General features: G+C 42.3%; 1 protein-coding gene across 2 annotated transcripts; it reads right to left on the bottom strand.

Annotated features, from left to right (window-relative positions):
* Positions 1–12,225: 12,225 nt before the first annotated feature.
* Positions 12,226–128,675, bottom strand: COX10 (cytochrome c oxidase assembly factor heme A:farnesyltransferase COX10). Of its 2 annotated transcripts, none has more exons than XM_066331846.1 (7): positions 128,577–128,675; positions 127,360–127,487; positions 125,612–125,918; positions 118,074–118,198; positions 65,538–65,608; positions 27,956–28,185; positions 12,226–14,518 (listed from the first exon to the last, which is right to left on the bottom strand). In XM_066331846.1, the coding sequence occupies exons 1-7, from the start codon at positions 128,617–128,619 to the stop codon at positions 14,076–14,078; spliced, it is 1,347 nt and encodes a 448-aa protein (XP_066187943.1). In that variant the 5' UTR covers positions 128,620–128,675; the 3' UTR covers positions 12,226–14,075. The 2 variants fall into 2 exon arrangements, with proteins under 2 accessions (XP_066187943.1, XP_066187944.1); XM_066331847.1 differs by having other exon boundaries at positions 127,360–127,484.
* Positions 128,676–130,921: the final 2,246 nt, after the last annotated feature.

Below are 130,921 nucleotides of genomic sequence, written 5' to 3'. Positions count from 1 at the left end.
AACCTTTTAGCACAGTCAAGGGATAATGGTTTTAAACTGACAAAGAGCAGGGTTAGATTAGATATTAGGGAGGATTTTTTACAGTAAGGGTGATAGAAAACTGTCTGAAGTTCCCAAAAAAGGCTGTGGATGGCCCATGCTTGGAAACATTCAAGGCCAGAGTGGATTTGGCTTGGAGCAACCTGGTCTAGTGAAACGTGCCCCACCTGTGGCAGGGGGCTGGGCCATATGACCTTTAATGGTCCCTTCCGACCCAAACTATTCGATGATACTACGATTTGCTTGTTCTTTTAATGAGTTGCCTTTTTAATCAGCTGCACCTACTGTCATGCTGAATTTTATGAAAGCCCTGGTGAGATTTGCCACAGTCCACATTATGGGAGTAACACTCAGAAGCTGAACCCAACAGAACTGGTCCTGAAAGGCAAAACTAAGAGCATCTGTCTGAGGAGATCCTTCCTGCAATACCATGAATGGTGGGACCCTCCTTTCCAGGACCAGACCACACCAGCATTCTCCAGGGATGCAGATTTTGCACATTCCATGGAAGTGCTTTAGCCAGTATTCTCCCAGCAATTACACAAGTTACAATTCCAGTGCATTTGGGCAGCTTTTCTATCATGTTTTATAAAAAAATGCATAAACGTTTTGTAGTGGTTTGAAAGCAAAATGAGTGAGAGGCTCCAAGTCAGAAATACAATTTAATGAGAAGAAAAGAGAAAAAAGGTAAAATAAAAGAAATGCAATAATACAAAAAGACCACTGACAGAGTCAGAATACAACCTGATCAGGGTGATGGAAGCAGTCCAGGCGAGGTGGTCTTCCTGAAGCAGTGATCCCATAGAAAGGTCTGGTAGCTCCAGTCCTCTGGGAATCCCTTGTACTGTCTCAAATCCCAGTTTATATCCAGGTGAGAATGCTTTGGCTCCTCCCCATGGGCGGAGCATCTCACAATGGAATGATGCGTCATAGAGGAGGTCCTTGATGGCCCATTAAAGAGAGATAACACCGAGGGGGGAGTTACATATGAGTCCTGCAGCAAGGCATTGATGGGCCATGAACAGAAGGCACCCCAGAGGAAGGAGTCCTGGGAAGAGCACTGCTCCAACAAGTGGGTTCATCAGTTCATGAAGATGGTGATAGAATACATCCTATACTACAACCCAGTTTGTACAGAATTTGCTGCTTTCAGAGCACTTTTGCTTTTAGAGGAAGTGAGGTTTTGCTAAAACCTCTATTTAATTTTTAAATTTTACAACCCAAACAAGAGGAGAATCTTCTCACCAAGAAGAGCCTTAATTTTGTGTGTCAGAAGAACAGCATAGTCCTTATTCATATATCACCTGTACATCAATTCTTGAACTGTTAGGCAAAAGTGAACACTGGCTGTGGTGTGAGAATCTTGTAAAATAATCTGAAGCTAGAAACTGGAGCTTACAAACTAATTAAAACAAGCAGATTGAAGAGGGGAAATGAAACCCAGAGAAGTGTATGACTTCTCTAAAAGCTTCACAGTGGGTTAACAAAGACCTTGGGCCACCCAAATTTCCATTAGTACCAGTGTCACTCATCCCCAGGACCAGGTATTTGCAAAGCAGATTTTGGGATGACACAAGGAGAGCTTTTGTACTTCAACTACAGAGTCAACAGCAAACAATTCCAAAGTTTCTCTGCTGTGAGATAAAATAGGTGGCACTGCTGGGCTCTGTGGTATGAAGGGTAATCCCAAACCAAGCAGAGACAGAGGAGCCAAGCTGTGGCAGGAGGAAGGAGGAATTGCTTTCCAGTTTCCCTGTGTGTTCTGAAAAAGCTCTGCCAGCTGGCCTACATGGGCAATTGTGAAGAGAATTAAAGAGGACTGTTCTCAGCAATGCATGAATCACAGCTGTGGGCAGCAATCATTCCACGTGTGCCTCTTCTGCACCCACATTTACTCACCTCTGCACTTGGTGTTTTGTACAATTCCTAACAGAAAACCTGCTACTTCCACACACAGGTTGCCCTACTGCACATTCCTACACCCATGAGCTAACAGGGAAGCCCTTCAGATGGAATAATTCTCCTTGTTCCTTACATCCACCAGCACCAGCCAGGATAGCGTCAACAAAATGTCACAGAAAGTTTGGATTAAGCCTTTAATATTTGTCAGCAGTAGCTTGTAGAAGTTGGACTGGCTTTTTAGGAAAGATAGCCTCAAGATAGGTTTTACTAGAATTCTGTCTTCAACTGTTGCATGTCAGGAGTTTTCCCCCTAGAAATGGCAAATGGGTAAGTGATCACAAACAGCATCTATGCAGAGGTATGTCAGGAGGAGGGTTGGGCTCTCCCTGGAACATGGAGTGTGGGTGAGAGAGGTCTCGACCACTGGATTGGGAACCAAGTGTGGCTTCATCCTCTGGATTGACGCACTGGCTGCAGCAGGAGCCCACACTGCTGCTTGGCAGAACACAGGTAGCCTCCATTCCTGCTGCTATCTCAAGAGCAGGGCTCCAGCTGGGCTCAACACTTACCTTTGGCTCCTGGAATTTGCTTAACATGCCCCAAGCAGCAGTTGTGGCAGAAGCATGTATGCTGTGGCTATGGATAGGGTCATAGGGCACTGTGCTTTTGGTCCAAATCCAAACAGGCTGCAGTTTTTCTGACATGGTTAACAGTTCTGTTTTGGGAAAAGTAATTCACCATTTCATTATGCTAATCAAGTGCATGATCATAGGATAATGAGGCATTAGAGCATCTAACCCTGGAGTGCTCTGACCTGGCCAGAGAGGAGGTGACCAGCCAACATCACCCCCTTTTTGGGAACATAGGTGCAGGGCTTTGGTGTGAGACTTCTACATTACTCATCCACCCATATGTATCTTTAATGGGATTTTGTCCTTATTGCGATACTCTGAGATGTTACTCAGTCACAGAACCATCTCAGCTCTCTTGCCCTTGCAGGGTCCCAGGAAGAGAAATTCTGCACTTCTTTATTCACTATTTCCCACCCTAGGAAATCCTTATTGCTGTCTCCTCCCTGCGCCTCTGCCACACATCTGTGCAGTGCACCCTGTGCTGCTCCAGAGAATACAGGAGCTGAGGATCACTGACGATAAAAATCTTGTGTGTCTGTCAACAGCCATCTCTTCACCACTGCACACATCTGCTGGTCTTGTCCTAATGTCACAGTTGTGAGGTAAGAGCTGGGGGAAAGGCATGAGGACATTTGGGACTTTGTCCTGAAAAACTCATGTGCTTTAACTCGAAGAGGCACAGCTTGCAGTAAATGTTCTTGGATCAGGATTGCTGGACCAGCAGGCAGTGGCCATCCCAGCCGGGGGAGACAGGCCATGGGTACCATCACTGGGACTCAGTTCAGCAAGGCAAATGCCCAGGACTTTATGGAAACCAGTGCACCCAAGTCCAAGTACCACATAATGCCTTAGAGCCCTCAGCTGTGGCTTTGTAACTCCAGCACTGACCAGGGACATCCCAGGAGCATCCTAGGAAGACCCCAGAGACATTGTTGCTTCTCACAGTGTCCCACTGTGTAGTCCTGGGCATTCTCCCACCAGGGCCATGGGCAGCACTGCTATACAGATGTAAGAGGAGATTTTGTTTCTCTTAACTTGAAACCATTTCCTTTCCCCCACTGCCCTCCCTCCCCTTGCTCCCTAATTCGTCCCTAGGGTTTTAATATCTATTTCTCCAAGAGCCAAGAGTCAAATTTACTGCTCACATAACTGCACTGACTTCAATGGAGAAGAGCATTTAGGGTGCTCCAAGGAGGCGTAAGTAGGAGTGATGTGATGGAATTGAGTAAAGGAAATATAGTCTGACTGTCAAGAAGAGTTTCCTACCAGTGAAAGCTATAGACTTTGGAAGTTTCCCATGGGAACGTGCAGAAACCAAGTTGCTGAAGTAATTTTAAACCAGCACAAGAGAATAGGAAATCAGCCCAGTAACTGGCCAGAAGGAAAGGAGAGATGACATAATATTACTTCTCCGTCTCTAATTTCTGTGGCTGCATTGCTTTGTCCATGAAATTATTTTAACACAACTGGATTTCTCCCTCTTTTGTGTGATGCGATGGCCCTTGCTGCTTTGGAGAAGTTTCAGTTCCTCTGCCTTGGATTAAATTCTGCCCTGGATTAAAACAATAGTGTCTGCAGTCCGCATTAGTCTTCCTCTTACTTCTGCTGCTTGCAACCCCCTGCTGGGGTCTTCTCAGGCTTTTCCCCTGATTTGCCTGAGCCTCTGGCTCCAGTCCTGTACTTATTGAGCTGTATAGAGTGGACCAGCCATTGGGAATAGTGGGAGGGCTCATCCAGGTTGGACTATGGAAGGTACCATATACCTTCCATACCAGGCTGGACTATGGAAGGTACCATGGAGCTGTAACTCACTGGCAAGCAGGAGAGAGACCACAGATGGAAATTTCCCTGCCTTCAGGGATTCTTCAGGTAGATTCCTTGTAGATAATTTTCTGGAAAATTATCAAGGAATGATTTTCATCACTACATATTTCCATTATTTATATTTTCATCATAAAGGAATGATTTTCATCAAGGCACATAGGGAAATGCTGCTTTCCCTGGTGACCTCTGGCTCTGGTAACCTCATGCCTGCCTAATTTGGCTCCATGAATAAAACCAGGGCTGCAGATGCAGTGGCCATGCCCTGCTACCACCCAGTGGCTTTGGCAACCTCTTGCCCACGGAACTTCCTAATGTATTTATGAATGACTTAACATTTGCTCACTGTCTCAGCAAAGCTCTGCTGTGAGCAACCTCCTACCTCGTGCAGTTCCCAGATAATTACAGATTAGAACTAGCTAATTTTTATTTTGTAAAGCTGTCAGAGATCTATGTTTGTTATTATTGTCTCCTAGGTTGCCAGTTGCATAAATACATATGTAAAACCCCTTTGATCTCTAAGTATAATGACACAGATTTATCAAATGTTTGCCTTTTTCTGTCTCTTTGAAAAGGATGATTTATGGAGTGCAGTCCCTACCTCCCTTCCTCTCTTGAAATATGAAGTGTTTGTGATCAGCCAAGGTAATATTTAATATCCTGCCAAGAATCCTTTGCACTTCCTAACAAATGAACTACAACCTAGCCAAATGGTTCACATCTGTTTTAGCCTCTTCTTTTTAACTAAACAAATTAGCATTAGAATACCTGGGAGAAACACAAGGTCCCTTTCTAGATGACAGAACACAGACAATTATTAGCAAGGGGAGTAACTGTACTGAAAGGAGCAGGCATGGACCTAGCAGATGTTTTTACATCTCCTGTAGTGTTCATGAATGACCTGCACCACAGTGGACACGCTGCCACGGCCTTTTGAAGTGGGTGAGGAGTCCATTCACAGTCGCCTTCTGAATGAAATTAAAGGCACCAGCCCCAGTGAGTTAAGTGTTCCATTTAAACCACTTCAGCAAAGACAGGTTTTTCGGCGGGGGGGTGGGGGTGGTGGGGGTGGGGGAGGTGGTTTCCCCCATAAGTGGCTAAAATAAAGAGCATCACTCCACTCCTCCCCACCCACAGGCTCAGGATGCTCAGGAGGCAACAGCTCTGGTTTTATTTCTGTTTTCACTAGTGCTTTCCCATCCCAAGAGCATTAAACCACCCAGCCTCATCATCCTTCCTCACGGGGAAATAAGGTGTGATGGGTTATTTGGGGTTTAGGAGAATGCAAGACACAAATGAACATCTGCAAAATATAGTTAGGATTATTACAGCCTCCTACAGTCTGTACGTGGGCAATTACAAGCTCACACCCCTCCAACCACATGATGCCTTTCAAGCACCCTTATTCCCACTGGGGTCACAAACACCTTTTAATCAGAGGTTCAGGAGAGGCTCTGGGGATGAGGTGGGACAGGACCAGGTGAGACAGGCTCTCCACTGAGCATTCAGTTAATTGGATTCATCGCTGGAAGAGGTAGCCAAAGGAAACACATGTGTTATTAGGGCTAACACTTAGCTTTTATTGTAAATGTTTTGAAAAAGAAAACACTTTAAAGCTTCAGAGAGATACTGCTATTAATATATCATCCAAATAACAAATGATTAAACCCAACAACAGCTACTATGAAAATGTGGCTTTGCAGCACTGGACCACATGGATGCAGCCGGGAAAATCATTATGAACAGATCAGCGGGGTGCAATTATAAATAAAAACAGCTCTGCAAAGGCTACAAAAGCAGCAATAATCAGCCTAGTCTGTGGTTTAGTGAGGGCTACAGACATTACGGAAGGCGCTATTTATTACCAGAGACAGGGACACCGCTGAATGAAGGGATGCAACTTCGGGAGAAGTCAACAGAGGGAGTTCCCACCACCGCAGCGCAGCGAGACTCGGCCCGCACATCCCGGCAGCCGCGCGGAGCAATCGGTGTCCCCCGGCCGTCTGCAGTCCCTGTCCCCCGGCCGTCTGCAATTCCTGTCCCCCTGGATGTCTGCAGTCCCTGTCCCCCTGGATGTCTGCAGTCGCTGTCCCCATGGATGTCTGCAGTCCCTGTTCCCATGGATGTCTGCGTCCCTGTCCCCCTGGATGTCTGCAGTCGCTGTCCCCTGGATGTCTGCCGTCCCTGTCCCCATGGGTCTGCAGTCCCTGTCCCCATGGATGCCTGCAGTCCCTGTCCCCATGGATGTCTGCCGTCCCTGTCCCCATGGATGTCTGCAGTCCCTGTTCCCATGGATGTCTGCAGTCCCTGTCCCCTGGATGTCTGCAGTCGCTGTCCCCATGGCCGTCTGCAGTCCCTGTCCCCTGGCCGTCTGCAGTCCCTGTCCCCATGGATGTCTGCAGTCGCTGTCCCCATGGCCGTCTGCAGTCCCTGTCCCCTGGCCGTCTGCAGTCGCTGTCCCCATGGCCATCTGTCCAGCGCAGCCTTCCGGCAGTCCCCACAGTAATAAAGGCTCACAAGCGCGGGCGGTGCTGGCCTGTCCCCAGAGCTCTGAGCTGTATGGTCCGACGGCACCTCTGGCATGGTCACGGCTCCAGAGACAGACGCCACCAAGGCTCAGGTCTGCAGGGACCTTGTTCAGCTGCACTTCTTCCAGTCCTCACCTCACCCACGGGCATCTCCCAAAGGCCCCCACGGAGCAATCCTTGCAGGACGCTCCCGGCAGTGGGACGCAGTGTTGGGTGACTCCTGGGGACCAGACCTGCCGGGCAGCAGTTACACCACAGAGGACAGACCCCCTCCCACCCTAAAACAGAAGCGTTTGTCGTCAGCTGGCAGCCCTAGAGGCCTGGCTACAGTCCATGGGGTCCCATAGGGTGTAGGACTGACCTGCACCTTGTACAGAGCTCTGAGTAGCACAGGGAAGAGATGGTATGGGAACATCTGCCTGCAGGTGTTTCCACTACACTCTTCCCAATGCTCATTTTTGAAGTGAGAAGGGTTAATAAGGCTCACTCCCAACATATTGACAGCTCCTGCCGGCCCTTGCTCTCTTTGAAAGCCAAGTAAAACATAACCAGGCCAGAGCAATCAGATGAGGGAGAAGAGACCTAAATAATACTCCTCTCTGCTGCTGGGTGACTGTGTGGCCCCAGCCATCCTGCTTCCCCTGGCACCCCTGAATTTCCCTTTGGTGCTGGGAGTGGTTCAGTGGATGGATGGCCTTGGCAGCTCTGCAGCACAAATATCCATCCAAACCTTGGAATTCAGCTGATAAACTCAGACTGTTCCTTTCCCCAGTCTGGATGCAGTCCAGCAGCTCTCCTGGAAGCACTGCAGAAATGCCTTAATTACTTTCTTTGCATCTCTGTTTCAACTTTAATTTGATACAGTGTCTCATGTCCATGGGAAAAAAAAAAAAAAATCCCAAATATCTCTGAGCCTTTCTCGGCAGCAAAAATCTTGATCTTTCTCCGTGATTAAAAGAAACAAAAGATGGGTCTCTGAGCCAGACACTTCTTTGCAAATGAGCTTGGAGTGCCATGTATCCAATCCTGGCAGCATGGTCTGGTCTCTGTGTGCCCTACCCGAAGGTATGACTCTCGCTCTTCTCCTTATTTGCTTTATGGGTGATGAAGATGTCAAGACACCCCCAGTTCTCCCAGTTGATACAGTCTGGTCAGCGTGAGAGATCAGATCCCTGCTGTTTCAAATCAGAAAATCCAGGGCAATTCCCCAAAATCTGTGTTTCCCTTGAAGAACAAAGTCTGGCTACCACTGCAGTTTTGAGGGGCACGGACAATTTGTGTTACAGCATACATTCCATTAAAAAAAAAGTACGAAAAGGAATCTGTAATTACAATAGAAAGTGTTAAAAAGGGAAGCAGGGGCCAGAAAGGACTATGGGACTGCATCTGGGACAGCAAAACCAGGGGAAAAACCTCAGCTGCCAAAAAGCCTTAGTCCTGGGGGCTGTCCACACTTGCTAGACACATGGAAACCTCCCTTTGGGTACCATACACACTCAGTGGGCAACACTGAGTAAGGTGTCCTACAAAAATGGGAATAAAGGCATGGATTTAGAGCTGTTCCAGCACTAATGGTATGTGTCAAGCACCCTCCTTTCTAGCACCTTTTTCTGAGTCCTTGTGCTCTCCCAAAGCACATGAGCCATGGCAGCAACTCCTCACCAGCTCCCCAGTACAGTCCATGCCCACCACATGCAAAACATCTCTTAGGAAGGGTCAGCAATACTCAAACAAGCATTTGGGAGCCCCAACCTTTCAGGCACTGGGAAAAACACCCAGCACCCTCCCAGAATGGTTCAATGCACCAGCCTGAGCCTGCTGCCAAATCGTCAGTTCTTGTTCCAAGGCCTGGGGATGCCAGAACTGGTAGGAAAACATCTCCACATTGTGGGAAAACAGCTTGTTTTGCCAGCCCTGTTCTGTGAAACAGATGAACTGTACTTTTTTGAAATACTGGAAAGTAGCCCAAGGTGCTGACCCAGGCTGTAAAATCTTCAGTGCAAACAGGTGAAGTCTGGAAGTGGAAAAGCAGAGGTGACGGACGATGGTGCCAGACTCTTCAAGTGGAGCCCAGCAACAACACAAGGAGCAGTGGACATAAACTAAAACACAAGAAGATCCACTTCAATATGAGAAAGAACTTACTTCCACTTACGGTGGCAGAGCACTGGAACTCCCAGGGAGGGTATGGAGTCTCCCTACCCGGAGACATTCCAATTCCACCTGGATACTTTCTGTGTCACCTGCTCTGTGTGACCCTGCCTTGGCAGAGCATTAGGATGAGATGATCTCCAGAGGTCCCTTCCAATGCCAGCTATTCTGGGATTCTGTGAGCAGAAGAGTTCAGAAGGCAGCTCTAAAGCTCATTGAACCTCCTGTTGGAGCTGTAGAAGCCTTGTATTACTTTTATTTCAGAAGGGATTAAAACACCTTGAGGGAATCACCCAGAAGGGCACAGTCTGAGGGATCTCAGGGAGGAGGGTCGTCACTGATGACACTTCTGAACTCACAACACAGTTGTGACCTTTGACTTCAAACTAACACCACGCTGTTTGGGAGATGATGAACATTAGAAGCAGACTGACTTACCTTGGGCGAGGCCAAGGGCTGGACACATACCTCTGGGGGACAAGCCCTGCCCTGCAGCACTGACCTCGCCACAATGGGAAGAAGGAATAGCAGCAAGAGGCAAATAACTGACTCAAGGTCCCATGGGCAACACAAGTGGCATCTGGCATCCCATTGAGCCCTCACTGGGACTGGCTCTTTGCCTGCTTAAGAAATTCCATGACTCAAAATGCCACTGGGAACAGACAGCAATGGACCATATAGAATTACCACCTCCAGCAGAGCTGCTTGTAGGAAACAGTGTTGATATCTCTGTTTTAATAGCAAAGTGTTCTTTAGACACCCTGCATTTCCAAGGGAGAGGGAATATCTAATCACCTCTGCAGAGCAACCAGAACATGCTTTCTATCTGTAATGATAATGATCTCTAATAGTATCACTGTTTCCATTCCTACTCTCCTGGGACTGTCAGAACTGAAAAGATGTTTTGTGCAAATCTTGAAATGCTGTGGCCTGGCTGAGTGGGAAATGCTGCTGGAGCCAGAAGAGTGTGAATGTGTGACTCTGCTGGGGCAGATTATATCAGAGATTGATACAGGAAGCAGAAAAAAAAAAAAAAAAAAAAAAGAACAACAAAAAAAAAAAAAAAAAAAAAAAAAAAAAAGCTCAGTGAGGGAAATGAGAAGGGAAGTGCTGTGAGCACAGGGATTGGGTTTCTTCACTCATGCTGGAAAAAGAGCAGAGCGTTTTCTTCTACCAACTGCCTACCGTGCTGGGATGCTTGCTGTGCTGGGACGCCTCATTGGCAGGGGTACCAGGATGCCTGCTCTGCTGGGGTACCACACACAGCTCACACAAGGCCTGGGGCTCCTTGTGAACCTGAGAGCTCAGGGCAACTCCCAGTCACATAGGTCAGCTCCCCACACCACCCTGCCAGGTCAGTGCTGTGCTCCATGATCTGCTGAACGTCAGGGCAAGGGAGAGAGGAAGGGACCCAGCCTCCCTGCAATCATCAAAGCCTTATGCAGCATTCACCTTGCAGGGCTGTTTAGAGCAATGGGCTGACAGAGACATGAGCTGTTCACAAGAGGTACCTCCATCCCTATTTTAGAGCTGGAGTGCATTTCTTCCACAGAGATCTGGAAAGAATAAAGATCTCCTGAGCCTCAGGGCTACTGTTTTATCCACAAAACCACATAAAAAAATTAAAGTTCAAATAGACAAAACCCAGCTTCACTCTTGAGTCACTGGTTCAGATTCCTCCAAGAGCTTCAGTACAGGCTTCTGGTGGTGCAGAGCTGCCTCCTGTGGCAGCAACACTGAGATGGGACCCTCCCAGCTACCAGCAGACCCAGGGCTCTAGGAGGGACACAGCACACCACTGCTATTTTTTTCACTACCACATAAAGAACAGGTATTCCATGGCTGGAGGTTGGAACAAGATGGTCTTTAAGGCTCCTTTCAACTCAAACCATTCTGTGATTCTGCAGCACCAGTTCATGGAGAGTTCTGAGTAACCAGGATAAAGAGTGACAAACAACCATATTCAAGTTTTCCAAATGGAATAAGGGAAAAACAACACTGCATTCCCATGCAGGAACTGCTGTTCCAGGTTCAAGGAGCCCTCAAAGCCTGATGTTTGCACAGCCCAGCATAGAGATGCAGAAAGCCCAGTTTATCTCCTGTGCCAAGCCACCCCAGCAAGGCACCTTATACACCTCACCTCATGCCTCTTCCCCTGCAGAATTTGGGCAGCAGTATCAGCAGTGCTGGAGGGGAGGTGGGCGGTGGCTGGCATTAGTCCTCCCTGGAAGGTCACAGGGACCACAAACATCCTTGGGTGATGGCAGATAGTTCAGGAATTTTCATTTTCCATAGTGACACCAGCAATATTGGAAGATACTTGAGAGCACCTACTGCAATATCCGTCTCCTGAGAAGTCTTCAGTTTGGCAAGGTGTCTATTTGCAAAGCACATGCAACACCAAAACTTCCTAAAGACAGTCAAATGGCAGCATATAGTTTCATCCACACCTGACACATGGCAGCAGAGCTGAGAACACTTCTAGGTAAAGAAAGTGTTTCTTTTTAAATAAGAAATTTAAATAAGGCATAGTCTTACATTTAAATCCCAGATCCACTGATTCTAAAGCCATGCTTTTCCTCAAGGCCAGACCCACTGGGTGCGGAGATGTTGGTGCAACCCAGTGACCTGCATTTTGCAGACATTCAGTGATGACTACAAAGCTCCTGTCCAGCCCCAAACCCTGTGAATGTTACACATTTTGGCCCAAGAAGACTCTCTTCAGAATACAACCACAGTCATGTCCTTGAGACCTTAATCAGAATGGAATTCCTCAGCAGCACCTGGGAATTGCAGGCCATCTGAAGCCTGGCTCTATAATGACTTAGAAGAAACCCACAGCCCTCCTGCCTAAGCACCCCTCTGTGCCTCTGGGAGGAAAATCTGTGGTTTTTGTGAGCCATCTGCTCTTTCCAGGTTCGTCTCCCACCTAAAAGTTGACCAAATTCTTTGGTTTCACACAGACCCTTCCACTCATGTGATTATCTTCAGTATGTTGCTTGCACAATAAATCAGTATTTCACAAGCTGTCCTTACTCTTGCAGTGGTCAAGAACATAGTTGCTGTGAGAAGTGCCCCAAAACTACCAAATATCTTTGCAATTAACTGAATCTGACCAGAGTTTTAACAAGAAGTGAATAGTTTCAAACAGATTTGGAGCACTCATCTCTTTTTGGACAGTATGCACTTTATTGCAGAGAAGACTGGATGCATTTTTAAAACAAATTCAGGAGTAGCACAGTTTCCATACAATTCCATGAAGTGTCACCCACAGTAACTTGAGCACAGTGGACTGTCAGACAGTGAGAGAGCTCCATCTTGTCACCCGCAATCACTCAAGTCACCAAATCTTACAGGCAGTTATTTAAGAGCCATGGAAACAGGTGGCCCTGCTCCTGCAAGCACCTCTGCCAGAAAACAGAGGTTAAACCGTGTAACTCTCGATTTACACCAGCATAACTGAGACCAGGAGCCAGGCTTGGATCATGAGAGCAGCCAGGAAAGGTTTTATGTCAGTGTGATATACCTGTGGTGGCAGATTTGTGACATTTCCTGAGGGGCTTTACGTGAGATCAAGCTTGAGATAGTGACTTCCTATTCAGGTATTGCTGTATCTTTGGATCAGTGCTCATCCTGCTGCCCAGTCCTTCTCCACATGGGAAAAAAATTTTGGCATGAAAACACATCAAGTCATAACAGGCACTACCACAATAAACTATTGCTGTCTCTGTCTGCCCTTGATCCTGCTGTGTTTGGGAACAAACCAGGAGGTCACAGACAGCTCCAGGCAAGCTGAGGGCGAGCCACAGCTGAGCAGAAGGATCGGAAGCATGTTAAACTGTGACCAGAATTGTTCTTCAGCATATCATTTAACAGGGATAATACACTTTTCTTAGGAGGCCATCCACAATAAATGCTTTGGAGAGACACTGGCTGCATCAGCAAGTGAACATTCTGTTAGATCAAAATCCCCAGCCCTTTTTCTGTAAAATGTGTTTCCTTACCTATTAATTACCCCCAAAGTGAAGCCTTTCTGAGACACCACCCACACTGTGACATTAAACACAGCTCAAGCTCTTGAAGCCAGTCCAGAGCTTGTCTAAGGATGCCGACACTCAATGGGTTGGCATAAGACACATTATCATGGAAAAGCCTTACAACCACCTGGCTCTGGGATATGCTTCTCACATCCTCCACAATTCACAGCCTCTCTGCCATAAGCAGTAATGTTAATTTTTACCAGCTGAAGATCTGACACACAGGGCTCAAACACTGACATAAAACCACATGGGAGTCGAAGTTCCCTGTGATGGAGATACAGTAAAATGGCTCACTGTGTCCAAGGGATATGCTGTAGGAGAGCTGTTTAAATGCTTGTGTGTGTGGTGCTGGAAGACAATTTTCTTCACTCCTTTAGAACTGTGCCAGGTATGAGAGCTAAAAATCTACTGAGGTGAATGGGAACCCTGGAAAGAGCAGCTGATTGAAAAAAGCCCCCAAAACTGAAGGCTTTGGTGTAATACCAGTGCAAGGATGGCACAGATTCAGAGAAGAAGAGTTCACCCTCTCATGTGCTTCAAAGCTTAAATTAAAGAAAATTGTGCTTGGGGAAGGGTGAGAAATCATTCATGGTCACCTCCTGACGGCTTCACCAAAGCTGCCAGTGCTGATGGTGGCATGTGTGCACATGTGACTTCCTAACTTTAACCACCTCAACTGCCCATGAGGACAGAGACCATGACTCACAGAGACTTTGGAAGGCCATCCCAAAGTGATATGCTTCTGGCATAGGCTAAATCAACCTGTGATGAGTTAACGGGCCTAAGGCCCTGAATGCTTTAAGCTCTCCCGACTACTCCCTTTCAAAAGAAATAGAAAATTATCACATGAAGTGGTTGCTAGGCACAAATGATTCCTCTTCAAACAGATTACCACAGGATTTCCCCTTGCAATTTCTAAAATACACTACCTGATGTGTCACGAGGATGACAGGTATTGACATTTAAGGCAATCTAATTTCCATAGCTGTCTCTTGACTTCCCCCAGGTAGATCGCCTTTGTCTTCCTTCTCCAGAGCCGGTTTCTTGCAGGTGAGCATGACGAGCAGCAGCATTGGCAAGTGCCACAGACTGCAGAAGAAGAGCTTCCTGGAGCTACTGCGGTCAGCATCCCTGTAGAACCGAAAGCCGAGGTAGGAGATGTAGAGGTTGATAGGGAGCGAAATGATGGGGAAAGTCCATGTGGTGATGTTGAGGACAGGAGCCACCATTGACAGTCCAATTAAGGCCAAGCAGTGACGCAGAGCCACCCTCCTGCACAGCCCTGGGTGAGTGACAGACATCATACAGTATCCTCCTCGGGAGTAATCTTCCCGCAGACCCCAGCTCAGGGCATTGAAGTGAGGGAACTGCCAGGAATAGAGGATCCCTCCTAACAGTAATGCACCTGCAGTGGGAAAGAGAGTGTTAGAGGGTCCCTACAGGGAGTGCCACACAGACCCCAGCTGTCACACCCTGCTTGTTACCACCCATGACACCAGTGACACTGCACACCAGTGACACCACTCTCTACAGGCACAGGGCAGCCCCATGACATAAGGAACCTCTGGTTTCATGGCATTCACATGGGGTTGGAGCATGGGGTCTATCTGGTTTTGGAGCACTTAATTTGAAAAGCATTTCAGCAAGTCACTTCCTTCTAAAGAACTACTGCTAAATGGTTCCTTCACCAACTGTCTCAGCCTGAGGGAAGATTGGTGGAAATGAGGCCAAATTGGGCAAGAGACTGTATTCCTGGGAGCCTCGAGATTCTGCTCTCAGGTTCCTGAGTTGGTATGTCCAGAGAACAAAAAAGTCAGCGAGCAGAGCAGTGGTTGCATTTACCAGACACAGGGAGCCTGGCTCAGTGACAGAGGAAAAGGAGGACAAGCTGCTGCTCCTGAGACCTGGGGAAACACACATCCTGGTAGGTTGGAACAAGGCCAAGCCCTCTGTCTGCCCACTGCGTGAGGGGGGAACTGCTCCTGGCACAGGACAAGCTCCATCATGGACCTGGGCAGGGGGCAGAACTGGCAGAAGCTGTTAATGAACTAAGAGAAGATGGATAACTTACTTCTTCAAGCCAATTGCTGAAACCTCTAATCAGTTTGATCAACTCTATACACACAATTAACTACTTTTTATATTTAAAAAGAAGCTGTGGAACCATCACATTTTCACAGCTCTTCCTGGGACACAGTACAGGGTTTACTGAAGCAGAAGCAGCTCGTGCTAATTTCAATGACCCTCCAGGAGGCCCTCACGCCAAACTCCCTTCACTAATTTTATCTGAAGACACAAAAAAACCCCCAAGGCTGTTGCAATGTTATAGGAATTCCTGGGTTTTGCTCTTGTTTCCCCAGCTCCCAAACCTTCTGCTCTCACATTAAAATGCTTTCTTTGTAACTCCTTGCCTCCATGATCTCATTCTCTATGGAAACTTCTTTTCCAAATGGAGCCATGCATCAAGCATTTTCTTAATGACCTGAGAGAAGCAGCAACACTTATCTGCAAACAGGTTAAGGTATTTAAATTCTGCCCCAGCAACTCTGACAAAGCCCAAGTCACTGTGTCCTCTAAACAGCTTCATGGTTCAGATCTCCTCTCCATCTATTCCTTGGAGCTATGCACACCTAGTTCTTGTCTCTAACAGCACAACACACACTGGTGCTGTCATGCAAATAATAATAATCCTGGTTTGCGAAATTGCCTTTTTTTCTCCCTACCTTAGGACCAGTGAAGGAACTCTCCATTAGACTTCATGTAGGCTTCTAGTAGCTTATAAATCCAGTAGTGGTGTAAAAGACCCATCTCACTGCTTTTTTTAACAAGTAACAAATACTCCTTGAGGTGAGTATGTACCTCTGGAAGTTGATTACATGAAGCACAAGATAGACACACATTACTTTGGGTGTTGCAGCTTTCAAAACAACTTTGTCTGCCATGAATTCTGGGTGATTTAATGGAAATCACAGGGTGGTTTGGACAGGGACCTGAAAAATCATCTCATTCCACTGCCTGCCATGAGCAGGGACACCTTCCAGTAGCCAGGCTGCTTCAAGCTCTGTCCATCCTGGCCTTGGACATTTCCAGGTAAGAGGCAAGCCACCAGCTTTCTCTGGGCACCCTGTGCTAAGGCCTCCCCCACCTCACAGGGAAGAGTTGCTTCCTCAGATTTAATCTAAACCTACTCTCTCTTGGTGTGTGAGGCCATTCCCCCTTGTGGACTCCAGACCTGTGTAAACTGTCTCTCTCCATGTTTCTTTTAGGCCTATTCTGGTACTGGAAGGCCACAATTAAGTGACTCCATTTCCGATCTATGGCCCAAAATGCTTCAAATCCAGCTACTCAGTCCTTCTTAAGTCAGTTTTTTGGATGTGGATTGTTAGCACCCTTTTTTCAATTGGAACCTTTTAAGACAGTTGAAAACTATGTACTCCAAAATTACAATAATTTCAGAATATCATAGCTAGAAAAGTAATTTTGGCCTAACAGAACAGTGTTTGATTCAGTCGCTGAAACCTGAGGGAGCAGTTCTGCTGAAATAAACCACAATTAAACTACTGAAGGAGCAGTTCTCCCTACACCATGAGAAACAACAAGGAAGATGTTCTTGTCATAAGTCACTCTAGCCTTTTCCTATCTTGTAAAGCACATTAACAGAGGCAAGACCCTGAATAAGCTACACCTAAGAGCAGTATTTTCCAAGTATCACATCTGAAGTGCTTTAGAAACACTAGCTTGTCACTGTTCAGAACTCAGGTAGAGGTAAGACACAATTATCCAGCAGCCGAAGAGTCTTAAGCAGACAAAGCCAGGGCCAAGACGTGGAGCAGAGGCTGTCCCTGCTTCCCACGGCTCTGGACCTGTGCCTGGTCCCTGTGTTTCAGCTCTAACTTTGCATATTTAGTTGTTTAAGTGTTGTGTGCAGCCAAGCTCAAAACACACCTTAAACCTCAAACACACAAAGCCCTTTAACAGTTCCCTAACTATGACACCATTAAAAAAGTCATCTGGAGAAACTTTTAAACACAAACTGAAATACCTGAGGCTGGATTCTCCCAATTTACAAAGCTCTGGTTTTACACATGCAAGCCTTTGGAATTTAATTACTTGATTACATTACAACCATTGAGATAATGATATTTTACAGAGAAGCTGAACAGTGAAACAATTTAATAGCCCATTATAAGCACTTTAACTGACCCAATCTTTTTGTTCGGTTCCCATGTGCTGGGAATCCTGTAATTTCCTTGGCCTAGGTGGAGGTTGTCAGGTTGTCAGAGATTTTTAAGTGTCACGTAAGACTGATGACTTGCAAAGCATGGCACATGGTACAGTACAATTCAGCATCAAATGAGCTCACAGTCGGAATCCTGTCAAGCCCAGAGCAGACATTGTAACTCATTAATTACTAGATGAATGTTAAGTATGTCATAATTAAGTCAGCAGTGTTTTTAAGCAATATTACAGCGAGACAAACTCTGGAGATTAATCTGGTTCCAAACAGAGCTGGGTCTACTCTATAGCCTCTGTGCCATTCCCAATAATTTGGGAACCCAGTTTAATCATTCCCAAATCTCCCTTTATCTACAGAGTTTATAATTAAGTGAACATCAGGCAAGGTTGTTCCCAACTGGAACACATGGACCTGGCAGAGAGTTCACAAAAGCAAAGCCATTGTCTGGGCAGTGGGAGACAGCCAGCACCCAGGGACACTCAGGGACATCCAGCACCTTGGGGTCTCTTGGGTCCTCCATAGCTTGTGGAAATCTGAGAACAGGCAGACTGACAGGAACTCAGATCTCTCTGCTTTTCTGTAACAGTTCATAAATTGCAGGACCACAATTACCTGGCTGGCTTGTGGATATCCCAAATTACTTAGTCTTTTTGGCCAAATTTTTATTGCTGAAATTGAGCCCATTTACAACAATTCTTCTCTCCAAGTGTGGGAACCTGGGACAGATGCAGCAGACACTTAGAAATCCAATAACTTGCCAGATCAGTCCTGTTTGATTTTGGAAAAAAAATGAAGTCACCTAAAGAAAACAAGGCCCAGGTCTCCAGAACTCTTTCACTCTTTTATGCAAAATAGGAATAAAATATTTTTCCTGAATTCCTATTTTTTCATCTCTCTTCCACTGGTTAAACCATCTCAAAAGTTCCAGAATTGCAGAGAACCAGGTAGGTCCTAAAGCACCCATGGAGCTCAAGATAAATAACAGGTTTTATTATTCCTCATGAATTTTAAGCTATTATTTATTTTTTTTAAATACTTCTTCATGATTTATTTAAATAGATCTCCTTTTTAATAAACAAGATCAAGCTGAGATTTTAATTTTAATATTTAAGATAAGGCAAAAATGTCAACTGGCATTCAAGAAGGTAGAAAATGGTTCTTTCTATAATATATTTTTATCTAGTGAAATACTGAAACTTTATAAATTGCACTTATCCTAAAACAAACAGGATACTAAATTTTCACAGTACAGGTGAAATAAATTTTACAGGTCAATAAATTTGGGTAAGATTTGGAAATAGTTGTGAGATGAGACTTCCAAAGCAGCTAGTGACTTTGGGTTTGCAAATCCAGCAGCTGACAGTCTAATTTTCAGAATGAGGAGAGGAGAGGAGAGGAGAGGAGAGGAGAGGAGAGGAGAGGAGAGGAGAGGAGAGGAGAGGAGGAGAGGAGAGGAGAGGAGAGGAGAGGAGAGGAGAGGAGAGGAGGAGGAGAGGAGGAGGAGAGGAAGAGGAGAGGAGAGGAGAGGAGAGGAGAGGAGAGGAGAGGAGCGAGAGGAGAGGAGAGGAGAGGAGAGTGAGGAGGAGAGGAGAGGAGAGGAGGAGGAGAGGAGAGGAGAGGAGAGGAGAGGAGAGGAGAGGAGAGGAGAGGAGAGGAGAGGGAGAGGGAGAGGAGAGGAGGAGAAGGAGGAAGAGGAGAGGAGAGGAGAGGAGGAGGAGAGGAGAGGAGAGGATAGGAAGAGGAGAGGAGAGGAGAGGAGAGGAGAGGAAGAGAGGAGAGGAGAGGAGAGGAGAGGAGAGGAGGAGGAGAGGAGAGGAGAAGGAGAGGGATGAGGAGAGGAGAGGGAGAGGAGAAGGAGGGAGAGAGGAGAGGAGAGGAGAGGAGAGAGGGAGAGGAGAGGGAGAGGAGAGGAGAGGAGAGGAGAGGAGAGGAGAGGAGAGGAGAGGAGAGGAGAGGAGAGGAGAGGAGAGGAGAGGAGAGGAGAGGAGAGGAGAGGAGAGGAGAGGAGGAGGAGAGGAGAGGAGAGGAGAGGAGAGGAGAGGAGAGGAGAGGAGAGGAGAGGAGAGGAGAGAGAGGAGAGGAGAGGAGAGGAGAGGAGAGGAGAGGAGAGGAGAGGAGAGGAAGAGGAGAGGAAGAGGGAACCTGTACCATCAGTTCAAGAACGGACTCACTCCTGTCTTTGCTTTGTGCTGCATATGTATAACTGGGAAGTGGCCAACCAGGCATTAAAAAAACATGGAACAGTTAATATCAGCTCCAAACACATGTTGAAATCTTAACTGCATTTCCCAAAGCTAGTGTTTACTGCCTTGGCAACCTAAGAATTGCTGTTTTGCTTAAGCACAATTTTAGTAATTCTTCTGCCTTGAATAATGTGAAGGAATTTAAAATTATTTCCAGACATTGGTAGCTGTGACTTAAGAGAGGAAAGCACCGCCCTTTTGTCTCTAGGAAACGGGTAGGAGTTTGGCTGCTGTAGGGAGGGGAAGGCTTTGCAGTGTAAGCTCAGCCTCTTAATGGATCGTAGTCAGGAAACAACCATACACTTTTTACTTGATAGCACACAACTGGCTCTCTTCCCTTAAAGATGTTGAACAATTACTCCTTTAATCCAGACAAGTTAGATTAGAGCTCAGAGATTTGACTTGGTACAGCTGTATCCACCTGTTTTGTGAGCACACTGTGCTGTCTCAGGCTGCCCTTTCCACCTTTTCTACAAGAAATTTTAACATAACCTGTCCCAAACTCTTCACCACAGTTCTACATAGTTTTACAGGATATTACATTCACAAGAAATGTAGAGAATACAAGTCCAAAACTTTATTTTCTGTCTTTTCTATCATGTTCATTCACAAGTTTAACACCAGTAGTTTTTCCCTGGAGATTTCTAATTTAGCAATTTTGGGGGTAAAGAAAGATTTAAAAATCTTGTCAAAGCCTAATTGCCCACTTCAGGTTTAACACCATCTTAAATGATTCTTGGGGGCTATTGGCAGAAAGATTCACAGTGATTTGCAGTCATGGCCAGAACACACTGTGATGTCCCGTCCATAAGGACTGTTTTGTTCAGCTCTTGGTCTCAATTTCTGTTTGTGAAGGGAGAGCGGGAAGGAACAATCATTACTGCCTGTGCTTCAGCTTGTTTTGGTGATGGAAAATGATTGTTGAATCAACTGACTTCCAGTTACAAGTGTTCAAGATACTGTCTTGATATCATCCCTCCTGAAGAGAAATCTTACCAGCTATTTCATTCTTTCCACTGTTTTCATTCTTTCCTAATTTAGAATTAGGAACAGGATTACCTAGTCAAAATTACATCCTAATTTGCAATTATGAAGCCTTCTCAAACACAAAGACATTTGGGAATTACCCAGACACTAATCTTAACCAAACTGATGCAATTCCTCTCTACTTTGCCCACATCAGCACCATAGCAAGACAACAATCAGAACTTCTGCTTCCACTGGAAGCAAATGCAGATGCTACTGCTTGTGCTGGATGGCATGAGAGCGGCAAAGCAGCCTTGAGAGGAAAAAGGGAAAGTATCACTTCTAAAGCTCTACACAGGTCCCTGGGCTGGGACAATGGTCCCGGCTGTCAGCGTGGGATGCATGGCCAGCCCGCATTGTGCCCCTCCAAGGTTACACCGTCATGGAAACCAAGGGCAATGAGGAAAACACTGGAAAACTCAAAAGCTTCATGGTCAGGGGTTCCAATAGCTGTTTCTTTTGAAGGATGGCACAAAAGGCCTGTGGAGCAGGAGCATCTAGGGGCTGCAATAGACTCCTCTGCAGCAGCACTGAAAGGGACAGGGATGTTGGACGTGTGTTTGGCTTGTCTGCAAAACAAAAGGATCCTCAGAGTCCACCAGGAATAGGAAATGAAGTTGGCTGTGGATTTTTCACCTCGAGAGTGTTCCTGGCTTCTGCCCTTTACAGAAGGAAGCCAGATGTCCTCAGGTACACTCACCACGTGGAAAACGCTCTCTGTGTATGGATACACAGAGGCATATGCACTTCTTGTGTGACACACAACAGGTTATTGCAGCCGAAGACCTCACAGCGAAACACCTTTCATTACAACAGGCAAGGCTGGGAAAACAACATATATAACTCACCTTAGCTAATCCCAGAAACAGGTACCATTAAGAAGAGCCTGTTGTTGGCAAGATGAAAATACAGTCTTCTGCAAATGTGTTTAGGAAGCATTTACCAAAGGAACAGACTCAGCAGAGGATTGCAAATGTGCAGAGACATGCAGGGGCTCCTCATTGGCCACCTCTTTCAAGCTCTGGCAGGGCTGCCACTAGCCCAAGAGTGGGAGTCCCTCTTGCAGATCCCCCGATTCCTCTGTGGATGTTGTGTTTCACACCCAGGGGCACGGGGCTCCCCCATCAGCTACACATGGGGTAGACAACTGAGCAAAGGGCATGCTGCTTGTGAACTTGTGGAGTCAGTCCCCAGGTGCCCCAGCAGTGGAACTGCCATTTCTTTTGTCTATTATGAAGATGGAAAGGAAAGAAAGAAAACTGGCTTTTGTCCTAAATTCAGACCAGCTGCTCACTAGTATTGTCCCTCTGCCTCATTTTTTTACAATTTTTACCCCACAAAGCATACTCCTGGGCCCCCAGCTCCAAGTCTCATATGTCAGTGACATGAATATCTCAGTTTCCTCTGGAACAGACCACAAATTCTCCTCTTTCATCTGAGAAGTGAAACCCTGAAAAGCTGAGTTTGCCAGTGGAATTTATAGCCGAAGCTTCCTCTCCTCCGGCAGCAGGACGCTGGAATTGCCCTGCCCTGGCAGCTGACTCCCGGACTGCTCCCACATCAAGGAGCTTTGAAAGCTCCAAGTGCTTAACTGGAAGGGACACAAAGATTTCCAAGCTTGTTTGCATGCAATTAAGCTGTTGTTTTGCTCTCCCTCCTACTGGCAGACAAGTGCTACACCAGAGAAGGTATGAGAGACTCCAGCCTTTGGCAGGTTGGGCACAGGCCCCCCTCTTTCCTATTCCTCTTTTTTTTTGTTACTGAAACCATCCATCTGCCAAATGTCACTAGCTGATAAGAAATGCCTGTTTTTAGATCCCCTTTTGTAAATAGATGCTGGCTGACATAATTAATGTCTACCATACAACACAATTGAATTACAAAGTAAAGGCAATTTAAAAATCAGCCTCCACATGATTACAATTGATACTGAGTCTATAAATTCCATACCCTGAGGAATTATTAAATTTCTGAAAATTAATGAAAATCAGTACAAGCTGTCTTTCAGAGAAATGAGACCAGGAGTGGAGCATCTGATAAACTAAACAGTCTCTTGAGATAAATATTCTTTGGTGCAGAAATACCTATGGCTCCTGGGCCACCTCGGCTCTGCAATGTCTGCTGAACTGTCAGGGCCCTTATCTGCTCTGCCACCACCTACTCAAAATAAATCCCTTTAGCTGATAAGCACATTATGTTGAGGAGCCCTGCTTGTCACTTCCATCTCACTGGGTGGTTTGTACTAACTCCGTGGCACCAAACCGCTCCACTCCATGACACTGATCCTGCTCTGCCAGTGGGATCCAGCACTCAGCACCAGAGCACGGGCAGTGGACGAAGTACAAAAGTTCTTCGGCCCCCAGAGTAAAAAGGACATGGACTGTTGGAGCAAATCCAAAGGTGGCCACAAAGTTGATAAGGAGACTGAAGCATCTTCTCTATGGGGACAGGCTGAGAGAACTGGGGCTGTTCACCCTGAAGAAGGTTGTATGGAGAACTCACAGCACCTTCTGGGATCTGAACGGGCTACTAGGCAGCCTGAGAACAACTCTGCATCAGGAAATGCAGTGACAGGACAAGGGGAAATGGGTTCAAACTGAGAGAGGAGACATTTAGATTTGATATTGGGAAGAAATTCTTGGCTGTGAAGGTGTCAAGGCCCTGGCACAAGTTGCACAGAGAAGCTATTGTTGCCCATCCCTGAAAGTGTCCAAGGTCAGGCTAGGCAGCGCTTGGAGCAACTGGTCTAATGGAATGTGCCCCTGGCCATGGCAGGGGTTGGAATGGGATAATCTATAAGGTCCCTTCCCATCCAAACCATTCTACGATTCTACAAAATGTGCAAGGCAAAAAATGGTCTATGGAATTTGGAGACATTTACTCTAGATTCACTTATCTGTTAACTAGAAATAACAAGTTTAAATGGACGCTATCTGGGGGAGAAAGGACAGCAGTGTGAGGGTAATTGAAAGATATATGCACTGTGCCTCTTCCACACCAAAATAAACGGCTCTGTTCTTTCTAAGGATCGCTGTGCACAAGTTCAGCGCATTGTGGCACAGCCAGGAGCTCTTCTACTTGTGGATCCCATGCAGGAGGGAGATCTGGCACAGAACAGGAGACACTGCCAAGTTCCTGTCTCTCTGCTATCACTTAAGGTTTTAAGTGAATGTCATTATTTTCCTGCTAGTCTTCCCTTGTAAAATAATTTGAAGCTATCTTGATTTACTAGAAAAACAAACATCTTCAGAAACAAATAGCCCCTTGAAGGAGCAATGAAACCAGCTTTCAAGGAAGCAAACATTACTGCAAATCACAGGCTGGCAGTTTAAGTCTAACATAAATACCCCAGATACGTGGCAGTGATATCCATGTGATAAATTACATTTATTATGCACTTCTGACCGTCTCACCTGCACTCACTCCCCCAGCGAGGAAATGTTAACATTCCCCATCTTTCATCAGTTTCAAACAGCTGCCATTAAAAACACACAACCCTCCCCAAACCACAACAACAAGAATTCCACGTCTTCCCAGAGATAACCTTATCTTTTCCTTTTGAAATGGGAGGTTTTCCCTAAATTACACTGGCACAAAATCCAGGGTTGAAGGCAGAATGTTCAATCAGGCTTAAGAGCATATAATTAAAATTACCTATCAGGGCAGAATGGAACCAAAATTCCTGGGAAGTACCATGAGATCTGCAAAGATGTATAGTGTAAGAAATTTCTCAGAGGGCAGTGAGGCTCTGGCACAGGCTTCCCAGAGCAGCTGGGATACTCCATCACTGGAAGTGTCCAAGGCCAGGTTGGGTGAGTCTTGGAGAAAACCTGGTCTAGTGGAAGGTGTCCCTGCCCATGGCAGGGGGTGGAACAGGATGGCTCCTAAGGTTTCTTATGAACCCAAGTCATTCTGTGATTCTGTGATTATTCTAAAAATTACAGCAAGTGCTTGCATCACTGGAAATACGAAGGTTCCAGATTTCTATCTGTAAATACACAGTATTTATTTCTTCTGCAGGAAATTGCCAAGGCATTAATCTTTGAAAGTCATAAACAAAATGAGGACAAATTAAAAGAAGGCTTGCTCCACTCTGAGATACTTTGTTATTAGCTCGGAACTGGAAGTGAGGAACCATCTTCAAGTCTCTAAGGAACCATCTCCAGCTCTCACAAAAGACAAGACATCTCACTGCATCCATGTCATGGAACTCCTGAAGGGAGCAGACATAGCTGTCCTAACTGTTATAAAAAACAATTTAACACTTAGCTCCCCCCACAAATGTAATGAAAGGGCTACACTTAAATATTGTTTTCCCTATAACCAGCAACATGTACAACAGTGTGGTTGCTGTACGAAGATTACAAGGAGGGAAATCCACAGGAAAATGTAAACTCAAAGCCCCACCACTTTGGTGGTGAGAACTTTCCTTTCATTAGTTTCCTGCCTCCCTTCCTTCACATTCCTTTTGTTATTGAGTAGAATGATTTTTTTAAAATGAGGTGCAAAGGCATTTTCACACCTCTACCTAAAACTAAGTTAAGTCTCCACACTAATTGCACATTATTAATGAGTTCAACAACTGAGACCAGGCTTTTTAGGGAAGTGACACAGGTCTGCACATTGTTTATGGATGCACGTCCGTATTCCGCATGGATACGATGCTGCCAGGGACTGAACTCTTATTTGCAAAAGTAGAATCTTTAACACTTAAAATCATAGTCTAAAATGCCATCCTTTACTACTAGTTACTTCTTTATTCTGTAAAAGTGTTTGTAGGGTTTGTGATGGGGTTTCTTTGTTTTCATTTAATACTGAAATGCACTAAAATATTACATTGCAGTCCCTGTTTTCAGGACTCTCCCCAGGTGTGCTTCATTACAAACACCAGTACCAGCCCAATAACATTTCTTTCCCTATTAAATAAGCTGCCTTGCCTCCTTTATGCAGACTGGGAGGTGATTAGAAAAAGTTTTAGCTACACAGAACACACTAGTTATGCACCAGATGAATGTGTTCTGACAAAGTCTGCTTAGGTAGCCTAAAGTTACCATCTTCCACTGATGGCATCATTGCCAGGGATCATTCCCTCTGCAGCAGAACTGTCATAGGGACACATAACCACATTTTAGCTGCAAATTACAGAGGAATAGCTTACTTGGGCACCAGTGGGGCTCCCTGCTGTCCTCACTGCTGCTGTACTGGGACAGCTTTGCTCATTGCGAAATAGGTCTCAAAGAGCATGTTGACAAATTAAAACTAATGACAATCTGTCAGTTTAACATGCTGGGCTTTCACTGGCCTCTACAGCAACAGCTTTTGGAGACATGCAGCTCATGCACTCCAGCTCTTCAGGCTGAACTGTGCAGGTGAAACACAGACACACGAGAGTCATCCTCAGACACCAACTATGCAATAAGGTGGAAAAACCAACACATTAACCCCCAAACAATGTTAGAGACAAGGTCTAAGTATCTGCAGCCAGAATTATAAGGGTCTTAAAAGTCTATGTTTTGGTTTTAATTAATTCTATAGAATCACAGAATCATTGAGGTTGGAAATGTCCTTTCAGATCAAGTCCATCCATCACCCCAGCACCAGCACCACATTCACCATTAAACCATGTTCTCAAGTACGACATCCACACATTTTTTGAACGCTTCCAGGAATGGTGATTTCATCACTACTCTGGGCAGTCTGTTCCAATCCCTGACCACCCTTTCTGTGAAGAAATTTTTTCCCTAATATCCAGTCCAAACTTCTCCTGGCACAACTCAAGGCTGTTCCCTCTCCTCCTGTCCCTTGTTCCCTGGGAGCAGAGCCTCACCCCCATCTGGCTGTCCCCTCCTGTCAGGGAGTTGTGCAGAGCCAGAAGGTCCCCCCCAGCCTCCTTTTCTCCAGGTTGAGCCCCTCACTGCCAGCTCCCTCAGCTGCTCCTGGTGCTCCAGCCCCTTTCCCGGCTCCATTCCCTTCCCTGGACATGCTTCAGCCCTCAATGCCTTTTTTGTCATGTTCCCTTTCTCTTCTCAAGTACAGAGCTGCTGATGTCTGTTATGCACTCTTTAACACAAGACACAATAGATACTCTCACATATAATTTCGAGGTCTAAGTAAATTTCAGAGAAGCAAATATTTGTATAGAAGCAGCACACAATGAAAAAAAATCCCACATCACCTTCCATCCTTGCTCTGGCTTAGATCTATGTGGGAACATGTGGACACAAAGCCAACTCAGATGGACTTTTATTAAGTGCATAAAGAACAGATTTCGCACAAATTCTGATAATTTCTAGTTAAAAGCCTTTTGTTAAAAGTATTATTCAAGCTTTAAATATGCCCCCCTGTGGGATGAGTGTGGGCTAAACTAATTCTTAACAGACCTATTAATTGCACTTCATTAGTTGCTTCAGTAAGTTTGTGGAGCCACTTTGATTCTTAAATTTCTAGCTGGCAGGAAAAACAAGGCCTGATTGTCTCAGAGCTGAGCTGCTGAAGAGATCAGTGTTTTACAAGGGATGTAAAAATGGTTCACAGTTACTGAAATAGAAATCTTCATTTGCTTTTCAAGGGGGGGGAAGGAGCATTTATAACTTAAGAGTTTAGCAATGGGTATTAAGAAATACACCAATAAATTAATCTTCCTGGAATACTTTATGGCTTGTGGAAATACAGTAAAACATATCTGGGAATTTTCCAGCTGAAAGTTCCTTGCAAGTTGGATCTTACTGGATATGGTTTGAATCCTGAATATGGTTTGAATTCTGAAATCATGTAACATTTTCTCCTTTATGAACACCAGAGATACTATTTTCCTTCTGTATTTTTTTTCAAGATGGTCAAAACACATATTCAATAGGACATGCTGCTTTATCAGTTCAGGCTTGTCCCGAAATATCCGTGTAAGGAGAATGTTACCAAAGTTAGCTGCTTTCAAAGCCTTAGCACAGGATTACAAAATGGTTTGGGTTGGAAGGTGTCATGGTTTCACATTCACCAAATTTCATTTATCAACCGGGAGACAGGACTTTGGGAGAAAAGACAAAACAGGCACAACTTAAAAGCCAAGCTGTCAATCACAATCCATGCTAGAACTTCCTTAGGAAAAAAAAGTTTCACATTCATGCCAAACCACCACAGAAGGGACCTTAAAGATCCTCTCTTTCCACCCTCTGCCATCAGCAGGGACACCTTCAGCTAAACTGGGCTGCTGCGAGCTGTGTCCAACACGGCCTGGTCAGGTCAAGAAGCATAAAGAACAAAGTTTACTGCATTTTTTGAGTAGGTTTTTTAGCGACCCTGGCAACCACTCACCCTGATGAAAGGGTTTTATACTCACCAGCATCCAGACTCCCGGTAGCTGCAGTCCAGCCCATGGGGGGAATGGCCCCAACAACAGCTCCCACCCACGTGTTGGCAATGCTCATTCTCTTCAGCGGTGTGTAACAGCACGTGTAGAGGAAGATGTTGAAGGCTCCCAGGGCCCCAGTGAGAGGGTTCACTCCCAGAGTGAGTAGGGCAATTCCCGGGATTCCACAGGAGGCAGCAAAGCAGACAGCGAGCAGGGGGCTGTGGGGAGACATGGGGCACATGCTGAGCAGGAGCTGGCCTTAGAGAATGGCTATTTTTCCTTTCCTTTAGTCTCCCCCTCAAAATGAAGATTGAATTTTTGTTATTGTTTTACTCAGCCATCCTAAATTTTCCTGTTTGAGCCCCCATCCTAACAAAAGCCATCCCAAAATGTTAAGACAATCTTGCTACAGCTCTGCAATGAAAGTGATTCTTAATCTTGTGATCGCTGTGTTCACCAAATAAATCCAAGCTCTGCAGGTAATGGAGAACTATTCTCTCTTATGGAGAGCTGCTTTCAGCACATCTTCCTCCTTCATTTTAATTTTAGTAAATTTAAACCTCTGGAAAAAGCTCAAGAGTTTAGAGTAAATTAAAATGGCTCCAGTTTGTCAGATTTTTAACTGATTGCAGTTATGCATTGGATCCTTCAAAACGCAACAGGGTTAGATACAAAATTATGAAGCATTTATGAGAAAAAAAATAATTTTGAAATGGCATCAATAGGAATAAAGTATTCTTTGACTTTACTGAAAAAAAAGCCTGAACGTTCTATGAAATGAATAAAATGTAAAAGATTCCCATTTTTGACACAGTCTGTCATTGGTTAGGAAAGTTATGCTGTTTAAAATGTTATGCCAGTTGTACCCTGTCTGTTAAGAAAGTTATGCTGTTTGTACCAAAATTTGTACCCTCAAAACCTTATTCCAAGTTGTTCACCCCCCCCCACCAACCCGGGTTCCCTCCCCTTCCATCGGGCTAGGCTGTCGCCATTCACGCTGGCTCCTCGAACTGCCGGCCCCGCCTAATAGGAAAATCTAAGGACTTCCATGGTGCACCGCTCCAAACCGAAGTGCAGTTGCCGGCAAACAGACCCAAAAGCCGCGACCCAGCACAAAATCCAGATAAAAGGGAGACACTACAACACCGAGAAGACCCTCAGCTACCTAAGGACTGAATTCTGCTTCTGCCGCCTCGCCGTGACCACAAAGAGACTGGGAAACAGTGACACCCCTAGACCACACGAGCCCAGTTGAGTTCCTGGGGATTCCCGCGAGGCCGGAACTCCCGACTCTGCTGCGGCGAGAGCAGCAGACTCGTCTGACACATCATCCTCAGTGGCGGCCCGGACGAGAACGGCAACAGGATCAAGAATAACGACAGGAGCGGCGACGGCGCAGGCGACCCCTCGAGTTCCCCCTTGAAAGAGCTGACTAATAAAGGCTTTTCAAAGGAGCAGGTCTCCTGGCCCATTTATAACATTCTACATCCCCATTTATCTGATGCACAATACTAAGCAGAGGGAGCACACCAAAACAATGCCGGCAGCAGAATCAAAACTGGTTATCTTGTAAGCATGGCTGAAATTAACTGAAGATATTTTAGGTTTGGTTGAAAGCAGCAAACAACAGAGATGCAAATTATCTCCGTGTATTAATTCCACAATAAACATAATAGGATGAACAAGGATTTTTTTTTTTTTTTTGGCTACCAGAACCACAGTTAACAGGCAGCATGATGCCACAACCCTAAGGAAGGCTTTAGTTGTGTTTCCTTGTGCCAGATCAACATGTTTGATGCTAGTGGGGATCTCTTCTTGTGTACTTGTTTGAGGGGTTTGGTATAATAGGAAGAGAGAACGAAAGCCTCTAAGAAATGTGGTATGGGCAACTTCTGGAAAGGAGGAAAATGCCATTTCACTAGTTGTATTTAATAACCCGTGTGGCAAAATACACACTCAGAGTCATTCACGTAAAACCAGAAAATATGTGTGCTTGCAATGAAGCTCTCTGTGTGGGGTTTAGCTTTAGACCTTTTGTCTAATTGGAAACCATGCAGCCTTTGTGTTCTACAATCCATTCTGCCTTCTGGTCAAATCCATAACCCTAAAATACATATTGCAAGCACTACTCCAACTCTCCTAAAAAAATAAGAAAAATTTGCTGGCAGGGATGAATTTTATTTGAGTTTTATCAGCAAAAAATCCAACCAGTCAAATTTTGATATTAAAGATGGTTGTTAGACCAATACAGTACAGAGATCCTAAATACCTGGAAGAACTAAAATGAGCACATCTTACACTAAAGATCTGCCTTCAATTTAAATTGACTAAGTAATTTTATACAGCTTTTCCAAACCATCAAGACATTTTAGGCAACACAGGGTGCACAGAGCACATTTCTGCTCAGCGTTACCAGCCCTAGTGTTACCAATACAGCAGGAACTGAGGGAGGGTATGTCATTGCCTTTCACTGACAATGGGATGTATAACATTTGAGGCTGTTTTCAGGAAAGGAGCCACACAGATCTGTGCCCTCTGGTTCTGCAGCCTGTGGTACTTCTTTGCAGAAAGGCAGCAAAACACAATCTGTACTGCCAAAGGTCCCACTGCCAACCACAAATGCTGGAGTACTTCGTAGATGTTGCCCCTCTGCAGTGAAAGCCTGACTGGGCTTGGTTTAACAAATCTATCTTGACTGATCCATGAATGAATACAGTCAGACAGTAAACACCAGATTCACACAATACTCACTCTTGAGGTGACAAAGACTAGGTCACCCTAGGAGGCTGGGCTGCCACATCTGCCCTGCAGGGCTCACAGACATAAATGAAAGCCCGTTTGATCTACACAACGAGCACTTTTCTCACTAATCAGGAGTGGAAGACTTGTCTACAGTGACTCCAATTACAATGAACATACCCACTATGAGCAGGCAACAGCTCTTCATGTCTCTTTCGGACAGGAAGACAAAGGGTGGGTGTAGGAGCATCTGAGGATGGCAGGGACAAGGAACTCTGCTGATCTGAGATATTCTAGAACACGTGGGTTTATTGCAAGGGTCGTGAGTAAAAGGGCCTTGCCTTCAGCTACCAGGCTCAGCTGAAGGGAAGTCCCAAGAGAGAGGGAGAAAGAACAGGAGAGGAGAGCTGAGAGAGAAGGGAGCGAGAGAGCAAAGGGCAGGGGGAAGAGAGCGAGAGAGAGCAAGAGTAGGGGGAAAGAGAAGAGAGCTAGGTCCTTGTTACAATACATTATATCTCCTTTTGTGATGAATATTCTAATTTACCGTGACCAAACAATACAAGACACAAAATCCTATAGAAGTTACATACAGCCTATAAGAACTACTACATTACCATACTGTGTTATATTTTAAACTCTAAAACCCACTCTTTTAGACTTCTGTTTTGCTACATTGACCTTTGGATCCCTTAGCCAGCAGAAAGGTATTGTTCAATCAAAAGGGATTCTCCTTCAGCTAGATAGACTATTGTTTTTAGGTTATATAGTAACTAACAACAATATCCTACAACTCAAGTAAGCTTTCATTTCTATTTTGATTATAGGTTCATATTTTCAGAATCTTTGCTAAGCAATCATATTTATAAAGTTTCCCTGATTTCATCTTCCCCAACAGGTGGGAGTGTAAAGCTTCCTCCATGGATGAACCCTGTTTTGCCTCCTCTTCCACACTACTTCCCTGCAGCACCAACAGCCCTCGGTGTCAGGTCCTGATCCCAGGTGCCTGCTTGCCTTCATTTCCAACCAATGGATCAGAAAAAACACCTTGAAAAATAATGCTTTATCAAAAGGGAGTGGTGAAGTTATGTGGCTAAGACCTTGGAAGATTTGCTGTGATCCTGGTGGATTAGAACACATTTTTATTTCTTAGTTTCTTCCTTTTTTGCCTCTTTAAGGGAAATTCCTGGAGGCACAGTCCATAACTATAGAATCACAGAATGTTTTGTGTTGAGAGGGACATTAAAGCCTACCTTGTTTCAACCTCTCTCTGAAAGACAGGGACACCTCCCACTAAACCAGGTTGCTCCAAGACCATCCAACCTGGCCTTGAACACTTCCAGGGGTGAGAAAGATACAACTTCTCTGGACAACTTGGTCAGTGTCTGTAATTGTCCTAATGCTCTCAGGGGAGGGCATAAAATCAATGGGATGGTTCCTCTAAGCAGCTGAACTATTTTCTTTCAGAGATCTTGAAAGCATCACATTTTCTACTTCTCTCTAGTGCTTCCTCAACGAAGAAGAGTAATTGTCTGACTTACAAAGGCCTAAACTCAACTGAGTTTAGAAAGTCAAACTGTGATCTGATGACTCAGCTTTGTTATTTCTGCCTCTTAAAACACTATTGAGCATCACATAGACACTGCAATCAGGAATCAGGCCTTTTCTTTCATGGTGAGACATGAAGTAGAAGAGAATTCAACTCTCATGTAAACTTGCCATGTTTATAAGGTTTAGGAGAAGTATAAGCAACTTCTTACTGCAAAAAAGAAAATATTTGAGGAAAACAGAGAGATTTCAGTCACTGAAGATGCTCTTTCTGCTTCAAAGACACTGCAGATTTTAAGACAAGACTGAGACTAGATTTAAATCTGTTGGGGGTTAGGTTGGTTCCTTTTTACTCTGAAGAATTTTTTCCCCATAAGTACCAAGGAGACTAAGTGTCATACTTAACACTATTAACAAAAAACAAAGGGGTGGTCAAGCTCAGAGCAGGAGGTAACTCGAGTTTTGGGGCAGGTAAAGGACAGAGCTTGAGGCAGCTGGGCACTCCTTTTTCCGGCATTTTGGTGAGAGAAAAGGCTGGGTTGCTGCTTGCTCCTAGAAGGGTTCACTCTCTCTGGAGGGGTCCAGTCCTGGGAAATCTACCATCATCTGCTCACCCCTGGAATTCTGAGCTTCTCTGTCACCCTGCGGGAGCTGGCCCAGCCCTGACCCGCCATCGCGATTTGGTCAGCACTGCTGCTCTTGCTACAGCATGACTCTGCATCCCCTGCCCTGACAGAACATCCTGCCACTCCAGCTACCAGCCCAGGACTTTTACACTGTTCCCAGCTTGGTGCTCTGAGGATCCTACAAAGGGACCGAGACCAAACTGCCCTTGGGTTTTTGTAAAGCAAAGCCCTCGAGGTTCTTGATACTGTTTTGTTATTAATGCTGTATTTGTTGCTTTTTGTTTGCTTTGTTATACATACTAGTAAAGAACTGCTATTTCTATTTCCCAAATCTTTTGCCTAAAAGCTTTTAACTGCAAAATTTTAATTGGAAAAAAAAAGCGGGGGGGAGTGGGGGGGTGGTGGTTTACATTCTCCATTCCAAGGGAACTCCAGGTTTTCCCTGACAGATACCTGTCTTCCCAAACCAAGGCAGATTTTGGTGCCCAACGCAGGGCTTGAGGGCACGGAGAAAAGAGAAAAGAAATAGCGCTTCTTAAGTAACCTAGTATTTTCTTTTGTGTGTGTTGAATATAGAAACCTCATTAGGCAGCATAATGTGGTCTAACTTGCCCTGGTTTGGATGGCATGTGGTTGTGGCTGTATTCCTCCCATTTGCAGGCCCTTATTTAAACATGGGCCTTATAACTAAGGCTACTGTGACTGTCATCCAGTTTGTTTTATGGGTGGATGAGGTGAGGCATTCATGGATTTTTAACTTCCTCTGGAAGGCAGGCACATGGATATGTGGCTATCCACATTAAGTCTATGTTTTTGGGGTTACTTTAAGAATGGTACTTTCTGTGAGAAATGACAGCAGGGGAAGTTTTCTCCCAGCCCTTCAACCAGTTCTTTGTGCCTACCCTACCAGCTTTTAAAGGGTTTAATTCTCTTTAGACATTACTCAAGTGTTGCCAATAGTCACAGTCTATCTATTAGTTTCCAGAGATAAGGTGAGGCCAACTTGGATCACTGCACAGACACCTGCCCCAGAGACTGGGGATACTGCCATAAGCCTGACCCTGCCCCAGAGACTGGGGATACTGCCATAGGACCTGACACTTGCCCCACAGAATAGGGATGCTGGCCCACTGCCTGACCCTGCCCCACAGCCCACCTCAGAAATGAACCACCCGGATTGGGTGGGAGTTCTGGTAAAGGAGATGGGCCAGATGATGAAGGAGCACAATTTCCCCAGTGGTGGCCTCATTAGCCTCCTTAGCCCCTGTTTATGGGAAACCCTCCCCTGCCCTATAAAGAGAGAGTCTAATGATGCAGCAATGGAGCCCACAGACATTACAACTGCCCAGGTTCCAGCTGAATCACAGGGGCAGCCACAGCCAGCAGCAGTCACCCCTGTGGAAACAAAGAAGTACAAGATGAAATCAGAGCACCCAGGTAATAAGGATAAGAAAGGAGGGCCTCACAACCCACAGGGGAAACAGAGGTTGAGATCATCACTGAGTCCTTGTCATATGAAAGTCTCCATAACCTGCAAAAAGATATTGCACGACGGGGATGTGAGCCTTATACAACCTGGCTACTTCGGGTCTGGGACCTTATAGGTACAGGTGTACAACTGGATGGTAGTGAGGCAAGGAATTTGGGACCCTTGACCCAGGACTCAGGTATAAATCAGGTTTTTGTAAGAGAGCCAGGCCCCCTCTCCCTCTGGGAGCGCTTTTAATGAGTATAAGGGAGAGGTTTGTCCACAGAAAAAGAAGTGCAGCAGCACCATCATACAACGGACTGGCAGACCCTTGAGGGGGGGATCCAAAGGCTGAGACCAGTGGCAATATTGGAGGTACCCTTTGGGAGGAGTGGACAGCATGATAATGACCCCGACAAGGTTAAATGCACAGGGCACATGCTGTGGACGCTGGCAACTCAGGGAACACGTGACTACACGGTATTCATTGCCACAATTAATCCTGATAACAACTGAGGGACAGTGGGTTCTGCAGCCAGCAAGCTCAGGAATTATGAAAGTATGATCAAGGCCCAATGCAGGCTCTGCCTGGTGAAAGAACTCAAAGAGGAGATGAGGGAGGAGATGAGAAGGAATAATTCCCAGGTGGCACCGGTACGAGTCACAGGCCCCAGAGTCAGAGCCCAACGTCCCCCAGCTAGAGAGGGAGGGTACACCCCACGAGCTGAACTGTGCATGAGGAAGACATGGGAAGGTGGGATGGGAAACCCACTTCTGTCCTGGCAGCATGGGTGAGTGAGCTCAAGGAGAAGAGCACTCACCGAGGAGGTTCCAAAATGAAGGTAGCCTCGGCCTCCCATGGCCAGTCACCAGTATTACAGAAGCGAGGATGATATGTCAGATCCCCTTGAAGGAACCTCTACCATGTATGCCCAGGAACGGAAATAATAACCAGTGATAGAGGGGCCCTGCCTCTAGCCAAGAAGAAGCACATGAAAACCGGGTCTTTTGGGACTGTGTGGATTCAATGGCCTGGCACATCAGAGCCACAGAAATATAAAGCTTTGGTTGATACTGGGTCACAGTGTACTCTAATGCCATTGGGACACGTGGGGGCAGAACCGATTTCTATTGAGAGGTGACAGGGGGATCACAGGAATGACTCTGTTGGAAGCTGAGATGAGCCTGACTGGGAGAGGGAGTGGCAGAAACATCCGACTGTGACCGGCCCAGAGTTGGCCCCGTGTGTTCTGGCCATAGACTTCCTCAGGAATGGCTACTACAAAAGACCCTAGGGACTCAGATGGCATTTGGGATAGTTGCTGTGGAGGCAGAGGGTATTAAGCAATTGAACATCTTGCCTGGACTTTCAGAGAACCCATCTGCAGTAGGACTCTGAAGGTAACAGAACAACGTACCTGTTGCCACTTGACAGTGCACCGCCAGCAGTATTGCAAATCGAGATGCGTGATCCCCATCCACAAGATGATCCATGAGCTGGAGAGCCAAAGGGTGGTCAGCAAAAGCCACTCACCCTTCAACAGACCCCATCTGGCCTGTATGCAAGTCTGACGGAGAATGGACACTGACTGTAGACTACTGTGGCTTGAATGAATGACTCCACCGCTGAGTGCTGCTGTGCCGGACATGCTGGAACTCCAGTACGAGCTGGAGTCCAAGGCAGCAAGGTGGTATGCCACTATTGACATTGCTAATGCATTTTTCTCCATTCCTTTGGCTGCAGAATGCAGGCCTCACTTTGCTTTCACCCGGAGGGCGTGGAACCGACTGGCCCCAGGGGTTGGAAAACACTGCCCCACCATCTGCCATGGACTGATCCAGTCTGCATTAGAGAAGGGTGAAGCTCTGAACATCTATAGTACATCAATGACATCATTGTGTGTGGGAAGATGCAGCTGAAGTGTTTGAAAAACGAAAGATCATTCAGATTCTCTTGGAAGTGGTTTCGCCATCAAGAAGAGGCAAGGTCAAGGGACCTGCCTGAGAGATCCAGTTCCTAGGAGCAAAGTGGCAGGAAGGACAGCATCAAATTCCCACCGAGGTCATTGTTGTGGTTTAAAAACAAACCAAGTAAGAGGCTCTAAGTCAGAAATAAAATTTAATGAGAAGAAAAGGAAAAAATAAATAGAATAAAATAAAATAAATACAAAAAAGAAAAACCAGTGACACAGTCAGAATACAACCTGATCAGGGTGATGGAGACAGTCCAGACGAGGTGGTCTTCTTGAAACAGAAATCTTGTAGAAAGGTCTGGTAGCTCCGGTCCTCTGGGAATCCAGTGGGTGAGGGCTGCTTCTACTGTCCCAAATCCCAGCTTATATCCAGGTGAGAATGCTTGGCTCTTCCCCATGGGCGGAGCATCTCACAATGGGATGATGAGTCATGGAAGAGAGCCTTAATGGCCCATTAAAGAGAGAGATAACTCCCGGAGGGAGTTATCTCTGAGTCATGCAAAAGGCATTGATGGGCCATTAACTGAAGATGGTGATAGAATACACCCTAAACTACAACCCAGGACAATCCACCCCTTATTCTATTACCATCTACAACATGCCTAAATCAATACATTCTTACAGATGAATGCATATATACATACAGAATGAAACCTTACACACTGCTCTCACTTAAAATTAAGTCTCCCTGTGGTACACAACGGGTTTCTCCATCTTTCTGCATTACCCACCAAGTGTAGCCAGGTCCTTGAGCAAAGACAATCCCATGGACGGGTCTGCCTTTGCCTGAAGTGGGATTAATCCAAACACTCTTTCCTAAAATGCCCTTCATGTGTACCACAGGTACTTTGTCTCCATCCACTGTGTGTAAGGGTTCAGACTGAGCAGGACCACCTCGATTGATAGACCCTCGGGTGTTAACTATCCATGTGGCTTTGGCTAAGTTTAGTTCCCAATTCTTGAAGGTTCCCCCACCAAGTGCCTTCAGGGCAGTCTTTAATAGTCCGTTGCACCGTTCAACTTTCCCGGCAGCTGGTGCATGATAAGGAATGTGGTATATCCATTCAATACCATGTTCTCTAGCCCAGGTGTTTATAAGGTTGTTCTTGAAATGGGTCCCATTGTCCGACTCAATTCTCTCAGGGGTGCCGTGTCTCCAGAGGATTTGTTTTTCAAGGCCCAGGATGGTGTTCCGGGCAGTGGCATGAGGCACAGGATGGGTTTCCAGCCATCCAGTGGTGACTTCCACCATGGTCAGCACGTACCGCTTTCCTTGGCGTGTTTGGGGAAGGGTGATATAGTCAATTTGCCAGGCTTCCCCGTACCTGTACTTCAGCCATCGTCCACCATACCACAGAGGCTTCATTCGCTTGGCCTGTTTGATTGCAGCGCAGGTCTCACAGTTGTGGATGACCTGTGAGATGCTGTCCATAGTGAGGTCCACCCCTCGGTCACGGGCCCATCGATATGTTGCATCTCTTCCCTGATGACCAGAGGCATCGTGGGCCCAACGAGCTAGGAATAATTCTCCCTTGTGCTGCCAATCTAGATCCACTTGTGATACTTTCACCTTGGCAGCTTTGTCTACCTGCTCAGTTGTTGCGATGCTCCTCATTAGCCCGGCTTTTGGGTATATGCGCATCCACATGTCGAACCTTCACGGTCAGCCTCTCTACTCGGGCGGCAATGTCTTGCCAAATGTCAGCGGCCCAGATGGGTTTTTCCTCTGCGCTGCCAATTGGCCTTTTTCCAGCGATTCAGCCATCCCCACAGAGCATTAGCTACCATCCATGAGTCAGTGTAGAGATAAAGCCTCGGCCACTTTTCTCGTTCAGCAATTTCCAAAGCCAGCTGGACAGCTTTAAGCTCTGCAACTTGACTCGATCCACCTTGTCCCTCGGTAGCTTGTGCAACTTGTCGTGTGGGGCTCCATGCTGCAGCTTTCCATTTCCGGTTAGCTCCTACAATTCGGCAGGAGCCATCAGTGAACAGAGCATATCGTCTTTCAGTCTCCGGTAGCTCATTATATGGTGGGGCCTCCTCAGCGCGTGTTACTTGCTTTTCTTCTTCTTCAGACGATAATCCAAAAGTTTCACCTTCCGGCCAGTTCGTTATAACTTCCAGAATCCCAGGGCGATTTGGGTTTCCAATGCGGGCGCGCTGTGTAATGAGGGCAATCCATTTGCTCCATGTGGTATCGGTGGCATGATGTGTGGAAGGAACCTTTCCCTTAAACATCCACCCCAGCACTGGCAGTCGGGGTGCCAAAAGCAGCTGTGTTTCAGTGCCAATCACTTCTGAGGCGGCTTGAACTCCTTCATAGGCGGCCAAGATCTCCTTCTCTGTGGGAGTGTAGTTGGCCTCGGAGCCTCTGTAACTTCTGCTCCAGAATCCCAATGGTCGGCCTCGAGTCTCCCCAGGCACCTTCTGCCAAAGGCTCCAAGACAACCATTGTTTCCAGCTGCGGAGTAAAGCACATTCCTCACATCTGGTCCTGTCCTGACTGGGCCCAGGGCTACTGCATGAGCAATCTCTTGCTTGATCTGAACAAAAGCTTGTTGCTGTTCAGGCCCCCAGTGGAAATCGTTCTTCTTGCGGGTCACCAAGTAGAGAGGGCTCACGATCTGACTGTACTCAGGAATGTGCATCCTCCAAAAGCCTATGGCACCTAGGAAAGCTTGTGTTTCCTTTTTGTTGGTAGGTGCGGACATGGCTGTGATCTTGTTGATTATCTCTGTGGGGATTTGGCGACGACCATCTTGCCATTTGACCCCCAAGAACTGAATTTCTTGAGCTGGTCCCTTAACCTTGCTTCTTTTAATGGCAAAACCAGCTTTCAGCAGAATTTGGATGATTTCCTCTCCTTTCTTGAAGACCTCCTCTGGTGTATTCCCCCATATGATGATGTCGTCAATGTACTGCAGATGCTCTGGAGCCTCACCCTTTTCCAGTGCAGATTGGATCAGTCCATGGCAGATGGTGGGGCTGTGTTTCCACCCCTGGGGCAGTCGGTTCCAGGTGTACTGCACGCCCCTCCAGGTGAAGGCAAACTGAGGTCTGCACTCTGCTGCCAAAGGAATGGAGAAGAAGGCATTGGCGATATCAATGGTTGCATACCACTTTGCTGCTTTGGACTCCAGCTCGTACTGAAGCTCTAACATGTCTGGCACAGCAGCGCTCAGTGGTGGCGTGACTTCATTCAGACCACGATAATCCACCGTCAGCCTTCATTCTCCACTGGACTTACGCACCGGCCAAATCGGGCTGTTGAAAGGTGAACGGGCCTTACTGACCACCCCTTGACTTTCCAGTTTACGGATCATCTCATGTATGGGGATCACAGAGTCTCTGTCTGTGCGGTATTGCCGACGGTGTACTGTTGCTGTGGCAATTGGTACTTGTTGTTCTTCTACTTTCAGCAGTCCCACAGCAGAGGGGTCATCTGAGAGACCAGGCAAGGTATTCAATTGTCTGATGTCTTCTTTCATCACTGCGGCTATCCCAAAAGCCCAACGATATCCTTTTGGATCTTTGAAATATCCATTCCTGAGATAGTCTATGCCGAGGATGCATGGGGCCTCTGGGCCAGTTGCGATAGGGTGTTTCTGCCACTCGTTCCCAGTTAAACTCACTTCGGCCTCTAAGTACAGTCAGTTCCTGGGACCCTCCTGTTACTCCTGTAATAGAAATGGATTCTGTTCCTACATACCTTGATGGCATCATGGTACATTGGGCCCCAGTGTCAACCAATGCCGTATATTTTTGTGGGTCAGATGTGCCAGGCCATCGGATCCACACAGTCCAGTAGATCCGATTGTCCCTTTCCTCTTCCTGGCTAGAGGCAGGGCCCCCCTATTCCTGGTCATCGCATATGTTGTTCTCTTCCTGTAAATGAGTTGCTGAGGTTCCTTCAAGAGGATCAGTCATATCATCATTCCTGTAACGTCTGGAGTTCTGTGCACGAGAGACTGGAGCAACACTGATTTTAGATGAGCTTTTTGTGGTAGGCATTTCTCTTTTCAGTTCACGTACCCGGGCTGCTAAGGAGGAGGTAGGTTTTCCATCCCACTTCTTCATATCTTCTCCATGCTCCCGAAGAAAAGACCAAAGGTTACCTCGGGGTGTGTATCCTCTCTCCCTGGCTGGGGGACGCCTGCTCCTAATCGCAGAGACTCTCGTCGGCTCTGGTGAAATATCGTAAATTTCTTCCTTAAGTTCTTTTTTCAGTTTCTGATGGCCTTCTTCAATTAAGTTCCTGACTTGCTCAGCCAGTCTTGTTTCCACAGATGAGACATGGGCACGAACTGGGGCGGTGACAGTGTCCTCGTAAATCCTTAGTTTATTAGCCAGGACACCCACCTTGTCCTCACCTTCTCTCCATTGCAGTGTTGCCAGGTAACGTGAGTACATCTCTGGTCCAAGCCGTGCAAATCTCAACCACATCCGTGATGTGCACTGGACATCATCTGGGCTCTTAGGAAATCTCTCATCTTCTGCAAAAATGATCTCCAGCACAGCCAATTCCCTTAGGCATCGGATACCTTGTTCTATTGTGTTCCATTTTCCTTGGTGCACTAGGAGGTCTTCTTTACAAAGGTATCTGTCTTTCACACTTGTTAGCAGTCGCTGCCAGAGGCTGAGAGTTTCTTGGGTTTTTTCCAATTCCCTGGTCAATGACCACATCCCGGGACAGTGATCCCAGTTGCCTGGCCTCAGTTCCATCCAGAATGGTGTCATTGGCTGCAGCATCCCAGATGCGGAGCAGCCAGGTGAGGATGGACTCGTTGGTCTGACGGGTGAATTCTCTTCGCAGGTCACGCAGCTCACCCAGAGATAGAGAGCGGGTGATGATCTCTGTCTCTGTCTCTTCAGCTGAGTGCGAAGGTCCTGCTCCATCCTCGTCAGTCGCTATGCGGACTGATTTGCTCCTTGATTTCTTCTTCTGAGTGGTGGCAACTGCTACTGGTTTAGGCTGTTCCGGTTCAGTGACGGTTTGTGTGGAGATGCTGACAGCACTTTTGGTTCCTTTCTCCTCTGTAACAGTCTGTGTAGTCGTCGATGCTATTGCTTTGCTTCTTTTTACCTCTTCTACTTCTTTAAGAACATGCTCCAACACACCATGTAGTGTTTTGATTCTAAGCATGGTGCAGAGAAAACAAAGCAGGACTAACAAGAACATTATGCTGTCCTTGGCATCCAGAGGGTACTCAATGTTTTCAAAAACTGCTGTGTCCTTCCTGAAAAGCTGGAAAAAATCATTCTTTACTCCTCCCCACAGGGGCTGGGTGAGATTGTTGAGGCTCCAGACGTAGCATCCTAGACTAGAACAAGAATACAAAACTGGGTATATATTCTGAATAATGTTCATTGCCTCAGATTTTATCAAGCAATGGACATAATAGACCAGTAAAGCAATTTTAGTACCATATCCTGGTCTACGCAGGAGTATTAAGGCCGGCAGATAGTGCCCCACGTTTGGAAAAATATAGAGAGATAGGTATAAGACACATGTAAGCATGTTGGGCATCATAACAGACAGGTGTCTTCTTCAATAAAATTGTAATTTCTGACTTTTCTTATTGCCTCTGCCGCACGTTGGGCGCCAAAAATATGTTGTGGTTTAAAAACAAACCAAGTAAGAGGCTCTAAGTCAGAAATAAAATTTAATGAGAAGAAAAGGAAAAATAAAATAGAATAAAATAAAATAAATACAAAAAAGAAAAACCAGTGACAAGTCAGAATACAACCTGATCAGGGTGATGGAAACAGTCCAGACGAGGTGGTCTTCTTGAAACAGAAATCTTGTAGAAAGGTCTGGTAGCTCCGGTCCTCTGGGAATCCAGTGGGTGAGGGCTGCTTCTACTGTCCCAAATCCCAGCTTATATCCAGGTGAGAATGCTTGGCTCTTCCCCATGGGCGGAGCATCTCACAATGGGATGATGAGTCATGGAAGAGAGCCTTAATGGCCCATTAGAGAGAGAGAGATAACTCCCGGAGGGAGTTATCTCTGAGTCATGCAAAAGGCATTGATGGGCCATTAACTGAAGATGGTGATAGAATACACCCTAAACTACAACCCAGGACAATCCACCCCTTATTCTATTACCATCTACAACATGCCTAAATCAATACATTCTTACAGATGAATGCATATATACATACAGAATGAAACCTTACACACTGCTCTCACTTAAAATTAAGTCTCCCTGTGGTACACAACGGGTTTCTCCATCTTTCTGCATTACCCACCAAGTGTAGCCAGGTCCTTGAGCAAAGACAATCCCATGGACGGGTCTGCCTTTGCCTGAAGTGGGATTAATCCAAACACTCTTTCCTAAAATGCCCTTCATGTGTACCACAGGTACTTTGTCTCCATCCACTGTGTGTAAGGGTTCAGACTGGGCAGGACCACCTCGATTGATAGACCCTCGGGTGTTAACTATCCATGTGGCTTTGGCTAAGTTTAGTTCCCAATTCTTGAAGGTTCCCCCACCAAGTGCCTTCAGGGCAGTCTTTAATAGTCCGTTGCACCGTTCAACTTTCCCGGCAGCTGGTGCATGATAAGGAATGTGGTATATCCATTCAATACCATGTTCTCTAGCCCAGGTGTTTATAAGGTTGTTCTTGAAATGGGTCCCATTGTCCGACTCAATTCTCTCAGGGGTGCCGTGTCTCCAGAGGATTTGTTTTTCAAGGCCCAGGATGGTGTTCCGGGCAGTGGCATGAGGCACAGGATGGGTTTCCAGCCATCCAGTGGTGACTTCCACCATGGTCAGCACGTACCGCTTTCCTTGGCGTGTTTGGGGAAGGGTGATATAGTCAATTTGCCAGGCTTCCCCGTACCTGTACTTCAGCCATCGTCCACCATACCACAGAGGCTTCATTCGCTTGGCCTGTTTGATTGCAGCGCAGGTTCACAGTTGTGGATGACCTGTGAGATGCTGTCCATAGTGAGGTCCACCCCTCGGTCACGGGCCCATCGATATGTTGCATCTCTTCCCTGATGACCAGAGGCATCGTGGGCCCAACGAGCTAGGAATAATTCTCCCTTGTGCTGCCAATCTAGATCCACTTGTGATACTTTCACCTTGGCAGCTTTGTCTACCTGCTCGTTGTTGCGATGCTCCTCATTAGCCCGGCTTTTGGGTATATGCGCATCCACATGTCGAACCTTCACGGTCAGCCTCTCTACTCGGGCGGCAATGTCTTGCCAAATGTCAGCGGCCCAGATGGGTTTTCCTCTGCGCTGCCAATTGGCCTTTTTCCAGCGATTCAGCCATCCCCACAGAGCATTAGCTACCATCCATGAGTCAGTGTAGAGATAAAGCCTCGGCCACTTTTCTCGTTCAGCAATTTCCAAAGCCAGCTGGACAGCTTTAAGCTCTGCAACTTGACTCGATCCACCTTGTCCCTCGGTAGCTTGTGCAACTTGTCGTGTGGGGCTCCATGCTGCAGCTTTCCATTTCCGGTTAGCTCCTACAATTCGGCAGGAGCCATCAGTGAACAGAGCATATCGTCTTTCAGTCTCCGGTAGCTCATTATATGGTGGGGCTTCCTCAGCGCGTGTTACTTGCTTTTTTTCTTCTTCTTCTTCAGACGATAATCCAAAAGTTTCACCTTCCGGCCAGTTCGTTATAACTTCCAGAATCCCAGGGCGATTTGGGTTTCCAATGCGGGCGCGCTGTGTAATGAGGGCAATCCATTTGCTCCATGTGGTATCGGTGGCATGATGTGTGGAAGGAACCTTTCCCTTAAACATCCACCCCAGCACTGGCAGTCGGGGTGCCAAAAGCAGCTGTGTTTCAGTGCCAATCACTTCTGAGGCGGCTTGAACTCCTTCATAGGCAGGCCAAGATCTCCTTCTCTGTGGGAGTGTAGTTGGCCTCGGAGCCTCTGTAACTTCTGCTCCAGAATCCCAATGGTCGGCCTCGAGTCTCCCCAGGCACCTTCTGCCAAAGGCTCCAAGACAAACCATTGTTTCCAGCTGCGGAGTAAAGCACATTCCTCACATCTGGTCCTGTCCTGACTGGGCCCAGGGCTACTGCATGAGCAATCTCTTGCTTGATCTGAACAAAAGCTTGTTGCTGTTCAGGCCCCCAATGGAAATCAGTTCTTCTTGCGGGTCACCAAGTAGAGAGGGCTCACGATCTGACTGTACTCAGGAATGTGCATCCTCCAAAAGCCTATGGCACCTAGGAAAGCTTGTGTTTCCTTTTTGTTGGTAGGTGCGGACATGGCTGTGATTTTGTTGATTATCTCTGTGGGGATTTGGCGACGACCATCTTGCCATTTGACCCCCAAGAACTGAATTTCTTGAGCTGGTCCCTTAACCTTGCTTCTTTTAATGGCAAAACCAGCTTTCAGCAGAATTTGGATGATTTCCTCTCCTTTCTTGAAGACCTCCTCTGGTGTATTCCCCCATATGATGATGTCGTCAATGTACTGCAGATGCTCTGGAGCCTCACCCTTTTCCAGTGCAGATTGGATCAGTCCATGGCAGATGGTGGGGCTGTGTTTCCACCCCTGGGGCAGTCGGTTCCAGGTGTACTGCACGCCCCTCCAGGTGAAGGCAAACTGAGGTCTGCACTCTGCTGCCAAAGGAATGGAGAAGAAGGCGTTGGCGATATCAATGGTTGCATACCACTTTGCTGCTTTGGACTCCAGCTCGTACTGAAGCTCTAACATGTCTGGCACAGCAGCGCTCAGTGGTGGCGTGACTTCATTCAGACCACGGTAATCCACCGTCAGTCTCCATTCTCCACTGGACTTACGCACCGGCCAAATCGGGCTGTTGAAAGGTGAACGGGCCTTACTGACCACCCCTTGCTTTCCAGTTTACGGATCATCTCATGTATGGGGATCACAGAGTCTCTGTCTGTGCAGTATTGCCGACGGTGTACTGTTGCTGTGGCAGTTGGTACTTGTTGTTCTTCTACTTTCAGCAGTCCCACAGCAGAGGGGTCATCTGAGAGACCAGGCAAGGTATTCAATTGTCTGATGTCTTCTTTCATCACTGCGGCTATCCCAAAAGCCCAACGATATCCTTTTGGATCTTTGAAATATCCATTCCTGAGATAGTCTATGCCGAGGATGCATGGGGCCTCTGGGCCAGTTGCGATAGGGTGTTTCTGCCACTCGTTCCCAGTTAAACTCACTTCGGCCTCTAGTACAGTCAGTTCCTGGGACCCTCCTGTTACTCCTGTAATAGAAATGGATTCTGTTCCTACATACCTTGATGGCATCATGGTACATTGGGCCCCAGTGTCAACCAATGCCGTATATTTTTGTGGGTCAGATGTGCCAGGCCATCGGATCCACACAGTCCAGTAGATCCGATTGTCCCTTTCCTCTTCCTGGCTAGAGGCAGGGCCCCCCTATTCCTGGTCATCGCATATGTTGTTCTCTTCCTGTAAATGAGTTGCTGAGGTTCCTTCAAGAGGATCAGTCATATCATCATTCCTGTAACGTCTGGAGTTCTGTGCACGAGAGACCGGAGCAACACTGATTTTAGATGAGCTTTTTGTGGTAGGCATTTCTCTTTTCAGTTCACGTACCCGGGCTGCTAAGGAGGAGGTAGGTTTTCCATCCCACTTCTTCATATCTTCTCCATGCTCCCGAAGAAAAGACCAAAGGTTACCTCGGGGTGTGTATCCTCTCTCCCTGGCTGGGGGACGCCTGCTCCTAATCGCAGAGACTCTCGTCGGCTCTGGTGAAATATCGTAAATTTCTTCCTTAAGTTCTTTTTTCAGTTTCTGATGGCCTTCTTCAATTAAGTTCCTGACTTGCTCAGCCAGTCTTGTTTCCACAGATGAGACATGGGCACGAACTGGGGCGGTGACAGTGTCCTCGTAAATCCTTAGTTTATTAGCCAGGACACCCACCTTGTCCTCACCTTCTCTCCATTGCAGTGTTGCCAGGTAACGTGAGTACATCTCTGGTCCAAGCCGTGCAAATCTCAACCACATCCGTGATGTGCACTGGACATCACCTGGGCTCTTAGGAAATCTCTCATCTTCTGCAAAAATGATCTCCAGCACAGCCAATTCCCTTAGGCATCGGATACCTTGTTCTATTGTGTTCCATTTTCCTTGGTGCACTAGGAGGTCTTCTTTACAAAGGTATCTGTCTTTCACACTTGTTAGCAGTCGCTGCCAGAGGCTGAGAGTTTCTTGGGTTTTTCCAATTCCCTGGTCAATGACCACATCCCGGGACAGTGATCCCAGTTGCCTGGCCTCAGTTCCATCCAGAATGGTGTCATTGGCTGCAGCATCCCAGATGCGGAGCAGCCAGGTGAGGATGGACTCGTTGGTCTGACGGGTGAATTCTCTTCGCAGGTCACGCAGCTCACCCAGAGATAGAGAGCGGGTGATGATCTCTGTCTCTGTCTCTTCAGCTGAGTGCGAAGGTCCTGCTCCATCCTCGTCAGTCGCTATGCGGACTGATTTGCTCCTTGATTTCTTCTTCTGAGTGGTGGCAACTGCTACTGGTTTAGGCTGTTCCGGTTCAGTGACGGTTTGTGTGGAGATGCTGACAGCACTTTTGGTTCCTTTCTCCTCTGTAACAGTCTGTGTAGTCGTCGATGCTATTGCTTTGCTTCTTTTTACCTCTTCTACTTCTTTAAGAACATGCTCCAACACACCATGTAGTGTTTTGATTCTAAGCATGGTGCAGAGAAAACAAAGCAGGACTAACAAGAACATTATGCTGTCCTTGGCATCCAGAGAGTACTCAATGTTTTCAAAAACTGCTGTGTCCTTCCTGAAAAGCTGGAAAAAAATCATTCTTTACTCCTCCCCACAGGGGCTGGGTGAGATTGTTGAGGCTCCAGACGTAGCATCCTAGACTAGAACAAGAATACAAAACTGGGTATATATTCTGAATAATGTTCATTGCCTCAGATTTTATCAAGCAATGGACATAATAGACCAGTAAAGCAATTTTAGTACCATATCCTGGTCTACGCAGGAGTATTAAGGCCGGCAGATAGTGCCCCACGTTTGGAAAAATATAGAGAGATAGGTATAAGACACATGTAAGCATGTTGGGCATCATAACAGATAGGTGTCTTCAATAAAATTGTAATTTCTGACTTTTCTTATTGCCTCTGCCGCACGTTGGGCGCCAAAAATATGTTGTGGTTTGAAAACAAACCAAGTAAGAGGCTCTAAGTCAGAAATAAAATTTAATGAGAAGAAAAGGAAAAAATAAAATAGAATAAAATAAAATAAATACAAAAAAAGAAAAAACCAGTGACACAGTCAGAATACAACCTGATCAGGGTGATGGAGACAGTCCAGACGAGGTGGTCTTCTTGAAACAGAAATCTTGTAGAAAGGTCTGGTAGCTCCGGTCCTCTGGGAATCCAGTGGGTGAGGGCTGCTTCTACTGTCCCAAATCCCAGCTTATATCCAGGTGAGAATGCTTGGCTCTTCCCCATGGGCGGAGCATCTCACAATGGGATGATGAGTCATGGAAGAGAGCCTTAATGGCCCATTAAAGAGAGAGATAACTCCCGGAGGGAGTTATCTCTGAGTCATGCAAAAGGCATTGATGGGCCATTAACTGAAGATGGTGATAGAATACACCCTAAACTACAACCCAGGACAGTCATCAACAAGATCACAGCGATGTCTCCACCGACCAGCAAGAAGAAAACACAAGCTTTCCTAGGCGCCATAGGCTTTTGGAGGATGCACATTCCAGAGTACAGCCAGATTGTGAGCCGTCTCTACCTGGTTACCCACAAAAATAATTTCCAGTGTGGCCCTGAGCAGCAACACGCCTTTACCCAGATCAATCAGGAGATTGCTCATGCAGTGGCCCTTGGCCCAGTCAGCATGGGACCAGATGTGAAGAATGTGCTCTACTCTGCAGCTGGGAGCCATGGTCTGTCCTGGAGCCTTTGGCATAAGGTGCCTGGGGAGACTCGAGACCAACCACTGGCATTCTGGAGCCGAAGTTACAGAGGCTACAAAGCCAGATACACTCCCACAGAGAAGGAGATCTTGACCGCCTATGAAGGAGTTCAAGCCGCCTCAGAGGTGATTGGCACAGAAGTACAGCTCCTCCTGGCACCCCAAGTACCGGTGCTGGGATAGATGTTTAAAGGAAAGGCTCCCTTGACCCACCAAGCCACTGATGCCACTTGGAGCAAATGGACTGCCCTCATCACACAGCGTGCCCGTATTGGAAACCCAAATCGCCCTGGGATTTTGGAGATAATTACAAGCCGGCCAAAAGGCCAAAATTTTGGTCTCACGGATGAAGAGGAGCAGGAACAAGTGATATGTGCTGAAGAAGCTCCACCATACAACCAACTGCCAGCAGAGGAAACACTATGTTCTTTTCACTGACGGTCCCTGTCACATCGTAGGGATGAACCGCAAGTGGAAAGAAGCCGTGTGGAGCCCCACACGACAGGTCGCATAAGCCACTGAAAAAGATGGTGGATCAAGTGAACTCACTGAACTTAAAGCTGTTTAATTGGCCCTGGACATTGCTGAAAGAGAAGTGGACAAAGCTCTTCCTCTACACCGATTCATGGATGGTCACCAATGCTCTGTGGGGCTGGCTGGAAAGGTGGAAAAAGGCCAACTGGCAGCGTAGGGGGAAACCAATCTGGGCTGCAGATGACTGAAAGGACATTGCCATTCGGGTAAAAAAGATACCTGTAAAAGTCCGCCATGTAGATGCCCATGTCCCCATGAGTCAGCCTAATGAAGAGCACAGAAACAGTGAGCAGGTAGAACAGGCTGCAAAGATAAACGTGCCAAAGATAGACTTAGATTGGGAACACAAGGGGGAGTTGTTCCTAGCTCGATGGGCCTATGGATGCCTCAGGTCATCAGGGCAGAGATGCCACCCACAAGTGGGCATGACACCAAGGGGTGGATTTAACCATGGACAGTATTTCTCAAGTTATCCATGACTGTGAGACGTGTGCTGCCATCAAACAGGCCAAGAGGGTGAAACCCCTATGGTATGCTGGGCAGTGGTCCAAAAATAAGTATGGGGAGGCCTGGCAGATTGACTACATCACCCTTCCCCAAATCTGCCAGGGCAAGTGCTATGTGCTGACCATGGTAGAAGCCACCACTGGATAGGTAAAGACCTACCCTGTGCCTCATGCCACTGCCCAGAACACCATCCTGGGCCTTGAAAAACAAGTCCTGTAGAGGCATGGCACCCCTAAATCACTCTGTCTTCCACAGAGGAGGGAAAAGGGTTAAAGTCTTTGCCCAGAGTCTTTTTTTCTTTCCAGCGGACACCCGGAACTTCAAGGCCACAGGTGATGGTGGAAGGAGGAAGGGAGAGAGAGAGAGAGAGCGCATTGAGAGAAATTCAGTGAAAGAACTGAGAAAGACTATTGGAAGATGGGATGGAGGCAGCGGACATTTCTGACCGGACTTCTCTGGATGTGAATTATGAGGAAATGGACTGTTTTTGTAATAATCCTAATCCTAATGCTGCTTGGGGGAATGCAAGTTCTAGCCAAAGGGTTGTGTGTATTAATATACATGGGTTTTAATCGAGAACTTTGAATAGAATATGTCCCTGGCTCCTGGGAAAGAACAAGGAGGTCTATTTCTTTTGAGGTAGAGGCGAATTTAGAGATGGAAGAGAATCCCTGTTCTGTACTAGAAAAGCATTCTTAAAACGATACCCCAAACATGTGGAAGCCCATGAACAGCATGGAAAGCTGTTCTATGGGTGAGACTGCACAGAATCTGCAAAAATTCCGGGCGGTTGCAGATCTGTGAAAGCCACCAGACCTTTTCTTGTGGCGTGTTCTCCATAACCCTCGAGAGGCTCCTCTCCCAAGGTGATGTAGGATCGTGTTTAAATGGTGGTGACTGACTGGAAATCATAGTTTTCTCTCTGTGATGAGTGGGCAAGTGAACAGTTGTGGGGGGGAAGGGATAAGGTATTTGAATGTCTCAGAATGTCTCTTTTTTTTTTTTCCCCTCTTTTTCTTAGTGTATATTAGTAAAATCTATCTGTTTTTACTTTTGTGTCTGTTTTGCCCTTTTCTCCCTATCTCCCAGGTGATAAATGAAATTTGGTGATTGTGAAACCACGACATAAATGGTGCATTGGCCAGGAAACCAAATTGAAACCACAACAGGCCTCATGCCACCATGCAGCCCATGTCAGCCTTGGGTAACCCAATGCCAGGGAGATCTCACATGGTGCTCCGAAGTGGCTGAGGGGTCTCTGATGGTTTCTTTCATCCTTAAACCATCCCTGGCAGTAAGTGCAGGCTGATGACAGATGCTGGTACATATGCCTCATTTCACTTGGGCATTCATGTTTGCTGAGGTAATTGCTCCCATGGGAAAAAAAGGCAATCTTCCATTGGAACACTGGCCAAGGAGCTAGCTCAGAAAGCAAACATGTCAAGTAAGAAACTAGGTTTTATGATGGATTCTTGGGAGGAGTTGGTTTCAGTTATATAGCTGACTAAAATCAAGCTTTGGAAAAATACTGTAAGTGCCAAATGAGTTCTCTTCAAATTTCAACTCTAAAATACCCAGTAAGTCACCACATAGGGCACCTCCTAAAGGCAACCCAAAACCTAGCAATTCTGCTCTCATCCCTCTTCTCTCCTCTACTGACAACAAATATGCCCATATCTACCTAATAAAAGTGCTAGAAGAAAACCACCTTTAACAAAAAGCTTTTTTGAGAATTTCAGCTTGACTTTTCCTGATGCAAAGGAAATGTGTTGTCATTTCTTTCCCAGGGAGTTCACGCAAGATGGCCCCACCCCAGTTACACTCCACTGAGAGCATCCAAGAGGATAATGAGAAGGAGGAAGATCAGGCCCGTGTTTTTCTCATATAACTCTGGAGAGATGCTGTTGGTTGGGCTGGGGAGGCTGGGTTGGGCTCAAGGACAGCCCAGAGCTGCTGGGGGAAACGGGAACAGACAGGAGGAACTCAACATGGGTGCTATTCAGGTATCTCCTACGCAGGTGACCATGAGACATCCATTTGGATCCCTATCCAGAGGAGAGAGGAGGCTTTGGATGACGCAGCAGCATATTTTACTTCATGTGCAATAATATAACCTCTAAACTAGTCACCATTTACAGATGTTCTGGTTATACGCAAATCATGAGCTTACACACATGTGCAGGAAATAAATTTATTTAACAGGCTCCAGAACCATGGATAATAGTACTTACTGACTCACAGCCTTCACTGGAAAAATTAAGAGGTAGAAACAAATTAAAGCATTTGCCTGTCTATAAAATTAATGCATTTTACCTATTTCACAGCAGCATTAGCAAGCTTTATGTCTATAGTGATCAACACTGGGACTACTTACACAGGCTTCTCTGTGCTGTCTGCCAAAACATTTTGTGAAGACAATTGTCAAAGTAGAGTTGGAACTACAATCTAAAATACAGTGCTAAAAATGAGGCAAGAGTTTAACAATTTAAAGAAAAAAAAAAAACAACAACCAAGAAAAAAAAATCACCCAAAGAGCAAGACACAGCTCCCTCTCAAAACCTATGAATACTTAAAAATATGGAAAAATCCTGTATCAGCACCTAATGCTTTAACCTATTCACATGAATAGATTGACACTCCCATACAAGTGCAGACACAAAGCACATATGAATCCTGAATAGGTGCATTCATTCAATTAGCAGTTCTATGCAATTCATGTTCAGATGTTATGTAAATACATAAGAAACTTAATTTGTGACCATATGTTAATGGGAAACTGGGGACACCAAACATAATACATAAAAGCAGGTGAAGTATAAGTGTGTATATTTGAAAATTATACCAAAGCCTAATACTAAAGGTAACAAATACTGTCCTCTCCCTGTCTGTCAAAAACTCTTTATAGACATGTCACCCACTTCTAAAAGGGGAAACTAAACAAACCCCAAACAACAATGCTTTTTTGTTTAGCTGCCGCATGCCCAGAGTAATGGATTAGAACATTTAAATTCCCAGTTGATTATTCTGTATTAGATCTCATTAGTATTGACAACTGTCCCTCAGGCCACAAGACCATGGATCCGTTCTGCCAAATGCAGGGTGATACTCTAAAATAAGCAGAGCAGGGATGGTGAAGGAAGAATCCAGGCATGGGCTTGTGGGACAAGGAGGGTGGAAAAAGAAGAAACTTTATGTAGAGTAATTTCCGTATCCAAACGAAGCCAAATAGATACCCTTGTATTCCTCTGTGTGGAATTCTAGTAACAGCAAATACTCTGCACAGATTCTACCCTTCAATTAAACTGCAATTTACCCACTTTTTTATGAGACAAAAACTGGGTTTGAGTTTTGGTGAGTTTTCTGTGTCATCCAAGACACAGGTTCAGCAAGACCACTGTGCTTCTTCCCCTCGCTCACCCACAGAAATGGTACTAAATTATCCCTGACTTCAGCATCTTCCATGGTGGCAGGTAAACAATGCTGAGACAACAGAGGTGAGACTGATGGGCTTAGATTAATTTCAGTATTGCTTCTCTGGGCCCAAATTCTATCTGTATACAGTGTCAAAACAATTTGTTGTAAAAGGAGGGACAGCCTGAATGAGGTTCCTGCACAGATGGGCTGAAAATAGCAGGAGCTCAAGAGAAATTATTTTGGCAGACAAAGAACACAAGTGTGATCCTCATCTGCAACTACACTTCACCATCACAAGCTAAGATAAAAGTCCAGTGCTGTTCCAAAACCATAATTAAAATCAGATTTCAGGAGGAAGCATCATAAGTTGCTTATTATTTCTGGAATCTCTAGATATTAAAAATGTCCCCAGAATACTCATCAGTGCAAAGCTGCTGGAGGAAGCCCCCTCTTCATTTCTCTGATTTTTTCCAGGTCAGCAATAAGTTCTTAAGGCTTCTGAAGACACTTACAAATTCAGACAAAAGCAACAGTCTGAAGGTTTCACCTTTTTCCAACAGCAATGAGAGGTTGTACAAACAGAAGTTCAAGTACTATCCCTTAGATGGTTTCTGTGGCTGCAGAAACCCACAGTTGTAACGGGGAAAGGGATGCCCATGGAAATTTTTACCTACACTCATGCAGCAAACCATACTCCTCCTTAGCTGATGATTTAGCTTTGCCCATCTCCTGGCATCTTCTTAATTCCTGCAGCCAGGCAACAAGTTGCTGAAAATAAGTCCTAAGGCAGGAGCTGTGCCTGTGGTCAGCATGACTGTCCTACAGTACTGGGCTATGGCTTGATCACCTCCTTCAGTGGGAAGAGCATCAGCCAGAAGTATTTTATTAAACTTACATTTATTTTCTTTAAGATCAGCACCCAAGAACTGCCGAACTCTGCTCAGCAGCTTTTAGATATCCACCAGAAAAATCAGGGAAGGCCATCAACCAACAGCAGGAGTTAGAGCAGGCCATCTCATCCCATCTGGAGAAGACAGAAGGAACCAAGGGTGTTATGAAGACTGTAAGAAGCCTTCCTGCTCCCACAGCTGAGGTAATGCAGGCCCATCTCCTTCAAGCACACATATGGACTGCATTTGTGTCATTTCCAGCCCTGCTTCCCCTGATGGAAAGATGCCTGGAACTGGCAATGGGGTCATCTGCTGCCGCAAGTGCCACCAACTCAGCTGACTGCAAAAAAGGAGCTGGAAGGCTGGAAAAGGCATATTTTGCCCTAAATAGCAATGGTAGCATCCCTGAAATTATTTTTCATGGAAGGTTAAAAAATCCCCTTACAAAGTTTCTATGTTCAAGGTAAGGCCCAGAGCATTCAAAAGAAATCAGTAATAATGGCAGAATGCTGAATGATGGCAATCTACCAACTCTGAAATTAAATTTTAACTTTCCACACGAATCCTTTCAGTCTGTGTATTTATACATTTAGTAGTAAAAACCATATCCATGAGCACTATCAGCTGTAAAAGTTCTACTGTAATAACAGCACTACTAAAGGGAACTGGAACAACACTGCATGGATCAGTAGCTTCCTTGCTGATGACTTTACTAAAGTGCTTCTATTTTTTTTTACAAAATAGATTAGATAAAAGTCCCAAAGAGGTCTATAGACAGACTGAGGATGTACCTGATAGAAAAACATCCACATTCAGATGTGAGATTCTGAATCAAAGTGGTTACATGAGAACCTGATCCAGTGGGTGGCATCCCTGTCCATGGCAGAGGGGTTGGAATTAGATGGTCTTTAAGGTCCCTCCCAGCATAAACTATTCTGGGATTCTGTAATACATCATGACCCCTAATTAGTATAGTTTTGAGGCTGTGGTTTTTAAGGACTCAAAGCAAAATATTTTTACATTCGACTACAACTTTCAATTACAGATTGGATTAGTCTCAAGGAAAGATTTCTTTTCAATTAAAAGGAAAAAAATAGCTGTCACACTGGCAGAATGGACATACTAACAGACGTCTCCTTCTTTCATGTATTTCTGATTCAGCATCAGTCAGAAGCTTTACTTAACACAAGCAATTCATGCCCATGAATTGCCCCACTTTTGATCTTCTTTTTTACAGATACATAGTAGCTGAATATTATGAAAGGCCCAAGAACCTGCTGATTGAGGCTTAAACTTGCAAAGTACCAGAATTTTATTAAACTGAACAATATGTATCAGTGAGGTAAAATGGTACTATTTTAAGGGAGAAAATGTTGAGAAAAATTTTAATAGATAATCATTTATTCTCTTTCAGTCATGCAAGAAAGTTCATGAATCATGGCAAGGGATGAAGGATGATGCAATTTAAAACTAAAACATCAGACTAAACTACACTTTTAATTGGGAATTCAGTTTTTCTCCATCAACTGCAAATATCAGAATACAGCTTGTCTATCATCTAGCACTGAAGACAAACAAATGGGGGGCTTTGTCAAGTCTTTCTTTTTTTTTTCTTAATGAATTCCTTAATTTTGTCTTCATAGGTTAAGTAGTATCTACATTCAGTCAGTGTCTGGTATTTCATCCTCAAAAACACGTTGCTGTGGCAGAACAGACTCTACATGCACTTACAAGTATTGAATTTTGTATCAGATCCCTTTTAACTGGGTGTACCATGATTTTTAAAGACTGACAGAACACACTTGTTGCAATTCCGCCCACTTGTGGGTTTGTGTCTTTTTGTGATTTGATTTCTGGTAACAACTTGGTGGTGACTATGATAAAGATGTTGCTAATCTCAAACTGGACAGTACTTATCCCTAAATGTTAAAAAAACAAAAAAACAAAAACCAACCAACCAAACCAAACCAAACCAACCAAACAAACAAAAAAACAACAAAACAAAACAAAAACAAAAACAAAAAAAACCACCATGAGGAAAATAATGGAAAAGTTCTAAACCTAACTTGGAACATGAAATCTGAGCTGAGGAAGAATTCAGTGTTAAGAGGAAGTATGAGGGTGGTAGGTGCTCCCCAAAAATCTAAGGAGCTGGGTTAACAGGTAGCATTTAAGCACACTTAAACACCACAACAACTGTGTCTGCAGAAAAAGAATTTACAGATTTAATCCTCTAGTAAACCTCTTTACAATTCAAGTATCTCTGAATGGAATCACCCCAAACACCTTTGCTTTGTCCATAGAGCCCAGCCAGGCCCATCAGTGTGACAGCTACAGCTGGTCTATAGCTGCACAGATAATTTGCCATAACAGGCACCAACCAGCCTAGCTCTTTAGAAGATAGAATCCCCAGGCATGTCAAACTCACACAGGGTACCCCAGCCAATCCCTTTAAAATATGAATGCACCCATATCACTGGCCAGTGAGCTGGGTGGAGTTAAGACATTTAGCCAATCATGTGTGTAAGCACAACAAATTTGAAGCCCCTACAAAAGGGGAAGCTCAAAAGTGATCTTGGTGTGTTCTGTTGTATGCCTGTCTCCATCATCAGTGGCACATCAGCACCGACCTGGACATGATTTTGAGTAACAGCTGGATCATCCACAGGGAAACAGAGAAGGATGAGTGATGTCTAAATCTCCCAAGGATTGTCATATAGTGAGAACTTGGCAATAAAGGAAGTTCAGTCATGGATAAACATCTATCACTGGCTAAGTCTCATCACAGAGTTGCCTTTTTGAGTTTTGCCTCCAAACTGCCACCAGCTCTGGCTTTGCCATCAAATATACTTGCTCAAAAGTGTATTTAGTGTAAATAAACACAGACTACAATAAAATACTGCCTGTCTGCGTCAATTAATTTCTCTCCCAAAGAAGAAAGAGACCAAGCACGTAGCCCAGGCTGCCCTGCCACGGGTGCATATCATTGTATAAAAGTACAGTCAACACTGCTTTTTAGGCAAAGTGGGGGCAATTTGTTCCCGTCGCTCCTCAAGAAACCCAGCTGCAGATGTTCTGTGTCCCCTGCCAGACTGAGGTGCTTTAAAACTATCATAAACAAACATGGATGATTTAAAAGCATAATTTCATCCTGAAAAGGACACATCTCTCTTTTTTATGCTTGAGTAAATCAAAATTGGCTTGATTGATTTTGCTGAAGGTTTTGCTAAGGTGATGCAAGAATTTCAACTGAGCCAAGACGGGAAGGATCCAGAGTCCCACCCTCAGCATTGAGCTTTCTTCTACACATCTCTTGCTCTCATTTTAACCATTTTAACTCCCTGCAAATAATACCACGATCTATTTTTTCACGCTTTCACGAGCCTGCTCTGAGGTCTGAGCCCAGGTCTGGGATGAGATAGCTCAGTGCACCATGGAAAGACTTACAGTTCAGACAAAAATAAAACTTTTATGCTGCCCTTTGTTATTAAGCAGACACTCCAACTGGGCCTCATCACTTCACTTGGAAATAAAGAATTACAAATGAAAAGGACCTATACTTATAAAATGTTTATGCTCTTATTACACTTGATATCCACACCAGAATGTTAATCATAACAACCCTAAGCAACCCTGTGGAGTGTCAACATGCTTGTGGTATATGGCTTTTTTAGGTAGGAGTGAAAGGGTGACTAATAATATTCACCGCTTCCTTGCTGTCATGAAAATGTAAATATTTTTTAAAGTGCTTACAAGACAAACTTACAGTAAATCAGAAAAATGTCCCCCATAATATTTAAACTAAATCCTCCTCTTTAATATAACCTTAGAGAGTGGCAGTTAAGTGATCTATTCATTCTACTTCAAAATCTCAGTTCTCTCTTTGTTTAAGAGCCATATACTACCTGACTAACCAGATGGATAATTTGGTCTCTCCAGAAACATTTTTCTGATTTACAATTATTAAGTATAACATGCTTCTGCTGAGCCCTCAGCCAACATCCAGAAAGCAATGGGTAAAGAAGTCTCAGACCAGACTGCAATCCCATTCAGACAGAGATGTTCTAGGGTACTTATCAACCTGCTCTTCAAAAAACAAAAGAGAGAAGATAGTCCAGTCATCTCAGCACAGGAACACTGCTTCTAAATACATTTCCAGGAGCAATGAAAATGAAGGAATTCAGTTACTCCCTACAGCAAAAGAGAGTACGACAAGGAGCAAAGGTCTGCCATGGGAAGAGGATCAGTCTCTAGACACCAGCTACTGGAAGAGCAACGGAGCAGATTAAGCCTGACAAATTTCAAGTTCAGCCAGATCTTTTCTGCCCATCTACAGATTCCACTGCACCACTGCGAACATGCTTTTGACACCCACAGCACAGGAGAGAGAATCTTTAGGTGCCAAGTCTCATCTCAGAGTTGAAGAGGATGGCTGTATTTTGGGATTCCTCTATTATTATCCAGGTAGATTATCTACAGTTACCATCTGGAGTTGTGGGATTTTTTAATGGAAAAACAAAATTAAGAACCCTTCATATATCATCAAAGTACATGAATAGAATGCACAAAGGAATAATTATGCATGACATAATTATTGTCACACAGGAATCAACAGGAGTCACTGTGGCTCCCTTCCAGCATGATTTCTAATTTTATATTCCTTGTGATTTTACATCCCTAGCAAAAAAAAAAAGAGAACTAAATAAAACATACAAAGCAGCTCTCCACATATCTCAGCCTCAGGAATGCAGCTTTTCTAGTCATACAGACCAGAGAACAAGCATCTGTTTTTGCACAGCTAATTAAAGTGCAAGAAAAAAACCTCTTTTATACCTGACTTGAGAAGCTGATAACATGAAAGTTGTAACTTGTATGAGACATGATAAACTCTGTCCTTCACACAGAGAAATGCACTTCTAACATGACTCACTGTAAACAGATCTCAGGGTACAGCAGCTTCTAATCAGAGGCAGCTCCATAATGGACTTGTTGAGCAGTGACATTTCCTACACCACTTGGCACAGGGTGAATGATGACACTATCATGGTTAAACCAGGTAAGGTTCAATATTAATATCGGGAACAAAGTGCTGGGGTTTTGAGTGCATTAAGCCAGAATTTACAAACACCAACCTGAAATGTTTGACAGACATGGGAAGAAGAGCCATCAGGAGAACATTACCCCCAAGATGGGGAAAGGATCTTGGGCTTTGAGCTTAAATAATGTTTGTTTGTAAAAACTCACTTTAACATCACCTTTGGAGAAAATGACTCATCACTGGTCAATTAAAGAAGAAAAGAGGCAATCTAGCCCAAGAGGCCCATTCATATTAGACACAAAGATGGCAGGATTAGTTCACAATGGCTTGCTTCCATCCGAGATCCCACGGCTCTACCCCCACAGTGAGAAGCTGACATGAGAGGATAAGACAACTCCATTAGGAGCCCATATCACTTCCCTGCAGTGCTCTCCACAAGCAGATGGAGCAGCTATTTAGCCAAATGCACCGTGACTCCAGCTTTATACATGAGCATGTGGGATGTTTCCTAATGTGGGGCAAGGCACAATGTACTCCAATTTATCAACTGTCCCACATACAACTAAAGATTCAGATAAATAATTTGGGGGTAAAGACCCATAGGCTGAGCTGAAAAGCAGCAAGGCATGAGGGGTCAAGTGTTTCTGCAGGATTTCTATTTACCAAACAGAGCTGCCTGCAAAAGAATGTCTGTGTTGAGCTGTGACAGAATGAGGACTGAGCAGGAATGAGCTGGAGAACCAGCAACTGCTTCATTTCAACTGAAACAAATTTAAATGTGGAGTCAATAAAAAAACCCTTTTTATTGCCCTAAGAAACAAAATATATATGTAGTTAGAGTCATATAATTTATTCCTAACACATTTTGAATCTGAGGATAATGTGCAGTGTCACCATTTTTCTGTGCATTCTACAAAAGGCCTCTAATACCTTAGAACCATTTAATCAACATCCCATGCAGGCAGTGAACAGATAATTGAAATATAAGTACTGTCATCCATATCCCCTTTGGGAAAGAGACACAGTAAGCATTATATCATTGCATTAGACCCTCCTTTGATGTGGGTTTTATTCTCAATTAACTATGTTTTTAGCCCCAAGGTTTCTCCCCCCACACCTCACTGTGACATCACCATGGCAGAAAAAAATTCTAATAATACCCTGCTGTTCAAAAGACAAGAAGTGCATTTTTACAAGCAATTGTACATGTCCAAAATATAATGCTGCTTTTTAAATTTCTTGTTTACCAAACACAGTCAATGACAGCTCCTGGAAAACACAAGGTGAAAAAAAAATGAAGGCAGGAGGGTGGTGGTGGGAAGGAATGAATTGACTTGTTTTTAAATAATAAAGCCCGAATACTAGCAGGATAAGAAATTCTTGAAAAGGCTGTCATGATGGTGTCTGCTTTGAATTGTGCCCTGTTTAAACAAGAAGAAAGTCTCCCACTGAAAAAAGAAACATTTTTATCATTCAAAAACATCTCAGGGGAGTCCCTTTAAAATGAGATATTTTCTAAACAAAGCATCAGAATGCTCCCCTGCAGGGAATGAGCATGTGATCTCTTAAAAATTATTATTCTTAAAGAACTGTAGATTTATGGAGTTTTGTTTTACTTGTTTTAACTTAAATAGAATGAAATCTGTCTGAAATAACCACCCAAGGGAGCAGAGCCACCAGCTAAGCAGGGGCAGAGCTCTGAAGGGGACCCAAAGATGTATTGAGACCCTTGGGGAGGTTTTAAATCTCTGGCTTAACCAGAGCTAGCAAAACACTTAATGCAGGTCTCAGTGTAAGCCCAGGACATGGATTTTTCCTTCACTTCCATCCATGCAGCTCCACTAACATCAGTAGGAACGTTCCTGATTTACATTAGTGTTAAGCAAAGAAACAAGCTAATTATGTTGAGTTATCCACTGTGACTACAGAAGAAATTTTGTTTTAAATGCAAAAATTTTTCCGCTTGGGCTGGTTTTGTTACACTTGTAATAGTAGGTCTGCTACAGGCCGCAGAGTGGAAAAACTCAGCTTTACACAGAAATAGTCTAGAGTCTCATTGTGCTTCTGAATAAATAAAAATTCATATGTTGAAGTTTTCTATTAGTTCATGAGCATCCAACTTCAATATCTGCAAATGTGACTACTACTCACAAATATAAGTCATTGGTGAGAAATAGTACTAGCTAGCATAGGAGCCCTTTCTGGTCTGATTCTTCAAGTGTTTGGCTTATAGTTTAAACTGAGCCAAGTCTGCACTATACTCAGAAATATCAGTAAGTAGAAGTGTTACTCCTCCATTAACTGCAGTAACCATCAACTATGAACATGAGAAGTGGAAAGCTTACAGACAGAACATAGTTCCTTGGGCACTGCTAAGGGAAAAGGTTAATGGGATTCTTGGAAAAAATATTCATTAGACAACACAACGCTTTTATTTCTGTTGAAGCATTCAAGGGTTTAGCTGTGTTGTGCCACCTTCTGCCATTTTAATAGACTTAAACTTCTTAAATGTGTGTAGAAAAGTAGCTCGAGTACAAATAATCTCCATAAAGAGAATATCAATAAATTCCACAGCATGCTAGTTTTATTGTACAATCCCAGAATGGTTTGGATTGGAAGGGACCATAAAACTCATCTCTTTCCATCCCTTGCCATGGGCAGGGACACCTTCCACTGCCCCAGGCTGCTCCAAGCTGTGTCCAGCCTGGCATTGGGCACTTCCAGGGTTGGGGCAGCCACAGGTTCTCTGGGCAATCTGGGCCTGGGCCTCCCCACCCTCATAGTGAATAATTTCTTCCTAAGATCTAATCTAAATCTCCTCTTTTGCAGTTTGAAGCCATTATACTGAAGGGCCTTGAGACAAGACCTGGAGCAACAAGAGCCATCCTGTTTGCTGAGCAGGAGATGGGTCTTCATCTCTCCTGAGGCCCCTTTCAACCTGGACCACCCTCTAAGGCTACCTGTACAATGCTTTATGGTCCAGATAAGCAAAGGAGAAGCCCCAAGCCCACTTCCAGGCAGTCACTGCTGAGGCCAGAGCCAAAGGACTGGTTACAGAAAACAGCTGCAAGTTGCAAAATAGCGCAGGAGCAGAATTGAATAATGTCTTTACAGCTGTGAATTAGTTATTTAGAACATACAGTTCAAAGTCTTCTTTTCTTTTAAGATGAAAAACTATTCTTGTACAACTATGAAGACTTTTATGAGTGATTAGCACAGCAGATGCAGTAGTTCCCTAAGTTCGTATAACTGCCACTTTTTAGAAGGAGTGTGTGCAGGTAAATGGTGATCAAACCTTCACTTTGCACAACATAACAGAGCAGGACACTTGTCATCCTTGAGGTTAATCTCACTCAGTTACTGCAGCTCATACCAGAGATTTATTAAAATTAATCTGCAGGAAAATTAAATCCATTACCTTAAAAAGCAAGAGAATAAATCACACCCAACAAGTAATCAGCAAAAGCCACTGCAACTTCAGACGAATCTAAGATTATGTGAGCACATGAAATTTTTCCTCAGCACTGACACAAAACAGATTCAAAGAAGGGAAAGAAGGAAACAGTATCAGCTGTTATTTCAATGCAGAACACCAATAAGCTCATTGAGTTTAACACTGCAGCCCAAATACAAAGAACATCTCAAGCTGTTTGTATTTCCAAACAAGACTTGAGGGGTCAGAGGAGGAAGACATCTGGGCAGGCAGAATGATGGATGGCACTCAGTGGCATGCTGTGTTTGGGTCTACTCTTGTTTTTGCAAGAGGACGTTGCTGATTAGTCTCTGAATAGAGATTAAGGATGGTTACATCTCATTGCTCAAAGAGAACATTTTTTTCAGAGCCTTACAAATTAAATAGAACATTGAAAAGCAAGCAGTCAATGAACTATCTGGTGTTGTCATAAATCTCCCAACAGTGTCAGAAGACTCCCTGGGGGCACCCAGGGAGGTGGGTTTGGGGGCTGGCAAATAAGGTAAGCATGTTCTTGTCCCTGCGTTCAGCAGCCCCAGCTCTGCAGAACTTATGTCATTGCCTTTATGGACTGTCCAGCTCAAATATACAAAATATAAAGCAGGGGCACACTGAGTCGCTAATTGTCTCAGCCATCAAGATGATGCAATACAGAGACTTTACAAAGTAAAGTAGATGTAGAAAAATTACTTTTTCCAAATCCCATCCTTCCAGAGATCTTTGCAGAACTGACTCCAGGTTCACAGGGAATGATGGATGGGCCAAAGCTGCCCAACTAAGACTTCTTGAATGTCACCAGTAAGAGAACAATACTATCTCCAGCCAGACCTCCACACCTCAAAGTGCAGGCCTGGCCACAGAGCCTTTCTTTGAAAGCTACAGAGGTTTCTCATTGATGCCAAAGGAAACTGCAAGTCATCAGCAACTCACAGAAAAGGGTGACACGTGGGGGACATGAATGTACATGCAGGGAAATGAACCCCTGAGACGGACTTGTGGTGTTTTCTCAAAGTGAAGGCTTCAGGGAGAAAGGAATGGGAGAAATGCTGTTGGAAGCAAGATCACTTAGAATGGACAGCTGGTCTTAACCCTGAACAAACTGGAGGCTGAAGCTGCAAATGGAGGCCACAAAGCAGAACACACAGGACTAGTTTCGCTACAAAAGATTAACATTTAATAACGAGCCACCTTTGTGAATTATCTTACTTAAAACAGAGACACCAGCTCATCCAGGGACTGCCTGATTCAGTAGCTCCAAGAACCTCTCACTGGGGTTACCAGTTTGATTCTGGCCTATGTTCAACGCTTGTAAGAATTCTCTTTTTGATGGCACAACCTCTAGAAAAACCCTCGCTGGCCTCAGTGTAGTTTTCAGTGGGCAGGAGTCACATCAAAGCCACCACTGAAAGCCTTTCCAAGGAGGTGCAGAGCCAACATGATGGAGAGTTAATAGCTATCTCTCTTCAAACAGGATCTCAAGTTCAGGACAAAAACTGCTACCTACATTGTCCAGTTCTGTAAAAATGACTATGCTGAATAAATAAAAAGCAAGGAAAGCAAGGAAAAAAGAGAACATATTTACAAACAGTGCAAATGAAGATGGATTAGAAAATATCTCATTTGCACTGGATAGCACAGATATTGCAACACAGCAGAATTAAAAAAGCAGCAAATGCCTCATTAAATGAAGCAGCTAAAGAGAAGAAAATGTAAAAACGCCAATGTCAGACAAATTTTGGGCAAGAACTCCCCAAACTCTCAAGATTCTTTCCCAGAGCCAAGACACCAGTCTCTTATGTACTGTTTATCGATCTCTGTCTTGTCTGGTTTTGACTAATTTTAGCATAACCATTTACAGGTTTTATTTAATAAGCCAGGAAGGAAAGAGTTCAAGGAACACCAGGAAGTATGTGGCAAAATGCAGCAAGGTTAGATCATTTGCACTGGATTATTCTCCTCTGGCACACAGCAGAAAAAATAACCCCAGTCAAGGTCTGTATACTTGATGGTCTGCAGGGAGCAAGAGCAGGATTATTCAAGGGAAGTGACACCATAAAGGCCTTTAAATTAGCTGTTGACAAGGCAGGTAGATAGATAGATGATTGATTGCCCAGTGTCCCCAGCATTACCATTTTGTGGTGAAAGGAAATATGAAAGTAAGAAAATCCATGAAATATGGTTTTGCCAATCTGTGGTGCATTCAGATGACAGTGAAGTTCATTTAAGGACACAGGAAAGCAATAAAATAAATTGCTTTCTCTCTCTGAATCAGAAGTTGACAGAAAGTTTCCTAGTTCTATTTCTGACTCCAGATGCAATGCAAGGCATGCTAGCAGACTATGATAAAAATAAAATAAAAATAATAATAAAAAGAAAATCCCCCTATCATTTTTCTTCCTAATAAGTGTTTCTTCTCCAAGGACCACATGCAAGGGAGACATAAGTGCAGGTCCCCTAAACCACACAATTAAGCCTGACTTACCATATATCCAACAGATGCCCTCACTGCAAAGGTCCCTAAAACATGTTTTTAAGTAGAACTAACTCAAGAATCTAACTATTTACCATAAGAATGAATTTACTCCCAAGGTTCACTTGACTATTTTGTCTCAATTTTCTTGTAATTTCATCTCTCATGGTTTTTCTCAGTCCTCCAAAGGTGATGGATAAAACACAGAAATAGTGGACCAACTGTTCAGAGACGCCTAAGGGAAAATACAGTTTTGTTATAAATACTGTTTGGCACAAATCATGGAAATGCAATACTAAAATTGTTGAATCATTTATGAATTGGGCCTTCAATTTCAGTTTGCAAATAAGTTAGAGGATTTTTACTGATGTTCTTTTTCACTTTGCTTTTTTAGTTGCCGAACAGCCTTTGAGAAACTGAACTGATACATAATCAAGAAAACAGAGATAATGGAGGACTTCTATTTTAAGGAAATTTCTATGCTAATGCAGGACTTTTTTTGGTGAAGGGAGGAATTTACGTACAGATTATGACAAACTTTATGGTGACAAATTTTTAAATTAATTTTCAAAGATGCCACAATTGTGTTCTCAACCAGCTAAATATGTAGAAGCAACACATATTTTTGTGTTTTTTTCTCAGATGGGAAATTTTTAGGATTTATTATCACAAAACAAAAGTTCAGTGGAATGTTACTGTATGCTGCCACACCATGCACAGTCACCATACATGAAGAAACGTGTACTACAAAGGAAAATTCTACTGTATTGAGAAATTCATTATTTTACAGCTGTGAGTGCCCAAACTCCTCACATGAAAGTTGTAAACATAAAGAAATAGCAAGGAACACAGAGGTGCATTTCTTTCTTAACTGTTTTATCTCAAAGTGCTACTTTTCATCATTTGAAGAGGGAGAGAAACTTGGAAATAGATAAAAGGTTTACTACTCCTTGGCCAGAGCAGGTGTGCATTGCCTTACCTGATCTGTCCTCGCACCAGTGGTCTGTTTTTAGTCCTGCTCATATTTGAGTCAAACGGCACCTCAAAGAACTGTAATTAAAAAAAGAAAGGAAGAATCAGAATGAAAGGACACCTTAAAACATGCCATGCATTGAATGTCCTGTCTGCAACTGCAGGTGCTTTAATTTCTGTTTTTGAAGGCTCAAGGATACAACAAAAATGCTAAATGGGTTTTATGGAGCTTTGATAGTCTGCACTGATGCTTTTGGTTCCCCTTAGAAAGAAAATCACACAGAGGACAAAATTAGTTTGCACAAGACCCTAGAAGTTCATCATCTAAAGTACAGTTTGATTCCAAGTTCCTTCCTCAACAGGTCTGACACAACTTTTAGACATACACAATTACATATGCATACACACTTGGAAATCATGGAATCATTATGGTTGGAAAAGATCTTTAGGATAATCCAGTCCAATCACCACCACCCCTGTTCACCATTAAACCATATTCTCAAGTGTCACATCCACAGGTTTCCTGAACACTTCCACTCCACCACCTTTCCCTGGGCAGCCCCTTCCAATGCCTGACAAGCCTCTCAATGAAGATATTTTCCCTAATGCCCAACCTGAGCCTCCCCTGGCCCAGCCTGAGGCTGTTCCCTCTCCTCCTGTCCCTTGTTCCCTGGGAGCAGAGCCAGACCCCCACCTGGCTGCCCCCTCCTGGCCACGGTGTTGTGCAGAACCAGAAGGTCCCCCGCCCCGAGCCTCCTTTTCTCCAGGCTTAGCCCCCCCACCTCCCTGACCCCAGTTTTATATTAATACAAATTGTCCTTGGAAATGTTGCACTTCTGGTCTTTAAAAGACTAAGGTTTTTTCCAAGTTCACCTACCTTGCCAGAACCTATAACCCACCCCAAAAATCAATCAACTCTTGTAAAATGCTACTGGGACTGCTCTGAGCCTCCAGTTGGAGCAGGAGAGAATGAACACATCATATGGTGTCATTTAATGTCACAACCCAATTTGACTTTAAACATGGCCTATGGAAAAATTCAGGCAGCATTATCTGCCCGCTTGGAATTCCTTCAGGCTTCTGCAGGACCTGTTTTACAAGAATATTACTGGAAAAGCTGAATGCACACTGCCATCCAGACAAATCTAAAGCCATTTAGTTTTATATGTGCAAAGCAATAATACAAGCAATAAGCAGCGATTTACTTACAGAAAGAGTAGAACGTATTTACAGAGAGGATATTTTTTACTGATGTTAAGCCTGAGGTTTTGAGGTAGGATCCCAATCATAGTGAATATTCAGGAAAAATACCATAACAAATCACAATTCCAAACAGTCAGACTCATAGTCAGCTCAGTGTAGCCAAACTGCAGATACATTTTAGGTGATCATATGATAAAGGACTATATGGTAAAATCTATTCCAGCAAGTTGATTTAATCTTTTATGCTACAAAACACACAATTAACAAACATTTTTGACCAGTCCTGATACTGGTCCTGCAACTTACTGAGTACTCCCATGGGAACACTAGTGGACAGAGACCATGGGAGCAGCAGGAACCTGTCAGACCCCTACAGATGTACATCAGTGGAAAGATGCTCCATTTCTAGGCACATGGAGTTTGCAGGAACTACCTTTCCCATCTATTACCTTGACATAATGACTATAAAAAAACTGGAAATCTCTGCCTTCCAATTTTATGATAGATATTCCTGAAGCAAACTCAGGCTGCTCAGCCAAGAGGAGGGAGGGAGGCAGGCAGGCAGGATGCTCATATATCTTCTGCTTTGCCTGAACTCTGTGGCACAGAACTGGGCAGCTCCTACAGGGATTTTCAGGCAACTGACAGGAATTTCTCATCCACTATTTGTTATGGCTGTTGTGCAATGGTCAGGGTCATCCCCAATGACCACCAGAGCTGATGAAGCCCCTGGTTTGGAAGAAAAGCACCGAGAGGATCTTGCCCTCCACCTCATGCCAGAGGGACAGATCAGATCTTCTCAACTACAACACTAATCTGGAAATGTTGGATGTTTCACAAAGAACCTCTATAGGATACAGACAGAAGTTTCTTCGGAGCAAGGAAAACACCTCTTTTCGATCTGAAACCAGTGATTGCTTCTGATAGCTCAGTGTTTTGCTAATGGTCTGTTTCACTGTTATATTACAGAGGCAATTATGGTAAATGAAGAAAAAAATGACATTTGACATCAGACTGGTAGAGCAATACAAGGGAAAAAACTCTTTAGGGTTCAAGTCTGTTCTCCAGAAAATATCTGGGCTATGATTACATTTTTTGTAAGTCCTGCGTTTTATTTCTACTTGCAATGATTTAACTGCTTTGAGTTGTTACTTCCAGTTGAAACTTGCGCACATGAAGAGATTTTTGCTTATTTGACAGTATTTAAGCTTATGCATAAAGGTGTGCAATGGGTAAAATCAAAATAATATGCAAGTTTTAAACTCAATGTGTCTCAGATACAAAATGGCTAAAATGAAGAACAGTTGAATAGTCAACACCTGAAAGAATTTAAACTTATGCAGTTATCAATATAAGCTGATGATGCCTATGCTTAGTGTATCAAATATTTCCATATATTTAATATAATAATCAACCTCTGAACAGAACATAAATTTTGAACAAGAATCTCCTCTGCTGACTTAAGTAGTCAAAAATGTCTGTGTCTATTGTATACAGACATGGATGCTTCTGAAATTAAGGCTACTGCATGACTTAAGACTGAATTTTTTTGCCTTTTTAAATCTGACAACTGGAATAATCTGCTACTGTCAAGCATATGTATACACCATGGTATATACACCAGTACTTCCAACTGAACAAAACTTTAAAAAATCCTTTTACTTGAAATGCCCTAGATTTTTTCACTGAGCTAGTTGCTATTCCATGTCAGCAAGATGTCACTTATCGAACTTTCCCCATTTTGCTCCCAGATGTACAGCAAAATTCTCTCTTCATTTGAAATTATTTTCCCCTGATATCCTAGAAAAAATGAAAAAAGCCATGCATCTCAAATATCATTCCACAGGAATGAAAGACTGAAGTCAAACATATTATCTCATGCCAGGCCAACAGAATCCTGCCCATTTCAGCAAACAGTAAATTCAGTAAGATGAAGTCTAGATAAATAAATATTTTAGAAGCACTTAAGAGGCTTTTTCCTCAAGAAGTCAGAATGCATAAGTTCAGCTGGACATGGCAGAATATTATTTGCCCTCAGTATCTGGGACACTGGCCACCAGAAGGGCAGACTGAGGGTTAAGTCTACAGCATTTAAAAAGCCCTGAGTGACAAAACTTGGCAACAGCTCTCCAAGAACCTAACCTAAATTTTAATTAGTATGCATGAACATTTAAAAGATGATGATGGCCAAAAGAAAAAAAAATCCGGCCAGCCAGTACTCTGTGGTTTATTTCTCTGGCAGGCTCATCATGCTTTTTGTGCAGATCTCATCTTGTTAATATACAGTAATTTATCTTAAACATCTCACAATTCCTAGCATAGCTATCATATTGCTGCTCAGAGCTGTTTACACCCATGGCTTTCTGTCCTTCAGCTTCTACACATTGGTCTCCATTTTGTTTATAAGTGAAATATTAAAGAACATTTAATTTCAAGCTACCTCTTGGAACCAGCAGTGCCTGCAGAGGGTGGCTGAGCACTCAGACCTTCCAGGGGGCTCATAGACTAATAATTTTATTTAGACTACACCAAGATTTCTGTAACAACACCTTGCAGATGCAGATTACACCATGCCAGCACTTTCAGGACCGTTGATAGGGAGAGAGGACAGGTGTCCACTGCCTCTTCAGGCAACTTTTGCTCCTTCCATAAGTCCATAGAATCACAGAATCTCCTGAGTGGAAAGGGACCAACAGTGATTATCAAGTCCAACTGCTGCCTCTGCAGAGACATCCCAAGAATCCCTCTCAGCCTGAGAGCATTGCCCTAGCACTCCTTGAGCTACAGCAGCCTCGGGCTGTGACCATTCCCTGGGGAGCCTGTTCAGTGCTCCAGCACTCTCTGGGTGTTGAACATCAAGACCACCTATTAAGTTTCCCAAGACAGTGCCTGACAATTTTCAGTTAATTAGGCCAGTGGAGCCCTGAGCACATTCTGTATTTGCCATCCATCGTCCTGCAGGAGAGATCCCATCTACTGAATTACAGCAGTCCAACACCTTTACTCCTGTTCATATGAAAACACCAACAGAGTGCACTAAGAGGAACAATACACAGTAGAGTTTATCAAACACATCTGCCACACTTCAGCTAATAAACATCTTTCATAGACCACTTTGGATTTCGAGTGTCCGAAGGACCAGCCTGGCCGCTGGCCCAGCTCTAATTGGTGTCGCATGGCGGAAACAGCAGCACCTGAAACAGGCAACCAGTGTGCTATGTACAGACATAACATTTTACTCTAATGCTAAACACATATTTATAGACAATCCCAGGAGACTAAGGATGGAATGGAACCCTGCCATTAGAAGACAATTTAATTCAAGGTAACTCTGAGGTCCTCCCATAGCAAAACCACCCCTGAATCCAAGAAAGCTTCCATATGTTCTTTGCCATCAGAATTGCCCTCTGGATCTATTTCTCTTCAAAGCCTCCCAGAAGGGCAGTTCAGGTAAATTTTCAGCACTAATGAGTGAAGCAGTCACCTCCTCCTGCTGGGCTCCAAATTCCCCCCTGCTTTGTACCACATGAGGAGGTGGAGATGAGCTAGCTATAGGTGATGGCCAAAGCTCCTCGTTAGCCAAAATCTCTTGCTGCAAATCCAAGCAAACATTAATATCATGCAAATAAAAACCACTACAGCTGGATGCCTCACTAGAGAACTTCAATGAGTATCTTCATCCAGAGATGTAGCTGGACTATATAGGGGAAGTACTGCAAATATTAATCTTGTTGAATTAGGTGTTTCTGGGGTTCTCTCAATTCCCCTGAGCTACAGAAAGCTCTGATTCTCTTTGGTATTGCCCAAGTGCAAACATTTAACCAGAAACACCACTGAAACACATGCTGGAAACCAAAAAGGTGCATGAATCAAGGAGGAGCAGGTGGACCAAAACTGTGTGGAAAGCATAGTGGCAGAGCAGGCTGTGGATACATATGCAATAATACGCAGTTTCCTGGAAAAATGACATCCAGAAAGCCATTCCTTGCAGCTGGCCACGCAGCCTCCAAATTCATCAGGTTTCAGCACTAGCCTTTCACATGAAGTCTCCTGCTTTTCCCACACACCCACAGGAAAGTTGCTTTAAGCAACACTGGAAACCCACCAGACCATGAAGCATCAAGTACTTTCCTCTGAGACTGTTCTTCCTCTCCATATTACCTAATTATTTCTATTCCTCATGTTTTCAGTGATTTATCTTATGTTGTCATAAAGTAATATATAATTACGTAAATGGAGATGAAAAATATAACATAGAATTCATGGTAAATAAGATTGAAAGGAAACCAGAAGGAAACCTGTAATAATCTTGATTTCAATCACTTTTATACGAAAACAACAAAGAATAATTAAAGCATATTACAAAAGTCTTTTTACTCAATTGTACACAGATGTGACCAAAAAAAAGTAAAGGGAAGGATTTTCAAAAGCACTTGTGCTGATCTCACTCGATTCTCACTGAAGTCAATGGCAGTTTGACTTCAATGAGAGCAGAGACAGACCAACACAGAGTGATTCTGAAAATCCCACCCTAATTGTACAAACAAGGGAAGGCTTTGGAGATGATTGTATATTTGAGAATCATAAAGGGCACACAGCACCTGTTTGTCTTCAAGATATGAAAATAAAGCAAGGCAAATATTTTAAGGATTAGAAATAGCTTTTTTTTTCTTTTTTTAAGGCAGTATCTGAAAACCCTCTGGCTGTGAAGTTCTCGGTCTTATTATAGATCTGCTCTGATATTTTTAATTTCAAAGAGGATTCTAAATAAAAATTAGATTGATGCAAGCCTGAACAATGTTACTTACAGACAGAGGGTAGCTAAACCCCAGACTGTCATGTCCCACAAAACTAGAAAGGTCTGCCACAGTTTATTTTTTTTTTTTCCCACAAGACACATTCCTATTATTAGTCAGCATTTAAAAGCCTGTTGCTCTGTACAGGGAATACAACAGGAGGAAATTGCTAAGAAAATGCTGACACTTGTGACTTTAGAGATTTTCAGGATGGAGAAGGCAGACTCACTGGCATGCACCCATCTGACCCATAGGACTCACAACCTGTCATGCCAGCTCTGCTTTTAAGTGCTCAAGAGGTGATGCTGTTATTCTCCTGACCACTCACAAGTGTCACTTTCCAAGGATTCTCAGAGGCACTGTCCTGAGAATGGGGCATTTTTTAGGCTTTAAATAGCATTTAGTATTTCAGTATCCTTAACTGGCAGCAGCGTCTGGAGCCGCCAGCGTGCCTGGCACAGTGCTCCGTGTTTGTTTTCAGCTCATCCAAATCTTTTTACTGGCTTTGACCAATAAAACAAGTGGTCTCTGAACTCCCGAAGCTTATGCCCCTTCCTCAGCACTTTGGCCAAATAACATCCTTCACGGATACCCCAAGTGCCATTACAAGGAACTTGAAAAGCTCATGGTTGTGATAACGTGGAGTGTCACAGTAACGTGCTCCTAATGCTGCTGCCGGGAGGGAGGAGAGGATGATGGACACACCCTGAAACACACTGCTGCTAACTAGGGAAGCCCAGCTGGGTCAACCACTGGCTCCGCAAGTGTGGATATGTGCATAGCACTCACTTGAGGAAGATGGTGGAAGGAAAGACCCTGAACCTGCTGTGTCCAAGCCTGCCATAAGAAGCAAGGAATTAACAATTATTAAGGAATACATTATCTTCAGTGTATGAATAACTTCACAAGCTAAATAATGGTATCTGTACCAAAATTCTTTATCTACTTTACTCCACATAAAAATTTTTTCTTGTCTTCCTCTTTGAATCAAGCTTTCTAGTACTAATGCATGACAAAATAGCTCATTTAATCTCATTTTTTCGATGCACCTGATTGAAATGGGAGAAAAAAAGCTTGAAATGGGAGAAAAGATACGGATCTCCTGGTTTAATAAATGAGAAACAGATCAGGTGACCACCCATGAGCCTGGCTCTTCTCATTAAAATCATATTTTGCTAAGAATATAACATAACAAAAATGAAATAATAATAAAAATAAAAGGAGGCCTTTATAAGCTGTTCCATCTTTAAACTGCTGACTTTGTGAGCCACCTAACTAGTGTATTCCCAAGGCCTCACAGAGGTCAGCCATGGCTTCAGGGGAAATGAAAGCTGGATACCACAGACAGGCTTCACCTCATGTGATCCACACTGGAGAAAGAACCTCCTTGGGAAGGAATACTGCCTTCTGGCCAGCTGCCAAAGATTAATAATATTACACATTTACCACCACCAAGTCCTTTCTATTGAGCACACAATTAATGCATCCACAAACAAAGCTCCTTACTCCAAGCCTTTCTTGAGCCCCTCTTCTATGAGGACACTTGCCCATCAATGCTTTTGGGCTTCTTGACCAGAGGAGGCAATTTCCAAGTGCAGGAAATGCTGCACTGAATATCTTCCCATCATTTCAGATTTTGTTGCTGTCAGACTGTTCCTTTTCAACTTAAAATGAAAACTGCTAAAAAATGTGTTTCAGTTAGATAAACAATTCATGCCCTTCCCTTGTGCTCACCCAACCAACTACACCCACAGATTGACCTGCTCTCGCCAAAAATCAGCTGATTTCCCTCTGGATCTTTCCATTTTTTGATCTGTGTCACTGTGTCGGGTCACCCTGGACACAAAAAGCGGAGAGGGAAAGGCTAAAGCTGTTATGCAGCTCCCACTGCTGTACTGGTGCATCATGTACCTCAGGAGAGAAGCAGCACCACAATGGTGTGTCTCCTACTGAGGGGCTAAAGTGTTCTTTCTTTTCAGGGTCATGGAGACAAGGCAATGAAGCAACATTCATATGTGTTGTGCTGCCCTGCAATAAGAAAAGAAAACTTCACCTCCCATACACACTTCCACAACTGAACTCTGATCACCCCACATCTGTTCCCTACCTCTGCAAGTTTGTAATGATGAATTATCATCGTTAAATAGATGTCAGAAGCATCTGACATCTGCAACATGGTTTCTTCAGGAACTATTTTATTACTATGTATTTTAGGAAACATTATTAGGGTTGAAGAAAATTACCACCTTTACACCTTGCCAAAATATCCCCTGAATCACTTTTCTAAGACATTTTGTTCATGAGATTCCTTTGCATTAAATCATATTTGTCACAACACCAGCATCCCGTAAGTGCAACGTATAACTTAAAAAATAAACAAAACTTCAAATAACAGTATCTTTGCTCAAGACAGGTATTTCTCAAAGTATTTAATAAGGTCAGAACCCTGTTTAAGTTACTATATGTCCTAAAATACACCAGGCCAGGTTCTCTGGACACAGTGCAGCTGCTTTGAGCAATACTGCAGATAAAATCTGATACTGAAGTTGACGAACTCCTGTGGCAGAATAACGTTGTTACTTGGGAAGTCTTGCGGAAGTATTTCTGCTGTTCAGTGCAGTGCTTAAGTCAAGCAGGAGATCTCAGGTCAACCAAGAGACACAAACCTTCCCCAGAGGAGTGAGAACAGAGGCAGGAGCTGTGAAGACTTTATTTCTCCCTAGTAAGTACAGCAGGATCCTGAGCTCCTGGATTTAGCGAGGGCAGCTGTAGAAAGAGCAGGTCACTCAAGAGCCCTGCAGACCATTGGTATCAGCGCCTTTCAGTCCCCTGTGACTACTAGAGAGCTATAAAATCAAGCAGCCTTGCTGTGCTCTGCTCTTCCCCAGGAGATTAGAGCAGGGAAGTAGGAAAGTGAGATTTAAATCACTTCCACACATCTCCTGGCTCCAAATTGTGTGTCCCAGATCCAGGTAGTTTTAATCAGCTTTTTATAAATTGTCACACAAACGGTAAGAATACTAATCCACCACAATGTGCTTCCTGCCAGGAACCTGAATATTAATGCATAAACTGTTCTCTTATATCACACGAAGATGTGTTGGTTTTAACTGCTCATGACTGACATGTCCTATTAGTAAGGCTTTTCTTCTTCCAAGACAGACAAAAGTAGCATTGTACATACAGTAGCAGGCTTGCCTGCTTTTGGGGAGGTAGAGGTTATTTCAGTAGGTGCAAGCATAAACTACTTGTTCAAAATATCTTCTAGTTTCAGAAATAAATTAATTTTTACACTTAAAGTTCCTGGCACCTGTGAAGGAGAATTTGCTTTGGTCTGGCCATATTTGGCAAAATGGAAATCTACATCTACAGCTCCTTCTGGCCAAAATATTAAAAACCTTGAAGTCTCAAAACCCACAACGGATGAAATGCAGGAATGATGTAATAGAACCAGTAAAAAAGTGTGAATGTGAACCAGAGTGTAAAGGCATAGGCCTTTACTGACATGCCTGAGCAATGCAGCATGCTAACATTGTCTAAATGTCATAGAGCTGACCTCCTCCACTTACCCACGGCTCAAACCTCCTAATAAAATCATTCATCAGGAATTACTACTTTTAAATATTAAGAGATGATACCAAGGAGAGCTTCAAGTCACATTTCTAAATATAGCACACTTAGGGAATCGATCAAGTCTATAGGAGAGAATTTGCAACAGAATTTAAACCAAACTTTCCCATTGTTCCGATGTCTAAAAAGAGAGCAAGGGAACCCTAAGGGGCATTTCAGGATTTACACTGCACTGGCAGAAGAGCCTCACTGCTTCCCTCCACTGTGTGCTCCCAGAGCCAAAAGGAGCCCAGTTCCTAATAAACTGAAGAGTTTTAATAGTTAGGGGAGAATATAACAGGCACATTGTTGAGTGCAATGTTGTAGCTTCATTTGTATGACAATGGTTTAATTTAGTTTTAAATCTTGGCAATAAAGTAAAATAAAAAAAATCACATCTGTATAGAGCTTACCAGAAAGGTATCAATATATTAATAATGTATTTTTTCTCTTATTAATTTCTCAGATACCTGATGTGGCAGGCCACATGTGTGGTATTTTCAAGGCATTATCTCCTCCTAAGGCTATCACAATTCTGCAGATCAAAATACACGAAGGAGAGGCTGACAAGTATCTATATATAAAGATTCTGGTCAAGCCTAAGGATTTTGCCAATAGGAGGCTAGCTTTGGTAAGGGATATTTCTTCATTAAAACATAATTTTATGCAGAATGTGTAGAGCTGCCAAATAAAGTAACAGTATAATAACAAATATCCAAGGTGTAGCTAATCACTAAGCACCAGCTTTGCAGTAAAATCCAGTAACTTTTCTAAAAGCAAAATGCACCAACTGGGACCGTGAACTGAGCATACCATCAGTATGCTCTTCTATTGAGGGCTGGATGACAAACTTGTACACTGAGAAGTCACATTACAAAAGACATCTCAAACCCACAATTAGGTCTCACCTTTCCTTCCCATTCATTAAGAATGAAAGTGAAGCAAGAGTCTCCCAATGACCCACTGGAAAGCGCAAACACCCAAACCTGTTGCAGGGTCATCACACCATCCATCTTTCTAAAGCTGTCAAGAAATGTTTGTCATTCCAGTACTGCTTGCATCTCCCAAATGCTAAGATAACACACCCATCAATCTAAAAAAAGGAGTTGAAAAATAAATACTTCTGAGTCATGTTACTAAGAGGGATTCCACACACTATTAATTTTTAGCGTGGAAACCAATTAAGGCACCAAATCAAATTGCTGCCCCTCTTTTTAAGGTATAATGACCTATTCACTTGCGTAAATTTATTTATTTTGTGCCAGTGATCCTTTCAAAAGCCTTAGAAGCTTAAACAACATTAATTTTAATGTGACTTCTGGCAACAGGAAGATTTTTGCCAAAAAACAGTCAAAGATATGGACAAAATGGGATAATTCTCTCTATCTTAGAAGGCTATTCTTAAAATAAAAGCATAATAAGAAACATAATGACATAAAAGCAAAACTTGTTCTAAGCACTGCATGAGCATCAATATGTTGGAATAAACTGGTGCTTTCCACATGAAATCTGGGGTAGATTTGTCCCCTTCAGCCCCACTGCAGCTTCTTGCTCACAAGTGCTGTTACAGCAGCACTTCTCTTCAAAGTAAGTGTCCAAAACTGCACACAATAAAAGGGTTATTAAAGCAGGAACTCCTTGCCCAGTGAAAGGATATTACCACAGCAGTGAATTCCCAGCAGTTTGTAACATGGACACAGAAACGCCACTCTTGTCAGGTTTGTCTTCCAGGTGCCTCAAATGCCACCTTTGTTTGCTAAATGTCAGTCCAATATGAAAATTTCTGAGTATTTACTGGGAAAAAAAAATAACCTACCTTGCACCTCAGTGGCCTGATTTTCCCTGGGTGCCAGTATCCATCCATCTGAGAGGATGGGTCTTCTTGGGGGACTATTTCCAACTCCTTCCTGTTGGTGCAACCATAGGGACACAGAAGCTTTGACTACATGGCTCTTGCTAAAGTGGGATGGTTGGGACTGGTGCTTTGCTCAATCACAAGGAAAAAAAGGAAAAAAACCATCTGGATTCAGTAGGACACTCGACTGAGGCAATTCGTGCAAGGCATTAAAGCTGGACTGCACCATGGGAGTTTTGGAGATTGTCTTCACTGTCCATAAAACTAAACCCAGAATCATGAAATGTCTTTTTGTGGTAATGGAAGTGCATTATAGTATCTCATCCTGGATCAAAACCTTTATTTAGGCAAGTAAGAACAAATATATAAAGAAAGACAGGGACTTCTTCCAAGAACATGGAGTGACAGGACAGGGGGAAATGGCTTCCCACTGCCAGAAGACAGGCTTACCTGGAATTTTAGGAAAAAATTCTTCCCTGTGAGGGTGAGAAGGCCCTGACACAGGGTGCCCAGAGAACCTGCAGCTTCTCTGCCCCATCCCTGAAAGCATCCAAGGCCAGGGTGGACAGGGCTTAGAGCAACTGGGGATAGTGGAAAGTGTCCCTGCCATGGCAGGGGTGGCACTGGATAAGCTTTATGGTCCACTCCAACCCAAACCATCCTGAGATTCTCTGTAAGAAGAAAAATACAAAGGACTGCAAGTCCAGCATCTGTCTTCCACTGATCATTGCTGGCAAGTAGAGGATAAAACAAAGAATTTAATTTGGTAATCCCCAAGCCCAGATGCATATGTGGTGCCACCCAACATATATATGCACCTACGGAAAAGGAAAATTATACAAAAATCAAAACATAAAAGTTATTAGGTCCTCTGAAAAAAGAATTGCACAACCAAATCACTTGCTTTAATGGAAACTCTTCAAATTAAAAAAACCCACAACATTTCAAACTGAAACTCAAAAAAATATTACTATATTTCTACAACCAAAAATATATGGTGAAACATCTACTTTTGACCAGATTTCAAGTTCTTCAGTGAGGAAAGTGTGTGCAGATACCTGAGAAACACTAACTATACAATTCCAAAACAAGCTTGTAAGAAGTTCTTACTCCAAAACAATAATATCTATAAAATACATCCCAAGAAAAAAAAATAATATGCTTAACAATTCACATCATATTAAAATTCAAATTATTTTCTCTATGTATGTAAGTTCTTAAATGTATCCCTCCATTTAATTACATTGTAGTTCCTTTGTAGACAAGTCCCAAGATGCTCTTACATGATTATTAAATATGAAGTGGTGAAATGAATTGCAACATTCAATAATGCTCCTTATGAACTAAGATTTATAGAGGAAGCATGAAATTAAATAATCAAAGCACATGGTTATTATATCTGTATGTTAAACTGGGGGGAAAAGGAATAAATGAAATAATAATTGAAAATTATAAATATCTGGGCATAGATATTTATATTACCAAAACTACTGCAGAAGGTAATGCTCAGCCCACCTATTTAATTGAAGTATTAAAATGAGAAAGAAATCAAAGCGCATTTTACAAGTCGTTTAAACACTGAGCAAATCATGAAAATAACTGATGGAATTGTGTGATTTAGTAAATACAATTTTTTATTAGCTCTACCCTTAGGGGTTTGTCTAAAAAGTTGAGGTGAACTCTTAGTTTCACTATGTAAAAAAAATCCAGTTTTGAAAAACAATCAGAAATTACACAAATAGCTCCAATTGTGGTCCCAGGACCAACCACTAGAAAAATAAAAGAAGTGCCAAGAGGAAGAAGGAACTTGGCACCACGTGCCTTGTCCTATCGGAACACTGGGCACCCACCCCATCACACTCCTTGGCAGTGTCTCTCTAAACATATGCTCATACAAATAAAGGTTTAAAATATATTTCTTAAACTAAACCATATCCAAGATAGGTTTGGAAGATTGCTCATAGGCTTTACAAGCACTTCATTTACACACCAGCATATGCATTTAGTATATAAATATTTATAGTTTGGCAGCTCCCTCTCCCAAACTGCAAAGGTTTTCTCTGTTAGGTTTCACCAGTGATATTTCTTTTGAATTTACACATTTCCAGAAGCTTTGCTCAGACAGCCTTGATGGAGAATAGCTGTGCCTATTAGCAGACAAGCTGCTGACAATCAAGCCAAGCTTATAAAAGCTGGCAGGGAGATAATGGAGGGAAAGGAGGAGGGGCACGGTGACCTGCAAATACTGAGAGCTACAGAAAGACCTAGTCAACTCCTGAGCCTTTCCTTTTTCCTGAGTTTCTTCTCTTATTCCAGAGTACTTCAAACCTCACCTTAGTCAACCATACCGTTGTCCAGCACCACTCGGTTCTTGGCAAACACAGCCTTTGATTAAAAAAAGGAAAGAAAATGTTGCTCCAAGAAGTTATAGACAGCAAACAAACCATATTTATAGACATATAACTGTAGAAACGCAGCATGGTTTGGAGAGAGCCTTAATGCCCATATTGTTCCAACACCCTTCCAAGGGCAGGGACACCTACATCTAGACAAGATTGCTCCAAGCCTCAACCAACCTTGGACATTTCCAGGGCTGCAGAGTCCACAGGCCCTCTGGGAAACATGTGCCAGGGCCTCACCATATTTATATAAATATATTCTAGAAGAGCTGTTTCTCCTGCTTAACTGCTCAAAATAAGGCAAAGACAAAAAACACCATTATTTAATTTTGCTGTATCCTCTTGTCTTTCCTCCCCACAAATAAGCAGATTATGTTCTGCATTTTATAGAAGATAAAAATATCTTTTGGGAGAGGAAAAAAGGCAAGCGGGACTGGAAGTGCAGGAGACGTGTATCTGCACCTTCCCTGAAACTCTGTGAACACACAACACTGGTATTTTCACCATCACCAAGCTATGATACTACAGGAAAGCAGCACAAAATCAAACCAAGTATGAATCAGAAAACTTGATAATGCAGCTCCATCTCATGCCTGTAGGGTTCCAACTCTTTCCTCACCTGGATTTCCACACTGGGCACAGTCCATGGTGACAGATTTGCAGAAATTCCACAGCCAGGCTTTGCCCTCTTATCCAGAGGACAAGAAGTAATTCCACTGTGCATTTCCAGCTTGCATTTCCTTAATGTCAGAGTTTTCTATTTCTCAGGCAACATCAGATTACAGGCCACTTGGGTTTTATCTCAATACAAACTGGCTGGGGCAGGTCAGCACAACTGGCAGGGGCACACTGGGACCTGCTCATGCCCCAGCAAAGGCAAGTTCAGACACATCCTGCTTCACCCATCCCAGCACTCACATCATCAGCACTTCCCCAAGGACAAGCCGCACCAGCGCGTCCCTGCACTGTGCCAGACCAGACAGTGGTTTTATTCAGACAGTGAGTTTTTTCTTTAGACAGCACTGGAATTCTTCCAGGCTAGATAAAATCTAAATTTTTCCATGCAAAACCTAAAATACTCATAAAAACCACAAGACCTCATTTATATTCTGATACTCCTCAGGCATTCAGTTTTGGTCACTGTTGAGAGAGAATTTCATTTTTTTTTGACCCTGAAAGACTTTCCCAATGCATCTTACAGGTGAAGGGGGTTCTGGCTGCTGCCCTCCCACCCACTCCTTAATTAAACATGCAGAGGTCTGACATAAACAATGTTACAGATTAAAACCGGACTGTGATATATAAGAAGCAAGTATGTGAATAGGTTTTGGAAATCAGACTGTTAGAAATTATTTTGGGTGTTTATTTAGAATCTTTAATTTGTTTAAAATAGGTAACAAGAAGAACTGTTGCTATTTAACAACAGGAGGAGAAAAGAGCAAGGAAATCCATCTGTCACTTCCAAATGATTGCCAGGAATTGTGGATCTCTTTAGGAACACAACTAATTACAAAAATGTTTTCTAAGTAACATGGAAATGCTGTCTAATCAGAATTATGTGAGTTCAAAGAGCCATGAGAAGCAGGAACAGCACCCTCATCCTGACACCCAGGGGCTGCTACTCTCCCAGACATCACAGCACTAACACAAAGCCAAGCTGCCTCCATGGTCAGGTTCATCCAAATAGTTTTTCCACTAACTAATCAAACAGGCATTTATCAGCCTGAAGAATACGCAGACCTAAGGGGTTTCATGGAGGAGTTTTTTCCTGCATAAAGAGTCCCAAAACTTTTAGTCCAGAAGGTCTTAGATTATGAGGCTACAGCCAGACGAGTACAAAGTATCCTTGATGTCTAGACCAAATGAAAAGATTAGCAGGTCTGCCCCAGTGCTGATTACACCAGGCTCATACTATTTTTTCAGTGGATGCTTTCATAATTAAATATCAAGTAACAGGAGGCACTTTAACATTTATGTCACCCTCACTTACAAAAACAACATGAAGTTTCTTTGCACTGAGAACTATGAAGTATTAAAAAGCATTCTGTGGCTGCAACAGCAACCTGTCACGCTACAAAGAGAAATCTAGATTTTAGTGAAGGGGATGCCTAGTGAATGCCGTATATCAGCAAAGCAGAGCAGCAATCACATCATGCCTGTAACTAATACGGACAAAGTGGAATGAGTAATAATAGCCAACAAAAAACAACTTTCGTTCTGATTAGCGATCACAGACTAAAAAGGCTTCAATTGCAATTTAAAATGAGGTGGCACCATCAATCACTTGGGTCTCTGCAAGCCATGGCGCCTGCAGAGGAGGCACCAGGGATACCCTGGGGGATGGATGAGATGGTAGCTCCAAGCTCTGCCAGGGAGCAGGGCTCCTCAGACACAGCAGTTGTGATGATCTGGAAGATTTGCAAACCCCACAATCTCCAGCACAAGAAAGGGGCTCAAGGGAAGTTTCCCCAGGCTCACATTTTTTTTCTAGTTAATTCTTTTGGTCCAGGCAGGTGCATCAGCTCTTTGACTGAAGAAACATGACAGATTTTAGCTGTTTGGAATAGCTATTGCTCTGCATGATGCAAATATTTCACACTTTTAATTCAGTCTAGGGCCACTCATAGGGAAAAAATCCCCAAAACTGGATTTCCAAATGCAATGAGTCCTTATTAGAGGAATAACCAGGCAAATAATAGACCTATTAAACAACATTCATACTTTTTTGGTAATTTCATCAAAAGACAAGACAACAAGCTAGGTTTTTATGGGAGTTTTTTGTTTCAAACAGCTAGATGTAAAACTTGAGCAGGTTACTCAACCTTCCTGTGGAGGCAGAACAAAGAGAGGGTGAACAAAGTGCTAAATAAGGGGAAGGGGCTGCACAGCCCCTGGAGCACAGGGAACTATGTGATGCACAAGGGATCACACAACTTGTCCTGCCTGCTTTTTAAAGAAAATGCAAAGGATTTTTCTAACTGTGTCTTCTTGTCTGATACATGACCGACACATGTGGTAGCTGCAGAATTTTATTTCTTTTCTCAAGGTATATAACAACCACTCCACTGTGAATAACAGGAATTATTTCAGGAAATAATTTTTATTTCTCATTATATGGAAGATTACCTGAGCAGTTGCTATTATTATTATTATTATTATTATTATTATTATTATTATTGGCAATTAGCACCAGACAGCGATTTATAATTTCCAAGCTCAGATACAAACATTAACAATTTGCCAAGAGAAAGCCATGTGTTATTCCCATTGCACAGGAAACAAATGATAGAATTCAAGTGATCTGTGCCTTTACAACTGAATTGGGAAGCTTATACAAGAGTTATGCAAATAGACCTAGAACATTGGGGATAGTTTCAGTAGATTACAAATTATTCTGAGCCTCTGACTCTCAAACAAAATATTCTTAGTCTGAAATTTCTTACACACGGACTTCGCTACAAAGGAAGGAATCTTAAGAAACCACTCAGAAGAAAATACTAATAAAATTTTATAAAGAAAAATCACTTGTAAAACCATCATTATTAAAAATTATACTTCGACTCCAGGCAGAGAACTCAGCTGATGTAAGTCTATCCTAATCCCATTTAATTGAGTTACAGAGATGCAAACCGCAGAAGAATCTGCTCCCAAGCCTACCAGGAAAACAATCCCTGCTCACATTCTCTGCAAATGCTAGTCACTATAAATACAGAACAAATACGTAAGGATGAGCCACAGATGCAGGGATTTGGATGGACTGTTATGTACTCAAAAGTAATAATGCTTGGAGCAATGAATGCAGCTTTGTATCATGGGAAACCAACTTGTGCATGAGAGTCGTATTTCAAACCTCCCCATATGGCCAAGAGAAGAGCAGATAAGAGTCTGGGTTTAGGAATGCTTTAGAAGTGGAAGTAAACACTGATTTCCCAAACCTCTGCAAGAATACAGACTGGGGCTGAAGGTGCACCTCAAACACCACCAGCCTTGGCTGTGCAGACCCATGTGGGCTCATCCTCCTCACTAGGAAATTTGGGCTCACCAGCACAGCCAATGGCAGACCCACAGAGGAGTCACTCATGGGCTTGGGTGTAACCTGTGCTCCTGGGCTGATGCAGCACTGCAGCACACACATCATCTCAGGCTTCTCCTGGTGCTTCCCCTACGTCAGAGAGCAGCAGCTATCCAGGCAGCTGGGAAAAGGGGCTCTTTTAACAATAATTGACCATGGTTCTTCTAGTGAGAGACAGCTTAAACAATACTTTCCAGACAGAAGCAAAACATCTGACATTTTGTCCCCTTGAATAACTAGCAAAAAGCTGAATTTTGGAGTACAGACAAGTTACAAACTGAATCAATGAAGAATAGTGAGGAAAAAGCCACTACAAAGGGATTTCTCAGCAGAAGAACGATATACTAGACAAAAATAAAAGGATATACCATATGTTGAGTAATAAAATTGGCAAACCTAGTAAGGTTCAAATACTGCTATTATACACATCTGGGCAAAATGGGGAGGAGAAAAATCATTAAGCAATCTGAGAACCCCCAAACAAAGAAACTGTAAAATTCTGAACTGTAAAGCAAAGGAAACACTTAATCCCCCAGGAGTTTAAGTATGTATTTCAAATGGGTTATACCATCCCTTGCAAGGACATGGAAGCACACAAAAACCTAGGGACACAATATAGCCACTGTGTGCTGCCGGCACAAAGCCAACTGGCTCCAGTACCCTCCAACCCTGGCACCTGTTGGGTTTATCATCGGCACATGCATTACGTCCTTGGGGCACCCAGGGAAGAAAAAGGTTCAACCAAGTACCCATTTTCCAGCAAAATGCAGGATTGTGTACTAGCGCTATTTTAAATCAGGATTTCCAGCTGTGAAACAAGCCACACTCAATGCTGAAGTCATTGTGACTTCCATGCATTTCAAATCAGTAAGCAGAAATACAGAACCAAGCAGTAAATAGTATCATCCTGGTCTTGTAGAGCTGTTTCATCTATAACCACAGATGTAACCTCTTCCCGGCCTCCCCTGAGGCTAATTTATTTATGAATGTTCCTATTAAAAACAGGACTACTTGTGTAGTAGCTCAGTGTGCAGGGTGAGTAGGGGAGGCAGGATGAACACAATCTAATGAATAAATGTCTTGGGACAAGATATCTCTTTCTGTGGGTATGTGAGGTCTGGGTTCACCCCGCCAGGCTGTTATGGGGTGCCCCACTAACACTCCCAGCACACCCCACCATGTAGGCTAGGTATTTTGGGGAACTTTCCTTTTTTTTTTTTTTTTTTTTTTTTTTTTTTTTTTTTTTTTTTTTTTTTTTTCCCCCAGCTCAAAAGTCCTGTGCCTACATCATAAGCTTAACAGGAAATTGCACACTAGGAGCCAGCTACTACTGCCTTGGATAATGACATAAGCGATAATATACATTTCTAATGCTATATCAACACAAACTGCTCTTTTTAGTTTTTATTTTTTGACTGAGTGGTTTATAAACTAATGCTGCGAGTCTTGGCAAGATGGAAAGGTTTGTAATTGACAGCATTCTGCTTGTTATTAAAAAGGAGGAGGAGAGCTTTGCCCTATCAGGCAAAACAGGGTAAGTCAAAATGGGAGCAGGATATGGGGGAATGTTCCAGCTCACTTCAAATTGTACTTTGAGAAAAGGGAGTCTGGGGAGATCAGGGGAGATGGGGTAAAAGAGAAAGAGTGTTACTGTCCAATAGCACTGGTGAAGCTTTCCAGAACATAAGAGATGGAATGAAATAAACAACAGAAAAGCAAACTGTGGTAACATGATGTAAAGGGACACACAAAGGTGGCTTTGAACAATGCCAGGGTAAGTGGGGATGAGACAGGACCAAGATGCCTTTGAATGTGGAAGGCACAAAAGGGAAAATCTCTGGCATGCTTTTCATCCCTACAAACAGCAACTTCTGTTCAGGGCTTCTGGAAAAGCATGTAGTGGATTTGGAAAAGTCTCTAGCCACAGAGAAAGACCATAATGGAAGACCTTCATTTAGGGGATGAGCTGGTAAGATCCTGACAGCTTTTGGCAGCTGTATTCAGAGTCCCACTGCCCACCTGTGGCCGCCCTCGTTCCCCTGCCTGTCATTCTGAGCCCATATCAAATGACAGAGAGATGGGGCAACCTTGGCATTATGTGTGACACACGGGCAGGACTGGGACCGCAGGAAGAGTTGCAGAAAGGTCTGAAATTGCTGATGTGCCCCACAGCATGAAGGACACTTGCCATGCATAATGGACAGGATGCTGAGTACTTTCCCAGTATTTCAGTTGATCTGTGTACTACTTGATGCCTGCTTCTCAAAAAAGGAAGAAAAGAAGAAAAAAAAATCCCAGTGAAATTCTATGACATGGTATCAGAACAGCTTCTATGTTTTGAAAGAGTCAGTTGTGTGTTGCCATCTGCCAGAATGATGGGAAAAGGGATGGAAGGTTGTTCCATTTGCAATGGGACCTGCCCAAGGAAGGTAGGCAGCAGTCCTGGTACCACTGGCATGGACCAGATCTTAGGGTCACATGCTGACCTTTTCAGTGCCTCAAAATAAGGCATGACCACTTCTTATTTAATATGATGTATAAGAGTTAAAATACGAACACTGCCTAAAATAAACAACAGAATTAGCAGCAGCAGCCAGCAGCTTACTGCCTGAAATCCAATATCCAAAACAACTTCAAGAATCCGTGAGTTTTCACAGACAGTTCAGGATCTGAGTAACACCAACAGAACAACACAAAGCTTTTCAGATTCGGACTGGAAAAGAACTTAAGTAAAAAAACAAATCAAACAAACAAAAACGAATTCAGCTTTTCATGGGGAGTACTGGCATATGCCTTTCCCAATCCAACAGTCTCACCCAAGTTGCAGCAGCCCTTTCCCTGCCATTTCCAAATAAAGCAAATCATGATCTGAAAAATTTGAGGACCAGTTTTCATATTCAAGATTCCAAATATTTGATTCAATCAATTCTGCTGGAACTGGAAAAGCTGCACTCAGCCACGTGTGTCTCAGGCTGTGGTTACACACTGCTGCGTTTCTGCCCCTATCCTCTGCTGCAATGAAGACAGTCAAAAGCACCAGGTTAAATGTTCAATGGAATTTTAGGAAGTTGTCCTTGTGTACCACGGTAGTTTGGACAAGGAGCAGAAACTGTGAAAAATTGATTATCCTCTATTTACACAAGTGAGGAAACCAGGGGGTTTCAAACCAAATTAAGCCCAAATGTGATTAAATCCATAAAAGTTATGAAGAAAAGGAGTCTGTACCACATATTAATGCTTAAATTATTAGGCAGTGGGAAAAAATACATGGGAAAAAAACACATTAAATCCTATACACTAGTGTAACAAAATAAGGAAGGAAAGTGCTTAATAAGTTATGCTTTTCATGTCATCGAGTTACCCAAAACAATATTTAGGACTCCAGTTTTTCAAATCCAAATCAAATTAAAAAACCCGCAAGAGTGAGGTTTAGGTTGGATCAGTGTCACAACGTGGAAGGAAGGAAGAACAGAACAGAACAGATTTTGAGAGTGATAAAATACTAAAACTAAATGAAATTTTTGTGTACCACCACTCAAGTTTGAAAAGTGAAGTAAAAAGAAGAGTAAAACAGCTCCAGACAAATATTTGTCAGGATTCTAACAATAATGTTTCTTGATGATGCAGAAGGGAAAACTGATTCAATTCACAATGCCTTTTTTGTGGAAGCTCATTTGTTCAAGAAAACATGATATGTTTATGCTATACAAAATATGTTGAATTTTTTTCCTTATTACAGACACATGATTTCCCATATCCTGAAATGAAGTACCACACACTCTTAAATCTACTGCTGTGCATTGTAACAATCTCAGCTTATGGATAACATATTTTGATGTTCAACCATTGAGATGATGATTAAAGATATTTTAAAGGACATCTCATCAGTTGTTCAGCCATAACAAAGACTTCTTTGGCACTTATTTTCCTAAAATGCTTCACCTAAGAAGCTCAGCTTTGCATAATTTCATTGACCTTATGAAGTTTTCCACTAAGTGATGCTTCACTCCCAGAGATAATCTCCAAGTTGAACATAAGACTTTATATTACTTTTCTTCATATTTTCTCAATTTTCTTTTTTTTCATTCTTATTTTGAAAGACTTCAGAAAAATGCAAAGATCACCTGATGTTAAGGAACAGGAATCCTGAGAGACTGCTAAAATATTTAATGACTGTGTCCAGAAGCTGCTACAAATACTTTTAGTATATTATGTGCAGGTACTGTAGTGAGTGAAAAGCACTATTATTTGATTCAAGTGCTGAAGATTGCTTAATGCAATGCTCTGTAGGTATTTCATTACAGACAAGAATAAATACAATAATTATTGTGCTCATCAGATGCCCAATTTTCAACTGCAGTGAAGAAAGACTCATAAAATTTCCAGTATCACGTACAAGATACTAAAAGATCTCATATATAAGGACAATTTGCTAGTGATTTTTGGTTTACACCATGACATTTTTCAAAGATACTTCGGACAGCTATTTCCTACATATCCTTTGCAATAGAAGACAGCTTAGGAAACAAAGATTTTAGGATAAAGAGGGAGCATGATCTCTAAACCAAATCCCTGCTGGCATTTCCCTCAAACTGGAAGCCCGTGAAATCCGGTCAGTCAAGAAGCCAGAGCTGTAGAGTGCCTTGCAAGAGCACATAAGAGTAAACAAACAAATCTGATGGCTTCAGGAAAAGGAAAGAGTAGGAGGAGGAATTAATATTAGTTACCCTGCAAGTACCACTTGCAATTGGAGTAGGAGCAATGTGAAAGGAAATATCGTAACTCCAGAGGTCCCCAAAGGGTTATAAATCTTCTGACCCTTGGGAGCAGGTGAAAAAAAAAAATAAAAATTCAATCATTAAATAATGAAGAACAGTGCTGAAACCTTCATGGTGATGGCATGTGCAATCAGGTGTTGGCCAGGAGGATGGAAAGTTATTTACAGCTAAGGCTTTGGTGAGGAAAGAGATTTCTCTTTGGAAATACAAAAAGATGGATCTAATTTAGGAGTACTAAAAAACAACATGTAGATTTGGATAAATTCACTAATCTTGCAATGAATTTTATCATTTTAAAGTTCTCGGCCAAGTCTTTGTGGTTTCTTAAGCTTCATGAAGTGGAAAAAGGATGAATGAAATTTTTCGGCTGTAGGAAAATGAAAGGGTTTTAAACCTTGGTTTCAAGCTAAAAAGAAATTATGTTAAGCATGGCACACCTCAAAGAAAAAATTGGTCATTGCAAGAAATAATATGAGGTAACTACAGCAGCTTACTTATTAAGCAATTCTTTCTTGTAGTCAACTGGAAACAGTTATGGACTGCCAATGAAATTACACAGAACAAAAAATTATTAATAAAATATGATCTTTTATAAAAAAATTCAAAACTAACAGGAGAAAATTAAATATCAGTTCAAATGTAAGTTAAAAGATTACTCTGGACTCCACTTGGATTGGGATTTATGCCTTACAACGCTATTACAAATCCTAGAAACCCAAACCCCCTCCTCGACTGTACCACATGGCACCTTCATAGTATAATCCCCTGCATATAATCATTACAGTGAAATAAAACTATACAGATATAATAAATTACTTATAACACAGCGGAACATGTGAAACATTAAGTGGCAGATGCTAGAACAGTAGACGTCCATGTATTTTCGACAAACGCTGCTAGTTGCTGACAGAGAAAACACAGAAAAAAATTCTCCTGTTAGTGGAATTCCCAGAGCTCTTGCTCAATAGAAAGGGTTTGGTTTACTTAAAAAACCTTTAGTTAAAGACATTTTTCATACAAGCACATGCACTAATGAGCTGATAATGAATTATAATTCTGACCAAATTGTAATTAAAATACACTGCAATATAGGATTTTCGCTATTGATTTAACATGTCTAGAGCTGCATGACAGATGATTCAACTGCAGGCAACAAAAAGTCTTGATTTCAGGAGCTTTGTAAGCTCTAAGAACCCAAGCCTCAAAATTAAACTTTGCTCAGTTTTCAATCACTGCCTAGAAGAGAGCAGTAGTAATCTTCCCCTTAGTAAAATAATTTAGCTTGTAATCTGATAATATCTCTGGGTTGAATTGCATTGATTTTTCAAGATTATAGATTTTACAGATATCACTGACGTAGCAAACATGTTTATGCCCTCTCACATCCATGCTTTCTTCCTGGAATTTCTTAAGCCATGCCTTTATAGAAAAGGGAGAAGTAGAAAACCAGATGACAGATGAGAAAAGGTGCTGCTGAAGTTACATTATTGGCTTTTTTGCTCTGAGATACAGAATCTACAATTTACAAGTTTTGTATTAGTGAAAACAAGTAGAAATAATCTCGTATTAGACTGACTGGGAACGTAGTTCAAGCTATTTTATTCATTATCTAGTTTCTTATGCAAACTTTTGGGAATCAAACATGAAAAGATATATATTTGCATTTTCTAAGTGTTTGCAGAACATTAGAATAAATGATGGGTAGTAAAACCTAAAGGAAATCTCACATATAAGAGCACGTGTGAGTAATACACATATTTAGCTTCTAAATGAAACCACCAAAACTTGGTGGGATCTAACAGTGACCTAAAGACATTACCTTTGTGAAGCTCTATCTTGCAAGCATTCAGGAATTAGCAAGCTGAGTTGTTTTCTGCAGGCAGGGTTACCCTCTGCCGTGACCTGGCTGACAAGTCCTCACCATTGAAAAGATAGTCTTACAACATTATCATAGACAAAAAACCCAAACATTTTGTATGTATGAAATTGCTGCGTTTCCATAAAACCTCCTGTTAGATTTACTCCCCTTTTGATACAGCTTACTTGCAAAACATTAATGCAGGTTCTCTCTGCAGTAATTAGCACTATTAGACAGGGGGGCACCTCTCATCTTTGCAAAGCATGATTAAGGGCCAGAAATTGTACTGATTTTTCTGTTAGCTTGATTGCCTGCAGCCATCTCACCATCTAGAATGGTGCTCTTTATCCTGCTTACTACCCAAGGAACCTCAGCTTCCCCAGGAATGCTTGTTTATACAACAGAAAGCTGTGCTGCCTTCCAGAAATTCCTTGCAGAAATCCAGAAGTTAAATTCACACTGTGAATTTAGGTGTTTATTGTAGAAATGGGCACAGCACTGCCAGCAGCACACACACTGGCAGATCTAGAGAATCTCACCATCAAAAGCAGGACCTTCACTGCTCTCCCCAGTAAAATTACAGCCACATTTTGGAACTGATTTTGAAGTTAAGCACTCAGTGTAAAAGCTTAATATTAAAAGACAGACACAAAAACCAGGATTAAGTCATACTAATGCAGAACTCAAAACTCAGGAGGCATTTACTAAGCAACAGCTTATGCCCCGTCCCTAACTGAGTCCAAGCCCTGGATAACACTACTAAGAACTGACTTATTTTCCCAGTATCTCCCATTGCAAATGGGAGGAATTCTTTTACAACCCACATAATGGATTTAACTGAAAATACGGTGGTTTCATGTGTCCACAGGCGATCACAGCTATGGGTGAAAGAAAGAAAGAAAAATCTTTAGTGTCTATCACCTAGGTCCCAAGAATCCAAAGTCAAATCAGCAAAACTAGGTAAAGAAATTTTAAAAGTAACCACTGTATTTTTGTCTAACAAGGTCACCAAAGCAAACAGCCCAACAGCCAAAATTATTGAACTCTGCTGAGCAACGCGAACAGTTATGAATATTATGCATTTTCTTAACCAATTCTATTTTACCTTTCTCAAAGAAAAGTAAGAGGAAACAAAGAAAGCGAGAGAGGAAAATATGAAAGTTGTGACAGACATATTAACAAAATTTTTAAGCAGAATGGAGCAAACTGACAACAGAAGGAAAGCTCTGATTCTGACAATTTACATTTCTTTTAAAAAACTAATCCACATTTATTGTGTGGATAAAAAAATATTTGTGCATCACAAAATGCGCTTACTGAACCTCCACTCACAGAAACATTTTTCTCCACTTTTGTCAAGCTTCATTTTTCCTACTGAATCTGGATCCTCACTAAGCCAAATATTTTTTGAAACTTATCTCTCCTTGCCTCCACAAATGCATGATTCTCTGAAAAGACCCCAATGTTCTTATGAGGGCAAAGATGCCAAATAAACACCAGATTAGTTTTTATTTATATGAATGTTTAAAATAGCTCTTAAAACATTCTAGGAGAGATGATTTTTATTTATAGCTTAGATTTTTGTGTGTCACATTTTTAAACAAAGGGGAGAATGGAGCAAAGCTCTGCTGCTCACATTTGGTGTCAGGCGGGCATCAGAAAGGTATGCCATATCAGAATAGAAAAGACCAAATTAAAAAGTTGTAATTGCTCTGTTCCTGACTTCTCTCTCTCTAATTACAGCTGAAATTTTGTGTTGTGGTACAGGATTTTCAGAGCAACACACACATGGCTGAGAAATCCTCCCAAAATCTTTGCAGCACCATAGCAGCTGAAAATAAGGAATTAGAAAATGTGACATATGACAGGCAGCAGATAACAAGGTGCAAAAGCTGCAAAGTGCCTGTAGGTAGAAAGAAAGCAAAGCAATGTAGTGGAAAAAAAATTCCTGACAGCTCTGACACTTGGGATCTATTTTCCTCCTCAATGCACATGTAGTTCTCCTACAAGTAAAATGAGAGTTATGCACATATGGTGAAGAGGAAAGGTTACTCCACACAGCCAACTGCCCGGTGACCCTGCTTTAAAAATATTATGGCAACGGAAGTATAAATATATTTTTAATAGCCTTTTGTGGCAACTAACCTGTTTGGGAAAGCCTCTAGGTCACTTCAAAGTAGAAGTAGGAAAAGGTAAATATTCATAACATCGCGATGAATGTCTAATGCCTAAAATCAATCACTTGTCTACCCAAAAGATAACTCCTCCGCTTCCAGTACCCAAAGTAACAGCTACATCAATCCAACAGAAAGCAAGGATGAGAGAATTGATTGAAAAAGTTGAGATTTCAGTGAATAAAAAATACTGTTGAATAGTTGAATTACTCATATGCCTCCATTTAATGTCATCAATGTATTACTTCAGGAATGAATATAAAAAATCCTTATTACTCCAGAGCAGTAACAGAGGCTTCCAAGAAGAGTAATTGAAGCACAATAGCATATTAGCTGTGATTAAAACACTTGTACCTAAAGATGCAGAGAGACTCAGGCACAGCCATGCATTACTCCAGGGGTGATAAACACATCTGGGCTTACAAACCAGGGCTGCCATGGCAGCTCTGCAACTCAAACTCTTCTCTTTTACCCAGGTCACAGCTATAGGGTTAAACTTTTAAATTAGTAAATGCTAGTAGCTGATGAACATGATTATCTGGAGTTAGACACACCTCTTCCTCCTCAGTGATAAAAAAGCCACTCTTCTTTCGTCTGCACAGCAGCACAGGTCCCTCAGCACTGCACATTTTACATCCCAAGAATGTAAAATTACTTCAGCCATCAAATTACCACTGAGAACATACTTTTCCATGCTTAAGTCACAGGTGATTATATTCAGAGCTGGTTTTCAGAGCTTTAAGTTTGTTGAGTTTTTTAAATTCACCCCTAGGTACAGCACCAAGAGGCTCCAAATACTTGATGTCCTCCGGGGTGCAGCAGTATTCCTTCTCCAGGGCTGAACACATCTGTGGCACACAGAAAGAAAGCCCAGGCTCCCTGCAGAGCCTCACTGTGCTCAGAAACCACATCTGGGAGAGGAACTGGCTTTTCATTTCCATTGCTGGACAGCCAAGAGACATTTTTTTCAATATCCCCCCTCTCAGAAACCTTCAGCTCACACTTGCCTGCACACACATGATGGGACATGACACAGGAGATGCTCTCCAAGCTCCCTGAAGCCCAGCAGGGGTTCCACTCCCAGTTTTCAATGGACCACAGACTGAGTATGAAAAAGGCTCCTGTCTGGTGGAGATGTGGACGTTCCAATGCTAGGTCAGCACTCTGAAAATTCAGAAGTTGTTCTGCTTAACTGATCTTGACACTATTTAATCAAGGGGAAATACAAGACCTGTGATTGTTCACCATAGGACTGCTCCAAGCAAGACCCTTCATGTTCAAATCTTACTTCTTATAGACCTTTAGCAGGAGACTGCAACAACACCACCTCCCAGCCTATGGCTGCAGAAGAACAAAACCCATTTTCCAGATAGATGTTTATACAGAATACAGCTGAGGTAGATTAAATGTCTTTTCTGTATATTTTACGGATGTCAGAACTTGGAAGTCTCCATACCGCATTCTGAATTATAGGATGCATCTTCTACATTAATTAAAAATGCTATAATGCCATCCTTTTAAAAAAGCTATCTTATATTCACACATTTTTTAAGCTAATTATAAGAAACATTTCTCAGCTTAAATGCAATTTCATGCTTAACAAATAATTCTTCCCAAATGAGGAAAAAATATCACCAACTGAAAAAACCTCACTTTATGATGAGCAACACAATCTAGATAACTGTCTCCTTGTCAAGAAGATGTGGGCTTAGGTTGTGAAGTTCTTTAAAATCTGAAGCAAATTATTTCTTAAAGCAATTATTAAAATGCAAACTAAATAAACATTAACTTCACCAATCCATACACATTCTCTCTGCAGGGTTTTCCCATAAATAGATTCATTTTCTCAACTAGAAATTACACAAAGCAGAGCTAGAGGTTTCATTGTCCACAACCCAGAGAAATCAAGCCAGGGTGTGAAAGAGAGATAAGGGAAAAATCAAAAATACAGTCAAAGTTGCTTAAAATGGCAAAATTTTCTAAAGAATTTGTTTCAAAATTGTCACTGGCCATTCTGGACTTCAGTGTTGAACCACACATGTGAAACTTCAAGGTTGTTTTGTAAAGTTTGCAATGAACCCCAAGTTATTTAATATTCTCCCTTTGTGAAATAGGTAGGTAAAGTTCATGTTGGCACAACATATGAGAAGCTGGGACAGGCTCCAGGGAAGACATGCTGAAGGACCTCAACTCCTGCCACCACTGTCCTTCCAAGTCAGTCATGACTGACTCTGCCTGCGCAGCCCTAAAATCTAAAATATTTTCCAGATGGGATTCAGTTTCCCAGTCCAGGCAATCCCTTAAAAGAGTTGATATAGAAGAAAGAGGATGAACAGTCACCAGCATTCTGGTCCTTCATGAGGCAGGTGAATGTGTGTTCACCTGAAGCCAAAGGAAAACCTGGTCCCACATATGTGGACCTCCAACGACACACACCCAAGTATTTACACAGACAAATCCTGTTCCCTTAAAATCCCTCTTAAACCATTTTCAGAATTTCTCCTTTCCTCCTCTGTGATCAAGTAATTGAATTCCTAAATATTTGTAAATTAAAACTCATAAGGATTTAATAAACTGAGCTGATATAAGGATATAAACAAGGCAGTCTGTTTTTAATCCTACACGATGGCTGTTGTAAAGAAATCTGGGTGAGTACCCAGCTCTCATGTACAATTCAGTCCTGTGTCAGCGAGCATCCAGTGAAGCAAAACCACAGAAGCCTGAATGATAAATACTTTGGTGCATCTTTTATGCATTAAAATTCTATCTCTCACATAAGAAAATGAACTTTAGAAAATAAGTCAGAGCACAGATGAAAGAACTTTTCCTTCTGAAGCTGATAATTAACACAGTTAATTTGAGGCTGTGCACTTCACTCTGTATGGAGCTATCTATGATTCAAGGGTTTGCTGTAATCTGTCCCTCCCAGCAGCCTCAAAAGCACACACAAAAATTGTTCAAATTAACCATTCAAAACAGTCAGAGTCAGCTCAGAAATCCTGGCTCTTATGAAAAGTACCGACTAATACATAATCCACAATATCCTGTATAAGTCAAAACTTCTATATTACTGGAAAATGAGAAAATGTTACCATATGTGAAGATGAGCACTTCCACAAATTGAAATAGAAAAATCAAGTCCTGTAAGCAATATACGCCTAAATGTAACTTTGTCACTGTCATGTAAGAACCCTGTCAACTTGCATAAAAAGCTGACACCACCCAACAGCAAAATAATTGCCCACAGCAGCGTGTCTCGCTCACGTTCCCCCTTGCCCACAGCCCAGCGTTCCCCAGCACTCGCTCCCTTGTGCTCAGGCCTCTGCCCTACCACAACACTGGAGGTGTAAGACACGGGCATCTTCAACCTGCAGGACAACAGCTTTGGTATTCTAACCCAGCCAGCTCACAATTTTCATCCTCCAGTGCTCACTCTGGGATTTAAATCAGTGACTGATATCAAAGTGCATATGAGAAAGGCTGGTTTGCACAGTTGTCACCAAGAAAGGAGATGGGTCTGCCAAAGAAAAATATGCAAGAATGGATTCAACATTTCACATTGCTAGCACAAAATATCCTGAACCCATCCTGGCAATGGTGTCTGCCCTGCTGCAAGCTTGGCAAGAGATATCTGGTATGGGAGAGGACAAATTCAAAGGACTGGATACCACAGTTTCCTCTGCAGTGTGGGCTCTGTGGGGATCACAGCAGTGCCAGCATCAGGTACCACGGCAAGAGAAAACAAAATTCATCTGCTAAGTACAGCTCTGCCATCACCTTATCAAGCCACTATATAAATGAAAAAAGTAGTTCTAAAAATAATTTATTAATAAAAATAAATTTAAGACTTAAAAAAAAATCTTCATAAGAGTTTTCTAAATGTGTAGTGTCCTACATGCCAAGTTTTCCTGATTAGGTAACAACTTCTACTTTTTACTGCTGAAACAATAAAGTCATGCTACCTTTTCCAGCAATTGGACGCTTTCCAGCAGCACAGGATGAAGTTTAAGCAGTAGATACAGGCATTCCCTGTAGAAGCAAATGTTAACTTCAAGAAAATAATTTTGAAATGTACCTTAAGTTTTAAAATGTGTTGAGAAACCCCAGACATTAAATATTAAGCAGAGTGTTTCTGGCAGCGTGTGTAGAATGTGTTTGGGTATTTTAACACAAAATAGGGAAAACACTGCTAGAAGCCCTGACTTCTCTCATTCTGGATTTTGGATCCATGGTAGTTTTCTCAGTTTGAAACAAGTTCTAGCCTGGATCCAGCTTGTGCAAACACAAAATACACCTCTCCAGCTCCAGACAGCAACAGGTGCATGGGCACCTTCACAAACCTCTGCACACTTACAGGATAGCTAATAGTGGAAAACACACCCCAGCAACTTACAGCCGTTTTTTTAACCAAGTTTTCCAAACTATTCAGGAAATCACTCCTTCCTCCACCACGCTCCACAGCCTAGATTGTGATCCTAAGTTATTCTGACAGAATCCTTTTAAAGTTCTCCACTGCAGAAAAGGAGGGAAGCCAGTCAGCTTTACATTCAGGAACAGTAGGATCTGGGCTGGGAGCTTTCTGCCTTCGTGGTTTGCTGCTGTAATTCCAAAACCACACACAGCGCCGGAGCTTTAGACCACTGCTAGAAATGTGACTTCGGAATGAATTAAGAACACTTGTGGGAAGGGGAACCGAACTTTTATGTGGCTTCCTGGAGGCTGTTCTGGCACTGGCAAAAAATCAGACACTACACAGTAGTGGACTGGTAATAAACAGGACTTCCAGCCACTGTCAGGCATGTGGTGCCATGGACAAGAAAAACATGCAGGATGAAATCATGGCCCCACGTCATTCCATGGCACAGAGCAGATTTTTCAGTGTGGGCATAAACACTCACAAACATATAGCTGTATTAGTCCACGTTGCTAGGGACGAAAATTGTAAGAGCTTTAGACCAGGTCTTTGATTTGCATCTTTCTCCCTACTATTATTTACAGCACTGAAGATAACTTCATTTTAATGCCCCCATATTCACTAGAATAAATGTATCGTTATTCTGATAAGAATTGCAGGGCATAGGCATAATGCAAATCGTAAATCTGTGATTTAAAGGAGAACCATTCAGGTTTTCAAAATCAAGAAGCACTTGGTGTTTACCAGGCGTAAAAATACAGGCACCCCAAAACACTTTTTTATAACTAAAAGCGCTATTTCTAGCAATTACCCCACAGTTTTCACATGTTTTCCATCTTCTTGTATTAGCAATGATTTAATTCACATTTTAATTATGCCACAGAAAGATTATTATTCTGTAACAGATAAATAGCATTAAGTCCGTTAGAAGCTATTTCAGGCATTACAAAATTATTGAGACTCCCTGCTAACACGTTTTACTTCTTTTCCAACTTTTCTCTGTCCCCTACTAATGTAAGAAAGGCCTACACAATCAAATGGAAAATGCAATACATACTTCTCAACAGGAAACCGAAATTTGCTACAGGCCAAGCACATCGGTATTCAGAGAGCTTAAAAAAAAAATTTAAGTTGACTGTCTCCTAGCACTCTTGATTACTCCAATTATAAAAGCAAAGCCATTCCCATGTTTGCAGTGATGCCAATGGCTGGATGAATTAAATACGCTTTCACGATGAGACGTCTCCTTTTGAGGTTCACTGCACTCCTGTTTTCTAGCAGGACACAAAAATATTCATATTTAGCTCTGTAGGCTCAATCCTATGCCTGTTAAATGCAGCATAAATCTACGACTGATTTCAGTGCAAAAATACTTTGGCTAAAGCAAATAAACTTCAAATATCAAAAAAAATCAATAATTTTCTCAGATCTTTCATATGATACAATAAAATACACAGCTTTTTTAAATTAAAATCTTCTTTTGCTAATTAAAAGTAGTTTCTTTTATACTCCCCCTCTCCAAATCATTCCAAAGAGTACCTGAAAGCTCAGACATGTGCTACTCAAAGGATTTAAAAGTCAATGCTAGAATTTATCTAGTTTCTAATATATTATCCTAGTTGTTAGCAGAAAGCTGTTCCAGGCATGGAGGTAATTAGTTCTGATAGCACACTTCAGAAAGGCTGGAAAATCCCACAAGATTTCTAGGGAGAAATGGGAATGCTAAGGGCATGTTATTCAGTGCAATCCCCCCCCAGCCAAACACAGATATCCGATTAAAAGGCCAATTAAAGGAACATTAACCTTTAACCAAAAATATAACAGTAGTTTAAATTAGTCAAGAAAGCCAGAGCAGAACGTTATTTCAAACTCCTTTTCCTCTGCAGACTTTCTTTAAAGTGTTATCCATTCATTTTTGTTTTATGAGGGCAACACTGCCCATAAAACTAACATTTTTGAGGTTAACACTTGGCTAACTTGGAGAAACAATGTTGTCACAGGAATGTTTAAAGAAAGAAAAAAAGAAAATCAAAAACACCAGACTGCAACCACGTATCTGCAACATATATTTTACACCGTTTGAAAGTTAAGGTGGGGAAGAAAGTTTAAACCAGGATTCACTTTGGAGTAAATTTATCAACGAAGTACCCACACATTCATGTAGCATAGTCTGCCACACATTTTTAACACTCAATCCTGTAACATTAAATTTGGATTCCAAAAAACAACCATAAATGCTAAGATCCAAGGGTCATTCTGCCATTTAATGGTTAAACAGAGGGTGTACAACCATTTATTGTATTAGGTGACTAAAGGATATATTGCTTAAAGTAAACTTGGAGAAATATCTACAATGGAGATGAAATAGCAAAATGCACTGAAGCTGCTCAAAACTGAAGAAGCAAAGTGGTGAGAGATGTGCAAAATACAGCAGAGGGAATAAACCCAGAAACCCACAGAAGGACCTCTGATTAACTGCAGCGCCCTCTCACTGGCATTTTTCTAATTGACACCAAATTAGCATTTACTACCCCAGAGACCGCTGTGGCAAACACACTTGAATGGGGGCTTCTTGATGGCTTGGCTCCTGCTCGAGGTGTAACCAACAAGATTTAGGGAGCTCCAGGCGGGGCCGGCGCTGGCAGGGAGCTGCACACCCTGCCCTGCGCCCCTAGCCCTGCACCCTAAAACAATGCATTAATTCTGCATTCACCCGGCCTTCGGAGACTGTGCTTAACATGATTAGTGCTGCTGTCTATCCAACTTCAGTGCTGACCGTGCTTTAAAAGCTGAAAGTAGAGCAGATGTCTTCTGCTACCCAGAACATTAGAGCTGAAGTCTTCTCAGAGGGCAAAGAATAAAGATGAAATCTTTTCACAAGGGGCATAAAAGAAATGCCAATATTCTTGCACACACTCCCTGTAGTACAGCTCTGCCTTGTTTTCTGCTGGGTTGGCTTTTTTTTTTTTTTTCTTTACTATAACCAGCAACAAAAGCTATTTTTCTGTAATTTTTTAATCAAAATTATTTTATGGTTTTGTGTCCCTCTGACCTTGCCTAAGTGTGCCATCTAATATACTTTATCTAGCTTTACAAAGAAAAGTTTAATAATAGTAACCAACTAATTTGCTTTTTAGACTGCATTAGCAGAAAAAAAGTAAGTCATTAAATTAGTGACTTGAAAATACTTAATGTAAGTAAAAGGATTTTAAAAAACATTAAAAATGCCTCTAAAATTATTTCCATAGTATTTTTGTGTTTAATACTGTACTTACTACCACAGCTATTTTAAATATCTGTCAAAGGAATGTTTTATTTGTGTGCATTTGCTTGCAACTAATTGCTGAGGAGACTCTAAAGATGAATTTAAATGTTAATTAAGGGTTAGCTTTCCAGAAAACAAATTTTACAAATGTCTCAGGAATAAATTTATCATCTGATTTTGAATCTGTGATCTGCAGAACTAAAGGCCACTAGCACAGCCGATGAAATTAAACTTCAAAGGGAGAACTTGATGGTCCCAATTGTTTTAGTAAAAGGAAAGAAAATGGCCACTTCAGAAGTTCATTTCATTAACTGTATACAGGATCCTTGAACAGCTCCTCGGCCACACGCTCTAGCTGCTGCTATCTTACATGATAAATCTGTGCCGCTGAGCCCCACGCTGACAAGACTTGCCGTGCATACGTTGATTACAGCTTTGGAAGGACCACCCAGAAAGACAACCCCATTGAACACCTCTCCTTCAGCAGCACCAGCTAACAGAGAATTACACACCAAATACACTGCCTGAAAAATGAAACCCTTGCAAACAATTTCAAGCAGAAATCTACGTATTGCAAAAAGACAAACTAAACTCACTTACTGCTCAGTGCTGTCAGATGCTCACACTACTCCAGTCCAACAGCCAATCTGTTTCTGTTCCAGTTGAAATGGTCTTTGGCAAAACTAATATTCCAGAGTGACGAAGCAGCTTGTATATGCATAAAAACATATCATGCCTTGGATAAGCAGTGAAGCTCTTCTCTGGTTGCTAGGCATTTCCACTGCAGGAAAAGCCTGTTTAGTGAGTGGTCCTATCTTCCATGCATATGCTTTGTTTTCATTGCATCTGTTTTAAAATATCCCAGAAACTTGGTGTTGAAAGCGACTGACCACATGAACACCCTGTTCACTCCACATTCAAGTCTCAGCTACATTTCTCACACAGACTGATGCTGAAGCATCTTTAACAGCTCCCCGGTCTCAGGAACACACTGGTCTTTGTGCTCCTCAGGACAGCGCTCACAACCCTGCAGTTTCCCAAACCAATGCCTACATAAAAGCAGAAAAGCTGAAACAGATCACTTCCAATACCTGCAGCTGTTACTTTGGAGCACAAAGATTAAGATTCAGCAACCAGGTCCTTCCTCCATCCCACTGTTGGATCCTGTGGGACACTGAGCCACAAAAGCACCGATGAGAGAGAACAAGAAAAACAGCCTGGACACATATGGTTTGACTTAACATTAACTGATTAAAGGTATTTTGACTAGTTCTACAGCTAAATTATGTGCACCTGTTGCACGCATTAGTAGCACCTACATCCTACTCCCAAACACAAAGATGTGGGCCTGCAGATGTATGACTCAAGAAGATTACATTTCACATGTTTAGCACTGGAACAGAGTAGATTTATTTATCAATTTCACAGTTTCCTTGAAATAAACCATTTACATTAAAATAATTCCACCTAATATGCCATAAAAATAGCATTTGAATACTCTATTTAATACCTTTTTATATAAATTTACTGTTAATTTTATGATCTGTGCAAAAATAATTTATCAGCATCCAGTTTGTAGTATGGATTTTCAGGGCCAAAACAAATGAATCCTGACAGAAGAATGTTCCTGCCTTTCTAATACTTTAATTTCAGTAATTAACCATAACCATGCCAGTTGGAGGCAGTCTATCTAACATGTCTAAACGTTTTTGATGCTTCACCAATGGATATGCTATTTTTCTGCCTGGAACACATCTCATAGATTCATTGGTTCACACACTACTCTGACACTGATTTGGCTTCAGTTTGCGGTCCATTTGGGGTAAACAAAGAGATAAAAGGATATGGTGAACACAAATATGGTAAACTGTGTATTGGAGGCACAACAGTACAAGGTAGCTAGGACAGATTTCTCAAAATCTCTTTGCCTCCAGGCTGCTATAGAATAGCAGACAGAAGCAAAAGCAAGGAACACCCTCATAAGGGTAAGGCTTCCCAAAGTTATCTGTATCTTCTGCAGCAGACTCGGGGTCACACGTCCCAGGTGGCTCTTCTTAAGCTCAGCACAAACCGTACATGCTCAGCCCATGTAAATCAGATTTTTTATTGGCATGATCACATCAAGAACACAGGCTATCTAGATGTGTAATTCATGCCTGATTTTCAGATAGATGGTTCCTAATGCACAGGTTTGAACAATGGTTCTAAATGTTTCTGTGATACATAAGAAATTCCAGACCTTTAAGGGTAGAAGCTGATAGTGAAGAATTCCTGTAGTATCTTAGATACCAACTGAGAAGCAGAAACTGGTGTGTAAGTATAAATGTCAATGTTCTGTTACCTGGGAAAAAGAAACCAATCAGCTCCAACTTTTTTTCCTGGAGAAGGACACCAGAAGGTAGGAATAGATGGGTCTATGGAAGATTCATTCACTATTCAGAAATTATTTCAAAAAAGAAAAGAGAAACAAAAGCTAGAGGCACCGTACCAGAGATTGTTGATTGTTGTGATTGACTGCTGTCCCAAGAAATCTTACGACATTTTAATTACCTTAAGGATTTGATTAATCAAATTTGCTGTTCTCAGCTGCACTCTCTAACAGTGTGTGCATACACACAGGCATGCCTGTTGAGGGAGGGATGCTGTCCTGCACATACACAACCACTGTATAAATCCCTCCCACGTTGTCCTGCATTTGGGCCTCCACCCTCTGGGGATGCAGTTTGGGTCCACCTTTCCCAAAGAGAAGCTCACAAACCAAGAAAAGATGAAGAAAGCACAGGTACAGAACAGCTCCATATAGGAGAACCAAGACAGAGCAGCTTTCCTCAGCCTGGAAAAAGAGAGGAAGAATACAAGAGATGTCCACAAAATCATAAAATGCATGCAGAACCAACTGGGAGGTGAGTGGCCATTGCCTCTTCCAGTGCTAAGAAGGGGAATTGGACAATCCATGGAGGGAAGTTTGCACAGATACAGACACCATCATTGTCTCTGACAAAAAACCTGCTGCAAAGTTCTGGAGACTCATCCCCTCATGTCTGTACACATCTTAAAATTAAGTATCTACTCCCATACAATTTTGTTATGGAATTTCATCTTCTAAAGAAAAATATGCCTTTCCATCTCCACTCCAAACAAGTGTTGCAGGGTAAGCTCAAAGGACAATGAAAAGAAGAAATCTCAGCAGTGCAGAAGTGGGGAAGAGCTGAGGCACCAACCAGCCTTTCCTAGGCTCTCACTCCCCAGGAATTCCTACCATCCCTGCAGGCACCCAGGGAGTGGGTGGGACCTGCCCAGTTATGCTTCATGGAGGACAAGAAGCAAGTCTCAGCTCCTAGGAATTCCAAAGTCCAGCATCCTCCTTCCAGTGCTGCCAATAGGCAACAGGGCCAGGAAGAGATTAATGAGAAGACCCAGTGGGTCTGAGACAGAGGGTCATTCATGAATCCTGTTGAATAGAGAATCCTTGCATCAGATAGCCTTTGGCTTGACCATCCCTGGGATGGTCTCTCTTAAGAAACTAAAACAAAGCTTGCTTATGATTTAAAACAAGTGATGAAGGCTTTTTACAGTTACTTGTAGAAGTGCTGTTTATGCTCAGCACTGAACAAGTACCAAAAAATTGAGCTTTCCAAATTTTTCTTAGGGAACAATAGACAAATCGGCCCTACCACTCCCCATATCCCAGCTGTGACAATGACAGATTCCCAGCTTCAGAAAGGCTTAGTGGACTCTGGAGTTAACACTTGTGGTACCTGAAGCCATTAAAAGAGACTCATGGACAGTCGCTGGAGCACTCCACATCCTGCCATTTAGAACGACTCCGCAATTGCCCTCAAATGGAAAAACCTGCTCATAAATAAGTTGAAATCCAGCACAATTAAGCTATTTCAGTATTGAAGATCATAACTGAAATCAAAGAGATTATTTACTCTGAAGATTTCAAGCGAAATATCTGCTGAAATAAAAATATAGTTTGGAAAAAACTGTAACAAGATGACTACATTATTACAATAGCTTTTACATCTGTCATTAATTTTCACTTGGTTTTATCTTCTCTCCTAGTCTGCATCAAATTTCACATTGACTTGTGTTTTATTACAACCCCAATGCAGAGCCCATCAACTGAAAAGAATAATAATTGCCTGTGAAATGCCTATGAAATGCAGCAAATAGCGCAGATATTGTTTCTCTTTCCTTAGCAAAGCACAGTGTCTTGAGGTGACTGGTACAAAGGAGGATCAGCAGCTTTGAAATTATCTCCTTCCAGAATGTAAAACAGCTACAAACACCTATGTGTGGACCAAACACCTATGTGTGGACTATGGTCTCCCCCCAAACTTGCAAAGAGCTAATCAAGTTGCACTACTTGAATAAGTTAGTGAATGATGTTGAAATGGCACAGGAACATTCTCTAGCCCGGCATATACCAGACAAACTTCCTCTGGCGACCATAATTTAAGGCAACATTTTAAAAGAGCCCTTTAAATCTCAGTGCTACGGAGAACTGCTGAGGCCTGTAACAGAACCTCTCTTGCCTTCCTTCCCTGACAACACACCAAGCTCAAAAGTATACGTTTAACTCCCAAGGGAGTCTTATCTGTCTTTAAGGAATTTTTATAAAGTAGATGGCTACCTCAGGCTATTTAAGTACTTTGTAGTAAGACATCAATGGCATGTATAGAGATATTCCTTTGATCATTACACCAGTGGAAATAAATAAGAAAACAACCCCTAAATCTTCACCATATAAATTTATGCTTAGAACTCACCGACGTAAGAATCAACATACCACAGAACCACATACAGTATTCAATTCAGTCTCTGTGTTCTCACTCATGTGATAGCCTTTGATATTCCTCATGATGAAAAAAGAATACATTTTACTACAAAGATCATTTGTGAACAAAGCTCTTTTTATTTTGGTTTCCTACTGAAGAACAAGATATATAAAGTTAAAGGAGGGAATCAATAGTTGGGCTAATTATTAGCCAAAATCAACAAGAAATTAATGAAACCGTGATTTTCTCTTTAGTAATTTCTAGCAGCACATTTCAAAACTTTCTTTTTATTGTTCTGCTTCTCAGTTCAAAATTCAAATTATCACTAATATGAGGCAAAATTTAAACTGTTTTCATTGCCTGCACTGAAGATACAGAACCATCTTCCTTTCACTGTATAACTAGGCCTCACCAAATGAAATGTTACACAAGTTTTATTTTAAAGGCTGTTCTTGAAGAAAGAGAGGACGTGAACATCTGTGAAAAACAAGTGCAGAAAGAAGACTAAGATATGTAGATAAATTATCAGTTATATGAAGATATGAAACAGGCACCCAAAGAATGGCATAAAATGTAAATGAACTTCGGGATCTGGTCTCTTAATTTGACAGCTGTTTGACAACTGCAAAATGGAAAACTGACCTCAGACAACTGTGTATAAATGAGACTATTAAGCAGAAGAATTTCATATGGAATGATACAATACACACTGCAGTAACTCCTCACATGGGAATAGATAAATGTAGACTGGAATTTTTATTGTCTTTAAAGGTGGTGATGTTAAAAATGCTTGAATTTCACAAAGAGGAGCTCTATGCTACATTATCACAATTAATGCCACTTTCTGAAACACAATGACTGTCGCCTGCAGAAAAAATGCTCACGCAAAACTCACAGGCATGTATCCAAGCGTATGTGTCCAGTACATTTCCAGTGTCTGGAGATGCAGAAGAAAAAGTCTCCTGCACTTGAGATGCAAATCCAAAGTCAGCAAAATTATACAATAAATAGGTCATGGGACAACTTATTTGAAGGGTTTCTTTGGAAGTGTTGCAGTCACTATTACACATGGAATCTGGACACATGGAATCATCAAAGCAGCACCAGAACAGCCACTGATCCATGGAGAGAGGGGCTTAAGGAAATGCTCTACAATTTTGGCCCCTACGGACAGATCTTCTTGGAAAGAGTGGCAAAGCCGTAAGGGGGAAGCTTCTACCATGACTGCCTGAGGCACGGTTAAAATTTTATATTGTCAGAGTAACAGAGAATTAAACGTGAAACACAGAGAAAGCCTACTTTTAGATATAACCAACCATTTCTACTCATTGTTCTGCTCTGAAAAGGGCAGGTCTTCCAAAACCATCCCCAAGCACCACTTCTTCACATTCTCCAGCAACATAAAGAGCCCTTTGTGACAAGCATGTTTCATTTCAAGGCAGTTAAGCATTTGGCTCTTCACTCTAGTCCTCTCTTTGGGACAAATACTTAAAATCAGCCTTTCCTACCTTTCTTTTTAACCACAAAATAAACCACACAAGTGTCACAACCTATAATAGGAGAGACAAAAAAAGCACTTGCAGCAAAGTCTAGACTTAGAAAGAAAGGTTACAGCCTTCCAAGCAAACCTAACAAAAGGTTAGCAGCAACAGCAGCAGAAGCAAAGATTTTGAGAGTCAAGTGAATCCAGCAGCTGGACTTCCGGATAGAAAAGCAATTTGCTTGTCTACTACCTTTAATTTTCAGTAGCAGCTTGTTAGGGGTGTAATTTGTTGGGGTTTTCAGTTGTTTGGGTCTTTTTTCCTAGATCTTGCGTTCAGTTTTTATGCCTCAATGTAATTCAAGTGGTCAGTACTGAAACTGAAACTAAAAAATAAATCAAATCCCAAATATATTCCAATCATATCCCAAAAATAAAGCAAATCCCAAAGACATCAAACAAGACATGAGCACTATCACCCAAACCTTGAACATCCAAACCTCTGCACTGAATAATCACAGTCACAGAATATCCTGAGTCAGAAGAGACTGACAAGAATCATGGAGCGCTGGACATGCACACACAATCCCACTCCCTGCCTGAGCTGTTGTCCAAACCCTCCTGGATCTCTGGCAGCCTCGGGGCCATGACCATTCCCTGGGAAACCTCTTCAGTACACAACCACACTCTTTTGTTCATTTCTAACTTGCCTTTTCCTGAATATTCTCATTCTTGTCTTCAAGAGACACTAAATAACCATTTCGTAAACACCTTCTCCCAGTCAGTTGTGTTTTTACCGCCCTTCATGACACTCTACCTCACTGTCACCTACTTAATGCTATTTGGAAACTAATAACAACATTGTAATAATACTACTGATTTATTCTTACACAATCCTGGCACAAACCCAACTCTACTCCAAGTTAATCCCAGATACGACCAGAGCTATGGAATCACATCTGCATGACAACTTGAAGAAAGTTTGTGCTTTATTGGTTATTCATTTTCTCTGACTCTATCAGTAAATCTAATAAAATGCTTGAAATCTCCCTATGAAACTCATACTGCTAATAAGCCTCTGCAACACCTCCTGGCCCCACATCAAAAGAAACTTTAGAAACATCCAGATCAGTAGGGAGTTGAAGTCAACCATCATTTTACAGGGGAAGCACTAATGATTTCCACTAGGAGTGGTCCTTGCCCTGAAGACTTTAATCAGGGATGAAGAATGTGCACTCAACACACATCACAGTTCAACATCTCCCCACTTCAGCTGGAACTCAGCCAGGTGATATTCCCCACTTGTCCCTTCCAGACATAATTCTGCTACTTACCCTCACACCAACAGGAGCTGTTCATTGAGGAAAACTCAGCTGAGCAGAATGAGCCTGCCTGAAGGAGGGCTGGCTCTGCTGCACACTCCCCCTGCCAGGAAGGGGCCAAGAATAATGGTAAAAAAACTTTGGGAATCAGGCTGTAACCAGCACAAGCAGCAAGAGAAACACAGCAGAGACCTCCCTTCACTGTAACTTCATTTTTTATTCCCTATTCTGCTCCCTTGCTGCCTAAGGCCATTTCAGATAAACACTTTTATAATGGATGCCCTTCAAAGATAATACTTTACTTTTAATGCCGTTTAATAAACACAAGGCATTCCAAGTCTTTAGGCGGCTAGTAAGAGGTTATTAATTTCAGAAGTATCTAATTTCAGAACATAAAAATGAGTTTGAGGCCAAACTATCCAGCCTGCTCTCAAATGCCAGCATCTTTACAGTACTCTCTGAAGTTACAAATGATTGTCATGTCTCTGTTGGGAGCACCAACATAAATCTCAATTATAATAAGGAGTCTTAAAAGGAGAATTATAGGGGACAGATTTTCATCTTCTAGAGGTCTGGTTTACTTCAAAAATTTACATGATCTATACAGATCCAAGCAGTTAGCCTTTAGTGACCCGAGAATACCAAACCTCCGAGATTTGCAGACGTGTCTGGTTAAAAATCAAAGCTTATATTATTAAACTGCTATAACCCTTACATCTCCATCCACATGTGCCATCTTATTTCTTGTCCTAGATACTTCCAACATGCCTCGTGCTTTTTAATCAGGATGATGTACTTAACGATTTTGGTATTGAAAACCAACCTCCTCCTTCAGTTTCCACACAGATCTCATAAAAGCCCAAAGAAATGGATTACTGCCCAGAACTGTGGTTTACTTGTCCATTAAACAGCTTATGCTTAGAATCCTCTTAAAAAGTCACTTAGTGGCAAATGGCTATTCAACATTACAAATAAAAATTTTCTAAAAAAAATTTACTTCAGATTTCTACTCATACTGGTATTACAATCCCACCAGGGAAACTGCTGACCATTTCCCACCAGAACCCATGAAACTGTAGAGGTATATGTATGTATACATATATATATATATATATATATATATATAATCTACACCTTTCCCAAGGCATGTGTCATGAATGATAAATTTTAAAACAAAAAATCCAGCCATTAGCCACTATGGGTCAAGAGATCCTTTTAGGACAACTGACAAACATCCCAAGAGTTGGCAACATGGATGCCATACATTCCATGTGTGCTCTTCCTACCATAAATTAGGTAGATCACATACTGGAAAGCTCTTGTGCAGCCTAAGCATTAGTCAGATTCAACATACCTTGCTAGTGCCTAGAGCAACATCCAACCCAATCTGTGAACAGCAATACAGGGAAAAATTAAAAAACATTCTATGAGCAGGAATATTAATCTGCATAAATCAACTCTCAGTGAGCTTCTTGCTTCTTGTAGAGTATGACATGTGTTACCTTCAGTCAACTCTCAGTTGCACTACTCAATAACTATACCAACACTCATAAGCTTTGACTAATCTTAATAATTCCTGCAGCACTTCCAAGGTTCAGTTAAGTCATGTCCAGAAAGATGAATGATCCTTGAGTTTTTACATGCTTAAAGCAGCTTGTTTCCATTCAAGATCATATCTCTCACAACAATAATTACCTTCTTTGATTTTTACAGACTACTCAACTCGATTTTCAATCTTCTCTCTATGCTCCCCTGAAAAACTGAAGTGTAGGACTCACAGAAGTGTTTTGGTTTTTAGAGGCAAACCCACATACTTTCACACTATAACTTCCCAGATCACAAACTCTGCAGGACACACATCATTACCTTCTTATGCTGGAAAACCATATATTTATATATATGCAATTCATATAATAAATAAGAAAATTCAGTGCTACCACCACAGACATGAAGGGAAGGCTCCTCTGTTACCTGTATCTGCTGTAACCCACATACTCTACTTCAAAGACCTGTTACAGTGCCTTCAAAAATGTTTAAATGAGCACTGGCACAGGAGCAGACAACTGGTATTGCATATGAGAGGGAGTTTTCCAAACTGGAAGCAAGCCCACCTACTCTCACATCCCCTCTTTCAGAGAGCACCTTATCAGGCTCTCCATGACCTTCCACCCCGACAGCCCCAGAAGGGCTTTTTTTTTGCAGCCCATACAAACGAGGGCATTTGAGTGCTTGCTCCAGCTGAGGCTTGCAGCAAAGCACAATGGTCTGTCTCCCAGGCAGGTCAACTCTTCACAGGCAGCTGACAACCAGAGTGTGGAACAAAGTCAAAAGTCAAAGCAGAATGCAACTTTATCTTAACAGAGACAGCAGTCACAGAAAATTAAAGCAAGAGGACTTTCACCCAGTTTTACTGCACATAAATCCTTTCCAATGCTAAGATGACAAAGTAGAATCTGAACTCATGGTATTTATGTATTAATTTTGAACAATAGAAATTTGAAGAGAACCCTAAAATAATTCAAAAGGAAAGGGACTGAAAGAATGCTCTGGATTTGTGTTTCAATTAGCTACTCCCCAAAGAAATGGTATTAGTGACTGTTTCAGGGAACCAGGAAACAATTTTCCTTAGTCCTTATGAGTTGTACTTTGCCATATTGTTGCTCTTTTTCACACAGCACAGTACTGTCCCGTATTGCTGTTTCTGAAACTGTCAGGAGTCAAATTCAAGGCAAAAAACAGGTTGAATGTGGTACCATTTAAATTATTAAAAGAGACGTTTCACTACTTATCTAATAAGGTTAGAATTTAATACTTGCACTGCTGAAGGAATTCTGAGCAATCTGAAAATGTCAAAGCATGTACTTAATGACTGGCAAAAAAGAATAGTTATTTTCACTCTTCTAAGCTTAGAAAGGCAATACTCCTATGGATCAAAACGCCAGATAAATCTTATTAAGTACTAGGTTTTCCCTTTTGTCTAGTCCTCTCTTCACATTCCCTCATTTCAGCCCTTTGAAATTCCTTTGTTCTGCCCGTGATCAGGGTTTCCGGGGGAAATCTGGCACTGGATCTAAAGGAAATCCCATATCACTGAAGTATTCTTGACAATTCATCACTTGGTAAATTATTCCTTTCTAACCCCCTACATTGCTTGCACCCAATATTTCCATAGAACCTGTGAGATGGTGCTAAAGAGACAAAACTTCCTGTTGCATTCAAATGCATCATCTCAAGGAACTTTGTATGCGCAGAAGTTAAGGGGCTTCTGAAGCTGCCACCCAAAAGCTCCTGTCCATCACATTGGTATTTCAGAATAACAGAAATCTGATCACTCCCAGCCCATGTCTATCACCAATGCCTGTGCAAATGAAAGGACAGTTTCAGATGGAAAGACAACAGAGGACCACGAGGCCATTTCCCTTGCTCTGTCCTGGCAGGACAAAGGAGATTGCAGTCCCCACATTGACATCTCCAAAAATTCCCCTTTACCACCCTACGACCCTGTTGGTGCTCATTTAGGAAATTAGCTGCTCATGAACAATGCAACCAGGGAGAGAAAGTGAGTCTGCCCTGTTAGCAATGGCACGTACTTACTTTTTGCATCCACAGAAAACCATTTTTATCAAATCAGGAAGCAGAATGATCCATTAAAAGGGGGCACAACATTAAATTATTTTTTTATCCACTGTTTTTGTCACTGTTGGATTTGAATATATATGAGATACAACACAAGAGTAAGAATGAAATCCAAACATTTTGACTTTAACTCCCCTAGAATCTGAAGCTTTATGCTACCAGTGAGAGCCACAGAGGGTGGGAAAGTAGTAACAAAGGTGTCATTATACTAATTTTCATTGTCCTTGCTGAACATCACAGTGACAATTGAGGTCTAAGTCCTTAAGGGTTATGTGAATCCATCCACTTTAAGACTCTTTGCCTACCATACTCACACAATATGCATGCAAGGAAAGAGACGTTCTTTCAACAATGATATGCATTAATTTAAAGTATTTTTCTAAGACCTTTTATCAAGCTTCAGTGGTGACTCAAATTATTCATGCTTTGTGAAGATAATATTTGCATTTAAAATTTATCTGTCCGTCAGAGGGTGATTCTCATTAGTGCTCATCATTCCCACTGCTCATGAAATATATCCTTACAAGCTGAGCTAGTCCTACACCATATCAACAATCCCACCATCCTAACTTGATCCAACTGTTGCAATTATGAATCATTTGTTGGAGCTGTAAGTTATGATCTTCAATGACCAGTAATGAAAGCTGCCTAGCAGCTAAAATATCAAAGCAGAATACATCAACACAGTTTAGCGCACAAGACAGACTTCCAGTGTTGCACTTTTCTTATATTTATTATCCACTGTAAATTACATCCCAGGCTGCCTCTGCCACTTACAGTCCTGAGCGTGGAGTTCAACACCAGCTATTAATAACTCATGCTGTCAGCTGTCTGATCGCTGGCGGGAATGGAGAAAAGGGAGAGATGAAAGACCAGGTGGCTGCTGCAGGCAATCAGTTCAGTCAAAACAAAGGGACTCCAGAGAGAGACAGAGATGCATCAGGTGTGAATCCTAGATGAGCAACTGGGAATGTGGGAGTGTGGCCTGACTGAGCTGACTGACATTCACCATTCCCAGGAAAATGCTAAGCGCCTGCCAGTGGGATCATTCCAGAGGCAGGAGGGGAAAGGTGCTACAAGCTAGGCATGAATTATTCTAATACGGAAAGGCAAAACCTTGGAAAGTCACTTTAGACTATTTCTAAATCACTTCAATCATTCAACTACATAATTTTTACATACACTGGACGGGGCAAATCTTACTGGCATTGAAAATAAATTCTCTCTAACATGACAGTGCAGTTATCTGTGAGGGGAAGGAGCAAAATAACAAATTTTCACAGATTTCAAAAGTGGCAAGAAAGAACTTTGAGGATTTTACTTAGCAAAAACCTCCTGTATTAAGTGAAGCTGGGTTGCATGATCTGACAGGTCATGCTCCTCCAACTTGGAGCAGAGCATATTAACAATATTAGCATCAGAACAAAAAGTTCCCACTCCATGGACATTCAATAAAATACTTCTTTGGTAGGAGAAGTTTGGTATGGAGATAACACCAAAAACACAGCTACTTTTGGGGAACAGAACTATTGCTTTTCTCTTTTGTGCTGAATTTCTTTACTGGGATTAAAGAGAAAGGGGACAGAGGGACTAACAGAATCATGCTATTTTTATTTTCCACTTCATCAATAACCCAGGCATCTATCACTAGCCACCACCACTTTCAATGTATTACTTTAACCCTTGGGGTGGTGGGTTGTTTTCCTGTTACAGAGTTCCTAAAACCTTTTTCTTTTTTTCTGGGCAGCAGGACAAGGTGGGGGATTCTGCCCTTCTGCTCTGCTCAGGTGAGACACCACCTGCCAAGCTGTCTCCAGCTCTGGGGTCCCAGCACAGGAAGGATGTGGAACTGCTGCTGGCATAAGTCCAGAGGAGGCCATGGAGATGCTCTGAGGGCTGGAGCACCTCTGCTCTGGAAACAGGCTAGAAAAGGTGGAGGTGTTCACTTGGAGAAGGCTCATTGAAGCCTTTCAATACTTAAAGAGGACTTGTAAGAGGAGGTCAGACTTTTTTTAGCATGGCCTGTTGTGACAGGACAAGAGGTGATGGTTTCAAAACTCAAAAGACAATAGATTTAGACCAGATAAAAGAAGATCAGACCTTTTTTTTCAATGAGGATAATCCAGTAAGTGGACTGTCAGCTGGAGAAAAGGCTGCACTCTTTCTGCTTTATTCAGCCTCATGCAGCATCCAAATACCCTTCACAGGTTATCTTACACCAAAGATCATGTACAGGTTCTCTGGGTTGGTAACTGAACTCAAATCCCGAATTTCAGTCCATTATTTTAACAACAACCCACCCTTCCCACTCCTTACAGCTACACTTCTAAGGACTCACCACTGTCAGGAGAAGATGAGACTTTAAGAGCAAAACAGAGGCATCAGATCAGACACTGAAGGGACAGGAATTTTAATTTAATTTATTCTCTCATCCTGCTTAACATATTTACAGATTTCCTCATTTTCAGCTCCCTAACTTCAGCTATGACATTCGGCCCAGCGTACTTCCTTGTCAAGGCACCATCAGTCAAACCCAAGCACATAATTTAATCTCAGTTACTTAATTCAAACCACTTTAAACATCCTGCTTTCATCTTTATAGTTCTCTCCCACTTTTTAGCCATGCTGCAGTTACAAAAGAATATACTTGACATATAAAATGTGCATGTGATTCCTCTAACATTTTAATGCCATGTGTTGTGGTGTAAACATCTCTTCATGTTTTATCTCCTTCTCCATAAATCAGAGGGGACTATCTTAGAAGTCTCAAAAACAACATGTTTTCTTTCTAATACAAATGTAACCCTCCACTCCTTGAAGCTTGAGTGAGCTTTCAAAAATCACAAAAACCAGAGCTGTGAAAAAGCAAAAGATTATTAACTAACTTAATATAATTTTCTCCCACTCCATTTCTATGAGAGCCTGGAGTACGGGAAAAAGAGAAGTTACAAAATTAGTCTTCCCAAATCAAAAAACCAAGCGTTTATACTTAATTGATTTGTAACTGGTAAGGAACAACACTAAAGCATTTATTTGTTTGATTGAAGATTAACATGCAGTATTTATAAGACGAAACCTCAGAATATATTTCCATTTCCTTACTGTAACTGTGAATAAGGCAACTGATCCCTTCTTATCAGATTTTCTGGAGATTTTGGCTAGTTTAGTAGTGTTACAGACACAATGTGTCCCAACCCAGTCCTTGCTAAATGCATTAAGTGATTTTTTTTAAATTAAAACCCACTGTAAAATAATGGCCATTTTCAAAAGACAGAATACCAATTGAGAAAACCCGTCTGCAATAATTTCAAGTCACTTTAATGATGGAAAAAAAAAAGAATGCCGTTAGAAAGAGAGGGAAAAAAAGACGAAAGCCGTTTTAGCAGGTGGGACTGAGAAGTGGTGACATGTTGTAGTACAATTCTGAAGGGCCGGAGAACATAACGTGGTGTTGGATGATGTGGAAGAGAACCAGGGAGCACTGTCTCTGGGAGCCACTGCAATGCTGGATTAGGTGTGAGGTATGACTCTGAAGTATTGTGATAGGAAGGAGTGAGGGAGAGTCAGAAACACCGGTGGAGGACAAGAGAAAAAAAACACTATCTGTTGTCTGGCACCTTCCCATAGGAGCTTCCTCCCTCACAGTCCACAGACCCAACACACTCCACAGGAAAATCCAAGGACCTCTGATATTTATCCAGATCCCCAGAATTTGTAACATTTTCCACCAGCCCAAGTCTGTTTCTCTAAAACTTCTGTATGACATAAATTATTCCAAAATACTTTTCTTGACATTTTCTAAACAAATGTTTCTAGAATGACCTTGCAGGCACCACATCTCCCTTTTGTAATTTTTGTCTGCATTTTCCAATACCATTTTTTCACACTCAAGTCACAAAGCAGTAAGTCAAAAGCTCCTTAAAAAAATCATTGTCCAATTTCACAGAATCACCATCAAAATGTGTTCTTTCTATTTCCCTTGGAAAGCACTGCTAAAATTTAGAATTTGTAGATTGTGAAACGTTTTTCTAAACACACACCTGGGTAAATATTCAGACTGTACTTCTATAAACAATGAAAAAATACAAAGTCATCGATTTGCACCAGGTTTTTTTATTGCTTTCTTGTTAGAAACAGTGAAAGGGGGCAAGAATCTCCACTTAAGCACATTTTTGCAACTTTTTCGTTCTTGAAAACAGGAAAGATTAAGTTTAAAGTATGATGTACAACCATCTGAAAACAAGGAGAAAGCGGTAATTTGAAAATTGTTTCAGACCAACTTTGTAAAAGAATAAAATACAATGCTTTGGTGTCTGTGTACAACTTAGCAGAGGCCTGGCTCCCACCCCAGGACTTAAGTCAACTTAAACAGTTAATTCAGCCTAATTCACTGGGGCTAAAACCAACTCAGCTCCTACCACTTCACTAAAATCAAGTAGTTGAAAGGCGAAAAAAAGGGGAAAACCCCCTCAAATCTCAGAACCCGGCCAGTAACAAGTTTCTATAAATACTTTCATTAATTTTACAGAATCTTCATTACATTTTCACAGGACTAGGTTTCTCACATCCTGTACCAAAACATAGAGAAGAATCTTACACAATTCACACTTCACCTTCCCACAACATATGGGGGGGTGACTGTAAATCGTGCACAGATTTTTCAGAGAAACGAGGAGTGGGAAATAGGAGTTGCCCTTAAAGATGTACAGATTTATAGCAATATGGGAAGCAGAAAGACGGTTATCATATAAAAAGGTCCTTAAGGGATAGTGAGGAGCAACAGGGGAAACATGAGTCATGAGCTGCCAGAGAAGGGGATGCGTATGGGGAGCAACGGACAGAGCAAAGTAGCCATAAAGGAAGTTCCAAGTCAAACGTGCTCCTTTCCAAGAGTCAAGATGGATTACCCAAGCTTTAAGTATTTATGGAAAATTGAATTCCCAGCCAATTCAGACACAGTAACATTGGGAAAAAGACACTCAATCACTGAAAGGATACATCAATAAACAACAGATCACCAACCACAGCTCTTTCCTTTTGTTTCCTTTATTTTTTTTAGTGGGAGTAATCTGCCTTCAAGGTCTCTCTACACAGGCAAGTGGTTCAACATGACCGAGTGTGAAAATTTAAAGTGTCCAGCTGAAATTGTGAAAGGCAGTTTGACACATCTTGAGGCCGGAGTAACTTGCAGTGAGTAAAGAGTGAATTATGTGCCCCACCACAAAGTTCCTGCACTCTTCCTAACTCCCATTTTCTATCCCAAGTGTGCAACTCCTGATTTTAGCATAGAATTCATGTACTCTTGAGTAATTCAAGGGCTTAAAAAATGGCTTCCTAAGAGTTTCAAAAGTGCCTATTTTTGCGACAAAATATGATGAGCAATACATGGAAGCTGAAGACAAAGAAAACAGATTATTTGTGTGCGAATGTCACCTCTCCAGAAGATCTAGTAAAATCTCAAGACAAGGTGCACAGTCTAAATAAGTAATTAATTCTCTTAGTCCAGTAGTATCCACATCAAAAGTGAAGGTACATATGACAGTAATTATTTCAAAGGATAACCCATAAATTTAATTTTTAGTATTAAAAAGGTAGTAAAGGAAAAAAGGGAGGAAAAAAGGGTACATCTAAAATTGTATCAAAACCCAGCAACACTTATCTTAGTTATGACAGTATTTCTACCCAGCCTTTCTGTGAAAATACATACATGATAACTAAAGGTATTCTTCAGAAAATAGTGTGACTTACCTTAAAATATTTTTCAAGGCTATGTATGTGTTTCCAAGTTAGGCAGGCTACCTAAACATTTCCAAGCAATTAAAAATCACGCATCATCCCTCCCATTTTGCAGAGAAAACAGTTAGCTGCCTGCCCCAGTTTTAAGCTCAGTGAAATAAACACTAAAACCTGTAAAAACAGTAAATACAACTTACTTCAAGCTGAGCAAAATGCTGATGGGCACAATCCAGAAAAGCACATCGCATGCCTACAACTGAGGTGTTACAAGGTGTAAACAAAGAGCCCAACTCAAACAAGTTGCCTCCAGGGTGTGGATCACAGGAAATCTCTGCTACTGGAGACCCAGGACTGACAAGTGACTGCTGAAACCTTGAAGTGCTGTCAAATGTCAATGAGCACTGCTGCTGCTCCTTCTTTTTACCAGGTCACATTTACAACTGAAAGTGACCATGGCTACTACACTTTGAAACTCCATTCAGCACCCACAAGTATTATTACCTGTTCTCTAGTTAGGCTTTCCTTTGGGAGGCCAGGAGAGCCTAAGAGCCACAGTGCTTCACAACTGAGTGCATGAGAGCCAAGATCAGTATCAAGTGCCACAGGCATGTTGACACATGGGGGGAAGCCCAAGTTCAGGCACCTGGAACATCTCTGGCATGGAACAACCTCCATACAATGGAGGTTCTCAGTATGTTCTGCAGAGGTGCAGGAGATACCATGATCCCAGCCTAGACAAAATCCCACTGAAGTCCCAATACAGACATATTAAGTGGATCTGAGCCACTCTTAAGACAGATACAACAAGGTCATACAACAACACAACCAAAAAATCCAGCCCATAAGGCTGGAGCCCCACTGGCTACTCTTACATTCCAATTATCCCAGTTCTTCCTGTCATTTCCAGGGACCCATGCTTGGGTATTACCAAGATAAACATTATTATTGGGAGGCTTAAAACTTCATCAGCTCCGTTCTGTATAAACACACTGTGCCTAGCAACTCCACTTGAATTCTCAGGCATATATTACTTTTGCAGTGTCAGTTTTAGCAGCTCGGAACTCTGGCAGCAGCTGAAGGCACAGGACTCCCGGCCAGCCAGTCACACTCCTGGCAGCATTTCAGAAGCCAGTTTGCTGTACAGATGAAGAGACAGACTGACCTGATTGATGGAGTTGGCAGCACAGGATGCCAGGCCAGTTCCAAGGGAGGCGAGCAGGAAACAGGTGAGCTCAAAAGGGACCGGGGCCATGGCAAAGCCAGCAGACGTTGTGCTGACAACCAGAGCTGCAACATACATGAGAATACAGTTCAAAGAATCAACAAGAAGCCATCTTTGTACATAACACTAGAGTTACAGCTTTCAAATCCTGAAAGCATTCTTGTGCAGATTAACTTTTTGCCATTTTTATGGTTCATGGTGTCTCCAGGAATTGATTAAAATTAATACACTCACTCTACATAAAGAAATCAAAAATGAGAAGGAGAACTGCCAGAGATGAAATAAGAAACCCAAAAGCAGCAGCACATTAGCAGACAATGTGAGGATACTACTTATGTCTCTGTATTCCCTATTTTAGGGTTTTGCTACTGAACCAAACTGCCCCACACCAACATTAACAGGACAAATATTTGTTCCAGTAACACACACATCACCGCAAAGTCTAACACAGAAGAAAAACATTAAGAAAAAATCCCACACTGAGATATTTACTTTATATCAAATTATAGCAGGAATTTAAGCAGTGCAGAGTCAAAGACAGACTTGGGGCATGGAGGCACAGGAATTTCACTGCACAATCTCTGTTCCCATTACTTCTACTTGACATGCTCACTTTGGGCTTTGAAAGCACAATCACATCATCACAGAGACCCAACAAGAGTTAATGGCTGCAAAAATTTGAGTAGGTTGATAAAAAATCCATTTCAGTTTTGCCATGCAAAATTGTAACTTTAGTACAGTACTGACAATCACATTCTTAAAATAAAAATCACTCAAGTTTCAATCCTAATATTGTAATTAGCCAAACAGTAGGTCTCAAAAACCTCACTTTTGACAAGAAATAGTTTGGCATGACAAATTTCTTATACTATAAAAGTCAGCACACTTATGGAACATCTTGCTTATGACCTTGAACCTTACAAACGGAAATTATTAGTTATTAAACAGAAGTAAATTAAATTATATTCTGATGTAGTTACATGTTTCATACTGCAGCTACCTTAAATCAAAGCAACAAAATGTTCTTATCTTCCTGATTCCTACAAAGACTCCTTTTCATCTGAAGTTAAATGACAAATAAATAATCTTTGCTGATCTAGGATACCTGGATTATCTACTAAGCAGCACTGCTTGAGATGAAAAACTAAATGTCATGGCAGATAACTGCCAGTAAGTACGCACATGCAAAGTGCTCATTTCAAGAACTGTGCCTGCAGAAGAACCTTAGGATTTAATCCTGAAAACACAATGGTGAAAACTTGCTGCTCATCACAACTTTTCTCTAAGTATTAAAGTCTTTTGATTGCTGAATATTATTATAATAACATGCATATTACAATAAGTATTAAGTATTTCGCCTTTTTACAGATTCACAGGCTACTTCTACAATACAGCAAATCTGTGACAGAACTTTACCCTTCTGAGGAGCTCTGAAAGAGCCAGATTCTGCTGCCTCCCCAGATAAATGAACATGAAGGTACTGATTATTCTGAAAGATTAGATCTTATTTATTATATAAATACAACACCGTGTTAGTTTCCAAACTCTTGAATCCTTCTTAGGAATGCACAAGAAAACATGAAATGCATTGGTACAGCTGAGAGAGTTTAAAAATGCACTGAAAATGACAGTGAACAGTGGCACTTGCATTTCCAAGAGAGATTACAGTCTTTTTTTTTTTTTTTTTTTTTCGTAATAAATCATGCACTCACTTCTAGACAAGAATTTAATTAAAACTTATCTTAGAGAGCACTTTACACCAATTTATTATGGGAAAACACCAACTCATTTACTGGAGAAGCAAGGTGGAATGGATTGGCAAACAGTCATTGTAACATTACCACTACCCCAACCCAAAGAAATTGTAACACTGTACAGTTACAGCACTAATTAAAGTCCCCATTGATTTCTCCAGATTAATTTTAGCCAGTCATTTCAGTATGACTTATCAGGATCTCATTTAAAAAGGCTGCAGTACATCCTCTCCCATACCCATTAAAGCAGGCATTTTTTCTTGTTTGGGCAGGGTCTGCACACCAGGCATCCCCTGCTTCCCTCATTACCCAGATATTCCAATACAACGCATTAGCAGTAAATAGGAAAATGCTCCCTTTGGATTGGGAAGTTTATTTTCTTTAACTGTGGAAGCAATCATTTACTCTTCAACTTCCCTCATGGAGAAAAGTATATTTAACTGAGATCACATCAAGGGAATGAGGTCATTGACTCTGTTTTTTAATCCCCGTTAGTTTAGTGCATTAGGGCCCAAATTAACTTCATCTTATTGCATAACAGATGGAACTGATCCTTTTAAGACTTTTTCATGGGAGCTGGCATTATACACGGTCTTCAAAAAGAAGCCAAGATTTAAACTTATGATCTCAGCAAATGCCTTATTTTCAGTCTTTTAAACATTTTTAGCTTTAACAAGAATTAACAGGGGACATTTGTCTCCCATGTCAATGTAGATGAAAATACTAATGGATTGGTGACAAAGAGCGAACTATAATGTTTCTGGCATAAAAATAAAGTCCAAAAGTTTAGTGTGTTCTTTACATTCCTTTTCCACTTCATCACAATGTGTTCTGCCTTTATAAATCCTTTGTATTTAGAGCATGTGAATCACTATGCCATATTTTGTTTACCTACAATTAAAAAGTAGCCAAGCCAAAATAAAAGCACAGAAAGTCAAAGCAAATAAATCCTGCTCTAGAAGACCCTTCTACTCCTGTAGTGGTGATATATCAGTAGATAAGAAAGGAGAAAAGGAAATCCATTTGTACTTTTTTCTGAAGAAACAATTTCACCACTTTACTGCAAATGTTTACATAGACCTTAAAGGAAAGTAGTTTTCCAAAAGCTGAAGAAATATTCCTTCCTGAGTTTTCACACTTTGTTTTCTGGAAAGCCAACTGCAGCAGCAGTATTTAGTGCGATCCACTTGACCAACATGTCCTTTTTAAACCCAGGTTTGTTCAAGCACATAAAAGTTTTGATACAGATCCTGCACACTAATAAAGGCCAAGCTCATGAAGCAAACTTAAATTTGAGACAATGATTTCAAACAAGTTTGCATCAAATCATGCAAAATTCAAGTGCAGTATTACAAACAGAGAAGATAACCTCTTCTTACCATCAAACAACTTTAAAATACTTTGCTAAAAATGAACTGTAATAATAGTTTATTTTTATTTCATTCATTTTTCTTGTAGCATAGAAAACCAAATGCCAGAAAGCGACCACTACTCAGCTTTAGTTTCTTTGATGGGATAATAGTTACTGGTTTAATAATCACAAAAGAAGAACTACTTTGACAAGTATATGAAATATATTTAGAACTGTTAATAAATGTAGAATAGCAACAACCAGAATAACAAGCAATAAATCTTTGTCAAAGTTCCTGGATATATTGAAGTTATGATTTAAAGAAAAAATGCTATTATTTCAGAATCAACTGGGAACATATGGGAACTCCACTAAAGCAAATGCACTTTTTTACTATAGCAGCTGTTACCAGACTTTTAGCCTACAAACATGACACAGGCCCCTTATCTAGCCATTACTGCAGTTTGGTAAGAGTCAAGAGTCATTATGCAAAACTGGATCTTCATCATCTTCATGTCACCGATATACAACAGAGAAGAGATGAAGCAGGACGTTCTCAATCACCTCAGGTCTCTGATTTCAGGTTCATCATGTTTGTGCTAGTGGAACACTATTCCACAGACACAAATCCATACAGAAGCAATACATCCGATATATTCCATCTCTTACCTAGTACACACAACAGAATTATTTTCTTGTAACAAGACAAAATTCTAGTTTAGTCTTCAAAACTGAAAATGCTCAGAAATTAGCGTATTTGTCCACCCATGTTGATCCATTTCTCAGACAGGTGCTATGAAATCATGGACTCGAGGAGGTTGGAAAAGATCTCCACGATCATCAAGTCCAGCCTTTGACTGATCAGTCAATCAGACTAGAGCACCGAGTGCCATGTTCAGTCTTTTCTTAAAGACACAGGGTACTGTACATCACAGAATCATAGAATCACTGAATGGTTTGGTCTGCAAGGGACCTTGAAGAGCATCTACTTCCAACCCCCTGCCATGGGCAGGGACACCTTCCACTATCCCAGGTTGCCCCAAGCCCCATCAAAACTGGCCTTGATCACTTCCAGGGATGGGACAGCCTGTTCCAATTTCGCTGCTTGTCCGCACAGAAAAGACCAACATGCTACAGGAGCAACAACAAGGACATGTTCACAAACCGTAAAAGCGTAACCTAAGGGAATACTCAGCATTTTTCATGTCATGCTTTCATCAGTTTGCCCAAACTAAAAACTTAACTTTGATTTTCCTGTGGTTTTACATATAGTTCATCTGAGTTTTCATCGGTAATCCTTGGAGGAAACATTACTTAAATCTAAACCTGAAGTTAAATTTAGGAAGATGAGAAAACCTGAAATTCCATGTGTGCGTGTGCATTATAAATTGCTAGAATTTCCTCCTGTTCCCATACCTTCCCCTTGTCTCTCTCCCATTTTCAGTTACACATCAACTTTAGGATCAAGTTGAAAACAATGCATTTATAATTTTGAAAACCTCGCAGACAGATGCATTAACTTTCCAAGTGCCTGGATGGTACGACACAGCTGTTCAGAGAACAGCCAACATAAAACACCACAGAGATGGCAATTGATGGAAATTGCACCCAAAAAGGTAGATTATGTGACATTTAATTAAAAGTTCCCTAACTGTTTTCTATGGCTAAAGATAAATAAGGAATATAAAAATATATTCCTGTTTTTAAGGCAGAGCTTCTAATGGCAGAGTCACAAAATCTGCAGTTTACATGAAGCAGGAGGGTATGCAAATATCAAAACATATTTCCTTTCCAAGGTGAAGTACAGTTCATACTACAAACAAAAAAATCTCCTTCCAGCAGCAGCAGGAAAAGAACAGAGCATAAGGAAGTCCCATTTCGGCATCATGCAGAGATTGGTTTTTTGTTATTTCATACTCCAAAAGGTATAAATAAAGTGTCTGCCAAAAAAAACACACAGGATATGAGATCTATCAGCACTTCACTGGCAAAAGGAACTGAGTTATATGACATTTGCAACTTAAAACCTGACCTCAGAGAATTTATTCTTCTTTAAAAAAATAAAATCAAAGAACTACAACACCATAGTCTTTACAGAATATATATTTTGTCTAAATGATTACACAAGCTGGAAAAGATTTTCCTTCCTCCACATGCTACACACAGTATTATTCCTGCTTATCTCCTACACTATCCCATGACCAATAAAGACCAACAAACAGAACTCCCCTCCTACGAAGTCTTCTTCATCCAACTTACTCTTTACACTTTCCACTTCCAAAAAAAACTGCCACCAAACCATAAAGATCACAATAACAAAAGAGGTTAAGTTTTTTTCTGTACCTCTCTGTACCTTCTCAATAAGTACAGTTTACCACACTTACCAGGATCAAGAACTCTTCCAGCACAGTAGAGACACAGATTAACTAAAATCAACCTTTCCCTTTCCCAACAGGCTTGCAAGCTGGATTAAAAATTGTATAGCTGTTCAGAAATTCGCAGTCAAGCTCATACCTGAAAAGGCACTCTCATATAAAAAAAACAGTCCTGAAGGGAATGAAATTCCTTAACCTTTGCCTTCTATACATTATTTTAAATCCAGAATGGTGCTTGTCTAGTTAAAAGAGGCTACCAGGAACTGTTGAAGAGTTTTGCAGCAACTCTGAGGCCACATAAAAAAGTACCACATTAAATTGTTTTCTCTTGGAAATGACACTCGCACATCTTGCTGAAGTTGTTGAAAATCTCACTTCGAGGAGTACTAGTAACACTGAGATGCGGTATGAGCACTGAGCTTACCCATCAGCAAACATGAAAAAAATATTTTGAGTGCTTTCAACAATAGTCAATTTTTTCTCTCTCTGGTCCATTAATCATAGCATTATAAGTTTTTATTTCTGGATCTAGTGAAAATTTTTATTTAGTTCTACTTCAACAGCTAGCACAGCTTCAATTTCATGTAACAGACACTTCAATAAAATCACCTGAGTGAAAATATGCCAGAAGAGCTAATTGTTCACACAGCACTTCCAAGTCACCCATGGTAAGCCCAAGAGAAGTAAAGTATTACTAAAACTGAACAGCATGGGTGAGAAAAAGACAAACCTGTATAATGCAGAAAGAAAGATGAGGCAATAATTGAGGCTGTATGTACCATAAAGGTGCTGCAAATAATCCTGATAATTCAATGTGCTAGTGAGAGCTTTATACATATAACCTGAGTTTGAAATTTCCAAGTCTCGTACGTTAGTGACATAGCAAATATCAAAATACATGTTTTCATCTCATCAAACTCTTTACCAGCAAAAAATAAATGCTCTCAGGCTTTCTAAAAACAATGAGGAAGAGAATTTGGATGTGCAAACAAGACCAGTTGTGCCAAATCGAAAACACAAGAGGTATCATCAACACTGAGATTAAATGTAAATTACCATTATACACTCTACTTGGTCAGCAAGATTTTTCCACAGAAAAACAGACAGTGAAAACTTACATATTGCAAAACAAAAAGTTTTTGAAAGTAAACTGAATTCAGGACATCCATTACAACATTTTTTTATGACAAAGAACACTCTTGTTATCAGGAGATTACCTGAAGACACCCAGGCAAGGACTCTACACTTTGTTATTGGACTTTATATCATAGACAAGATGTGAGGCTTTAGTCAAATCATTAGAGCTTCCTTAGAAATAGAAGTATACATAGCACTACCTATTGGCAAAGGGGTATTTTATAGTTGTTCCTATAGGCAAAGGAGAAACTTATAGTCATTAAGTATTACTACTTGAACAAGACAAAATCTTCTTAAGGCTGCAAGGCAATTGCTTAACAAATTGCTGGTTTGAAGAGACAATACTATCATTGATTAAAAAGTAAATCAGATCTTCTTTCATAAAATTCAATTTGTCATACTCAAACATTTTCCTTTCTAATATTGGAAACTATTTGGATTATCTTATGTTGGGACTTCTAGTGCTCGTTTCACAACCAGCAGTACTACAGTGAAAGGCATGTAAATAAGACAGAACACTGGTAAACTTGAGCAAGACAACTTCAAATACTGAACACATTATTTATAAATTCACTTCCTTATCCAATTTCACTGCAGTCTGTCTACTAACGCTTCCTTATCTCCCAGAAACTAGCTGACAACAAGATGCAAGCTCCTCTCATTGTTTTAAACAAATTTAATGGGAAACTGTTAAATGCTTCCATAAAACAATTTCTTAGCACATACTTGATGAAACTGATGCAATTTAGCATCAGTAAACTGGGAATTATCACATGCAAACCTAAACCATACCAATAAGATCCCAAAGAATTTTGCTATGAAGCAGAATGCAGAGAAATGAGGAAAAATGACCAGTAATACCTGTAAGCTTGATTTTGGACAAGCGTGCCAAAACTCCTGGCAAATCATCCAGCCGTAGCCTCATTTCTTTCCACTGTCTGTCTTCTTTGGATTCAGCTCCCACTGGTATGACTGAGTCTTCAGTTTCTGCAGCTGATTTCATTTCTCTCAACTCATTTCTGCTTGATGTCTCAGGTGAAACTGGGCTAATTTTGTGTACAACCTTTTTTTCCTGATCCAGTTGCTGAAGCTCATGAAAAGGAGACACAACTGAATCCGATTTGGGTTTGGCTCGTTGGCTGAGGTCTTTGTTGCACTGTGTTACATACTAAATACAATGAGAAGCATTATAACAAATGGATAAAGATATCTCTGTCCATTTTACTTTATTAACACCAACAATATTATTGCTATTTTATTCTTGTTAGGAGAATTACTTCCATGACACAACTAAGTCATGAGTTAGTCTGAATTTCAGACACTTATTTCACACACAGAAAGGCTTCTGAAGTTGGCTTAGATATTACAAAAGCAGCTTTCCAACTCATAGCTGAATCAATAATGTTTACGTAAGCTTTGAGAACTGTATTTGAATAAGTTTACTTCCTCCTCCACAGCTACAACAGCAAACTCTTTGTTCATATTCAAAACCACCAGATAATACAACTTGACTTACAACTAATCAATTCTACAGAATAATAAAGGTTGGAATGAACTCCAAGATTGAGTCCAACCTTTGAGCAAACAAAATTCACCTTTAAACAGAGAAATATATAAATGTCCATACAACTTCAGTTTCCAAATACAAGTAATAAACTTGTGTACATTTATGAAAAAAATAAAAATATGGGAAAAATAAAATCTACCACCTATGATATAAAATCATCTCCCACATTAGTCTTTTTTAAAATTAATTAGACAACAAATTTCAAAGGAACACGTATTGAACAACAAATCAGGAAAGTTGTTTGCTCTCTTTTAGAGCTCATGGAATAAACACAGAATAAGAAAAAGACCATTTAGATTCTCCTTCATATTTTCTTCCCCAAAATATTCTATACAGTTCAAGCACCAGAAGCATAGACAGACAGAATTTTCAGCCAGTAATTAGAAAGACAGAAATTTCAACCGATAATTACAATGAGAAAGAATTGTTTGCAATTCTGAATGAGCAATGTGAATACAGTTCAAATCAGCAGCACAATAAAAAAAAAATTACTATCACCCACTTCCATATGATACAAGTGGTCAAAGAAAAAGATGCAATTTCAAGGGTTTGAATGATAATTACAGCTCTTTTCAATACCTAAAACTAACAGTACACTGTAAATGTAACCCATTAACTTAATGAGCTCAGGAATTCTAACTTAAATAAACTGAGTAACTCAGAACATACCACCTCGGCAAGTGCGTTGCATCGACCACTTGTATGACTGCTAGACAGATGTGACTTTACTAGCATTTTTATAAATAATGATTTAAAAATAATTTTATGTCATGTTTCTCAACAGGAGATGAGTGCCCTATTACAAGGACACAGAAGCCTCCTGTCAAGCAGAGAAGACTTTGCCACACAAGGCACCGTCCTTGCTACGAAACGTTTCCTCCAGCCTCAGATATTTTAGGATACCAAGTGCTTCAACTCTGATTTAGTGAAAAATGGAGACGCTTAGAGTTTGGCTGATAAGAGAAACACTACTTTCATCAACTAGTCTTTTGACTTATCACATGGGATGAACGAGAAACACAGAGTTCACTCCTTGACTTACCATTCGTTTGAGAAAGTTGAAATACTGAAAGGTAATCAACCTGTTGTTGGCCACACGGTAAAGGTGCACAAATCGGCATGGTACCTGCGGTACGCCAGTGTTCCTCAGACGCCAAACAAATAATCCTGCTTAAAGGAAAACAAGATTAAAAGTAACAGTAGATTCCAGTTTCTTCTCTGCCATGGAGTTTGCTTCTAATTAAGACTACAGTGCCTGTTGTCAGCTGTGACACAAGACACCCCAACAAATGGGAACCAGGGTCAGGTGAGGGAAAACGTTTGCTGCTCCAGGTGAAAGACCTGACGCTGTAGAATCATGTAATCATTAAAGATGGAAAATACCTTTAAGATCAAGTCTGAGTATTAACCCAGCACTGCCATGTCCACCACAGAACCATGCCCTAGTGCTACATCCACTTTCTTTTTTGAACCCTTAAAAGGATGGTTGACTCCATCACTGCCCTGGGCGGCTTGTGCCAGTGCCTGACCACCACTTTGCCTAAAATCGCTGGCACAACTTGTGCCGGCTTCCTCTTATCCTGTTTCTTGTTCTCTGGGAGTAGAGCCTGACCCCCACCTGGCTGCACCCTCGTGTTAGGGAATTGTGGAGAATGGAAGTTCCCCTGAGCCTCTTTTTTTTCAGGCTGAGGCCTCCCAGCTCCCTCAGTTGCTTTTGGTGCTCCAGACACTTCCCTAGCTACGTTTCCCTCCCTGGAGACATTCAACCCCTTTTCTTTCTTATCCCTAGGGGCACAAAACTGAACTGTAGGCATGCCCCAACAATTCTGGGTGTTTCTTCCAAATTCCTGAGCTCCAACAAGACACAGAATATCCTGAGCTGGAAGAGACCCACAAAGACGAGCGAATTCAATCCCTGGCCCTTCACAGGACACCCCAACAAACCCACCCTGACCTTGAAAACTTCGTTCAAACGCTGCTTGAGCTCAGGCAGCCTTGGTGATGGATCCAGTATTGCCCCACGACTATAAACACTATATATACAAGACTATCCTGCGAAAGCAGAGCTGAGAGGAAGCAGCTGCCATAGGACAGCACCAAAGTCAAACACGCGTGGAGGACACACAGCGCAGTGCGGCACACGGGAACGCCCCGCACACGCATGGCCGTGCAGGCGCCGCGGACCGCTCCACGGAGCAGCCCGGGGCCGCCCTGACCCTGCCCGCACACCGGCCCTCTCGCCCTACGGCTCCGCGGTACCTGCGAGCGCCCGGGGCGGGCAGCAGCGGCGGGCGGCGCTCATGGCAGCGGCTGCTGCGCCGCTCTCCCTCACCGCCTGGGCGCCGCCATTTTCCCGGCGTGGCCTCCGAACGTTTTCCGGGTCGGAGCTACGGCGAAGGCGGAGCGGACATTCCGGGGCCGTCCCGAGGAGAGGGGTGGTCGTGTCAGGAGTATGCGGGAGCTTTGTCTCGGCTGCTCTCCCATGTACAAACAAGGTAAGTTGTGTGAGTCCAAAACGTAAGATGTATCATCAACACGGAGATGAAAATATAAGTGACCTTTATACACTCTATGTGGTCACCTTTCCACGGAGAAAGAAACAATGAAACGAAGTTTCGGAAACTATACTAAATTGAGGAGTTTTTCTTATAAAAAGTTATTATGGCAAAGAACGACAGTTCTTGGCGGGAGATGAGAGTGAGAGAGTTCCTTCAGAACAAGTGCCAGAGCAGTTTCCCACCCAGTGAACCAACCAATACCCCTGAGGGAAGAAGTGGGGTGTTGTTTTTGGGGTACAGGAAAAAGGGACAGCATTCAGGTGGGAGCTGGGGCCAGACGGGAAACCTTGGTCACTTTTCCATGAGGAAGTGCCCAGAGCCTTGCCTGGAGCATCCTCACGGCCTCTGCCAGGCACTGGGACTGCTTCCTCTGCTGCATCCCCAGGCTCATCCCCAGGCTCATCCCCAGGAAACAGCTGTGGCCAGGATATGGTGTCAGGCACAGCAAGAGGGTGACCAGGAGTGCATTGGGACGTTGCAAAATCCTTGTAAAACAGCCAAGGGAAGGCTAATAAAAAATGAATCAATTATATAATTCTATGGAGTCACATTCTCCAAAGGATGAACTTTAAAGAGCCAAATGCTTGGGGGGAAAAAATTAAACAAATAATTAAAAAAACCCAACAATCTGTGATTAGTTTCTGAAGTAATTTTTGAAACGGAAAGTTTGGTTTCTATACTCCTTGGGTAAAAATATGCATTTCAGGGGGCCACATTGAAAAGCTGCTGCAGCTGTCACCTCACCCTGCCCTCATACGTGTTCTGGGGGTGGCTGGATCCTTTGCTAAGCTGATTCAACTTACTAACCTGAAAGGGAGATATTGCTAATTTTTCTGGTTATACTGTTTGAACTGTCCCTGCACAAGCACTGATAGGTTGAAAGCTAAAGCAGGGCACAGAGGAAGGGCCTTGGACCAGAGCCAGAACAAAAAGGGAGGGGAATGGTTAGGACTGCTCCAGCTTTAAGGCATAATTGCACCCCCAGGACATCTTAAAAATATTTTCTCTTACGAGTTTAAGTTCAGAAGATCCAGGCTATAAGTCACTTAAATGTTTTTAAAGTAATTCTCAATATTTTTTCATGGAAATATTCCTCAGAACCATCTTCCTCCTGGGCTTTCATTTCTTTATAGTGCTTAAATTCATGTAAAAGTCATCTTAAATCATTATTAGGAAGATAAAATGAAAACACTCACTCTAATTCACTGAAAATATTCTACTCTAAAGCATTTATTTCCACTCTCCTTTTATTTGGGGAGCTGGGGAGAAATTAGGGCTTCACGTTTCTTACAGTTAATATCCAGTTTTATTCCAAGTTTTCGTCACCAAGCATATATATCACTTCACAGTTCTGTTTGCATCTCTATTTTGCCCTTTTTTCTGCCCTCAAATTTACACCTGCAAAAATAAAACAAGCATCATGCAGCAAACACACACAATGGTTGCATAGAGGGCTGGAATGGTTGGTTTTAGGGCAGTATGGGTCAGAGAGCAAAAGGTTGAGGTAGTCAAGTGTTCAGTGTCAGGGCTGAGATTTAAGGTTTAATGATTTTCATTGCCTTTCAGTTGAGGCAATAAATTGCACCCCTGGAGAGAGGGATATACACTACTTTTCTGATTAAAGAGAATGTTATCCATGGGACACTGAGATGGAGCAATACCTCCTTGAAAACAATAATTGAGGATTTAGGGCACACAAAGTATCCCATAACCATTTGGGTTTAACCACTAAAGCTGCTCTTAGAGAGAAATAAGGAATTTTAGGAATTTTAGTGGATGCAAGTATCCAAATGTCAGAGTTGTATTGAGCCCAAAAGGCTCCACAGGCTTTGGATCTCAGTACTGAAGGTTTGACTCTGCACAGTGCTGATTCCACAGGAGCTGGCCTCACAATATACTCTAGAAAGCACCAGGAACTGTGGAGTACAGAAGGGCAGCATGGACCAGCATCCTCCCCACTCAGCTCTCACCATCTAGCTCATAAAAGCCCATGACCTCTGTCACAGGACCAGGAGGAGGGTTGCTGGAGACTCATTTCTTGTCATG

Source organism: Sylvia atricapilla, chromosome 18 (genome assembly GCF_009819655.1).
Source record: "Sylvia atricapilla isolate bSylAtr1 chromosome 18, bSylAtr1.pri, whole genome shotgun sequence".
In the NCBI taxonomy this organism is placed as follows: Eukaryota; Metazoa; Chordata; class Aves; order Passeriformes; family Sylviidae; genus Sylvia; species Sylvia atricapilla.
The sequence above is the reverse complement of the archived record's forward strand: the minus strand, read 5'-3'. Positions and strand labels throughout refer to the sequence as shown.

Coding starts and splice junctions, on each gene's coding strand:
- COX10 (XM_066331846.1), bottom strand. CDS start 128,619: ATGAGCGCCGCCCGCCGCTGCTGCCCGCCCCGGGCGCTCGCAG. Junction 127,488..128,576: donor CCCGCCCCGGGCGCTCGCAG/GTACCGCGGAGC, acceptor TTTTCCTTTAAG/CAGGATTATTTGTTTGGCGT. Junction 28,186..65,537: donor CTGGTGCGAGGACAGATCAG/GTAAGGCAATGC, acceptor GTCTCCCCACAG/CCCCCTGCTCGCTGTCTGCT.